This window comes from Corvus cornix, chromosome Z (genome assembly GCF_000738735.6).
Source record: "Corvus cornix cornix isolate S_Up_H32 chromosome Z, ASM73873v5, whole genome shotgun sequence".
In the NCBI taxonomy this organism is placed as follows: Eukaryota; Metazoa; Chordata; class Aves; order Passeriformes; family Corvidae; genus Corvus; species Corvus cornix.
The window spans coordinates 1742868-1887046 of record NC_046357.1 but is presented as its reverse complement, the minus strand read 5'-3'; the positions used below and the strand labels follow the sequence as shown (position 1 = coordinate 1887046).

The window sequence follows — 144179 nt, the reverse complement described above, 5'->3', positions numbered from 1 at the left end:
GCGCTCCTTCAGCCTGGTGAAGCCCAACAAACTTCTGAGCTCAGTCAGAGCTGTCAGCCACATGTGGTCCCAAACCTTTCAATCCTATAAATCTTCCAAATGCTTACATTTTTCTACAGGGCATAGGCTAAATCAGAGTTTAAATTCTATTCATACCATTTTTCTCTGATTCGCACAATGACTGTATACGGCCTGCAGCATTTATGGGTGCTTCAAGACCTACTTGTTGCAAACAGCACAAACAGCACAATGAGCCAGGATCTGTGCCACAGTGATAAAGCTTCCATTTTGGCAAATAAGCAAAGCACAACAGCTGAGTGGTGCTTTGTAAGGACCTTTGGGGGCCTAAGGGATTTAATAGGGAGTGTTGAATACCTTCTAGGAGTATAATGAAAGAAATCACTGAAAATTCAGGTTCATTTTATGAAATGGAAAACGGAAAATAGTCCAAGGATACATTCATTGTTATTCATGGATGTCTCATTTTATTTCATGATACTTTTTAACCCTTTAAAGTACTTTCCAACCTCCTACTACTGTTTGTTCCATATCATGCTGTGACTAATCATAGCTGTTGCTTCAGAAATAGACTCACAACATAAGGAAAAAAGGCTCTAGGGGATTAAATAGAATTCTACTTGAAGGCCCATTTTAAGGTAGTACCCGAAAAAATTTATCTGTCGCCTATGCCTAAGGCCCAAGCATCTATGTGGGCAGTTTTCCAGAAAATGTCTGTGAGAATATCTGGAGACAATATAGAATATTCGTGCAAGCTGTTTCTGGAACCATTTTTCTCTGAATAGAACACATGCACCCTAATATACCAGAAGACAGTGCACACTGCTTTATTCTAGACATATGAGTAATTCCCATTACATGGTTGTCGTGGTTTAGTATAGTTTGGGTTTTTAGTAAAGAGGGCTTCAGCCATGGATTCTCTTGCAAACAGGTGCTTACAGCTTCCTCTATGACCTGGAAGAACCAATCAACTGGCTAGTTTGAATATTGGCAACTTTTTTAAGCCACTTAAGAACCTTGACACGCCTCTGTGATCCACATTTAAGAATGAACAAACCCTGGGAAAGCTCTCTCTTGCTTCCAGCCTTTGGACAGGTAACTGGGGGGCCTGCGTGGCCCAGCAGGGCCGAGTTGGGCCCTGCTCCGCCCAGGCTGCGCTGGTAGACAGCCATCCTGGAGCCGTGCAGCCCTGTTCCACCCACAGCCCCTCAGTGCAGGCCAGTCCCGCAGCCCCGCTCCGTGCAGGCGGCGCAGCCCGGCTCCCCCCTCCAGTGCGGCCGAAATTCATCTGAGGCCGCTGCCTGGCAAAGATCACACGACCAACAGTGATAAGCGAATTCCAGCTACGGGGCCTGGGTGAGATTAAGCCTTTTAGTGCTGTTAAGAGTCTCCAGAACAGATGAAGCCTGCAGATATCAATCCTCTCCCGAGTCAGAGGAAGAGGGAAGGTGAGGGCACGTGAAGAAAACACCATAGAGACACCAAAGTCAGTAAAGAAAGAAGAGCTGAAACCCTGAGGGAGTAGAAAGAGGAGATGCTTCAAGCCTAGAAGCTGAAACTCTGTTGTAAAGCTATGGTGAGGGACTATGATACATCAGAGTACCCACTGTAATTTCATGAAAGCATGGGGGGGTAGAGCGTTCAAATTGCAATTGTGAGCAAAAGTACCTGTGCTGAAATAAGCAAATGACGGTAATTGTGAGCAAAAGTATCTGTGCTGAAATGAGCAAATGTTGAAGTAGCTGTAAATTGATGAAAAGCTCGAACAGGAAGAGGTGAAAGTGATGAAGACCCTTGCTCCCAGGGAAGGAGAAGACCTCTGTTCCTAGATATGAAGATGCTTCTAGAGATAGGTGAAGAGAACCTTTGCTTCTGAACAGCTCATCCTTAAAATGGTACCCCAGTAGCTCAAGATTGGACCCTCGAAAGCAGTTGTGAGGAAAGCTGTAAGTCAGGGGAAGGGACTCTCACATGCCAGCAGAGAACCAACCGGGGCGGCTGTCTCATTGTGACACTGAAGCCATGAGAGAACTGTTTCTTGTGGAGATGTCTCCATAGCATGAGCAAGAGAGTCTCCTCTCCCTAAGTGAACTGAAAAAAGAGATTATTATAGAGGTGGTAAACTGACTGAAAATCTCAAGGGCTGTCTTTTTATGTTGTCAGTGGGAGAAGGGAGAAAGGTGGGGGGAGGAGAAGTGTTCTGAAGGTTTGTCTGACTTTTTTCTTTCTTTTAGGTCTGTTAATAAACTTCTCTATATTCTTTTAAGTTTTGTGCCTGCTTTGCTTTCTCTTAATTCTTATCTCACAGAAGGAAAATAAGTAAGTAATGGATATTTTGAACTAAACCACTACACTTAACTGGTGTTTCTGCCCAGTTTACGAACTGAACCTGCTACAATGGTATACCTGGGTAGATCAGCTGCCTGTGCTTCTGAAAAGCCTTTAGTAAGTAAGCAAGTTTTATTTGCTTACTTCAGGACTACACATATGCTTCATATTAACTTAAGTACTATGCTAGAGTTTTTCACTCCTAATACAACTTTTTTCCTTCATCTGGGACTAGCTCAAACAAAAATATTCATCACTTTTAATTATTTGTGACAGGCAAATACCAAAAAAATGAACATGCTGAAGCTGCAAAATCTGCTTGTGGGCTCAAGGCAAGGTACAAAAGGATAGTCCTAAGTATGAGGTGGAGGGTGCTGTTACACTTACGACAGTGAGCCTTCACCCTTGCTCCAGCTACTTTTACCCTGAAGTTTCAGGTGCTTTCATGTGATGGAGCCCACGAGGACCAGGTATGGGGACGGAAAACCTGATGCAGCAGGCTCAGAGACAAGACTTGCACCAGCAATGACCAGCAGCAAGGGTCCCTGATGATTTCCTGCAGACAGAAGCATATTTAGATGGTGCATGGGCAAAGCACCTCTTTCCAAAGTTACCAGTTCAGTCCTGCTCTGCACAGCACCAGACAGCCTCCAGCTTCTCTCCTGGCGGCACAGACTGCCAGGGCCCTGGGCTCATCAGGGCACTGAGTGATGACTTCTTTTATTATACACATGCATATCATCTTGTGTTGACTACAGATCCCAGCTCAGAGACTGCACATGACAGGATAGATTGCAAGGTCTCTACCACAAAATGACACTTTCTTTAGGGCACAGGTGTTGGCATTTGCTTTTCAACACCTCCCTGTAACTTTACACACACAGTCTGGGTTTATTTTGAATCAACATATCACAGCATAAAGTTTATAGCTGTCCTCAGACTCACTTCCAGGAAAGGACTCTGACTGTGTCACCCCACACCACCAACCACCTCTGCTTTGTGACTGTTGAGTTTGTTGTGCCTCAACTCAAGCAGGAAAAGTATGTGTTGGAAGACTCGAAATTTCCTGCTGTTCTCTTGTGAATGCTAGGTACATTCCTTATAAAACTCTCCTAGAATACAATTACTCACCTTCCTCTTAGTAAGAAAGAGTATGAAATATGTGATGGATAAATTATTTTTGGTTCAGGTAGTGCCTGCTTTTCCGCTCCATCACCACTTTAATCAGTTTTTCAAATTACCTGACCATTATGGCTTTAAGGCTCTGCTCCATTTAGGTGAAATAGTTATAGATCTACACCCATCTTTGAAGCCAAAAGAAAGCATCTCAGGACTTTTAGAGCAGTCTATCAATTGCCTGCCTGGGCAAGGAGGGTACAAAGATAGAGTAATATTATAGAATCATAGAATGGTTTGGGTTGGAAGGGACCTTTAAAGATCATGTAGTTCCAAACCCCCTGCCATGAACAGGGACACCTTCCACTGGACCAGGCTACCCAGAGCTCCATCCAGCCTGGCCGTGAACACTGCAAGGGATGGACGTCATGGGTTAGCAAGCATAGTCCTGGAAGTGATGTTCTTGCAAAGGGGTGCTTACAGCTTCCTCTGTGACCTGACAGAACCTGTCAGTTGGCCAGTTTGAATATGGACAATTCTTCAAGTCACTTAAAATTGCGACCACCTCTGTGATGCACACTTAAGAATAGGAAACTCCGAGGCAGAGCCTCTCTGTCTCGTTTCCGGCACTGGGACAGGTGGCTGCGGGCCCTGTGCGGGGGCTGGCAGGCCTGGCCCAGGCCCTGCTCAGGCCAGGCTGGGCCGGGCCACGGCCATCCTGGAGCTGATGGGCCCTGTTCCACCCGTGGAACCCCCCCACAGCCCCGCTATGTGCAGCCGGAGCCGGAGCGGCTCGGCTCCCCCCCTCTCAAGTGTGGCCAAGATCAGCTAAAGCTGCACCGCTGTCCGCAGAGCTCATGTGGCCGACAGCGATAAGCAACATTCCAGCTGCAAGGCCTAGGTGAGATTAACCCTTTTAGTGCTGTGAAGAGCTGAAAACCCGAGGGAAGAGAAAGAGGAGATGCTTAAAGCTGAGATTCTGTTGTGAAGCTATGATGTATCAGAGTACCCGTTATAATTTCATGAAGATATGGGGGGCGGAGTGTTCAACTCGTGCTTGTGAGCAAAAGCACCTGCGCTGAGATAGGCAGATGCTGACGCAGCTGTAATTTCATGAGAAGTTTGAACAGGGAGAGATGGAAGTGATGAGGACTTTTGCTCCAAACGGGAAAGGAGAAAACCTCAGTTCCTAGAGATGCTCCCAGAGATGGTCCTAGAGATGAAGATGAGGAAGACCCTTTGCTCCCAGGGAAGGAGAAGGGCCTCTGTTCTTAGAGATAAAATGCTCCCAGAGATTCGTGAAGAGAACTTTTGTTTCTGAACGGCTCAACCTTAAAATTGTACCCCAAAAAACTTCAAGAGCGGACCCTTGAAAGCAGTTGCGGGAGAAGCTGCAAGTTGGGGGAAGGGACTCACATGTGAGCAGAGACTCGTCTTCCTAAATGGACTGAACAAAGTTATTTGGAAGTGGGCGGCTGTCTCGTTGTGATAATGTGTTCATAGCATGGGCAAGAGAGACTCCTCTTCCTAAATGGACTGAACAAGGTTATTATGGAAGTGGTAAACAGACTGAACATCTGAAGGCTTGTCTTTTTATATTGTCACTTGGAGAAGGGAGAAAGGTGGGGGGAAGGGAGAAGAGTTCTGAAGGTGTGGTATGTTTGCTGGGTTTTTTTTTTCTTCCTTTAGGTCTGTTACTAAACTTCTTTATATTCTTTCAAGTTTGGTGCCTGCTTTGTGTATCTCCTAATTCTTATCTCACAGAAGATAAACAGTAATGAGTATTTTGGACCAAACCGCTACACTAAATTGGTGTTTCAGCCCGGTTTCAAATCAAACCCGCTACAATGGAGCATCCACAACTTCTTTGGGCAACCTGTTCCAGTACCTCATCACCCCCACAGTAAAGAATTTTTTCCTAATATCGAATCTAAACCTACTCTTGTTCAGTTTGAAGCAATTCCCCTTCTCCTGTCACTACAGGCTCTTGTAAAAAGTCCATCTGTAAATTTGCTGAGGGTTCACTTGATCCCTCTGTGTCATTAATAAGGATATTATGCAGTACTGCTCAACATGTGGAGCCCTGATGGGGGTCACTGATGTCCATCAGGAGGGACTCTGAGCCACTGACCACTACCCTCTGGATGCAACCATCCAGCCAGTTTCTTATCCATCTAACAGTCCACACATCAAATCAAGGCTGTATTTGATAAATGACATCTCTAGTCCTTTCCTTGTGCACTGATGTATCACCCTGTCCTTGAAGGCCGCTAGGCTTGGTCAGGCAGGACTTGCCCCTGGTGCAGCCCTGCTGGCTGTCCCAAATCACCTCCCTGTCCTCTATGTGCCTTAGCACAGCTTCTAGGAGGGTCTGTTCTGGTCTTCCCTGGTACAGAGGTCAGGCTGACAGGCCAGTAGTTCCCGGGTGTCCTGACAGCTGTAAGCTTCTGCACACCTCAGAGCTGCTATCTGCATGCTTTAAACACTGGCCTCTGGCTGCACACAAAGTCAAACTTTCAGTTTGTGTTCTGAAGGGACAAGGTATCTATTTTTAAGGACACTTGGTGTCAAAATATAGCATAAGCAAATTGGCATTCCTGTGCCTCCCAGAGTGCCCACAGGTCATTGCAATACTTTGGGATATTGCAAAAAGTACTGTATTCCACAGTCAGAAATAAAGATACCTGTGTACCTCTAGATTTCTTTAAAAAGAAGGAATGGAAGAGGAGAAAAACAATTTCAAACAAACTCTGAAAATGACTGGAATTTTCAAAAAACCACTATTTTTAAAAAGTAAAGAAAGGCTATAGAGTGCTTTCTGTTGTGGTAATTTCAAAGCAAACTGCGTGATATTGTCATCTTATTCATTTTCATGACTGCTTAGGATGACCATGCTTAAAGAGAAGGTAGAACTAAAGAAAAGAAACACCAGCAAGATAGAAATACACTGAAAAATAGGACCAGTCCCTTGCCTTGTGTATCCTGAAGCAGCATACTCATTGCTTAGAGGGGCTGGACTAACTCCCTTGGCTGCCTCATCAGAACTGCCAACATACCTATGCTCCTAGAAAAGGAGGGACATCCCACTGAAGTCAACCTGGCATCAATTCAATCAGCGAGCGTGGTACTATGCACAACAAACCACAAGGATAAAGCTGTCAGTGTCAAGGCTCTACTCTGTGATGATTCAGGACATTTGATCTTCGAGTGGGGCAAACTGTGGCCAATGACACCAATGAGTGAAGATGTTTTTCATGTGCCCACAGACCTCAGCAGTCTTCCTGCAACACTGTTACTCCAGCTGTCATGTTCTCCCAGGCTGGCATGGAGAAATGGCAGGCCCAGCATCTGGTTCTCTACATTCATGCTGTTTTCCATAGCTGTTTCCATAAAGAGCCTGACCTTTATTTCAATAGTACATATGTATTCTTCTCCGAGCCCCCTGTTTTCATCTCTGGCTACTCACTCCACCCCTCCTCACACTATAGCAACAGTCCTTTTTTCCACCACCTGCTGCAAGGAGCTCATTTGTCAAAAGGACAAGATCTCAAGATCTTTAAGGATGCAGAGGAAGAAGTTCATTAACACTGCTTTCGTCCCACCATGTTTTGTTGGAGGGGAGCCAGGGGCCAGCTAGCCATGAAGAACATGGCTGATTTCTTTAAATAAATTTTAAAATAAATGTTGGTCAAGGGCGTAGTGCCCTCATGTCATTGAAAAGGGGCCCACCCAGGAAGGAAACCAGATATTTGAGGGTGCCACTTCTCCCAGCCAAAGGCGGCCCCCTGCCTCGGGTGCTGCAGGTGCAGGGGGACCACACTCAGCCCCTGGCTACTGCTGGGAGCAGAGACAGCATCAAGCTGCTGCTGGTGTACATGACTTGAGCACAAAACAGAGAGAGGCAATGTTGGGTGGGCCAGCAGCAGCTGGCTGTGATGGAGTGAACCCCAGCCATTGCAGCATCTGGGCTTTCTACCAAGCAAGATCCTTGGCCTCGCTTCCCAGCTCTACACCTGGACTGCTGACTTTGAGACTCTTTGATAAAATGTGGCCTTCTCGACAATGTAAGAGCTGAGACGCTTCACAGAGTTAGAAGAGTTTGAAAGCTCCCTGCCCTGAGGCAGGTCCCCTACATGAGAGAAACCCAGATGAGTACCTGCAAACTGCAACACCATCACCTCCCTGGGCACGATGTACAGCAGGGAGGCAAGGGCTCATTCTTCAGGTGCAAACCACTGGGCAGATCTGCTGAGGTGAAGCTGAGCATTCACTTCATCATTGCCAGCTCTTTGAAGCAGTGATTTTATTTTTTTTATTCTTTTTTCTCCCAAAATCTTCTGGTGCCCAGTGCCTTTCTGCAGCAGTGATGTGAGGCTGAAGGCTCAGAAACAGGCACTTCCTAGAGGAGTACAGCCCTAGGGCTGGCAGATGGCAGCAGCAGAGACTGCGAGGAGGAAAGGGAAGGACTGCAGTGCACAGAGCTCATCAGTAGGTGCCAGCTGAGTGATGCTCTGCTCTGGCCAAAGGGCAGCCAGAACTTCTGTCACACCATCATGGACTCTGAAAGTTTAATGCTCTGTTGTTTAGAACTGATTAATTCAGACCTGGAAATCAGATCAGTGCCCTCTTCAGGTTCCATGGTAAGTGTCAAATACTGTGGCAAATCTCACAGCTCTGAGTCAGCAGGGAATGGGTACAGTGAAAATTGAGAGAATTTATCATAGTGGTGGGGGGAGATATGTTCCTCCACTAGAGTTTGGGGGACCCCATGCAGAAGGGAGACCTGGATGGTGTTTTGGCAGCAATAAGGATACAGCAAATCAGCTTCTACCTCATGCTGTGCCCCACTCCATGTAATCAGTGAGAGTCATGCCACTGCCCAACATCATTAGAATCATAAAATCATTTAGGTCGGAAAAGACCTCTAAGACCATTAAATCCAATGGTTAGCCCAGCACTGCAAAGTCCACAACTAAACCATGTCCCCAAGCAGCACATTTGCTTGTCTTTAAAATTTGGAGACAGTTTGTCCCCCATGCAGTGTTGAGTGTGGCATGCACTGCCTATTCTTCGCCCTCCCCCGATCTGAAGAAGGATTATTCAGTCCTTATTGTCAATGTATGAATGGAAAAGTTATACAGTAGGTCTGAGTCACAGAGACATAGTGAAAACAAGCTGGAGAATTTAGAATGCCAGCTGCTTCCTGATGCCAAGTAGAAATTAATCAGGTTGCTTGATCACTATTGTGATTGCTAACAGGGAAGTGTATTGCCTTGGTTTCCTCGCTATTGTCCAACCTGCCCTGGGGCCGTATAATTTACAGGTAATTAAGTTCAGCAAAGATTATTGAAAAACAGAAAAGGATGCCAAGCTAACTTACTTTTATTCATCTGCCAATGAGGCAATAGTATAATTTTTACACTTACCTTTGGAAATGCCTCCTACAGACTCTCACTAAAGGGAACTTAACTGTGCCAGAACCTAAAGGGATCCCCATCCCTTAGAAGGAATTGTGTCAGACTAAAAATCACTTAGGAAAATCACTTCTTGACTTCTTCAAGAAAAGGCCATTCAAGTCTAATAACTTACCACTTAAGTCTTTACAGATGTCTAACTCCTACAGAAGCTATATAGGAGGGTGAAATTTTGGGTCCAGGGGAAGTATGTCTATATAGGTCATTAGACGGAGAGAGAAGGAATATTCTTTTTTATGGGACTAATCAGGATAACACAGAGTTTGGGCTAATCTACACTGACATGCAAGAATTCTCTCCAGAGGTCATGATATGGCATATCTATGGAGTAAAACTACCTAAGCATTTAGTGGCCTTCTGGCCAGCACCCCAAAAAGTTTTCTAAGTTAGAAGAGCTTCCTTAAGAAAAACACAAACACAAACAAACAAACAAACAAACAAAATCCACCTTATTCTTTTGCAGGAAAAAATTACTTCAAACTGTTTAAGAAACACAACCGTGAATGTTCTCCTTGATTTTCAAATTAGACAAGTAGCTGAATTTTGGGTTATTGTAAAAATCACTGATATATTTGTTCTGAAAATTCATTTTAAATATTCAAAAACATAATAATGTTTTAAAAATAAAACAGTCAGCTCTGATACTATTGAAGTTCACCACAGGGCATAAAGGAAGACCATCTTTCCATCAGAACTTCCATCCTTTTTTTCATGAGAATATAAAGTATTCACACTTATAACAGAGACCCATCTATCACAGTACCCTATCTGCTGGTGGCTATTGACAGCTGTCAAGGGGAAACATTATTCTTTTTGAGCTTTTTACCCACAGTTCAGCCATGATTTCTTGAGCCAGAGATCACACCCAGGACATCAGGAAGCACACTAAAATCTTCTCGTACCTTATTAGGGGATTTGGGTTTTTTTACCTTTTATGTATCTGGGCCATAAAACATCCTGTGGCAACAAGTTCTGCTCAAGTCCTCTGTGAAAAAGTACTGCCTTGCCATTAATTTTATGTTGGCTTTGCTTTATCTTTACAGTGGTTTCAGCAACATTGTTTTTTCAAGAGGTGCAAAACATTTTTCAAAACTAGGAATGTGTATTATAGATTCTTCTTAGTGACATCAAGATAAGGTAAGATAAATTAGAATACAGTCAACATGGGTTTCTTCCAATTTATAAGAATGTTTTCTTCATTACTTACACAGTTCTTTTGTTTAATTCACCTTGTGCACAGATAGACTACTGACTTTCTCCCTCTCAAGCTGTTTCTCATGGCCCAGTGCATTTGCACAGATCTCTGTGCTGAGTTGCACTTTCTGTGAACAAGAAGGTCCTTCTAGAGCCTAAAGTGCACCTCAAAACAAAACAAAACAAAAGAAACAAAAAAAAAAAAAAACCCAAAACCAAAAAACAACAACAACAAAAACACCAGAAAAACCACCAAGAAAACCACAAAAGAAAACACAAAAAAAACCAAACAAACATTTTTAGACAAATAATTCCAGAAAGATGCCATGAAAACCCATTGAGTTAGACCAGATTCTGTTAAGGTCAGAATCTGACCTAAATTCCCCTAGGAAGAATGTCTAATCTTAAAAAAATGCATTATGTTTACTCTCATCGCCTGCTACATCTTGCCAGTGTGTGGCATGAAGCCACTGTGAAGGTTAGTACCAGGACAAAGCAGATTTTAAAATGTTCTGAACGTAATTGACTCAGTGGTCAGGTTTCCAGTCCTAATGCACTGGCTGCTTCAAATTAAACTGAGTTACGGCGGGGCCCAAGTCCACATCAGAGGATAAGAGCATGCAAAACAGAATTGGAAAAATTGAGATAGTTCGTGTTCCTACTTATGAACAAGCAGACAAATCAGCAACTCAGAAATCAGCAGCTATTAGTTTATTGGCAATTCATGAAGTTTAAAAATAGCCACGGAAATTTGTAGCAAGACTACTACCACCCTCCCCTCCACAAAACGATTCAGCTAACCACGATTGCAGCAACCACAGAGACCCAGTGGTAAAGGCAGCTGTTAAACTGGAGCTGGAGAGGGAGTAAAAGGCAAGGGCTGAAGGGCAGAGAAAGAAGCTTACATACATTGCCAGCCCCAAATATTTAGACCTTGTGAGTCAGAATCATAGGCTAACTTGAAAATTCTCATAAATCTGATGCTTTGTCTTACAGATTTTAGTCTGTAGCTTTTGCATGCAGCAGAGGGCCAACAAATACATGTTTCCTTTATGAATTTGGGAACCTCCCTTATTGCATATCCAAGAAAGCTTTGGGAGAAAGAAGTAAATGCCAAAAGCTGAAATAATGTCCTGATCTAAATGGGTAATAATTGTCATATCAAAATAGGAGAGGTCCCCCCACTTACTGACATGGAAAAGAGGGCAAAACCTGTATAAGTCTTTCCTCCATCCCAGTTAAGTGCCTTCCTGGACTTGCAGTGTTTTCCTGAGAGATGGCATCAGGCCAAGGGGTCACAGAGATGAGAGTGGTGCTCCGATACCTCTCACCTCAGAGCTGTGAGCCATCATGGGGGAAAGCAGTGATGACCAGGCTGGCTGTATCTAAGACCAGTAGCACAGACACGCCTACGTGGCGCTGCACCAGAGCTAACAACACTCTGATCTCCCTGAACACCTCTGCTCAGTGTGAGACCTTCACCTGGCCCACAACGCATTGCTCTACACTGTGTGGAGGTACTGCTGGAGGTGGGAACATACCAGCCTGGAGACCTTGAAGTAAAATATTTAACCATGCATATGGTTAAATGTCCATTTGGTTTGACTGCAGCTTTGGATTGCCTTTTTAAGTGTCATGTTCAGTGAAAACCAGCAGGTTTCCCCTGTTCATCTGCTACAGGTCCTGAGGCTGAGCTACCAACCTTGCTGCAGGGACAGGGAAAGGAGGGAGAGGAAAAAGTCTCCTATATTAACTCTAGTTTAGCCTATTTAGGGAATTCAGACTATTGTTATGTCTCTTGACTAGTGAACTGCTGCTTTTACAGATAAAATATTGGCTTGAACAGGAAGATGAACATTTATTAAAGAGAAGAATGCCAACTTATTTAAGATCCTCTGGATGGCCCTATTCTAGAAATCTTATTATTTTTATCAGTAAATTACATTACATTTCCACAACCTCTGGACAACATCTACTGAAGTCAACTCTTTGAAGGATTGAGGCTTTCCTGTTTCAAAGTGCACTCTTCCAGATGGACTGTAAAGTCAAACAAACCCTAGCCCAAACCTCCTGTTGCAGACCTGATATTCAACCATTACAATGTGGCAAATTGGTACAGGCATCACACCAAAAAAAAAAAAACCCAAAACCCAAATCTCGAACTCTGAATCTTGAGTACCCTTGCTGAGGCCTGTTCCTAAGGACTTTCAGCATATAAAGCTTTTTCCAAGCTTTGAGAGATTATGGAAGTTACAGTGGTGATTCAGTGAAAGCTTTCAGGGCCATTTGCAATTTTTTAGTTTTCTTAGGGGAGTGCTACTCTCTTGGTGCAAAAGCATGCCATTCCTATTAATAGTATGTGAGCAGTGTGTTCACACAAAGAAGCAATATACCCCCTAGTGACCGAATCAGACAGGGTCTATCCAGCAGACACAAGTTTGCCCATTCGATGTTGCAAATCTCTTTTTCATGCTTGCAAGGTGTTGTTTGCACATTGCTTGGGGACGTTTCTTCCTGGGGTGCTGCTGAGGGCCCTGAGGGTCCAGCCTCAGCTGAAGAAGGAGCCAGGCAGGTGCAGAAGGGGGCGTTCCTGTTGTTTGTGTGCACTCTTCCACACCATACACTGTCACACTGCACAGACTGAGCACAGCCCTCTTACACCAGGAAATCAACAGTGCCTCAGCAGTAAGCTAATATTTTCAAGCTATGGAAGACAAATTTCAGTCTTTCCCCATTTCAGACACCATCACTGAAGTCACTGTGCATCCAGCACCCACTGACCTTAACCATGCTGGCAGCAGTGATGCTGGGTGGCACACCACTTTGGCCATAAGCACTCATGAACATGCCCTGATCATCCCTGCTTGGGTCCTCATGCCACAGTAAAGCTCTCACAGGCTAGATGGCAGCGAGACAGCAGGCACAATGTCTGCACACAGCACGAGCAAAATCTCAGACTTATTTATGAGTGAACGGGGATAAAGCCGAGAAACTACATGTGTGTAACATGAATGTGCACACCTATGTACCCACCCAACCACACTGCCAGTTATCTCTCTCTTCTGACTGCTTCAACTTCCCAGCCAAGCAGTGCCTTTTCCCAGCATCTCTCCTATCTCGTTTCCTCTGCAGTTTATCTCCACCTGTACCTTGAAAATTTTGATGTGCTTCTTTCTAAATAAAGACAGAAAAGTAAAATCCCCTGTTCCCTGAAAAGGGAATACTCTGAACTTATTCCTTGTCAGATCATCAGTCCCAAGGAGCAGCAAGAACATTCCCATTCACAGGTTTTCATATGCCAAACTACATTGGGTTTGTCATTGGTTTAATGCAACGTAAAAAATGCAATGGGCTGGAGTCTGCCTGCTGCAGCAGAGCAGGTGGGAATTTAGTCTTTTACAGTGGTGTCTTGTATGGAAAGAATTACCAGCTAGAAGTTTTCTTGTTCACAGCTAGTCCAGAGGTATTTCAGCACCCAGAATCTGAGGTACCTGAGGAGGACAGTAGTTTAGATGTTTGTGACCACAGGTGGGTCTAACTGCAGCAGAGCAATTGCACAAGGGAAATAAGATGCACGGACAGCAGCATGGACAGGACTTTCTGGACGCCAGGACTAGCAGCTGCCTCAGGCACCTAAGCCATATGAAGATGGAAACTAATGCAAAATTTTGCCAGCTGTGCTGACCACCTGTACGGCTGGTGGTCAGGAAGCTGAGATCACCAGGGGCACGAAACAGTTCTCCATCACCTTCACAACCTACTCCAGGCACCTCAATGTCATAGACAGGATGGAAGGCATCGAAAGGACAGTGAGGAACTCTGCACATGGGAAGTGCAGGTGTACCCTGCTGCAGTACATGCAGCCTGTACTCTGCTAGACCCACCACTTGAAGAGTAGCCAGATCATTGCAGGCAGTGGTAAAACTATTAAGCATTTGGGTTCTGGTTTTTTGCTCAAGAATCTGGGTATGTAACCACGTAGGCTTCAAAGGTGAGAGAAGACCACCTGAGGGACATCAGAACAAAAAAGGGGCCTGAACAGCTTCCACCCACCCAATACTATGGCAACCAGGGAGGTGTCTGTTGGCACAGCAAGGCCAAAGAGGGGTCCAATGCTGCTCTACATCTTTTCCCTACTCACTGTAGAGGACATGAGGAGAGGCAGTCCAGTTGACAGAAATAGCTTCCACAATAATATGATGGGTGCTTCTGGGAAAAGTTTTTTATTCCCTAAACATAAAAAAAAATTACATAGGTTTGTGGCTCAGGGCCAGTTCTTGTTGCTGTCTTTGAAGTGGGTTTGGGTTTTTTGCAAGGAATAATCCATCTTCTTGTAGATAGAATGTTTTTTTAAACAGGAATGGAAGAAGTAGGTCCAGGTCCTCACATACTGTTTATTCCAAATTCCCTCAAGCTGCCACTCTCCACATCTGCTGCTCCATATTTTATGGCCCACATAGTCCAGAAGAATTTTCAGAGGCAAGTGGCAGAGACCATACAAACCTGAATGAGCTCTCTTGGAAGCCTGATCTCCTCCCTAACCATCTGAAATGGCATCAAAGCAATTCTGAATCTTCAGCCCAAACAAGGGTTGAGAGAGAAAGGAGAAACAATGATCAGCTCCCCAAATGCATTAGCTGTAAAATGCAGCCAGAGCAGAGCTAATCCTAACCCAAAATCTGTGCACTATTTTGTGCTACTGGAACCTGGGCTTCTGCATGGTGTCTGTGCTTTGGTCAGCCTGCAAGTGAAGTAAAGTGGCTTGTCACTGGCAGATCCTAATTTTCCAAATACTGGTAACCACTTGCCTAGCCTCTCAAGAGAAGGATTGACAGCCACACTCAGGAACCCTTGAGAAAGGCAGAAAACAATGTCATATGATGCTGATGATCAGACCATCTTGGGTATTGCCAGTCAAATTCCCTACAGTTGCCAACATTCCATCTGGAGACTTTCATTTGAAAGAATGCCCTGCTTTCCTATAATGTGTCCCCGAGTGGGACTTCAGTGTTATGCCTGTTCAGCAGATTCGCTTATCTCAACCAGTCTCATTATCAGACAGTGCAGTTTACAATAATAACGAGACAGCAGTTAACCCAATTTGACATATCTTGTGGCAGTCACAAGAGACAAGCTTCTCCAGGACAGAGAAGGCTTTAAAACAAGTTGCCCTTGTTTGGTGAGAGCTGCAGCTTCTTTGTTGAAGCCTGAATGCTCTGTCGAGGGGACAGGATTCATAAAACACATTGAGTCATGAAAGGAGCAAAGATTCCCTTTCAAGTGAAAAGAAAACAACTCATGATAGTAACAGTGACTTTTTTCCCCCTCTTTTTTTTACTTTTTTTCCAGCAGAGTACATAGTGCACTGTACAGAAGAAATGGAGAGAGATTCCACAGAAACGATAAACAGGGAGATCTTTAACTCCCAGAATGGGCGGCTCCATCAGAGGTGAAAAGTTAAATGCACCCTGCAGCAATCGTTCAACTTGTAAAGATTAAAATTAATGCCTTGGCAAGATACTTTTGGGAGTATTATGGAGACTGATTAATGCAGTCTTCTTTAGTCGTCATTACCTCCCCCACCCACATCCCAAAAACTTGATCATCTGCATTTCTTCCTTTTATTTTTATTCTTTTAAGATTGCTATCACTATACTGATTTGACTGCAGCTCCTGACCAGAGAAACAGCACAGCCATCACGCCTGTGTTCAGACAGACCTGCCAGCTATGCAGTAATGGATCAGCATGAGCAGAAAGGACGTGATATCAGGACGTGCTGTGCAATTAAAGTACCTATCTACTCAAGACAAAAGCAAGTATCACAGGCTTGCATTTCTTTCTTGTACTCTTGTTAGAATATGTGGAATATATTCACAATATGGGAAGCTTTGTGGCTGTTTGCTGCTTTAAAATAAAGTGGGCAGCATGTGCTTCTTTCCTTAGGGAAAATCTTCTTGATGTGGCCAGCAGGAGGTAATCACATGAGTGATGGGCATTGTCTGTGGGATCACACAGGGCATTTCACAGTGGCTTTCTGCTTAGGAAACTGCCTCAAGAACTTCATGCGTACAACCTAAACCTCCAGTGTCCCAGCATTTTGAGAGTGCCTGGCAGTTTTGAAGGAGTAAAAAAAGCCTTTGGTAGCCCATCCAAGACAGAGCTATACCCTGACTGGAGAGGTGGGCACTAGAATAGGACAGCAGGTTCTGGAACAAAGAATTTAAGCATGTGATCATACCCCAAAAATTAAGGTTTCCAGGGATTCCATGGGACATCAATAAAGTTGTAGAATCATAGAATTGTTTAGCTTGGAAAACATCTATGAGATCATCAAGTCCAACTGTTAAACCAGGGAACCAAGTCCACCACTTGACCACATCCCTAAGTGCCACACCTACATGTCTTGTAAGTACCTCCAGGGATGGTGACTCAGCCACTTCCTTGGGAAGCCTGTTTTTCCTAATATCCAATCAGAACTTCTTCTGGTGAAGCTTGAGGCCACTTCCTCTTGTCCTGGCACTTGTTGCCTGGGAGAAGGGGCAATCACCACCTGGCTACACCCTCCTGTCAGGCAGTTGTAGAGAGTGATAAGGTCTCCCCTGAACCTTCTTTCCAGGCTAAACAACCCTGGCTCCCACAGCTGGTCCTCACAGCGTTTGTCCTCCAGACACTTCACCAGCTCCGTTGCCCTTCTCCGTTGCCACCTCAATGTCCTTTCTGTGGTGAGGGGCCCAGAACTGGACACAGGACTCATGGTGTGGCCTCACCAGTGCCGAGTACAGGGGGATAATCCCTGCCCTGGTCCTGCTATTGCTGGTACACACGAGGATGCCACTGGCCTTCTTGGTCAACTGGGATCCTTAGGCAAAACACTTATAGAAAACATTCTCTCTAGTTTCCAATGGGTAAATGGCATTTGGTTTGCAACGAATTCTTGTGTCTCTCTTGAACACTCCCCAGAAGAATGCACACCTGAAATACCCCCACAGAGCCTCATCAACCCTTCCTGCTGTGGGAACCAAGCAGGCTCCTTACTGACCACTGCAGACAACCTAGGCCATGTCTGCATAGTTTTGTTTGCCCCTACATCCACTGCCATGCTCTGTGCTGCTCAGAGGAAACCTTCAGTTTCCTCTTCAGAAAACCCTCCTGTATCAATGAGGTGGTGTTTAGCAGAGGGCAGGTGCCCTCTCACAACCTTTAGTGGGGCTGTAAGTTTGCTGGGCACATGACATCCATGTGCATAGCCAGGCCAGTCCGGCTTTGGAGAAAAATTATCAGCACAAATACGACATACCCTCCCTAGGCATATGGCAATTTTCTACCTATAACATCAAAAAAAGAGGCTCTTGTTTCAGTCAGTATTAACTTTAAATTTAGCCCTTTGTTGCTATGTCAATAGAAAATCACTGGGCTGTATGTTTGACTTGCTCAGATCCATTCACTCCCACTGGTGTCAATAGAAATGTATGGGTATGAATCAGCTGCACAGGACTGGGTAATAATTTCTGTATATTCAGACTTAAAGTCTTGTTCTTCACATTGTTAATGTCTCAGAAAGGATTTTGGTGACTCTTGCTAGAGGGTTTCATGCTTTATCTAGTTATAATGTTTTAGGACCAAAAAACCTCCCAACTTTACAACAATCTGAACAAAATATTCATTACCCTATTGATAAATCTGCTTAATACAATACGTTGTTCTGTCCTTAGTCTAGCCAAGACATCTGTTTTCTTGGCTTTACAGTACTTAGCACAATGAATCATTTGCCTCCAGTCATTTGCTGTCTCAGTGTGTTATACTGCCTAACTCTTAGGAAAATTCCACCCAGTCTCCTCCAGATAATCCAGCCATGCTGCACTCCTTGCTCCCACAGCAACAGCAGTGGGATCTGCCTACCTCCTTCTCTGTCAGCACAAACCCCCAAGACCTGTAGTTACAAAGTCTCCCCTCTTGCCTGCACAAATTGCTCCTTCCCAGACACATGAAGCCTGTTTTGGAATGCCTTCATGGGGCTCTCCTGGTCCCTATGGCTATGTTGGTATAAATAAAGGAAAATAATGAATAAATAAAAACAATGAATACATTTTTTTCCTTCTCCAGTCCTCATAGCACAGCTCAGAGATGCCTGTCTCTACATAACAGCATGGTCCAATTTGAATCCACTTTTGGGAACAGCTCAAACTACACCCTGGGGCATGCCACAGGACTGTGCTCACTGTAGAAAGGATTCACAGACATGTAAGGGCTAGGGGCCTTATCCTTCCTGGATTTTCTAGTCCATGAAAGGTAACATCTGATGGGATGTAGCCAGTGTACATCCTGGCAGTCCCTGCTCCCTGCAGGCAGGGTGGCTGGCTGAGGGTTGTCTTAGCAAGGTAGACAGCCTGGACAAGGACAAGGTGGGAGAGACTGGCCAAGATGCATTTGCATGCATGGCTGGCTTTCTGCTGCATATCAAGTCCCATAAAAGATGTCTTTGTTTAAATTATCCAAAGCTGTTCAGTGGAATGTCAGTTAGTGATGAGGTAGTGACCTATGGGTCTGAAAAATGACTTTTTGCAGACTTCGTGATGGGCCAGTGTCGCAGTGGCTTGGCGGTGCTGGATGGTGAGGTGCTGCGACCTTCTGAAAGTGTCTCCAAGGCGAAGCTGCTCGGCAGGACCACCACACCCTCACACACGTGTGTACACGCAAACACACAGATAGCTCCCTAGAATGGATTGACAGCAAACAGGCAGGAAGGGTCTTTGTATAGAGTTCCATGGGAGGGGTTCATTGCAGTCATGCTTGTGAAGGGTTCCAGGGACGAAGAGAAAGAACAATGGAGGGTCCAGGTTTATATACAGGAGCTGATCGAGCATCAGGGACCAATGATCTGAGGGCACGGGGGCGGTACGCAGGCAGGGCTAGGGTAAGGGAGCCAATAGGGAAACTCTGAGGGAGTGGCAATGGGGCAAGGGCCAATGGGGGAACAGGGAGTGGAGAAGCTTCTAGGGCAGGGACATATAAGGTAATGGGACGTATAAGGTTGGGCGGGGAGGCCAACGGGCCAACCGAGAAAGCAGAACTGGGGTACATTAACATGCCAAAGCACAGCATTCTGGGGGAACCCTTTTCTGTTCACCCTAACCTGGGGAGGATCTTTGGTACTAGGGACTGTCCCACCAGTGGATTCTCTTTGTCCCTTGTACTGCAGGCCCACCAGCCACCACAGGCCAGGATTGAACCGTGACTCCAGGTACTGGGAAGAGCAGTGCTATGGGGCTGGAGCAGGAAAAGCATGCATTGCATGGGGGACTATCTTGTCTACCCATGGGGATTCACAGAAGTTTTCTGTACATGCTTAAAGCACAGGCAGATGAGGTACAAAGCAAAGGTAACCCAGGGCTAAGAGCAGACTTCTTCTGATGGGGATGGCACAGGGGCTTGCAGCCTAGGCTCTACCCTGAGGAAAGGCTTCTTTTCCCTTCATACTTCTCTACGTGGTTCTGGGACAAAGCCAGGACTGCCCCAGATGAAGGACACCTACTCTGTATCCATTTCCAAAAATCCCCTGCCATTCATGAGGGAGAGAGGCAAGAGGACCTTTCAAAGGCTAAGTTTGGAACCCAAAGCCAGTTACATGCATACCTATCCCAGATAGATAAATGTCCTGCTAGGTCTCCCTGCCCCAACTTTGCATCCCCCAGATATCCCCCAAATGTAACACCACTGTCCTCTGGTTTGCAGTTCTTCCTAGAAAAACACCAGAGCAGGAGACACACATTTCAGAGAGAGCATGGCAGGACACAGGCAGTGCCCTGCCAGGAGAGGGGCTGCTGTGTCCCTGAACTGGTACTTGTCAGAAGAAGCCCATCCTAAAACAGCTGTAGACGCTCTGTGAACTCCTCTCCCCCTGACCATGGAGACAATAATTTCAGTTTTCTGTAGCAGAGGTTTTTAGAGATCTTAACTATAAGCTCCTGGGGAGTTCCCAGCTGTATGTTAGGCTGATCACAGGGCAAGATGCTATTTATAATCTATGGTATTAAGTGCTAGTGAGGAACAGGGGTAAAATGTTACAGCACTGCTTAAGCAGCATTCTCATATCAGCTGGCCTTGGGCAAATCTGGCAAAATCAACCTTTGGGCCTCCATTATGTATTCAAGGACCTGAAAATAAAGAGGGAGTCTCAGAAACAATAGCTCTTTGACAGGGCTGCTGCTGCTTTCTGGCTCTAGCTATTTATGTCAGGAACTTAAAACTCTAGTTTATAAGACAGAAAATACCAAATACCTGATGACAAAGGAACACAGTAAATCTAACAGGTCTGAGGTTTTTCTCAAGATGTTTGGGGAGTTTAATTCATTAAGTGGTAAAAATAGATAGCTCAGTATCTAGAATAGTATGAAGGCTTGGAGTACCATCAGTCAGAAGTTGGAGTGAAAAATAAACTGAACTTCTGTACGCTCAAAACCAGCCTGAACTTCAGGCAAAAGTTCTCTTCTGCTTTAGAAAAGCCAGTTCTGCCTTGCTCAAAGGCAAACTGGAGCACTTTGGATAACTTGTGCTTTAAACAGTTAAGTGGCAATGGCTATCCATAGTCAGTTACTCAGAGAGCTCTCCATTTTGATCTATTGATTATGGAATTAAAATGTTTCTCTGTAGGAAGAGATGAGAAAGAACAGTCTGCATCTCTGGGGACAAATTCTGATCTTTTCAACCTGTGCTGCCAAAGGAAAGGCATGTCTGACCAAAGAGACATATGACAATTTACCAGTTGCCCCAGGTATCCTGACCGCCCTTGCCTGTTGGGAAAGTTCTTTGGCTCCCAGGTGGTTGCACAAGTGTTGTGAACTGCATGAGGAGGTGCTCTGTTATTTATTGAATAGTCAAATGAACATCCACATAAAACCCCTGTGAATACTCAGAGCAAAAAAAAAGTGAGATTTTTGCCCTTCCACTTCAAACCTCTGGCTTGACAGTTGGGGTTTTTTTGTCTTTCCCCAAATATCCTTGCATATTTAAGCCATGATGGGACTTGCTGAATTCATCTGTGGCAAGGCGTTCACTTGTCCCTTCTCCCAGTTAAACTTCATAGAAAACACATGTAAATCTTGCTGTCAAACATTTCAAAAGCACTAATAATTCCTTGTTTGGTCAGTTCCCTTCCTTCAAGTAAAATGTGTTTAGTGCTCAGCCACTGCCCTGCCCTAGGCTGTGGACATCAGGGAGAAAATCTGCTTTACTCTTTGCCATTTAAACTAAAAATTTTTAGACAGTTTCCAGTTTACCAAAAACTATATTTCTAGAGTGTTTTATGTAGGAGCAAAAACTGGGAAAAACCATTCTGTCCTGAAGAATATGGTCCACTAGAGACAGTGGCACTTCACAAGCTCTTTCATAAAGAGACTTTCCCTCTATATTCCTGATGACAGGCTATTCCAGACTAGTACAAAGTGGAAGCTTGAGATTAAGAGGTAAAAGAGAAGGGAAAAAAATATTGTAGCATAGTACTGCTACTGCTTAAAGCAAACTAATGTTCCCAGCCATCTTCCCCAGGTCACCAATTTAATTCTCCCAGCTCAGTAGGATATTGCAAAGTGATTAGTCCAAATGCTTAACCTCAGTTCTGGATGCTACAGATTGCTTCTAAGAGGAAGCAAAATTGACATTTTATCAAGACTTTGTCTAACACAGTATGACTTTTCTTATGAAGGACTGAGAAATGTCCTACTTCCCCCACTGCTGTGGGGCACTTCCCCTCTCACCTCTCTAAGCCTTTTGCTGTCCAAAACTGGTAAAAAATGTACCATTCCTTGGCCTTTTCCTTCATCTAACACTCCCTTGATTCTATGGGTAGCACCGACCAGATCAATTGTCATTTAACCTGCATGGAATTACACTCTTCTCTCATTTCATCCTTAGATATGGTATCTGCCATCTTCAGTGGAGTATATAATTTCTCACATATGTAAGAAATACTAAAAGACTCACCCCTTTTTAAGCATAAGTACATTAAATCTCATAAACTGCAAATATCCATACCTCTCTGTGTCATCCCTCAGCTGAAATATTTCACCACAAACAGTATCAAACCCTGTGACCTTTTCTTTTACCGTTGCTTACCCAGATATTAAATGGTAAAAGACTTCACTTTGTCCTGTGGTCAGTGATTTGCTTCCATGTATCCCTCTTTCAGGGTCTTACCTAAAGGTCGCTGAGAACCTAAGCAAACAATTATTCTATAACTGTCTGTTCTAGCAAGTCTCAACACCTTTCAATGTGTTCGTTTGGTTTGCAGTGTTGGGCTGCACAGACCACAATGCAATTGAAGTTTCAGTGATTTCTCTGTAGATACACTATCCCAGTCCACAGGACTGCCTGCTGTACCCCGCTGCCTCAGTTTGCCCTCTCCTCAATAGAAAGCCGTGCATGCACCTCTTCTCATTTACAAGAATATAGCCTGAGAGGGTGCTGTCAGAATACAAGGTTTTAAAAATAATTTACAGCTGTTCTGGAGTCCTCTTACAAAGTAACGCAAGTTAATATGAGAATTACATCTTGCTTTAAGTCTATCATCTATTTCATTTATTTTAGGGTTGCTGAATGAGTAATGTCTGCCCTAGCAGAAGCCTCTAAAGGAGATCTGGAGGAGCTACCATCCACTGCATTTTTCAAGTAGCTCTGTGACACATCACCTGGTATCAGTCATCTGGCTCTCCAAAACTCGTATCTTTAACCTTTCAATTTCACCTTTATGTCTAATGTGGCAATGTCTGCTCCATTCCAAGGTAATTGCTGTACTGGGATGTGTGATTGTTTGTAAACATGAAGGACATTTGAGGGGAAAATGTCAGTTTGAGACTTAATAAAACTTTGTGTTGCTTCTTGATCATGCAAATTTTGCCCAGAATCTTCAGGGCAGTTGTGGGGGCTCTGGAGCCCTCAGCACAAGAAAGAGGGGGACCTTTCAGAGAGAGTCCAGAGAAGGGCCACAAAAATAATCAGAGAGATGGAGCATGTCTCCTGTGAGGACAGGCTGAGGAAGTTACGACTGTTTAATATGGAGGAGGAAAAGGCTCTGGGGAGACCTTACAGCACCTTGCAATACCTGAAGGGAGCCTAAAAGAGAGCTGGAGAGGGACTTGTTAAAAGGGCATATAGTGATAGGACAAGGGGGAATGGCTTCAAACTGAACAAGAGTAGGTTTAGATTAGATATTAGGAAAAAATTCTTTATTGTGAGGGTGATGAGGTAATGGAACACATTGCTGAGAGAAGTTGTGGATGCTCCATCCCTAAAAGAGTTCAAAGCTGGGTTGGATGGAGCTTTGACCAACCTGGTCTAGTGGAAGGTGTCCCTGTCCATGGCAGGGGGGCTGGAACTAGATGGTCTTTAAGGGCCCTTCCAACTCAAACCACAGGCCATATACACAGTAAAAGATGGTGTCAGTAAATCTCTCTGTTTTCATTTGAAAAGTCAAGGTCCAATTTGAGGGTGATGATGAGAGAGGCTGAACTCTGGGCGAACAGGAGACATAAAACCGGGTAAAAGATGTGCCTATATATTGCATGTTCTCATTCTCTCCATAGGAGAGAAAAGCAAATTGGAGAGGTACCTTTTCTAGCATGTGCTTCTCACATTCCCAACTCAGAGTGAGATGCTACGGGAGTGCCAGACATAGGATGGGGGCTCATGTGCAGACAGAATCATTCTATAAATTAGGGCAATTCAAAACCCACAAATCATCATGACAAGCAAAGGAATTAACCCTGATTATTAGTGGAGACTAGAAACCAAATGTCAAAGCCAAGGACATACAGCCCCATTCGGGGCTGGAGATTTTCCAGCTGATTGTAAAAGCTAAGAAAATATGGTGCAATCCAGGCCTCCAGATGGAGAATGGGGTTAATCCACTAGAAAAAAGGTACATAAGTATCCAAAATCAGGAAAAGGAGAAATCAGATTTCTCCTGTCCAATCAGAATAGAGAATAAAAGATACAGAATTAAAATCTGAAGCCTCATACGGCCTATTTTGGGTATATTGTATATGGAGCAATTTTGTTGCTGGCTTCCACAGACTTTAATATTCTAATCATTTAGTGAAATGGAAGTTGTTGCAGAAGAGTATCCTGTTATAAGGTGGCAGCTGCAACACTAACTGCTGCTGATCCCGTCCACCAGTGCTGAGGCCATATGCTACTGGAGATTTCTGTTTCTGGCAGTGTCCCTGTGTTCTGCCTCCTCTACCCACGGCCTCCTTGCTGCACACAGTTTGAGCAAGACGCAGTGTGTCAGCAGCATGAGAAACAGACTGGTGTCCACAGAAAGATTGAAAATGGGAACAGGAGCCTTTAGATCATGAGCAGCTGCTATCTGAGCTTGCACAACAGCTTGAGAGGGAAATCAAGAGCAAATTAAAGATGGCTTATTTTTTCATTAAAATCATAAGCAGGCAAATGGGCCACTTCTTTAATAGCTCAGCTGTGCACACCCTTATGTGCACTCTTCTACAGACACGCACAGAGTTTCATGTGTGGTGTAATGGAATGCCTCTGCCAGTGAGCCAGGACTGCAAATTAATCTGCTTTGATGGCAAAACTACAATTACATTAGAACCAAAACTGAATAGAGAAAAAAAATCAGGCGATTGTCATAGAATGTTGGCCTGTGCTATTATTTAAATAGAAGACCACCAAAACAAAAACCCGTTGCTCCAGAAAATCATTTTAGTGATTTAGTATATAGTATTTTTCCAAGTCAATACTGAAATCCTACTCCAGCAGATGATTACAAAGAGCTATGCTGTTAGAGGCTCTGTAAAAGAAAGTGCGCTTTAAAAGGTCCCATGGCACCTTATGTGAGAGTAAGAGGCATTAATCAAAGTGTCCAAAACAAAATCTGTAACTCGACCATTATATTCAGAAAATGCTTAGAGTTCTCTGCAGTTTGTCGTCTTTATTTTCTTTCCTGAATTATCGGGTGCTATTGCTGTGCTCTACTCAGCACTTTACCAGATTTCATCCTGCAAGTGACTGCATTCGTTAGTGAAAGAAAACACATTAAAGCATGCCTTCCAAATACTAAGAAGTGACTTACACAGATATTCCAAGCATTACTTTTATTCCACAAGACTGTGGACACTTATGTCAACTACAAAAGCTACTTTTCCAGGCCTTATCAAGTTTATGCAAAATGCTATTGGAATCCAATCTGCATTCATCTTCTTACAAAGTCTTAGATCCTAACTCAGCAAAGCACTTCAAACAGGTTAATGATTGCACTGATTTTAACCCACAAGTAAAATTAAGACTGTATTGCATTAGTTGGCTACATCAGCACTTTATTTGTCTGAGCTCCATCCAAAAGTGCTCCAGAGAAGTCACTGGAATCTTTAAATGACTAATGCTAGTCCGAGTAAAGGCTGAAAACTGCATTTGTCCCTCTTATTCATTAGACTCACAAAAAATTCCAGCCTCAACATGGTCAGTGCATGACTTGACTGTAGCAATGCCAAAATTTTGCTCCAGTGTTCAAGTTCCAGTATGCCTGGGTGTTCCCTCTTGATTTGTAATATTGCCCAGGTAATCACTTGTAATGCAGAGAATAAAAACCAAGCTTTCTCAGGCACCTTTGTGCAGACCCCTGTTTGGTAGATGCTGTTACCCATTGAAACAGTGTATTGCCAGTAAAAATAGTGTTTGAACAAACCTGCATTCTTGGACCTGTGTCATTCTCTCAGGCCCCCTTTAATGTCACTTTGAAGTGTTATAAGGAAGCCTGTGACATTCCACAAGGGCTGGCGCTGGCAACGGGAAGTTTGTACCAACTGTAAGGGTTAATGTAGTTCCCATTGCATAATCGTGGGAGAGCAGTCCAGGAGGGAAAAGAGGTTTATCCTTCTTCCAAGTCTCATCAACACCTGATTGGCACAGATGCATTCACCTCTGAGGTGTCAGTGATGTTTGACTTAATTGTCTGCCTTGCTAGGGTTCAAACAGGCCTCCCTGCGCTTTCTCACCTGCTGCACTTAATCTTGGCAGGAAAACCCCATAAACAGAATAACAGGAAGTTTTGCATTGGAAAGGACATTAAAGATCGTTTAGTTCCAACCCCTGCCATGACCAGGGAGAGCTTCCACTAGACCACGTTGCTCAAAGCCCCATCCAGACTGGCTTTGAACACTTGCAGGGATAAGAAATTATACCCAAAGCTCATTTATTATTATTTAAATCTTCACTGAAGCTGTCGTTTGTGAGGCCGAAGAGAAAACCGAGCTCTCTGGCCCCACTCTGCAGCTCCTGCAGCTGCACAGACTGTCTGTGCTGCTCCGGCACTCCCGCCGCTCCCTGCCGTGTCTCCGGCTGCGTCCTTCTCCGGGTCTCCACTCCGTGTCTGGCTTAACTGGGGCTTCCTCCGCCACTTGCGTGATGTGTTGGGCAATTCAATCCTGTTCGGTGCCCCTGTTTGGGTGCTCACGTAGCATCTGTGCCTGCAATGTGCTACAGCCAAAAGGACAGGCTGTCCTTGCTCTCAGCTGGCCAGCCCTCGTGCCCGGGGAGAGCGCGTTCCCTCAGCCTCCCTGCTGCAAGGAGGCTCGGGAGGGAGGGCGCAGCGCTTCTGGTGAGAAGCTCCCGCTTGCCGCTTACACCGTACGCGGTGTTCCTGGTGACATGCCGCCTCGGTTTACGGACGCGGGATCGCTGACACGGGGCTTCAAAAAGCCAGGCCCAGCCAGTGCTGGCCCTGCTTGCAAGAACCTGAGTTGCTTGGGTGGTTTCCGGACTCCCCCTGTGAGTGACCATTTGCTGCAAATTCGGTCACAGCATCGCCTCGTCCCCACCGCAGCCAGGGCCTGGAGCAGCCAGGGAGGGTTTCCTGCTGCGCTGGGGACGTGGCATTGCTTGCCACCCCTGCAGCAAATGGTCACTCTCAAGCACGGAAAGCTGCCACGTCCTCAGTCTCCTTCCCACCCAGTCTCCTTCTCCCCAGCTCAATTTACGCAGTTTATGGGTTAGAGCTGCTCCAAACCGCAGGGGGCTGCGGCCACGGGGCAGGACACGGTGCTCGGCTGCTCTGCACCGGCATCCAGGGCAGGGGCCTGGGAAGGGACAAATAGAAAGGGAAGTTGGGCTGCTCCCCAAATGAAGGGCAGAAAGAGCAACACAATTCCCATCCATGCGACAATCATTTCATGGCCCCAAAGCTGTAACCACACTGCTGTTTTGAAAAAGAGAACATAATGGAAGATCAATTCCTGATTTATCACAGAAGGGAGTTAGGTCTATTCCTTAGTTAGAACGGCTTATGTGTGCTTTCCTGACAGAGATATAAAATTAACCTTTATTCCCTTAGTCCTTCCAGCGTAGTGTTCCTGGTGCACCTTCCTCCCTGTCTACCCCCTCCCTCCACCCAGCCTCCAATAGACTTTTAAAAAAACTGCAGGAGGGGCTTTTTACTGCTCTAAGCACCCCTCATTTGTGCTGCAAGTAGCTCCTGGTCAGGGCTGCTTTACATCAGGCCCAGCCGAGATCAGGCTCCTCAGAAGATCAAGCAAAAGCATGGTTTACATTTCCCTTGGTGCTGTTAGCTTTCTGAGTACTCTGAGCTGGATCGCCTGCCCACTGCAACTATCCTGTTTTTTAAAAATTTGGGGTTGCTAATGCTTTTATTTTCAAAAGGAGAGGACTGCTACAAACCTTAGCCTCACCTGCAGCATAGCCTGACTTTGGCATAAAATACAAGGTGTGGTGTAACCAACAGCTGAACACCAACTGGGACTGGTCCAACGATGAGCGTGGTGATGGTGCCCATCACGTGCACACGGACACCTTGCTCTTGCCCTCTGAAGTCACTGATTCCATGCACAAATCAGGAGAACAATTGCTACGGAGAGTTTCATCATCAGAGAAACAAAACAGCGCTGGGGAGAGCCAGGGGCCCATGGGTCAGGGCACGGAGAAGGCTGGAATCTCAACACCTTGTGCATTGTCCCAGTTCCATCCCTGTAAAAGTGGGAAGCAGAGCTGGAAAACTGAGGGCCTGGCAGTGCCCTCCAGTTTTGGACACCTGACCTGCATGGTGTGGCAGGACTGCTCTGGCAAAAGGTTCTCCACTTCTCAAAGGAGTTTTTCTCAAAACTTAACTTACTCCTAGCCTCATTACAGTAATACTTAAATACTTCTGAAGGGGTTTCTGAGGCCCAGGGCACAGTAACCACAGTAATTACTTCTGAGCACATATTGGGAGCTTTTACTGCTGGCTCCTTTTTTGTGGTGAACTTTTTTATTATTATGAATTTTTAATTGCTGTGCCCCCATTAAATAATGGGGGCAGGTTGCCTAGTAAGAAAGTCGTGTTCTGCCAATAGTCTGTCAGGCTCCCTTTTGCTCCCCTGGTTGAATGAAGTGCTGTTGCACTTGGGAGAAAGCAGACCTCCTCGACGTCAAGGACAGGAGCAGGGAGCAGCTGCCTTCTCAGAGGCAAGTTAGGATCAACACAGCAACACAACAAAGCAAATTTCCAAACATGACATGCAGCTAATTCCCTTGCAGTAATAGTTTCTTGCTAAGCCATCAAGCACAATAAATTAAATCCATGTGAAATTTAACTGAGGAGAAATAGGAAAGTGGGGAAGGCAGTGAAAGAGGCTTCTTGCTGCAGTTTTCAGAAGGCAGCACTGCTCACATTTTCCTTTTAGACAGAAACAAAGAGGATTTCCTACAGACAAAGAATATCATATCCCCTTGAGAGCTGGATAAGCTCAACATTGGTGCTCACATTCTGAGAGGTATCTGGAAAGAGACGCTTTGTGGAAGGACTCTTCAACTTTGGCTGTTTATCTGGGCAACCCTGGCACACTGAAAGGTGTCATGTTTTGTGTGAAGTCAAAGCTTGTGTGAAGCTCTTCCAAGTCTTATTTACTGTCAGAGAGAGGTTAAACAAATAAATTAACCCTAGGGAAAGCCTGGAAATCTGTGCAGAGGCAGCAGCAGTCTCAGTCTGTCTTTACGAAGAAATCCCATGCCAGCCATGCCATTTCATCCCTGCTCATGCTACTAAAAACCATCCCACCTCCCTCCCACATGTTCACATGTGATGCTCTGGTGTGCAGCTGTTTATACCAGCCACCACAGACTTGACCCTCAACTTCTGACATGAAAAAGTAATTTTATTTATATATATATGTATATGTATGTATGTATGTATGTATGTATGAATTTTTGTTGATGTCCACATACATATGTATGTATGAATTGTGTTGATGCCTTCAAAATTAGACACTCCATGGCAGTCTTTTCCTTCTTCATCCCCCAAATGGTTTCTCAGTAAGGATCAAACCACAGCCCCATCAGCAACCATCACATGATATTGCAGTCTAAACTTCATAGAGTCAACTGGCTGATATATGATCTTTAGACACAGTGACCTAAGTCCAAGTGTTCCTCCTGCATTGGGGAAAAAATAAATTAAAAAAAAAAGCAGCAGTCATGGAACAGTACAGTAGTACAGGTGCTAAAGACTGGTACTCCAGAGGCCAACTATTTTGCAATGAGAGAGGAATATGGCTATAAAATCAGCTTACAATATTTTTAATCATATAGTCGTTCAAGACTTATGAAAATACTAGTTTTCTTCTGAGGAGAGACAGTCCCATAAGACTTGAACACTTCAAAAGGTTTCCACAAGGAAGCACAGCTCCCTGGGAATGTAATTTGAGCGATCAGCTCTCTGAGGGGCATATTGTGGAATGCAGGATCTACGTTAAGTCCATGTTTGTACATGCCACTACGGCAACCATAAATCACATCATCCCCCCCAAGGTATTGAGTACAAGTTCAGAGCCTTAATGCACTCGCACTGCCATCTTGACATGAGCACCCACAGTTAAACTAAAAAAAAGATACAATGTTGGACCGAAAGTAGATTTTTCTCATGCTCATACTTAGCACAGAGATTTCCATCCAGAGATCTTTCATCAAAGAGCATTATCATCTCCCCTAAAAAAAGATGTAGTAGAATCCAAATCCATCCAAACTTTGCTAAACCCCAGGATTAGGAGTGTGATTTGTGTGGAAGTGACAAATCTCAGAAGCATGCCAGGATCTAATAGGAACAACTAGAAACAGTCAGCTAAACACGTTCTGCTGGGCCCTTGGCAAACTGCTCTGTGCTGTAATGCATGGAGAGAAGTAGATTAGAGAATCAAAAGGGGTGTATTACAGTCTCAGAAGCTGGAGTTGGTTATAAGTCTATTAGCATAACAAAAAGGAATGTAACAGGGCAGGAGAGCTGCCAAGGGGAGTGCTGGTAATTGCAGTCTCAGGAAGAGCAAACAGAGCTCCTGCAGGGGTTGGCAGCTAGCAAGCACAGAGAAAGCCAGCAAGGGCTTCCAAGGGCTTTGGGGGAAGTGGAAAACTCTTATCCTTTCTGGTTTGATCCTGTGCAGTTGTGCAGAAGGACAAATGAACTCTCTCAGCATTGAGCGGAGGAAAGAGCTTGACAGATTCAAAACAAGACCGTCTGTCTGGTCAGGGAAAAAGGGGTAAAGCAGGTGTCTGAATCTGTGTCTAGGAGCCACCAGTGGAGCAGCACATCCATGAATCTGTCAAAGACTATTTTCCTATCCCAAATGGCTTGCAACAGTGAAGTAAAGGCCAGTGTGCTCCTCCTGGCCAACAGCTATGTGCCCCCAAGTCCCCCTTGAGCCAGAGGCTGAGCCAAGTGACTGAAAGATGGGGAGGAAAAGGGCAGCCCTCCTCTTGGAAGATCAACACATTCATTCAGCTGATTAATTTTTAACAGGGAGGAAGAGCAAACACAGGAGGAAAAGGTTCAACTGAGAAGAGGGGAAAAATTGTAAGAACAGAACCAGAAAGGAAAATGAAGAGGAGGAGAGCAGGGGAGAAGGTGTCACTTACAGGCAGATACCCACCCTCCTGAGATGCTTTTCTGGGGCTGATGGGAAGTGATTTGTGCTCCAATTCATGTTTTCATTTATTTCAGGACAAAGAAAATGGTTTGTTCAACCAAACATATTTTTGGTTAAAAATGGAATGCCTGAAATTCCTGAATGACTGTTTTCCTTTTTTTAATAAATAGTTAAAAAATTATACTTTTAAAAATTCTCTCTCCATAGTCAGGATTAGTCATTTGAATAGAACTATTTGCTGAACATGACCTGAATTTATCGAGCGTGCTATCCTACCTATAGCTGAATATTTTTGGAGAGTTTATGACTAAAGGGCAGAAACAAACTCCCTGTTTAACTTCTCATTAGGCCTGTGCAAGATCTGGATACATCCATCTCCCACAACAGAGCAGGCAGTCACTGTTAAGCTCTTAGCAGCTAAGGAAGACAGGAGTGATTTTCAGCAGATCTTCACCCTGTCCACAGCCCTCACTCCCTGTGGGCACCTCCCAGAGGCACAGTATCCGCGAAGGGCACCTGGGAAGCTATGTCTGAACAGAAGCTAAACTACATAGCATTGGGTTACATTACGTGCTTATAGACAGTGGCATTCATGTGTCTGTAGCAGGAATAGCAGAAAAGAGAGAAGCGAGCAAGCACTTGATCTGACTGAAAGACAAAGGAGAAGTTTATAGGTCAAGAACTGCTTGAAAATTTGTGACTGAAAAGGATGTCTCATGCTGTGGTGCTTCCACCTGAGCTGAGGGTGGCAGGATTGTGGTAAACAGCAGTCATTCAGCAACACCTGACTCCATTGCCTGTTTTCTCTGAGAGCAAACCACACATATGGAGAGCCTTTGGCTGCCCATCTGGGTCATGCGGGAATAACAGCATGATGGGAATGGATGTCTTGTGATGTTATTTATCGGGCTTAACATGCCAAGTAGTGCAAAGAGGCTTACACACTTGGGTCATTTGTGTTGTTATTGCAGCATTTACTGCTCATTCAACTCCCTGTTCACCACTTCAAAAGTTACCTGCTCTGCCACATGACCTCCAAGCAAGCAAGCCAAGAGTTTTAACAATATCTATTTTCCTCCGTTTCACAGGTCAGTGCTCCATATAAACTGCCAGTGTTCTCCTGAAAGATTTATTGTGAAATACAGCACAGAAAACATTGGGGCAAAAATAATAACAAGCACATTGCTTCTGTTCAGGAGGCACTATCAATGTGATGTAGGTGCAAAAGTATTTCCCTGTTTCGAAACACACATTTTATCTATGCAGATCACGGTCCCATAATTCTCTGCAGCATTTCAATGGCACTTAACACAGAAAATGGTTTGTTCGCTCACAGAACAAGCAAGACTGGAAGGCTTACTTCACTGACTCCAGGAAATACTTTGCCAGTGCAAACTTGTGAACCGTTAGCAGCCAAATACTCTAAAGATTTATTCAAGACAAAGAACTACTGCCTACTGGTTTAGATCATATTTCTTGTCCTGCTCTTTAAATTATGAGTTTCCACAGGGCCAAGTTTCTTGCATGCTTACTTTCTTTAACACAGCAAGCCTGCAGCTGCCAATAACTTTTTGGGTAATCTGGCTATGAACTTCACATTTCAGCTTCTTGTGGGTTGCCCACTGCTGTTTTTACGTGATGTCAGACAAAACCCCAAGGTGTGTTTCTCCTGTCTCTTAGAGGAGGACTATTCTTATGCAGACCTCTTCCAGTACAAACAATGCAGCAATAATAGTAAAAAAAAGAAAAAAAGAGTAGAGGAGTACTGCTATAAATACTTTTATTGCTGGCATAGATGATTTACTGCCCACTTAGTTAATCCCTATAAAATAGCACAGCTGAACACCTTTAAGTTTCATGCATACAGATGACTAATTAAATACACAGTTAAATGGCTTGACCTGGCACTATTCTGACCATTAAAATCATTAAAGAAATAGAGCTTGTGGTTCCCTCAAGGCAAAGTGTTCCAGTGAATAATTTGGGTATTGCAGTACCTTGGGGCAGTCTGGGACAAACAGGGTACTCACAAGCTGGAGGGACTGGCTTGGGAACCAGCACCTGGGAACTGACTACCTGACCCCATCTCTCAGCCCATGACACCAGCTCATTGCTCCATGCCATGGAGACCAGGGCAGAAGGACACAGGGGACACTGGGACTGGGGCAAAAGTTAAAAGAATTCAGTCAGAAGTACTAATTCATATTTTGACGAAGATTCAGATTAATTCAAGCCTTTCATTATAATGCCTGGGTGCAACTGCAATAGGAGATCAGCCAGAACCACAAATTGACATCCCTCAGCCCCTGTCCCCTGTCCGTTGGCAGTCCCAGAGGGAGCTCTGGGCCAGGTCACATAGCTGGGACATCACAGCTGACCACACAGGATACCCCACCAGCACCTAATGTCATCTTTGCAGGCCAAGGCATGGGCCTTCCTGGGCAGAAACTTCAGTCTAGCCTGGAGTATTTGAATAATTAAAATTTTGTGACAAAATGAGTTTCATCAAAACAGGAGCATCCTTGGAAGGGTATCATCTGTGCTTTCACAAGATAGTTTCCTCTGCAGTTTCCATGCCAAAGAGTCTGCCACTCACCCTCATGTTCACAGCGCTGTGTTCATGCGCACTAGGCTGGAGTAAGCATTTCTTGTCATTAAGTGCAGTTTAGCCCCAGAAACTATTATACTTCTACTTACTTAAACTGACCTAATTCTTCAACAGAAATACTATTTCAACAGAAGCAATTAACAAGTTCTGCCATTGTGGCAAGGCACCTGCTCTATCAAAACTTCATTTGGCTTATCATTCTGTTTGACTTTCTGAGTAATTTTTGAGTAGGTAGGATGGGGTTTTGTTGGGGGGATTTTTTGTTGTTTTGGGGGTTTTGTTGTAGTTGTTGTTCTACTAAGAATGTTCCTCTTTGAGAAATAACAGTATTAATTAGAAATGCTGGGTTTGTGTCATGCAGTTCATAAAACTGAGCTACTATGAAATTTGTGAATTTTTTCAGAAGACAGCAAGGTGAAACTCTCTCATATTCACCCACTATACCAGGTGGAAAGATGTATGACAGATGTAAAGATGTTACTGCACTTACAAAAGAGATAGACAAGCCATGTCTGCAAAGGTGATAATGATATTAATAGAGACTAAGCCAAGTATCTTAACAAAGCTATTGTACCTGTAGCCTATATAAAGCGTGGGCACCTGGGGGAAACAAATGTAAATGGAAGTCTGCTTTATGTTTACTGAACTCATCATTAAGTGTTGTTTGAATTTCATGTGAAATGCACTCTTTTTACAAACAACCACACTAATAAATGAGGCATTATCTCATTTACATCAGGTTTGACTGAGAAGCTGAGTTTCTTTGTAAATAGAAGACATAGGCAAATATGAATATATGTGTTTCCTGAACACATTCATATTTGTTCACCTGTTTTCAGGGCTCAGGTGGTGATGGTGTGGGTGGATACACTGGCACCACCACCCATCCTATGTCTCACCTGCTGATGAAGACATGTGGTGTGAATATACCCTTGGGTACCACTCCGTTGCAAGTAATATCATTGACTTGTTTTCATGAGGATTTAGCAGAAACAACCTTCCAATATAGTTCTGAAATCAGAACTTCTATAAATGTTGATACTTGGTGAACTTCCCTCCTAAACCACTTCCAGCAAGGGTTTTCCTCTGCTTTCCCATGGGAGAATAAGCCACCTGTTTCTCTTCGGCAGCAGGGTATTGACTGTAGCCACCCCAATAATTGGGTCAAGCTTGGCCACGTGGACAAGATGCATGAGAAGCCTCTCTAGAAATACCGTGTCAGGTGGGGCCATCCAGGGTTTTTCTGCACGTCAGCAGAGTAACACCAGCGGCGCCTGCAGCATCACCCGAGGCTGAAAGATTTGGGGTCTCCTACAGACCACATGCAGCATCTGAAGAGAGCTGACATCCAGTATACAGTGTGTGGTGCCTTTATACTTCTGTGAGTCTGCCTTTTTTTTTACAAGTGTCCGCTTGTTCCTTTCAACAGAGAACTCTGTCCTTGGTGTTCTGAGCACTGCCAGGCTGAAACATCTATTCCTGACAGCTTTTACTGCTACTCTGTAAGTTGCAGAGGTTTTTTCCAAATGTGCTCTATCATCTTTCAGAAATATAGTAAAAGGCATTTCAGGGAAGATATCTGTTTCTGGAACAGCCTGGACAAATGTGAATAGCAGAAAAGCTGAGAGCCAGGAGAAAAAAAGAAGCTTTAACAATCCTCACTTGAGGCCACAGATTCACCTGAGGGCAATAAGCTGGAGCTGACACTGATCTTCTTACAACTCACATTGATCTTCTCCCAGAGCAGTGCCTGATCCTCAGGTAATGAGCAGGGATTAAGGACCCATGAGAGGCTTTCACTTGGCAGAAGAAGGTCCTGGAGTAGAGCTGGGAAAGACTGTGATATCTGCAGGTAGAAACCTTCCTCCGCAGTTTCCCAAATAACATAAAGCCCCTACTGCCTGGCCAGGCAATAGGAGCAATATCTCACTCTATATGGGCAACCACAGCTACATATCGTATCAAGATGGCATGGCCCAGTAAAGACCGGAGGCACTTATGTGCAAAACCTTTTGATTCACCAGTGGTTATCCAACCCTCCTTTCATGACAATGGTTGAAACCATGTCAATAAATGCATCATCTTCATGGGGTTGTTCACAAGATGTTGATGAAAAGTGGTCAGTAAATGTTTGCAGGAGTGCAGGAGTTGCATTTGTACCTAAGTGGCCTCCTCTTTGTTGTCTGAATTGCAGATTAATTGAACATTTATGAACATTGGCTGATAACTCATTAATTTAAACAGACTGTATGTGATTTTCATCATTTGGCCAGGAAGCTGATACAGTACAGCACTTCTCAGATGAGAAGAAATGAATACCAAATATATATTATATTACCAGGTCATATGTGGTGAAACATAAACATTCCCACAAAAACCTGATTTCACTGGGGATAATTTGCGAACAGAAATTAGACTGCATTTTTTAAATAAGTTGTGTCTAGTTCAACTGTGAATAGTTGCCTGACTCTAATAATAACTGACCAACAGAGATCGAGTAGCAGGTATCATATTCAGTCATTAATCCAGTCTAAAAATAATTCCCTTAAAGCCCTTTGTGAGAAAATTCCAATACATTCAAAGGAATCACAATTGCCTCCTGGACAATCTGGGAGTAGAAAACAAGACAAAATATGCTGAATAAATTATTCACTGTGAATTGTCCCCTTGACTCTAACTTTGACAAGATGCTTCTTAGGAAAATCCCTTTTTAAAATAGAAAATATAGAGCTACATATCAGAATATGTTAGAAGTCTTTAAAGAGTCATGAATTTTCTGCCAAGCCAAAGTTTATGTAATGACTATTTCAAGGAATGAGGGGAAAAAGCAGTACTGAAAAAAAAAAATCACAGTTTTATTTCACTGCATTTTTTATTTACCTTTTAATCTCTCTCGGTTTCATTCTCACTTACCCACTGTGGAACCTCCATATTATTGGTTCCAGACTTGAAGTAACAAAGTTCAAAGCCACAATTTCTGATTGAAGCTTTTGTTTATCCCTGTTTGCATAATTTCACTGATTGCTCTCTCTATCATTTGCTTTGGTCTTTTTGCAGCACATTTTTGTCTCCCAACATTTTTCCTACCAGTTAGATTTTAGTTTGGTCTCACATACAGAATCATGAAGACTGAGAATTTATTACAGTACATTATAAGATTATTGCCATAAGGTTTTAATTCCATATCAAAATTCAGAGAATAAGTGTGCAGCCTAGTGGGAGGTGTCCCTTCATGGCAAGGGGGCTGGAACTAGATCTTTAAGGTCCCTTCCAACCCAGACTATCTATGATTCTTTGGTCAGGTTGGATACAGATTGGAAAATATAATACAGCAAAGATCTGACAAAAAGATGTGCCTCTCTGACAAGTTTTCATACAGCTATTCGTGGTTTTCTGCCCCTCACAAGGCTCTGGGCTGGCGCAAGGATGCTGCAGCAGATGGGGAGCACCATTACTGCCAGCGAGGGCTCTGGCATGTGGCGTGCTCACCGATGGAGTGAAAGGCATCTCATGCACCTGCTTTATGGCTGCGGCGTGCCACGAGCTCGCAGCGACATGGTCTGGCTTGCGGCATTCCGCAGGGTGAGGGCAGGCATGCGAGACACCGCGGCCCCAGCCGCGGCCTGCTGCCAGCCCAGCCTCCCCGCTTCCCAAACCCTGCCAGCTGCTGACGAACAGCACGGTCAGACGGAATGTTTAAGGGGGATGTTTTGTGAACTTTCACCTACTTGTCAGCTGTGACTTGAGGAAAAGGAAGGTGAAGGACTGTTAATTTAGGCCATACACTCGTATTCTACATTATTAATACGGAGGATGCTGTAGGAGCTCAGTATTTCATGATGGCAGAGCAGCCACTTCAACTTTCTTTACCTGGACAGAGTGGTTGGTGGATAGCCCCACTAGATCTACAGCTATTGCTGCACTTCACTACACAGTGAGGCAGTCTGCTATACATATATATAGTCACACACATATGTGGAGAAGATGTGGAAAACTCTACCACAGGAAAAAATTATGTGAAAAAACTGCTTGTTCATAAAGAGGTAGCCAGCTTCAGGAGGAACATAGTAGCAGAAACACTCTTCACATAGAACCCTTAGTAACACTCCCACAGGAGTATCAGCTACCTGCCTGCATCTTCTAAAGGACAGGAAGCAGCTCATTTTCTGCAATGCTTATTTGTAGGGCAAAATGGGTAGAGGAGCTTCCTGCATTGATAGAGACCCCTGTAAATGCCAGGCATTGCTTGATGTCATTCCCAAATCTTCAGCAAGGAGAAGACCGGTCATCTCAGGGTCCAGCCTGGTGCCTGGCAGCCAGGAGCTGCATCCTCTGCTGAAGATGCACTCAAACCTGGTGTCAGAAGAGTCGTGACACTCATCTGATTATGTCTCAGGCTTTGCAAGTCCTACCTTCATTTCTTGTAGTACATCAGATCTCAGTAGATCCAGAACCAGAGGAGAAAAAAAAAAGAAAGAAAAAGAGCGGGTGTTTTGAGTCTAGAAAAGCCACTGTTCATGAAGAGGGTTGTGTGAGTAATGGAGAGGTGGATACTGTGGGGTTGCACATGTCTCAGGAAAGGAAGGGCTCACTCTATGAATTACTGACTAACAGGGTGGGGATCTGCCACTTCTGAAGTGGAGACCTCAATACATGGCAGGTCTTTAATACTGCTGGTTTCTTCTTCACTTTAAAGCCAAGATTATGAGGGTAACCACTGGCAGAGCCTAGCCTAGGCTTCCCGGCACTGTGCTCCATCACTTTTTTAGTTAATTAATTAAAATCAACCAATTAACTAAAAAGCCCAACACTTTTAAAGTTAATTCTGTGATTCTTTAATAATTGTTTCAACTGTAATCATACCAGGACTCCCCTTTCACACCTACCAGGACAAATTATGTAGTTAGTCAGAGAAGAGCGGGGTTTTGTCTCCTGCTTGTGATTGTGCCATCAGACACTGGGGGAGGCAAAGAATGAACTTCTGCTTCTCTTACTACAACTGTGATCATCTCGTCCCATGTTTCAGAGCCTTGGCTTTTCCCTCACACTGGTGACAGTAGGATCTTATGGCAGGTTTTCAATGCTCTTCTGTTGCTAAAGCTTGCTATTCTGGTGTCTCAGCTAATCCTCACCCAAGACAAGGCTGCAGATCCTCCCTCTGAGTAATGCAGCTAAACAGGGAGCCATTTTTAATGCAGTGTGAGTGATGACGGCTGTGATGTGGGAGGAAGCAGTTATATATGTTGATTCTCCTAAAACAGACGAAAAGGACAAGCTGTTCAAGCCAATGCTACTCTGATCTATAAAGGCAGCAATTAAACCCAAAGCTCCTCTGGTACTGACAGAATGGGAGCATATACAGCCCTACGTCTTCTCACTTTGATTTACCTGAGGGAGCACCACACGGTGTTCATGGCCACCATTCTGCTTCACCTATAGCAGCACTGCTGGGTGCCTCTGGATCTCAGTCTGTCTACCAGTGTGAATATGCTACTATATCCTGGAAATCCAGGTCCTGACCCTGCCACATACAACCAGCCTCCAAACAATATTCAAAGGACATTGGAGGTTGAGAAGCAGAGTCAGCAGGATGCTGCCCAGTGGATGCTGCTGCTTGAGATGTTTGCTGCATGAAGTTTGCTGCATGAAAACACTCCAGCTAAATTTGGTGCCTCACCTGTCTTTTCCACCTCACTCTGGTTGGAGAAAGCTGGCTCCAGCCCTGGCTACTGGCACTGGCATTCCCCTCCAACTCCCACATCTCCCTCAGCCCTGGCCATGCCAGTGGCAGGACCAGCCATTGCTTGTCAGATGATGCCTCCTGCTCTTCATTTTCTTCAAGCAAGGAGAAGCCTCCTATGTTTTTCTCCATTCCCTTCCACAGTAGCATACATTTTTCATGAAATGTAATTTTTATTATTTTTAAATGACGTCTGATTTGCCTGGGAGCCCATTGCTGCTACTACGCAGACATTGCTTTTCTTCATTTTGTTTCATAGCCATATTTTTCTGAATCACATTATTTTTTTCTAAACCCCAAAACAGTATCTCAATATTACTACTTGAAATGCAGCAAAACGTGGTGCCTCAGCTGTTGGCAGCATATGATGAGCAAGAGAAAGAGTAGAAAGAAAGCAGAAGGATTTAACTTGGAAAGCCAAGAAAATTGTTTGTCACACTGTCACTAACAGCGCTGATAACCTGTATCTGGCAGCCACAGTTTCCTACAGAGGGGACTCCTGGGCATCCCACACTAACCCTCTGGGACTGAAAGCCTCCCTGCAACACCCCCATCCTCCAGCTAGGAAAAAAGGTCTTGGAGATAGGGAAACCCCAAGGTCAGATTTGCAACTGCTGCATGATTTCCCAGAGTCCCAGGCAGTGTTCTTATGCTTCTGGGATCAGGAGGAAGGAAAAAAGATTTTCTCCATTAGTGGGGGATTTCCTGGGATGAGAAAGTGACACTGCATTTGGAAATTAGTGTCCTCTCACTGTCCTTGTCGTTCCACAGGCCAAATGTTGTGACCTCCAGGGAGGTCATGTTGTGTCACAGGGAAGAGATGAGACAAAAAATCTCACTGGGACTGAAAAATAAATAAAGATGAGATTGAAATGACAAGATAACATCCTTAGACTCTTCATCTCCTTCCTCTCTTCTCCTCCCACGTATTACTCTTCTATTAGGTTTTCCAATAAATCAGATGGTTTTTGTCCCCTGCAGCCTAGATATCCAGACATAACATTCAGCATTTCTGATGATCTCATAGCAGTCTCCAGAGCAAATGATAATTGCCTCAGAATTCACGAATTTTTGCTGGAGTCATTCTCTTGTAATTCAGCATCCAGAATTTCAAATCATGTCTCTGAAGCAGCACAAGGATCACAGACGTGCCAGCCCTTCCACTTTGTCACAGAATCACAGAATATTCTGAGTTGGAAGCAGCCCACCAGGATCACAGACTCCAGTTCCTGGCCCTGCACAGGACACCCCAAGAGTCACACCATGTGCCTGAGTGCGTTGTTCAAAGGTTTCTTGAATTCTGTCAGGCTGGTGCTGTGACCACTTCCCCAGGGAGACTGTCCCAGTGCCTAGCAACCCCCTGGCTGAAGAACCTTTTTCTAATATCCAACCTAAACCTTCCCTGGCATAACTTAAGGCCGTTCCTTCAGATACAGTCACTGGTCACCACAGCGAAGAGATCAGTGTTGCTCCTGAGTGTTCCCCTCACAAGGAAGTTGCAGACTGCAGTGAGGTCTCCCCTCCGTCTCCTCTTCTCCAGGCTGAACAGACCAAGTGACCTCAGCCACTCCTTGTATGGCTTCCCCTCAAGGAGCTTCACCATCCTTGTTACCCTCCTTTGGATGCTGTCTAAGAGTTTAATGTCTTTCTTATCCTGTGGCACCCAAAGCTGCCCCCAGCAGGTGAGGTCAAGGTGAAGCTGCCCCAGTGCAGAGCAGAGCAGGACAATCCCCTCCCTTGCCCGGCTGTCGATGCTGTGCCTGATGACCCCCAGGCCCTCCTGCCTGCCAGGGCACTGCTGACTTGCATTCAACTTGCCATCCACCAGGACCCCCAGGTCCCTTTCCATGGCACTGCTCTCCAGTCTCTCATTCCCCAGTCTGTCTGTACATCCAGGGTTGCTCCATCCCAGGTGCATAACCCAGCACTTTCCCGTGTTGAACTTCACATGGCTGGTGATTGCCCAGTCCTCTCATTTGTCAAGGTCTCCCTGCAGGGCCTCCCAGCCTGGAGGGAGTCAACAGCTCCTCACAGTTTTGTGTATCTGCAAACTTGTTTCATATCCCTTTAAGTTCTGCACCCAAGTCACCTATGAAGATGTTGAAGAGCACAGGGCCAAGGATGGAGCCCTGGGGAACCCCTCCCGTGACAGGTCCCCAGTCTGATGCCACCCCATTCACTGTAACCCTTTGTGCCTGACCCATGAGCCAGTTGCTCACCCATCATGTGATGTGTTTATCCAGCTGTGGGCTGGACATTTTGTCCAGAATGATGTTGTGAGAGACAGTATTGAAAGCTTTACTGAAATCCAAAAAGATGACATCAACTGGCTTCCCTTGATCAGCTAGGTGGGTTACCTTGTCATAAAAGGAAATCAGATTTAGTAAGCAGGAATTTCCACTCACAAAGCTGTGCTGTCTGTGATCAACTACTACATTGTCCTCCAGGTGTTCTTCAATACCTTCCAGAATCTTCTCCATAACCTTGCCAGGCACTGAAGTGGGACTAATGGGCCTGTGGTTTTGAAGGGTCATCTTCCTTGCCCTTTTTAGTCTTTTGATTTCCAGTGATTTGGGACCTTTCCAGATTCCCAAGATCACTAAAAAAAACAATCTAGAGAGTCTTCATGACAACATCAGCCAGCTCCATAAGTATTCTCAAGTTGAATACCATTAAGCACCATATACTTACAGGGATCCAGCTGGAACAGCAGATCCCTCAAAACTTCAGGATCGGCTGGGATTTTGTCATTCTCACAATCATGGTCCTCCAGTTCAGGGCACGGGACCCCCTTAGTTCACCATTTGTATTGAAGAGAGACGAAAAGAATGTGTTAAATGTCTCTGCCTGGTCCCTGTTTGTGAGGGGACCATCCTCACCTTGTAACAGGCCGATGTTTTTTCTGCCCTGTGTTTTGCCATTAATGTATTCAAAAAGCCATCTTTTTATTGTCCCCCACATTTCTGGCCAGTTTCAATTCCAGTTGAGCTTTGGCCACATGCATTGTCTCCCTGCAGTGGCAAGCAGCATCTCTGTATCCTTCCCGTGTCTCCTGACCCTGCTTCCACTGGGCATACACCTGCCTTTATTGCCCTACGTTCAAAAGATTCCTGTTAGCCAAGCAAGCCTTCTGCCTCATTTGCTCAACTTCAGACATTTAGGAATTGTCTGCTCCAGTGCCCTTAGAAGGTGGTGCTTAGAAAGTCACCAATGCTGATGGACCCCAGCACCTTCAAAAGAATTTTCCCGGGGGACTTTATCACTTGTTCCCTGCGCAGTCTGAAGTCTGGTCTCCTCATACCCAGGGCTGAAGTTTTGCTGGCACTTTCCTCCTGTCTGCAGAGATTTTAAACTTGATCACTTCATGGTCACTGTGGCCAAGACAGCTGCCAATCACCACTTCATTCATAACATCCACTCTGTTGGCAAGTAGCAATTTAAGGAGGACATCTCTCCTAGTTGTCTCTCTTAATGCCTGTATCATGAAGTTATCATCCAGGTGTTTTAGGAGTCTTCTGGCCCTGTTTGTGCCATTTGTATGGTGTTCCCAGTTAATGTCTGGAAAACTGAGCTCTCCCAGAAGGAGAAGGGCAGTTGGTTTAGAAGCATCCCTTAGTGGCTCAAAGAATAGTCCATCAACTTCATCATCCTGGCTGGGAGATCTATAGCAGACTCCCACAATGACATCCGTGTTATTTGTTTGTCCCTTGGTTCCTGTCCAGAGGCTCTCAACTGTGCTGTTGCCAGCTGTGAGTTCCATACATTCCAGCCCTTCCATTACATATGATGCCATGCCCCTGCCTCTTCTGCCCTGCCTACGTCTCCTGAAGAGCCTGTAACTTCCCCACGGGGCACTCCAGTCACAGGACTCATCCCACCAGGTTTCCTTTAAGTCAGTGATATCAAATCTCTAGGACTGAGTCAAAGCTTTGAGCTCCTCTTGTTTGTTCCTCATGCTGCGTGCATCGGTGTAGAAACATTTCAGGAGTTGTGCTCTGTAGCCAGCACCGCATGGAGCAGATGGAGGTAGCCCATGAGTGTTTGTTTCCTCAAGTTTTGACATGCCATCCCACTGATCATCACTGGCGAGCCTGGTATTTTCCTTTTCCCCCTTTCAAGCCAGTTTAAAGCTCTGTCAATGAGCCCCACTAGCTCCTGTGCTAGAGCTCTTTTTCCCCTCTGAGAAAGGTGTAACCCATCAGGTGTCAGTAGAACAGGTGTTTAATAGATCATCCCATGGTCATAAACCCCAAAGTTTTTCTGATGACACCAACCTCAGAGCCATGTGTAGATCTCTTGGATCTGCCTATTCCTATCAATATTATCCTTTGCTACTGAAAGGATTGAGAAAAACACTACATGTGCTCCTGATCTTACAACAAATCATCCCAGGCCCCTGAAATCCATTTTTATTCCCCTTGGACTTCTCTGTGTTATCTCATGATTACCAACTTGAATAACTGATGCTGGACAATAATCAGAGGGCCTTACTGGACTGGAGAGTTTTCTAGTAATATCCCTTACCTGAATCCCTGGGGGACAGCAGACTTCCCTGTGGATGGGGTCCAGTCAGCATTTTAGGTCTTCCAATCCCCTTGGAAGAGAGTTACCTATGACAGGAGGTTGCAATGCAGGGTATAGATTGTGTTGCCCTTAGGCAGTTCCTCCATCCCAGCTGGACCTTGGTCCTCATCATCATTAGATTGTCCTTCTGGTTCCAGGACTTCATACCTGTAGCAAAAAAGTACCACTCCTACTTGTCACTGCCTAATTTCTAGGAGGAGCATCCTTCCTCCTAGTATGGGCACTGACCAGTTTCCAGCCTTCCTGTTGAACTTGCTCTCAACTAGCTACATGACAGGGTTCTGGGTCCAGCTGGTTCTTAACTACAATGGAAATTCAAGACTCCTGAGACTGTGGTGTCTCTGAGAATAACTTGTCAATCTCTTTCTCTTTTTCTCAAGTTCCTTCACCTGGTGAAACAGCTATTCCCAGGGCACAGCTCCCTCGCAAGGGCAGGGCTCTCTTTCTCTCTTGATCCCCCTTAACAGTATCGGATCTCTCCTGGTCCTGCCTAGCTGCAAGCAGGAAGTGCAAAGCTCTTTTTCATATTTTAGTGATACAGAACCAAGTCAGGAACTTTGTAGAAATGCTGGTATTAGTCCAGGAGTCCTCATACCAGGAGGTATGAAACATGCCTGTCCCTCCTGACTGTCAGTCCATGAAAGAATTAAATCTTCAGAAAAAGAAAAGAAATCACAACAAAGCTCTGTTCAAGATATGTCAGCTTCCAAAGACTTAATTTTCTGAGACAAGAGAGCAATATGTTGACACGCTTTAAACCTTATCAATTTAGCTACCATTTTCACTAATTAGTAAAATAAATTTTATGTGCTCCAAGTTGTGCATTAGTCAATCAACATCGAATAAGGCTGCCAGAGAAACTCTTTCAGCTCTTAGACACATTAGTTATACCTTTTCAAACTGCAATAATTTGAATTTCAATTTCTTTTTGAAATTGAAAGTTTCTTCAAAACTGAAATTTCTGAGAGCCTTGTTTGTCTGATATTCACAAGAATAGTAGAAATCTTGGGTCAGATCCATAGGGCTGCTATTTCATCTCTCTTCAGACGTAGACAATAAAGGACTGAATAAAGGAAGAAATACTGATCACAGGGAAATGGTTGGGAAGCTACACTGGGGAATAAGCCAACTTTCTAAGTATATTAGAGTTTAAATAGGAGTACAGGATGAACCAGTTTTTTGCTTCACTGGCCAAGAAAGTAATTACGTCTGGCTTGACCTAAAGGATACTTATGTATTTTTCCAATGAAATTAACATTTTAAAAAATTATTTCTCCCAGACAAAGCAATTACTTTGATAACGAGAGTATTGACATATTTGTGGTTTACTTGGACTTTTACAAGTCAACAGGAAGTGCAAATTGGTGTTTCTGTCCTGCTGGAGAAGGTTGGGGATGCTCTGGCCCTAGCTCTGGCCCTGGCCCCGGCCCTGCCACTTTTCCCCGCAGGAGGCACACCCACTTCTCCCCATTCTTTTGTTCAATCAAGAGAGCTGGTTTTCATTTGCATCTCCAGGTGAACTCGGTGTTTTTTATCAGTTCAAGATGATTGCTTTTTAAGGGTAGGAAAGGTCTTAACACTAAGCATGTGCTAATGATGTGAGAGTTGAGCTGGGCAAAGGAGCTTCACCCAGGAGGGTCAACTTTATGTTTAAGAACATAGAGAAGAAATAAATGGAGACAGAACACCAGAAAAAGATATTCAGTTGATATTATGTCAAGCACTGTCCCTTGGGTTACAACACATTTTGCATAGTACAGGGAATATTTAGGCATTAGCGTAAGGATGGGATACAGTATATAGATGTTTGACATTTCACATCTCTATGATGCTAGGAAACCCTTTACTGAAATAGTTTAATAAACCAGAACTAACATCTCACTTTCCCATGAAAATGGAAGAACATCTTCCTGCTAATGTTGTCTGGAAGAGAAATGTTCCCCCTGAACAAATCACAGGACATAGCACAACTGGAAACTTTAGCCACAACATTGTCAAATTATAAAAGTTAAATAGCTTTTCTAGGGGGTTTTTGCCACGTGTCAAAGATGCTTGAGGCAGTTCCTCAAAATAATTTGCCTGTTCACTTTGTAACACATGCTGGAATTTCCCTTCTTCTCCTCCACTCTCATTTCACCCCTGAATTCAAACCCTGGTGAGCACCATCTGTACAAGATAACATATTGTGATATTGTACTGTAATATTATAGTACTACATTGGAAATTCTATTGTGTAGTTAAAAATATGTATGCTCAAAAGATACTTAAATCAATGTGGTAGATTTGCAAATAGTCTTGTGATTTATGTTGTTTTCATTGTTACAGCATATAGGTTTTTTTAGACAAATATTTTTCATAATGGTACAACAGAATAAAGTCATGCTGCTCACAGCATCACTTATTTGCTTATTACTTCAAGGAATGTTTTAAAAATCCTATGTTCTTTTACTCAAACGTTAGTTTCTTCTATCCTCTTGGGAACCAATGCCATAAAAACCAACACTGCAAACAACATGCATGCCAGAAAATGAGAGCATCTCTGTGATTATAAGCTGACCTAACAGCTCCTCTGACTTACAGCTTTTCATTTTAATGTTACCTGTCTTTATAACAATTTGTATTCTATTATTCACTTCTAAATTTTTCAGAAACCAGAACAAGTAATACAGTGTTTTCCAAGATGTATTGTACATCTGCGAACACTACCTACTAAATCCAAAGTAATTGTATTCTGCTGTCTTTGTCTGAGGTCTTACCCTATTAATTCCAATAGTCACAAGCTTTAGAGGTTTCCTTTGTCCAGGCACCTTTCCACTTGATTCTTACTTAATAAACTGTCCAGGGTCATGTGCTATTACCAGTCCCTGTCTAAAAAAAAGCATCCTTTTCCCTCTAGCTTTTGCTTGGTATAGCAGTATAATCACAAGTAGAATTAAAGTAGTTTCAAGGTTTTACTGCTTTGACAGACCTGTCTGCCTCTACAAATGACTACCAGGTTTTGAAAGACATAGTTCATGCATGTTTTCCCTTAAATGTCACTGCCATCTGCACTTTCACTGTCCAGGTACAAGAAATTTTATTGTATTTCCTCTTACTCCTTATAAATGTCACTGCCTCTTTTGATGAAGTTTTCCTTGCTCACTGCTGGTGTGGCAGCAGAGCTGGGCATGCCACCCTTCTCCCAGTTTCAGTCATGCCTTGCTGTGGGTAAGGCCACTGAGCCCCACACAGCGTAGCCAGGAGGGATGAGCTTCTGGAATGCATGTACTGCTATCAACCACCAAAAGCTGCCATCCCGGCCCAGCCTTCAAGCCATGCTGTGTATTTAAGAGATAAGGGCTAAGTTGTTGGGGTCCCTTCCCCCCTGCCATGTGGTCCTGGGAGAGGGGCCCTGAGGGGAGGCACAGGGTTTCCCTGCCCCTGGTCAGCCTCGTTCCCCACTGGTTGTTTTGTGTTCCCCTGAGTGGGCAAGGACCCTCGGGTCCCGTGATTGCCTCAGTCCCTCGGCAGAGCCCCGGGCATGCGGCTGGAGAAATAAACATCTCTCTGAAACATCCATCAAGACTTGGTCCATACATATTTCTTTTCCACGGGCCTCGTTGTCTGATACACGTTGCAGTATCCCCACTGTAACAAATGGTGGGTAATGCGAGCAGAATGATCCCCGATCCCTAAGGACAGCGACTGATTTGTGAGTAAACTCTGGATTTCTCTTCTTGGTTTGATATATGCGTGTTGCAGGATCCCCACTGCAACAAATGGTGGAGAATTGAGAGCAGAACGATCCCCGATCCCTAAGCGACTGATTTGTGTGAGTAAACCCTGAAAACTTTGGATTCCTCTTCTTGGTTTTGCTTTGCTATTCCATATCTAAACTATGGAGGAACGGTGGGAAGACTCTTGGCTCTCAGAGGCGCATATGGACATTTATCTTACATTTAAAATGATTCTTGAACAACGATTTGTAAATTTTAGCTTGATTCAAGCTCAAAAAGAACTGAAACACTTCCTGGCATGGTTGTTTAAGAACTTTTTCTATGTTTCTTGGGATTTAATTATTACCAAGGGCTTTTGGAAAACCGTTTGGACACAGTTAATACTGGAGTCAAAATATATGCCGATGGAAGAATATTTTCGTGAATATTATTTAGTTACCGAGACTGTTGAGCAATGTCAGCTGTGTCTTGGCGAAGGGAAGCCTGGCGCAGGGACCGTGCGGCCCAGGCCACGTGCACCGAGCGCTCTGCGGGCAGCAGCGAGGCAGTTCCCGCGTGCGGGCGGAGCCACGCGAGCCGCAGTGTCGGTGGCGGAGCGAGGAGCGGCGGGAGCAGCAGGACCCGGCAGTGCCCGCACGGCGCAGCACAGAGCGTGGTGGAGCAAGCCCCGGGAACGCCCGGCCAAGAGGGGCGGCGGCGGGCGGCGGAACGGAGCCGTGCCCAGCCGAAAGGCGCGCTGGAGCAGGGCGCGGGGGAGTCATCGCTTGGGGGCCCGGCCGAGATGTGGGTACAGCGCCTGGCAGCGGCAGCGAAGCTGCGACCAGAGGAGGCGACGCACGGAGAACTGAGCGGCGCGGCCCGGCCCGGCCCGCGCAGCCCCGAACGCGACCCCGGGAAGAGCGCGCAGGCACCAGCAGCCCCGACAATTCCAACACGGGAGCGACCGAAAGAGAGAGCAAAGACGCAGAGAGACAGAAAACAGCAGCCACTCGGAAAAAGGAGAAGATCATAGTAACTAAGACCTTAGGGATAGTAAAATGGTATAATGTTAAGCAAAATTATGGTTTTATAACAAGGTGTGACAACCAGCAAGACATATTCGTGCATAGAACTGCTATTAAAAAGAATAACCCTGAAAAATGCATCCCAAGCTTGGGAGATGGAGAAGTCGTGGAATTTAATATTGTACTAGGGAGAAAAGGGTTACAAGCATCGCAGGTCACTGGGCCTGATGGTGTTCCTGTAAAAGGCAGTATATATGCTAAAAATTGTAGTCATGTTAGACAATATCTCCATTGTAAGCCCCCCCTACAGTTTCCCTTTCCTAATCCCACCTTTCCCTTTTACCCTATGTCCTATTACCCCCAGTGTATTCCCAATCCGTTTTTTCATCCATGGTTTCCCTCACAAAACCATGCTTTTGCCAATTGTTTCCCCAAAAATCCCTTTCCAATGCCGAGTGGGGGATGAAAATGGGGAGGGAAGAAGTTAAACCCTCTCCTGCCTCAGTTTCCCCACAAAGCATGCTCAGAGAATTCTGTCTCCCTTCTGTCAGCCCTAAGATGTTCCACAGAATCTGTTTGGACATTTAAAGACTCAGGAGGGTGGCTTGTTTTGTCTTGAAACGGTTCTTGTTATGTTTATCCAGTTGTTTTCATTCTCCTTTTATTAAAATAAAACGGGTGAGGTGTTGGGGTCCCTCCCCTGCCGTGTAGCCCTGGGAGAGGGGCCCTGAGGGCACAGACACGGGGTTTCCCTGTCCCTGCTCAGCCTCGTTCCCATTGGTTGGTTTGTGTTCCCTGCGCGGGCAGAAGGACCCTTGGTCCCGTGACTGGAACAGTTCCTCAGCAGAGCTCCGGCCACGCGGCTGGAGAAATAAACATCTCTGAAACAGCTAGCAAGAATCTGTCTGTCCATATATATTTCCTTTCCACGGGACTCCTGGTTTGATATATGCGTGTTGCAGGATCCCCACTGCAACAGACACCCAGAATAACAACCCCCAGGCTGCAGTTCTCTGCTTATTTCTCAGTCTGATGTTGAAGAGAATTTGAATTGTCATCAAGGAACATCTTGCTGATTCACCAGCTCAACTTCACATCACATCATGATGGGGAAGCCACTGGTTACTTTGATATCATCTCTTAACCCACACAGCAGGGATTGATGCTCCAGACTACTCACTGCCCTGCACCTCTCTGTCAGACCCCCAGGCAGCTCACATGCCCCACACTTCTGTGACTGAGGATGAATGTGTGTGTTAGAGCTGTCTGGTTATTGACAAGAGAAAAGGCTCCCCTGTCACCCCCCATCACATCCGGTGCAGTTCATCTGAAGTTTTTCAACACTGTCCCCCTTTAATTTTTCCCCTCTGCTGCTGAAGCTCCTGGCTAGCTATCAAAAGAAAGGACCCACAGGTTCTAAATGCTTTGCAGATGACCCAAATGCTCCACTTTTAAGGGCACTGCAAAATAGCAGAATTGATCCACACATATCCAGAAATTTGGGCCCAAACACTGCTAAAGCTGATATTCCCCAGTCCTCTAAGAACTGATATCAGTAAGGTGTTGGCAGTCAAACTCTCTTGCATCTCATTCATCAGAAGAGAGAAGGAGAAGGGTTTGACTTGTTTCTTGGAGCTATGATCTATGTGGTATTAACAAGAATGAACGATGGAATACATTTAGGTATGCAGAGAGTTAAACAGAGTTTAAGTAGATTAAATAATTTAAATAGAGTTAAACGCTGGGCTTTAATAGGTTTCAGCAAGAAGATTATTGAAGAGAGGATATTAATATGTACTGGTATATAAGCACTCATGGAGCTGGTGGAAATTCCTGTGAACAGAAATATGAAAACCATTGACCAGACCACTGACCACAATGCGATTATAACAGAATCCACTAAGTAAAGAAGACCAACAACTCTGTGTTAAAAAGACCACAGTTTCCTTCTCTGATTTGTTCTCAGACCTCCAATTCCTAATAGCAATGATAATTCCTGTCCACAAGAATAACAGCAGCTAATAGATTTTGTGGTTGGTTTCTTCTGAAAGACTACTAGAATGACCATATCTTGAATTTTTGACATTGTATCAATATCCAGAGGGAGCAAGAATCCCTTAACTGGTCAAGCTATATCATACGCAAGTAAGGGAAGTTAAAACAAAGTGTAGATTACTTCATCTACAGGCAGACAGCAAAGATTCAAAGCATAAAACTCTTTGCACAACATCTAAATGAGTCACAGAAATCCAAAATAACCAAGAAATCATATGAAAGCTTTTTCAAGTTACTAAAAAAAGTACCAAATTCATCTGTAGGGAACAATCTCAGGGAAATTATTCCAGGAAAAATTTGTTCACTAACATACAGCATTGTATGTCACATGGGCTAATTATAGGAATGAAAGCAACATAGGAATTAGATGGTCTTTTCAAGCCTGTAAGGAGTGTGAACAAAGAATATAATTACACTTCGAGCCTGTTGATTAACCAATTACTAGTTAAAGCAGATTTAGACTTTAAATTAATTTGGTTCTGAATTCTGGGGATTTTTGGGCTAAGATAAACAGTGTTTGAAGATTAATTATCCTTGTCTAAGATGAAGGAACTAATTTCAATTTTGTTAGCGTGTCGAAAGGCTCTGGCTGCTGCATGGGAGAGAGTAGACTGCAAATCTCAGCAGTATTGAACTGACTGATTAAAGTGTATTCTGAGACTCCTAATCACTCTAATCCTCACAGAGAGTGGCAATATTACACACGACCTTGTGACAGCCCAAATTAATATTTAAATGAAAAACAGATCAACATTTACCTAGAGAAGAATGTGCACTGTCTCCAAAGGACCAAGGGAAGTCCAGACAAGAACTTGCAAACTCAATATTGAGGAAGCGCACGAGCACAGCTTTTCATGCACCTTTGCCCAAAGAGAAGGTAAAGGTGCTGTTGTGGCCCCTGCCATTCATTCTGTCACACTGCAGCATCCTGACCGAACTGTGTGGAAGTGCTAATATGACATTTTACTTCTCTGTAAGCAGTCCAGCTATAGCCCCAGGCAAACATTTGGTAAAGGAGAGATGTCACAGTTCAATAGCTGTCCTAGCATCTGGATGGATTTTCTCAGCAACTTGCCTAGTGCGGTGCTCAGCTGCCTAACGTCCCTGCCACGCAGGAGCACAGACACTGTGGCACTGTTAAGTGTCCTGGGCCAGCACAACCTGCTGCTACACCAGAGCTTCCTGTCTCACATTAGGCTCTCCATTAAATGTCCCTAGTCTGCCTCCATCACGGGTCAGCCTTTGGCTCTGTTCTGGGAGTGTGCTGGAAGAGAAGCATACCAACTTGCTACTCGCTTGCTACTTCCACAGCAAGAAGTAGCCTAAACCCTAATATAAATGCTAGTTTTAAGATTAGCCTGGTAAATACAGTCAACAAATGATACCTTTTGGAAGACAAAAGCACAAAAAGCACTGCTTTATCACTGCCTGTTGAGCACCCACTTCTCCCTAAAAAAAACATTGGTTTCACCAAACTTCGATGCAGTCTGGTAAGACCTTTCCATACAGCCTCATTCCTTAGGCACCATATTTCCACTGAAGTCAGTAGAAGGCATTTTAGTTTGCAGAAACAAACAGAAAGTACAAACTACATTTTTGGAATACAAAAGCCCACAAGGTCTGGATCTCTTTGTGGTTGGTACTGGAACAGCACACAGGGAGACAGCCCATACTGCAGAGAACATGGCAAAATAGATAAAAGGCTGCAGAAAATGAATAAATGAATGAAAGACTGGAGATTGCCTGCAGAACAAGGCAAGTCCAATGAGGTCTCCAGAGTCATGAGAGGCAAACTAGATCTAGGAAAAGCAGGGACCAGGCATCAAAAAAAAAAAAAAAAAAAGGCATCAGCCACTACCACTGAAAAATATCCCCTTGTATCTCCTTGCTCTCAGGTCAGGTGAGCCTGACGTGTTTGTTTGCTTCCTCAGGCCAGCAAGTTTTTATGGGGCACCCAGAGCTACATCAAAGAGTGAGCTGCAAGCCCTAGCCAGGATCACTAAAGGTGAAATATCTGCTCTCAGAAAGACCCTCTCATCCCATTTTCTGAATTAATTGGGTCATGGGAATAATGGCAACTACTTCTGCTCATAAAACATTCACTGTGGAGGGTTCAGACCTTTACCCTAAGTGAACAGTATGATTTATGTATGTTCAGTTTCTTCCACTCAAAACCCTTTCCTTGAAGCATCTGCTGCTTGAAACATCCGGTGCTTCAACTAAATCCCAGCAAGCATGGGATCCTGTCCTGTGAACTCACATTGGGTGCTGGTAAACTCAGAGCCATGTGTTTATTATCATTTGGTTGCTTTATTGGTTTTTATAATATTACTACTTCAGCCTGACTAGGAATCCAGTCTTCATTTTGCCAGGTGCTGGGAAAAGACCTGGCTACAAGGTTCCTAGTTTATGGCACTGGTGGCCCTAATTCCCACGTAGGGGGAAATGTACTGGTTCATCCCCCATTTCCAGACCCCAGAGGTAGCTGTCTTTTGGTCATGCAGATGTGGCATACATACAAGATACAGTATAGGCTTCAGGTGAAATATAAATTAAGCAGCAGCATGGCAGACAAAAGATTTGTGTTTGGAGACCATCTTCAAAAATAGATTTCTGGCCAACTGCTCCTGCACACATCCCTCCAGTGTAATGTCTGACAGTTTCTTAGCACAGAAACTCTACGGGTAGCACATATCTCTTACATGCAGACATCACTTACAAACATTCTTTTTAAAGAAAACTTGTTCCTGTAAACGCAAACACTTGGATCCTTACAACTAAGCAAGTATCCTTACGCAAGTAATTTTCAAAAATAGAGGAGACAGCTTTTCTTCTCTCCATCCTCTCCTCTTTCAGTCACACTCTCACATTCCCTCTAGTGCTCTCCTGCTTCCACACTGCTCAACCATAAGGAAAATTCATCTCCTGTGTTTCAAGAAACTGGCCTGCAAGCTGCAGAACCCACAAGCCCTGGTTTCCCACAGGCAGACATCCAGCAGCAAAGCCTTAGCTGTGCTTTTTCCCCTGATTTTGGCTCTCTTCCAAAATATCCTCCACTGTTTTCAGTCCATGCCAGTGCCCCATCTCCAGCTGGACTGGTAGAAACCCACTCTGTGGCTGGGTCTGGGGGAGGGATGTATGGCCAGTAGTGGTACACCAACTTCTCACTGCAAGGACCAGGAAAAGGGAAAACAAGGGCAGGAGCATCATCAGCTGGATCAGAGGAATGGTGGGGAGGGAGATGGCATGGGGGGTGGGTGTGCTGGGCCACACTCCCTTCCTTTCCTGGTGAGCCACGGGCTGGCAGGTTCACTACAACTGGAGCTGTGGGAAAGCTAGGTCCAGTTGTAGCTCCAGCAGATCCCCACTGAGACGGGTAAACAGGGCTTGCAGCTTGGGCAGCTTTGCACAGACAAGGTGAAATTCCCTGTGCTGATTGCCTGCACTCCCATTCCAGAGTGCACCACACAAATGCACTGTCAGATTTTCCACATATGTGTATATATATCCAGTTGTGTATTGATTTTAAAAATGTACTTGCCACTTACTTTTAGAAACAGCTGCATTGTTCTGAATTAAATTTAAAGAGAACATCCATTTTAGGCTGATGCACTTGACAAAAGGAGAGGCAACTAGGAACAGACACTTACAATGGAAAATATTGTGCAGTCCTTTTAAAGGAGGTGCCGCCATCTCTGTCTGAGGTTATGAATTACTCGTTTCAGCCTTTGCATCTCATGTGAGCTTCACAGGACTAGCAGCACCATGTCTGATGGGGAATGGGCAGGCAGTGGATGTCTCAAAGGGGTGTCAGGGCACCTGGTCACCAAGTGGTTCTTTTGGGTCAGGAGGTCTGGGCACCCCTGTTTTGGTGGCACCATGCAGGGGCTGGCTGCTGCAGCCACCCACCCCTTGCAGCCAGAAACATCTCCAGCACACAGCAGCACTGAGACACACAGTTTTCCCTCAGCTGAAAACATCCAGGGTATTTACTTGATTATTGACATGCTGCAGAGAGGCATCATACCCTCAGAGTCTCCAGTCTGTGCCAGGGACTCAGAAACATGCGTTTCTCCTTGCTATTATACACCAGGGTTGACACATCTTCTGCTCCACCTGCAGCTGCCTGTGCTGCAGCACACTGCAACTTGGGGGCATTCAACTCCTCTGAGCACCCACCAGAAATGTGAAATGACAGTGTTGCTTGTTAGATCATTGCTGCAGGACTGCGAACAGGTTTTGCTTTGTGAAATTAAAGAGGCGCCCATAGGCATGTTGAGCTGCTTCTGTCACTGAATCCTGCTTGCCCAGCACAGGGTGTCTCAGGAGGCTGTCTTCTGCTCGGTGCTGGTGCTGCTGCCCTCGGTGTCATCATCTGTAGCTGCAGCTGTGATTTATTTTTTTCGACAGAGCTGGGGGTAGGTGAGTCACTGCAAAACAGCAGAGGATTGAGAGGCCAGGCCCAAGCTCAGCTGTGCCCAGATATACACAGGATGTCTCCACTGCTTTCAGGTAGCTCCACAGCAGCCAGAAGCCACCATTTCAGTGGCCTGCAAGAGTGAATAGGCAACCATCCAGCAGGCAGCCCTCTGCAGGGGCTCTGGGTGCACAGTGTTCATGTGTGAATCACTCTTGCCTCAGCAGCAGTAGGAAACTGCCAGCCACTGGGACAGTGATAGCAACAGAGAGACACTCTGAGGCATGCTAAATTTATGAGATCCTGCATACAAAGACACAGGACGCCCGAGCCTCTCCATGGTGGCCTCTGAGGGGCTTTGCTCTCTGGAAAGGGAAGGCAGGTGGGTTGCACTACTGTTGCAGTGAGTTACGGTCAGGCAGTGTACAGGAGCCAGACAGGCTCCCTGAAGTTCTAAAGTAGAGAGGATCTCCTGACAAAGCAAGACCCCAAGATCACCCCCTTGCCACTGTCCACATCACTCCGTGTGTGTGCAGAGAGGCAGGGGACAGCCTGCTCTTGCACCCCAGCTATCCTTCACCTTTCTGAGAGGATACCTGTGTCATGTCTTATTTCACAGCTGCCTTGGTCTTAAGACCATCCCAAAATTCAAGAGGTTCTGAGGGAGGAAACCCAAGCACAGGGTGGGATGGCCCAAACTTGAACCTCCAGGTTCCCAGCAGCAGGGGCACAATCTGTTCAAGCCACATGGTGCAGCAAATCAACTGCATGCTTGGGCATACGTAACAAAAGACAGTAGAGGTTTCAGCTGCACGATCATTACACTGGAGGCAACTGGAAGCAACCCTTAAGGTGCCTTCAAAATTATAGTAAAGAGTGTTCTGAGTTCCTTGGGAGCAAAGATGACAGGAATCACTTCCTTCCTATCTCACTTGTGTAGAGTCCATGCATTTCACAACTGCTACCTTAGCCAAGAGGATGAGACCTGTCAAGACATTTAGGGACTGATTTCCTACTAAGTTCAAAGCCATATTGGATATACAAACAAGGAAGATCTTGACATGTAGATTCCCTTTTGAATCTGACTTCTGGCTTTAGAACATTCCCATTCCAATGTTACTCCATTTGCTTCGACCTCACATCTCTGGAGATATTATTTATAAACACACAGAAGAAGAAAAAAATTTGGATATATCCAGCCAGTTGTGCAGTTCTCCCCCACAGGCACACAGTTACCCCAGAGGTAATCAGTTGTAACACTGTAGAATGAAATCCAGCCCTGGATTATTTTAGCACTACATGTAGTAGCCAGTGATGATTAAATTAGCCAACACTTTTCAAAAATCCATCCACATGTGCTTGACATTAAATGTCTGCATTAGTGAAGACTACAGGCTCTCTATTCACAGTGCAAAGCAATATCCTTTGTAATTCCTTCTAAATTTATTGCCTTTAATGTCATAGAGACCTATTGTTTTCATACTGTGGGATAGGGTAAGAAGCAGGGAGCTGATGAGTGCTCTCTCTGCCCTTCAGAATTGGAAATATCTCACCTGAATGCTTTTTAACCCAGCTCCTTGCTCAGCTACTCTGAGGCTACTCTGGCAATGAGTTTGGCACTTTCTCATCCAATAGGACATGTCCCAGAAGACCAGTTCTTTTTCCTAAGTAGATCTCAGAGTACCTTTAAAGCAGGATTATATGCTTACAGATCTTCCTACCCCTCAAAGTGGAGATGAGATATTCAATAGTTGGATGGCCTTTGAGAGGAAAAAATGAGAGGTTTTTAAGGCATATCAAGTGTTCAGGTAGAAAAGCAGAATGGCCAGACAGAGCCCCCAGTTCTCCTGCAGGCAGTCATGCCAGAAGAGCAAGGCCAGACAGCACACCTGTGCCTCACTGGCACAGAAACACTGCAGGTAGCTCAAAGTATGCCCTGGAACCAGGGGCACCAGGAGTGCTGCTGCACTGCCTTCCTGAGTTAAATTATCCGAGGCTGGTCAGTTCACTGCACTAGTGCTGTACTGCACCAAGGATGTATTTTCTATCATCTGCTAGCTGAACAGAGATCATCCTCCATCAAAGGTCACAAGAGGAGGCAACCCTCCCCGTTGTACCATACCAACACCACTGAAAGTTCCCAAGGATCTTTCATAAACGCAAGGCACTTCTCTGTCGGGGTCCCTCCCCCTGCCATGGAGCCCTGCGAGAGGGGCCCTGGGGGACAGACACGAGGTTTCGCTGCCCCTGGTCAGCCTCGTTCCCCACTGGTTGTTTTGTGTTCCCCTGCGCGGGCAGAAGGACCCTCGGGTCCCGTGATTGAGCAGTTCCTCGGCAGAGCCCGGCCATGCGGCTGGAGAAATAAACATCTCTGAAACATCTATCAAGAATCTGTCCATATATATTTCTTTTCCATGGCACTCCTGGTTTGATACATCGTGTTACAGTATCCCTGCTGTAACAAATGGTGGAGAATTGAGAGCAGAACGATCCCCGATCCCTAAGCGACTGATTTGTGTGAGTAAACCCTGGAAACTTTGGATTCCTCTTCTTGTTTTGCTTTGCTATTCCATATCTAAACTATGGAGGAACCGTGGGAAGACTCTTGGCTCTCAGAGCCGCATATGGACATTTATCTTAAACTTAAAAAGATTCTTGAACAATGATTTGTAAATTTTAGCTTGATTCAAGTTCAAAAAGAACTGAAACACTTCCTGGCATGGTTGTTTAAGAACTTTTTCTATGTTTCTTGGGATTTAATTCTTCCCAAAGACTTTTGGAACACCGTTTGGACACAGCTAATTTTTGAGTCAAAATACATGCTGATGGAAGAATATTTTCATGAATATTATTTAATTACTGAGACTGTTGAGCAATGTCAGCTGTGTCCTGGTGAAGGGAAGCCTGGCTCAGGGACCCTGCGACCCAGGCCATGTGGACTGAGCGCTCTCTGAGCAGCAGCGAGGCAGTTCCCGCGCGCGGGCGGAGCCACGCGAGCCGCAGTGTCGGTGGCGGAGGGAGGCGCGGCGGGAGCGGCGAGACCCGGCGGTGCCCGCCCGGCCCCGCGCAGAGCGTGGTGGAGCGAGCCCCGGGAACGCCCGACCGAGAGGGCGGTGCGCGGGCGGCGGCTGGCGGCGGAACGGAGCCGTGCCCATCCGAAACGCGCGCAGAGCAGGGCGTGGTGGAGTCATCGCTCGGGGGCCCGGCTGAGATGCAACGCCTGGCATCGGCAGCGAAGCTGCGACCAGAGGAGGCAACGCACGGAGAACTGAGCGGTGCGGCCCGGCCCGGCCCGCGCAGCCCCGAACGCGACCCCGGGAAGAGCGCGCAGGCACCAGCAGCCCCGACAATTCCAACACGGGAGCGACCGAAAGAGAGAGCAAAGACGCAGCGAGACAGAAAACAGCAGCCACTCAGAAAAAGGAAAATACCGTTGTAGCAAAGATTTTAGGAATAGTAAAATGGTATAATGTTAAACAAAATTATGGTTTTATAACAAGATGTGACAACCAGCAAGACATATACGTGCATAGAACTGCTATTAAAAAGAATAACCCTGAAAAATGCATCCCAAGCTTGGGAGATGGAGAGGTGGTGGAATTCAAAATTATACGAGGTAGAAAAGGGTTACAAGCATCGCAGGTCACTGGGCCTGATGGTGTTTCTGTAAAAGGCAGTATATATGCTAAAAATTGTAGTCATGTTAGACAATATCTCCATTGTAAGCCCCCCCTACAGTCTCCCTTTCCTAATCCCACCTTTTCCTTTTACCCTATGTCCTATTACCCCCAGTGTATTCCCAATCTGTTTTTTCATCCATGGTTTCCCTCACAAAACCATACCTTTGCCAATTGTTTCCCCAAAAATCCCTTTCCAATGCCGAGTGGGGGATGAAAAGGGGGAGGGAAGAAATTAAAACCCCTCCTGCCTCAGTTTCCCCACAAAGCATGCTCAGAGAGTTCTGTCTCCCTTCTGTCAGCCTTAAGATGTTCCAGAGAATCTGTTTGGACATTTAGAGACTCAGGAGGGTGGCTTGTTTTGTTTTGAAACTGTTCTTGTTATGTTTATCCAGTTGTTTTCAAAGTTAAGTTTTACATCTCTTTTTGTTAAAAATAAACGGGTGAAATGTTGGGGTCCCTTCCCCCCTGCCATGGAGCCCTGGGAGAGGGGCCCTGGGGGGAGACACGGGATTTCCCTGCCCCTGGTCAGCCTCGTTCCCCACTGGTTGTTTTGTGTTCCCCTGCGTGGCCAAGGACCCTCGGGTCCCGTGATTGAGCAGTTCCTCGGCAGAGCCCCGGCCATGCGGCTGGAGAAATAAACATCTCTGAAACATCTACCAAGAATCCGTCCATATATATATTTCTTTTCCATGGCACTCCTGGTTTGATATAGGCGTGTTACAGTATCCCCGCTGTAACACTTCTCCATCAGGTGAGATGCTTCACTTAGTACAGATTTTCACAATGTAGCTGGGTACCGGCTGCCATTTTCTTAGATCTTGCAGTTCCTCCTTAGCCAGTGTAACCTTGTTTGCTGAGTTCAAGTCAGCTGGAACAAGGTGAGTAGGTATCTAAGTATGCATAAATGCAAACTGGAAATGACAAAATAGGTTACAAATGCTCTAGTCCTTACACAAAAATTAGTCTGCAAGGTACTTTGATTCCTTGATTCTGGAAGCATGAGAGCTCCCTTGTCAGAAAGAAGGTTAAATGACTTGCCCCAACAGTCCCATACAGCAGAGGTGAGGTCAGGTTTAGAGGGCTGGGTCCTCATCTTGTCATTCCACCAGCAGGTCAGCAGGGCATATTAACACTATAATTATACATTTCCCATCTGCCTCTAGAGCTTTTTGCTAGAGCTAGATAATTAAGCTCTCCTTCTGGCTACGTTCTTTTAATGAAATGGTGCATGTAACACAGCTTGGTATTTATTCATGCTAATGAATTTTCAAAATAATCTGAGACAGCAACTCACCTTTCACTTGTGTGATTGCAGTACATGTCCAGCATCATTCCCAGTTTAATGATGCCATGTGTCATGGGTCAGTCTCCTTTAGAAGGCAGTCTGTAACATAAAATACAGCAGTCTCCATCTGCAGTCAGGCTGTTCTGAATGAAAAGCAGGTCCAGGCTTGAACTAACAGGAGCAGATGCCAGCCTCCCCCTTCCTTTGAGGTGATGATGGTGGTTTATTAATTTTTAGAATGAGGTCAGAAGTTTATTTGCCTACTGAATCTCAGTTAGCAACCTCACATCTCGTAGGCAAGTAAACATAAGCCTTCAGAATCTGACACTCCTGATGTTTCTTAACACAGAGAAGCAAAAATGTAAACCTCAAATTTACAAGAGCCAGCAGAGGTTGCATATTAATACCTCAGTTGCTTGAGATGAGATGGTTTGGTAAGCACAGATCAGCTCTCTGTCTCACAGAGACCATGGTAGTCAAAACCATGCTGACAGCTGCCTGCTGTGGCGGAGGGCTGACGTGCATGGGCTACATCAACGGTCATTTTCTAAAGATTGTGGTTTCCAGTGTCAACACTCTTGAAGTGACTCTGATGCTCAGGATACATCCTTGGAAATATCTCTGTGAGTAGATGCAAGGGGCTGCAATATAGTTCTCTTGTCCTGGGAGACAGGTTCTGGCCCAGACACTCCTGTCCCAACTGGAATAGGATTCTGAAAAGTCCCTGGTCCCTGATCCCATTCCAGGAACTGGATGCACAGCCCTGATCAGGGCTAGTTCTGGAGATCTGGGGTATTTTGAAGGCATAGGAGGTCCAGCTCCAATGACATGACAATAGTAAGATGAAGGCACAGTAAATGGGTATATACTGCCACATTACAGCTGCAGGGGAATGTGACCACACAGGTAGCCAAGGCCACATGAGCTGCTGTCATTCCCTCCAATGCCAGGAACTGTGGGGTCTTTCTCCTAGCTGCAGACTCAGACTCCTGGCTCTGTCCTCCAAGGAGCAGAGCCAGCCAGTGGCAGCAGCTCCTGCATTCATCCACAAAAGGATGCATAAAAGGTGCAGGGCTAGGGCCCCAAAGGCAGCTGCATGCCTGGGAATAATAGTGCTCTCCTTGTCACCAACCATGAGTGAGCCAACGGGACAGTGACACCTCCAGGACATCGAACAACTTTGTGAGGGGCTGGCTCAGGGGAGGTATGGAGCCCCAGCTGGCTTGCTCAGAGATGCCCTGCTTAGAAATAAGCCCTGCGGCAGCTCCTAACACTCTGGTCTCCCTGGCTCATGCACCACAGGATCATGTTTATTAATAAAAGACAGGAAAACTAACTGTGATGGTTTATAAACTGTGTGGGTATAAATCCGGCTCACCCAGAGGAGAGCAACGCCACCAAGGACTGAGGACTGGCTGAAACCAAAGCTGAGCTTTGCAGAAATACTCCTTAACTTTTATGTGAGACGTTGCTGAGTCTAATAAATCCCTGCCTAACACCTTCATTAAGCGGGATTTACTGTAATATGCTATATATGCTTTATGCCTCACCTGCATAAACAGCCATGTTAATGCTATAAATTACAGTGTTCATATTAATGTATCACAGGCACCTCAACCAAGGTGAAATGCTTAATGGCTTTCAGTAAGCACCTGAATAGCAAGAAAGGGTGGAACAAGAGAGAAGCTTCTCTAGTAATTGAGACAGACTGCGTGAGTGCTCTAAGCCTTACAAAATCATTCTTAAAAAATAAAAAGGAAAAAAGATCTAAACCCCCAAAGTTTTGCATGCTGCAGTATTAGTGCTAGACTTCAAGGCTTTCTAACGGAAATTGGCTCTGATTTGTGAGATATGCATTACATCATAGTCTTCTTTTAGGACATTATGTCATTCCTGCTGAGACGCATTATCTCAGCTTGGCCCAGCATTAGCAATTTTTGCGGGCCTACTGCAGTGTTTCCAAAGCACTGCTGGGAAACACAGATTGAAATCTGAAACGTTTATCTTTTACAAAGCCGAAAAAAGAGGAAAGATGTTAACATCAGGCATCGCTGACTTCCTTAACCCTCTCTTGGCTCTGCTTCTTACTGGCACTTGGATTTGATGTCTTTGGACATGCTGCACAAATGAAGCAACTTTTAAAAGCTCATCAGAGGGGGCATAATACTGTGTTTCTTCCCACTCCCTAAGAACTGCCCTTGCAGCTGCCTGAAAAACACCTCCCCAATCTTTATAAGATGTCAGCATGAATCAGACTGTACCTACATACACTGACAAGCTAGGTTCCACAGACACGTCTAGAACACATATTAAGAATAAAACGGGAAGGCAGTGGAAAGCTTTATGTGACTCAATCCCTTATTAAAATTTTATGTAGAATCAAGCAACTCTGGTATTCTGTTTTTCAACCCCTACAGAGATCATGCACACCCATATGGATCTTCACAGCCCAATCCTTTTGAGGACACAAAAGCAGAATTCCAGGAGGTTTATGTTAGAGAGCAATTTTTATGCAGGGAACTGAGAAGATAGTATCTCTTCTGATTTCAGCCATGAAATTAGAAGCCAATTTCATCTCAGTGCATCCAAAACAAGGTTAGAGGCTGTGTCATGAAGGGACCAGAAAAATGCTTTCAAGATAAAGCAAGGATATTTCCAAAACCTTGGAGAATTCCAATACCTCTCTCCACAAAAGCGCAATTAAAAAAAAAAAAGAGTTGCAAGTGCTAAGAGGAAATGGGAAACATTCAACCATGACTAAATTGCAACCCCCTCTCTTGTTATAAACTAATTCTATTCAGTGGAGAGCTTTAATTTCTCTGCTCCATTTTTTACTCATTTTGTGTGTTCAGTGTTTGGTGCTTTAAGGCTCTCTGCTACAGCTGTAGCATATTTTCTAGAAAGATTGCAACAGCAACTCTTTCCATCACGAATGCATGTTTAGTGGCATAACTAGAACTTGGGAGGCAGGATGTTCTCTAATCCTTCCAGACATCTCTTTCTCACTTGGAGTAAAAGATCATTCTTTCCTTTTTTTCCTTTTAGATGGCAGAGCTGGAAAAATGGATCATTAGGAAGAAGAACAAGTTCTTGTGTGTACTTTACACCTGCTGTCCCCACCTCCATATTTGCAAGGTGAATTTTCTCGTCCTAGTAGTCTACTTGCATAGGCAGAAGTTTTATGGTTTAGGGTCCAAGGGCTTTTAATTCTTAATGTTCCCAAAGAGATTCATGTGACAAGTCCCCATCCTGCTACACTTTGCTGGTGTGACAAGGTAACACCCTGTTAGATGTAAAATTGCTACCCACAGGAGGAAAAAATCACCTTGTTTTGTTAAAGAGCCATTCATAAGAGCTGCAAAAAAGTGGGTTTCTGGACATTTTCACTGAAAAGATACTTATGGGATTTTGGCAATGATTCCTTTCGCCAAAAAAAGGAGATGATGATTTGTGATGCCTCATCTGAAGAAAACACAGATGTCATGACAAGACAGTGAATTACCCACTGACTGAAGTGTCAGCAAGGCAGCCCACAAAGAGGTGGGCTGACTGGCTGCTGAGTCCTTTGGAAGGTCAGGAGTAATGTGGTATATAACATGTAAGAGCTGCTAGATTCACTGAGGTGAAATGCTGTTATAGACTGGTGCTCCACGGCTCAGGACATTAGGTCACAATTCACAGACAGAGTAGAATATATTGATCTGAGAAATCAACACTTCTGGAAGATGATTCATTTAAGGTATCACAGCAAAATGCACTTAAAACTCAGACCAAGTAAATACAGATATGTTTGCTCTTCTTCCCAAGAACTTGTAAAACTGAAGTCATAGCATTATAAAACAATAGGATCAAACTCCTTCAGATAAGCAGAGTATAAACCTGCATTATTTGTTGGACTCTAGGGAAGTTTTTGTGCAGGTTTAAATGAGAGTATAATTTGGCCAGTGGTGCCAAGCAATAGAGTAGTAACAAACTGAGCTCCTTAGGAAGGACTTGTGCAGGTTTCATGAGTTCTCCAGCCTGCACTAAGAAACCCCCTTCTAGCAGAAGCTGCTGGATGAAGGCTGTTACCAGAGGGCCTCACCCCAGCAGGAAAATAATACCTGTGTGCTGGGGGGGGACACAGGAAGGGATGCTCTATCCCACAGCTTCCCTGCAGGTGGAAGTTCCCCCTCCCCTTTCCAGCAGTTCCCTCTGCCCTCATGCCCTGCCAGCTGTGGGATCCCTTCCTCCGGCAGGTGTTGGTCTGATTTCACATCCTGTGGACCCCCCATGCCTTTCCACCTCCAGCTCTCTGTGCCTATGTGAACAGCAGTCTGCACCACATTCCTCCTCATGTGCCTCTGGATATCCGGAGTGCTGGAGAGGCCAGCTTGGGACTTTCCCCTTGACAGTAGATTGTCAATTGCTGTGGGCAGCAAGAAGCATTCAGGAGACCTCTCCAGTACCCAGCCCCAGGCAATGAATAGACTCAGCTGGAATTGCCCGAGGTCAGGATACAAGGGCTCCAGACCCTGCCTGCACCCTGGGAGTAAGCCCTGCATGAGTAAGTCTCCTCAGCTGCAAGAGAAACAGTGAGGCCAAAGGCGAGCCTTACCATATTCTACCAGAGCTGGTTCAGTTTCCCAGTACAGAAAGCCTTAAATATTCCTTCACCTTCTATCCTTCTCATTCCAACATCCTCAGACATAATTTAGAGAGATTCTTTTAATTTTAATCAACTTTAAACTCCTATTCTTTTCCCCATTGGTGGGAATTGGCAGCCTATGCCTGATTCGCCACTGCACGGCTGTGGTTTTACAGCTGTGTAGCTCAATCAATTTTGTACTTCCCTGAGTTATGAGGCTCACTGATGAATTTATGTCAAGAGAACACAACAGGCTTCTCCAGCCTGCTCCAGACCCAGTGAGAGAGCCTTAACTTGTGGGGCTACAGCTCACAGCTTTAAGTTAGATGGGGAAGGAGTCTTTTTGTCAACAAGTGAAATGCTTGAATATGTATTTTTGAAAGAATTGGGTCAAACTTGATAAGTTTCCAACGGAAAAATATGGTACAATTGTATCAAAGCTCAAAATTTTTGTGGGTTTTAACATCGGGGAATTTGTTTTAGAAATGCTGCATCATTTGCAGATGACACAAAGTTGACTGCTGCAGCTGACACACGTGAACAACTGGATGGGGATCCAGAGGGACTTGGGCACGCTCTAGGACTCATGGAAGTCTCATGAGGCTCAACAAGGCCAAGTGCAAGGTGCTGTACGTGGATCAGAGCAGCCCTGGTATCAGCACAGGCTGGGGGATGGACAGATCAGAGCAGTCCTGCCCAGAAGGACTTGGGGGTGCTGGTGGGTGAGAGGCTGGACATGACCCAGCCATGGGCACTCACAGCCCAGAGAGCCAAACGTGTCCTGGGCTGCATCCAAAGCAGCGTGGCCAGCAGGGCCAGGGAGGGGATTCTGCCTCTCTGCTCTGCTCTGCTGAGACCCCACCTGCAGTGCTGCATCCAGCTCTGGGGTCCCAGCACGGGAAGGACATGGAGATGTTGGAGTGAGTCCAGAGGAGGTCAACAAGAGGATCAGAGGGATGGAGCATCTCGTCTATCATGAAAGTCTGAGAGAATCCCTTCCAGTACCTGAAGGGAGCCTACAAGAAAGATGGAGAGGGACTTTTTACAAGACCGTGCAGTGACAGGACAAGGGGGATGGATTCAAACTGAAAAAGAGTATATTAGGAAATCATATATTAGAAAAAAAAATCTTTACTGGGAGGGTTGTAAGGCATTGGCACAGGTTGCCCAGAGAAGTTGTGGATACCCCAGTTCTGGAAGTGTTCAAGGCCAGGTTGAAGGGAACTCGAAGCAACCTGAAGGAAGCTGTCCCTGCCTCCAGCAGGGGAGTTGGAATGAGTTGATCTTTAAGATCCCATTGAACCCAGGCCATTCTACAATTTTATGATTTTCATTTGATGTTGAAGAATAAAACTTTTTTACTTCTACTTTGGTAATACTGTGCTCCACTTCAAAACTGATCCAGGTGTCCCCTCCTCTAAAATGAAAAAAAATGGTTTTGAGAATATTAAGCAATGTTAAAATGAAACTGAAATATATTTTACAGGTCCTCCAGCATTTGGGCATTATTTCAATTAAATTCTTTAAATTTTCTTGTATTTTTATCTTACAGTTTTCCCATAATCTTTTGTTTTGTTTAGCCACATAATTACAAGGCCTGTTTTTCACTCAGCTGTACTACACAGATCACAGCCAAGCAGGCATTGGTTCAGCACATTCAGCACACCCACTCTGGACAGAAAATGGTGGGACATGACAGAAGTCCAAGCCCTGATAGTGGACACCTGACCTTGCCATTAACTCCAAAGTCAGCACAGAAATGTCTTTTTAGTGTACCCAAGGCTTTTGGTTTCTCCTGCAGCTTCCTGAACATGCCATGCCCTGTATCCTGAGGATTCTGCATGTTCATTCATCCTCTATCTAGTGTAGGTAATCAAGTAAAATTGTCTCTGACTACTGAACTGTTCTCATCTACTGAGCATATATGTGTTTAGCAAATTCTTTAAATTTTCTGCCATGTCCCAGCATTGCAGTCTAGTTCCTATGTCCACTGACTTATGGGTTATCCTCTCATCCCATTAATTTATTTTCAAAGAACGCTGTTTATAGAAGAAATTATGCCTCCATGTTGTTAGTCCTGATTTTATAGAGGAACTGTGTAAAGTCAGTGTGGTCATCCCAGGAGAAAACTTCCTTGTGTCTTATTCGTGTGAGAATCAATATGGGTCTGACTTAAACCCCACTGCAGCCTTTTTGCTGGACTAAGCCAGCAGGCTCTTGTCTGCTCTGCTGAAGCATTACTGGAGACAGAGTTTTAGCAGAGGACTCCTTTTTGATCAGGTTTCTTGACTCTCGGTGAGGGTGATTTTTAAATTGGCTTTGTGTGAGCAAAACAGAACATTTTATGCGTACCTATAATATACTACATCTGTCACTCTGTTTTATAACCTTGTAACTTGAAAGACTTTTAACTTTCAAACTCTTGAGGAAAATTCACTCTACCAGTGTGTCAATGGTATCCAGTCATCCAGACTGACCTTTCAATTCCAGTATAAGGTTCTGAGTGGCACTGCTCTCTGTACAACGTGAGTGTCTCAGTGCCAGTATTTCTGTGGCCATCCTGGAGACAAATGTTGATGCAATATCACATTTCACTGTAATAGCTACTGTTAAGTAGACATGTACTCCTTATTGCATCAGCTTGCCATTGGCACAGGGTGGGAAGGCAGGCTTGCAGGGGAAGGTGAACTTGAGTGATACCCAGAAGGCTAGCACCTGGGAGCTAGGGATGCAAGGCTTATTCACTGGGAGCCTTGCTCTCTTCATTAGAAACTCATTAACACACAATCAGAAAGAGCAATCTATGGCCAGCAGCAAAATATATCAAATACTCTCCACTCCTCCCTATCTGGGTTACAAGGAAGTGCAAGGGGATGTTGGATGATACCATAAATAGGTCCAAACAGGAACAGGCTCACACCTGAGAGTGCTCAGGACATCCTCATGGTATGCAGAAATAGCTGTCAAAGCACTCTGCTGCTGCCAGTAAAGCTGTGAATTCAGAGGGCATCCAGTGTTTCATATGCAACAGTCTTCTTGGGGCTGCAACAGGGGGGTAGGGGTAGCAGAAGGAATCCCCAGCTGCACTCTATTCCAAAAAGGGTGACAGATTTGAAGCAGGTGCTGAGGCTTTAGGGTAATACGTCAGCTTTCAAAATGCTGCTTGGGACCACCTTGCCCAAGTTCCTGGGTCCACACCGCTGCCCCAGGGGTTGCTGAAACACAGAAGGTCAGCTGCTGGCTACATTGCCCCAGGGCTCCTAGTGGTCAGGGATTGCTCCTTTGCTGTCCCCAGGAACACCAAGAGTGAATTTCAAACATACTGGAGAGCCAAAATAACCTGCTGTGGCTCCTATCCTCATTTGCTGCCTGAACTCTCTTCTCTCTCCAACCCATGTTGCAAAGGCTCAGAAGTGCTCTCTCCTCCTGTTTACAGTCAACAACTTACCCACCTTTGCTCTGGCACCTCCCAAAAAAGGAGAGGCTCTAGGTCTATGTCTGGATGATAGAGACGGAAGAGGTTTTCCAGATTCAGTGGCATGGGGATATGGCTTGTGGGAGGGAATACCATCTCTCAGCCAGGAAGCAAGTGTCAAAGCCTGGTTTCTGTAAGACAGTGCAAGCAAAAGCTACATACAGCAGTTATTGGAGATTTCTTCTTGAGCATGAATGGCAACTGTTGAAGAAGGATCAAGAAAATAGGTGTTCCCTCATTTTGCCCTCTGTCTGTGCACTTGGTGGCCGTAGCACCCCTCCCCGGCAGAGCTGCAGGCTGGCTGTACGGAGCCAAGTGAGCTCAGCTGACACAGTTTTAAAAATGAACTCAGTGAGGTGAAAAGATCATTTTTCTCTCCTGACATTTTCAACTACTTAGTTGCTTAATTATCTGTTACCAGAATATCTCCTATAAGCACCAGTAATTTTTCCCATTAGCAATTAGTGAGAACAGTTATTCCACTGAACTTTGTGCAGCTGAATAATAGATTAATATCCATCCCTCTGAGTATGACTAGATGGGGCAGATTCCCAGCTGAAGCAGGCTGACTTAGCATCACTCAGATCAACATTTTACTTTCATATTTAAAAAACAATTTTAAAAGGATATATCTTTTATTTCTTTTTCAAGAATAATGATGGTATGTCCTCTTGTTTGGGTATTCTAGCAATCACATGCCCTTTTGTCATGCAAATAATTTCAGTAGTGATCCAGTGAACAGATAAATCTCTGCCTTGCCCATAACCTGGTTATTGATATGCTCATTTGTAGAACCAGCAGCCAATAGAAATCCCCTCAAAGATGCACGGTTAGAGTAAGGTTTAATGAAACCTCCTTCGCCTTACATCTTCCAGCTCCATAATATCCCAAATATTTTAAAGAAAAGAACTTCTAATGGAGTTATATCACAAGCAATAACTACACAAGGCCATTAAAACTTGGAATGGAAAATTCATACCCTAAATGTGATATTACAATTAGATCCATTCTGTCATCTACAGATAAAATAGCCATCCCCCTCCAGAAATTAAGCAATCAGGTCCTGTCTTTCAAAGACTTTGCAATATAGCAAATTCAGTGTTCATAAGTTAGGAGTTCCTGTATAAAGAGCAGACTATAAATAGGGCTGAAATATACTTTGAAAGAAAAGTAGTATTCTTGAGAAACTTCTACAGAGAAAAAAAAATTGGACAAGTCCACTTCTGAGGGTTTTTCTTGACAGTTTTGATGAGGCATTTATAATTACATCCCCAAGAACTGATCTGTGCTACTTTAGAACTGTTTCAACTTTTGCAAGCACGCATGGATTCTGCAAGTAATTGACAAGGTTTCCGTTTTGAAGAACAGTTACAGGAATATTGTCCCTTTTTTTTACACTATAAAAAAAGGAAAAAATTATATCTATTTTTTAAAAAAGCATCCTTACAGCTGCAGAGGGCTACGTGTGATTTTGATTAAAGCCAGGAGCTAGAGAGGTCAGCCCCATCTGTGTTTCTGTCTGTGATTACAGAGCAGCTTCGCTATGCTGCTGGCCATCCGGCAGCACGGGTGAGACCAAGGCTGGTGTGCATGTGCCTGGTTCCAGCAGGGAAACATGAGATAACCGATCAGATATCCCACAGCCCGAGGTGTAAGCCAGCCCAAGACACTTCTGCCATTAGCTGACCCTGTTCAGCGGCTGAGGGCGGCTGAGGGCAGCTGCTGGGTGCCCGACACCCATAAGACATTCAATCCCTGTGCTGCCAGGGGTCACCTGCCACCCCACCACACACCACACATGCCTGACCATCCCAGCACGGACCCCACATGGCTCCGGGGGGTCTGGACATCCCTCTCTACCCTGGGCCATCCCCCAGGGCTGTCTGGGCTGTCCCATCTCTGCAGCCAGTGGAGGCAGCGAGGGCAAATGGAGATGTCACTGTTGAATTTAGGCAGATACAAAAGTTGACTTGATATTCTCCGCCGCACCCTCCATGAGATGCTTAACAGGAGGTACATGCCCACCCTGTTGCCTTTGGGGCAAGAGGTGGAGGAGCTCAGCCTCCACTCAAAGATGGCTTCTTCTTCACATGTAGAGGAAACAAAGTCAGGGGAAGCCATGGGCACATGGGAAGAATAAATTTAAAGCCTGGTAAGGGAAGTGGTAAGTGTGGGTCTACAACCTGGTCCCTTCAAGAAGCTGCCAGAGAAAGGTTCAGTAGGAGAGGCAGTGACGTGACTGACCAGCTCCAGGGATCCTGGCATGTACCAAGGGACCCACATTATGCCGACTTCTCTTCTCAAGTTGCTTCTAAGAAGAATGTTTACAGTACTAATAGCTACTCACTGAAGGGTATTTATTTGCAAGCAGTCAATACTATTTTGTGTGTGTGTCCTGCCTCTCCTCAGTGCGACCACACAAGTGAGTGTAACACAAAAGCAAACTATGCTTTTCCATGGATAAAAGCTTTTAACAGAAAGCTCCAAAGCATTTGCTCAGCAGTGAAGCATGGCACATGTGCACAGTGGCCTTCTTCATTTCTGAGGAAAGTCACTTTTCCAGAGGGTTGGGCAAGTCTATGTACAAGAACTGTGAAAAGCAGATCCTTGGAGAAGCAGCTGACTGCAGAAACAGGCCTGCTGCAGCCAGGAGGGAGGGAGGGAGGGAGGCAGGAAAGGAAGAAAAAGAGCATCTGGTCTCCTTGAGGCCAAGGAGGGATTGGAGAGGCGGGATGTTGTTATTGGGGAACTTGGCCTTCTAGGACCAGGCAGCTAGAGAATGGTACACCATTTGCTCCTCTCACTGACTCCTCTCTCATGTCAGAGACTCCCATGGGATATGCTCCAAAAGCAAATGCAGTTCCCACCTTCCCACTGTTGGCTGCACATCCTTCTGAGGAGCAAGCCTGCCTCCACACAAACATCCTGCAGAGCAGGTCATGCCAGTAGCAACACATGGGGACACCTGCATGGCAGCCAGGGGCCTTACCACACTGGCTCTCTAGAGAGCCTCATAATTTCTCCTTATCCTATATCTGACCATGGCAGTGCAGATTTTGCCATAACAGCTCTAAGTCTCTTTTCTCTGTCAGCTTGTTCAATACATGCCAACAAGTGCTGGTTTGCCATACTATGTTTTAAAATAGCTTTTCTGAATTGTGCCCATCCTTACTACCATCATTAAAGTTTTTGGCTCTTCCAGGACAAGGTCGCTATCATGAGAGAAAGCACATAACTGTGCTGTGCTGCCTTTTAGACTCGGGCTCCAGCTCCTTCACTCCTCCGGCCACAGATGTGAACAACAGGCTACGACTTTGCTACATAACTCTTTCTGCCATGTGTCCATCTGGCTAAACCTTCCTTTGGTCCTTTTCCCTTTTCAAAGTGAAATGCCTCCCCACAGAGCTGATGAGACAAGATTTCTGGAAGTGCTGTGTTTCAGTGGCTCTAAACTTAACACATGAGTAAGGCATGAACCATATGTTCAGAACATATTTAGGAAAATCTGGGGAAAACCTGTCCTCTGCGGAAGTGTTCCTTCCCTTGGTGTAACGACTGCAACATACCCGAAGTTGGTTTGTACCCCTCCATGCCTTGAAGCTGAGTGTGTCTTTGTGGGCAGCAGCAGAGGTTGCTGTGGTATCCTCAGGCAAGCAATGGTTGTGTGTAGCACAAACCAAGAGCTGTGCATGACTCTTGTTCCTGGTGTGTCACCAGGACATGGTGACCCCAGCCACAGCTTGTCTGTGGTCCTGCCCAACCTGAGTTGGACCCCAAGACTAAGGAAGTCCCTGTGCAGAGGCAGAGAAAGACCTGGCTTGGACAACCCATTTATAAAGGAGCAGCAGCCAGCTTTTCTGAGGATGCTGTGGCAGAGTTAAAGAATCACTCATGGCTTCTCAGCCGTATCCCTGACAACCTCTGATAACAGGCCAAATACTGTTACCAAACAGGCCAAATACCAGAGCAATGATAACCTTCAGGAGCAACCTGATGAGTTCTTTGGAGGCTGACAGGACCTCTGTCCCTCTTGAATTCAGTGCTTGTCAATGCTCACTCCTTACTTGAGGCAGTTCATTTGCATTTGGTGCTTTCCAACATGAATTCCAGTGGAAGATTAGAGAAGTGAAATGAAAGGGCAAATGAAGCCTTGTTATGAAAAGTTTAGTGGTGAAGTGATGGAGGTAAAGGGAGCACACAGGCAGACAAAACACATGTGTTACTGACCATGTTTGTGTTGGCCGTTCTTTATCAGAGACTGCAGAACCTGCAGCCATGTCCATAAGATAATCCTTGGATACACTGCACAATGTTATTAGAGTTCATTTTTGCAGATTGAAAAAGGGGATGTCCTTGCTTCCTTTGGTAGCAGCCTTTACAACATTCTTCCTATGTCATGTACAAGAAATGTCATGTACAAGAAATTGCCCATGATTGATCACCATGCCTCTTTAGTTACTACCTCTTAAAGGCCACCATGCCCTTACAGGCACATGAGCACCTTTTCCTTAGCTTGTGTTACTTAGCTACTTAGGTTATTATGGAGTCTAAATTTACCTTAAAATATCTTCCAACATTTAAAAATTTGTTGTCCATTAATGCAAGCAGCTTTGCTCACAGTGCAATTCTGTCCACCTTTGGCATCCTCATTTCTAAAAATACACTGAAAACTTGAAGATATTGAAGGTAAAAGTTATATAAATTAGTTCAGGACTGGAAGAAGTGCAGCATAGGGAAAGGTGTAGGAGTTTGATTAGCACACTTAGCAAAGCCGAGTGCTTTGCTGTGGCTCCTTTAGGCAGTGAAGATGCTCAGTCCTGGAGCCCCTATTATGCTCCAGATAAAAGCACAGGTAAAACTAGTAGATGGAAATTTAAGATGGAAATGTAGCTAAGGAACAGGTCACCATTTTTAAATAGCATGGGGGACAACTTTCAGACAAGCTGCCAAGGAATGTGATGGCTTCCTCTGATAGAGAGCAGCAAATCTTTAGAAATCTTCAGCAGAGTTAGAAGAACATGCAGATAGCATGCAGTGTCCTCCAGTGCAGAGAAAATAGAGGAGTCTGGAGCAAATAGCCTTTTCTCGCTTCAGTCACAATGATTAAAAAGTGACTTTTCTGCAGATGTGAAAAGAAAATTTGGACCTTTTCGTGCTCACTGTGAAGCATTGGGAAAATTCATCTTGTAACTCCTTTGATACACTGAAAATCATCAGGTTTTGCACCAGAAAGGAAGGTAGATGTTTTTGTAAAGGTCAAATACTCATATCTGAACCCCATAGGCAGCCTTGTCTACTCATCTTACTTATTACAAGAATTAATAAAACCATTACTTCATCAAGCCTACTCCAGCCAGATGGTCATCTTGCTAAATAGATGGCTTTACACAGTAGATCATCTTCATGCTGAGGCAGAAGTCCAGAACACTTTTGATCTGTCATGTAGAAGATGCTGCAACCACTTTCCCTCCCTTTTAAGAACAGCAGGGCTTTTCTGTTCAGGCAGGTAGTGATGGAAAAGATTGCCAACAGAAGCAGGCACTTGGTTCATGGATAACAAGGACATTAGCTACTTTTGCAGCAAAAAATAGTAGCTACCAGAACAAATCTGTGATTTAGGGCTCCCAAGAGGAGACGTTCTTTTTTTCATTGTTTTTATAGCACTTTAATGATCATGGGCAAATAAAGTTACAACTATTTTCTGATGCTGCATCTCGGAACTATTATTTATAGCCTATATAATTCATCTCCAAATCCTGATTTTTTGGCAATGCAAAGCAGTAGCTAGGCCAGGAGTTAGTGATAATGAGCTAAGCATTTATCTCACTTGGTGCCATGTCGGCTTGTTCTACTTTCAAATATTATTTGCTCTTATGCATGCTGCTCTTCTGCCAAAGCTGGAGACAAATTGTTATTTTTCCAAGAAAAAAAGCACTGTGACTCGATTCCAATTAACAGTGTAGGTTTTAAGTGTAATCTTTGTATTGCTCCTTTTCTTTTTCACTCCTATTTATCACTATTGGGGACATGTCATCTGTTACACTCTACCCTTCCAATGCTTTTCCTCTTTTCTCATGTCTGAAGACACAGTTGAGGTAGAGACATATTGAACAAAAAGTGAATTTTCAGGCTCTGGTCTGAAAAGACAGAGGCCCCAGAGGTCGTATAATTCTTCTAGCATGTTCAAGAACTGTCCCACTTACAAATATTTGCTAAGTAGCTTTCTCCTGCACTGTGCCCTGAATTCCCTTTGAATTTGCCCTTACCTTTCATTTTTCATTCTGCATGATGGAGCCCCAGGTTACTGTCAGAACAGACCTGTTTAATGGTCCCCAAATGTTACTTCTTCCTGTGCAATTGAAGATGGCGACAGTGTGCAGGACTACAAAAAGCCAAACCAAACCAAACCAAACAAACCTACTCATTTTATTCTTTATGTGGGGATTGATTCTTTGCATCCTGTCTTCTCAATGTCAGTGAATTGACCCAAAGATCAAAATGGAAGGTATTTTTCTCTATGACTATGTTCCACTCTGAGAGTATGTTTCTCTCTGAAGTTAGAATTAGGCCACAAAACCTGTCATATTGTAAGTTGTTACACAGAGAAATAACAGACCGTATATTTTATAATCCACCTGTGTTTACTCTTTAATTTTGATTGAAAATTGGAGGTTTTGTAAAACTCAAGACATTTAAATTACTCAGTCTTTTAATATACTGAATATGCAGTGAGAAATGCAGAATACAGAAAGGCACTACTCTGTTTGAAGATTTTTACTTGTAAACCTAGTAAAAATTTAAGCCAATCAGAATATCCTTGTGCTCTGATTTCCCTGATCATTGCCTTCCAGAAGAGAAACCTCTGCTTGGTTTTCACAAGTAGAGGGACCTTAGCTTATAGTCTTCATATTTCATTCACCTATTGTTTCTGTAAGATTAATTCTGCATTCTAGTCTACTTTTTGTTTTGTCATAGTTTTTTACTGACTCAATAAAAAGATTTTTAAAATTTAAAAAATAATTTTTGCTATAATTAAATTTTGATTCACATTTATTTCAACATATTTTACAGACATCAACTAACTGATATTCCTGTAAGACAAGTCTAGTTTTTCATTTTTCCCTTGTTATTTAGTATTTTGTACAATCTAAACTGAAAACTAGTTTATGGTTTCAGGGTTTTAGTAGCTAATGGTTTTTACACAGGCTCACTCCACCAACCTCAAACAAATACTGTCTAAAACTTCTTTGTCAGGATTTCATTTTGGTTGTCAGGTGACATGAAACATAAGGAAAAGTCTGGTAGTGACTTTATTCATTATGTAGTCATCTGCAGTATCTACAAATACATTAAAAAACACAGTTAAATTAAGTGTTGTGATTCATAAAAGGGGAAAAAATTCATTCAGAAAATTAAGTAGATGTTTAAGTTCGTACATGAATTTGTGAATACATGAATTTTTAAAACTGGACAATAAATAGGATGTGCTTTGACTTTTTTAGTAAGAGAGATTCAGAATGAAAAATAAATGATAGTATTTCTAGCAATTAATGCCTAACATTAGAAACCACAGCAGATAAGACCATTTTACTGAGAGGCTATCTGCTAAGTGATAGTCCCTAAAAATGTTTTTTTTTTTCCTTTTTAATTTCCTCTGAAAAATAACAATAGGACCAAGGAAATAATGTAAAGTTCATTACATAATTGATAAAAAATCTTCTGTAGCCTGTTTTCTACCTTGAGGCATATAATCAAGACTAAAAACACATCATAAAGTCTTAGCAAGGATAGCAGAAATAAGCAAATCTCACTGCTATTTATAGCTGCTTTTTCTGCATCTCTTATTTTGCTGTGATGATTTTTAAAATAAGAAAATTAGTTGACTAGAAATTTCAACTTAGTCCTACTCTTTAGGATTAAATAAAACCTGAGCAGCTAGCATTCTGCCAGTTGTACTTGGAGCCACACAAGTGTGCACGGCCTTCTTTTTATTAAATAAACTTTGAGGTGAGTCAAGACATTGAAGGCTTCCTTACACCCCAGCAAAGGCATATCTTTAGGAGAGGTGACAGGAAAATTGCCTGTAATGAGAGAGCACACTTCAGCCAAACACACAGCGGTGCCTTCAGCAGCGCACACGCCTGTAATGAGGCACTCCTCTGAGCACCCTGCAGCCACACACACGCAGTCCTGCCTATCAACTGCTAGTCTGCAAAACTGTGTTTGAAGAGAGCAATGCCCAAATCACCTAACCTACCAGCCCCTCAAGTGCAAGGTGCCTAAGAAAGCAGAATCAAGTAGTAAAGACCTGTGCTCTGTGGAGCAAACAAATCACGTCTTCTGAAAGCCTCCAGGAGTACCCTGTCTGACAAGGTACAGACTCCTGCCTCTGCCCACACAGTAGGCAGGGAGCACAGACACCGGCAAGACTGCTTCATATAAGGCCTAAAATCTAGGTGCAAGTTAGGTGGCAAAGCCAGAAACACAAGTTAGGCTGGCCAGCCCCTAGCCCAAGAAGGTAGCAGTCTGAAACACCCACCCTTCCAAGAGAGCAGGGCCACATGGCGCACTGTGCTCCAGTGGCTGCAGGCAGCACGCTACAGGGCACAGAGCAGCACAGCCCCTTCACACCTGGCACTGTTTCTTTAAAGACATTTGGGAGATGTAGGGGCTTCAGAGTCCATTCAAGACTGAGTCCCAAGAACGGAGGAGCACAGAGTCACTTTGCGCATGTGAATTCCAGCCATCTGAGCCTCAAGCTGAAGGTGTATTAGTGTGTCTGTGATGCTATACCAGTGGCATGCAGAGTGTCATATTCTGCTCCAAATTGGCTCTAACACTTCTCTGGTACATGGGCTGATGAGCTTTCTAGGTAGACGCTCTTGCCATTCTATTTTTAAAAAACCTCCATGTAATGTCATATGATCCTTAGAGTTTCTCTAGGGACAACACACTGCTCCATGAGGGAGGCTGTGCTACATCTATCTGTAGCTTGAAAGCTGGCATGGACACGGCAGACAGTGACATCACCCGTCCACTCAGGCCTAGCACAATGCCAGATGGTGGAGTTCTGCATTTTCTCCCCAAGGGTTCCTTTCCTCCTGCACAGCGCTTCTCCTCTGTGGAAGCCACAGCCCAAGGCAAGAGATGACAACTGCACTGACAGCACAGAACAAACCATGTGGGCATCACTGCTGCATTTCAGCCAGCTCGGAATCACCACAGAATTTAGGTCTGAAGACAGCATCCGTTCCTTGTGCCTGAAGCTGCACAGGACATGCAGGAGGACACAGGAGTGTGGCCAATACTGTTAGTGCAGCCATCTGTTAAGATCTCCTACTTTCATGGAATGTGCTGGAACCTTCCTCTTGACCTCCTGCTAATTTAATTTAAATTGACAAACTAGTTCAAAAGTCATCAGAGTGACTGACAGAGGCTGAGGCTGCATAAAAAATGAGACATGAAAATGAGGAATGAGACAGAGAGAGAGGAGGAAGGTTTTTCTAGGATATTATAGATGAAATACAGGCAGCATCTAGTAACCATCCAAGCGAGCAACATGGGTGAACATCAGTCATCTGGCAGTAAATGGATTCTGACTTCTATAATGCAGAAAAAATGCTTAAGAAATACTGAAAACTAAAGCATACCCTAAAAAAAAAGTCACATTTAACATCAACTCTGAGACAATAAAATGGAGAAAACAATACTGTGGTATGTGGCAAAAAAAAGAATGGCAAACTTATTTCTCTTTGGAAAATAAATTTGCGCTGCTCCTGAAGTCTCTTTCAATTTCACAGATCCAGAAATGAACAGTAGGAAAAATATGCACAGTCTGAGAGAACATTTATTTTAAATAATGCCTGTCTATTTGCTGGAACATCAGAGAATTGAATAGCTAAATACTGTGTACCAATCAAAAAAAGGAAATTACAAATAAGCCAAAATTACTTTGGGGAGAAACTATGTCTATAAACAACAATAAAAACAAAGACCTATGTCTATAAACAACAACAAAAACAAAAATAGACTTTATTATGTTTTACCTTCTGACCCCAATCAGGAAAACAGTTCTGTTTCCTAACTTCTTGGTTAGCCCCACCTGCCACATAAATAGGTGACAGATCAAGCTGCAACCATTATATCATTGTCTGGGAAGGATTATTGTCATTATAATCTGCAGAAAAAACGTAATAAAATAAATACTGGGAAATGGAGATGAGGTTTTCAAAAATAAGCATAATTATTTGTATGCTCTTTGTCAGCAATCAGACATTTTCCTGTGCAGCTGACCAGCTTCCCTAAGCATGTACAAACCAAACACCGTAACACACTTGTCTACTGGCTCCACTGTGCACTTTCTCCCCTCCACTCTCTCCAGGATATGGCTTAAATTGCCAAGAACAGCTCAAGACAGAGCATGATTAAGTTGTTTTTCCAAGGAGTGAAGACATCGGTCTACCTGGCAACTTCGTGACCCCATTCCATAGCTTTTGGTTTGAAACTCTATATGATGGTCACAGAAGAAAGACTGCACTTCTATCTCGCTCCAGCAGTGTCTGAGCTTTCTCTCTCTTGTGCCAATAGTCTCCGTCTAACATGTCCTCCCACCTGTTTCTCTTCCAGACGATATGAAAACCTGCAAGACGGTCTGAAGTCTCAAGAATGCAGTGGTTTATGTCAGTGTACACGTCCTATTCCATGTTCGGGTAACACTGCATAAAGTGTTTCAGTATGTTCTTCAGGAAGATGTTTCATCCTTAATTTTCTGTTTATTTTCTTAAAAAACAAACATAAATCATCTGCTGCAAGGATAACATCACCTGGGGTTTTCTTCATCTTCACCTTTTTATGGCTGACGTGGATCGTTACTCATGGTAATGAGGTTAAAAGCATTTCAGCTTGCGAGCCAATACTGCATCTGGCTTCTCATCTCCCAGAGAATAGGCCAAATGACAAGAGCATCAGAACTGTGGTGGGAAAAGCAAAAAGTTATGAGGTAAGAAAATAATCAGTAACTAGCTATCCTAGATTCAACCAAGACCTTAATGTTATTTGATACCACCTCACATCATTGCAAGGGGCAGGGAAAAGGGACTCCCTCTGGCTTCTGAGAAGAAGGGCATGGCTTCCATTCAAAAACATATGGTGGAAGGGGGAAAGCTGTCTGTCATTGTTCATTTTTCTTGGATTCTGTGGTAAACATTTTTGCATGTGAATCACCCTCTCTTTTCTGTACTTCTGTAATTAATATTGTTGCTGTTTCTGTTTGTTTTCTTAGCTCATTGCTGTTTCCAGTAAATTGGTTTTATCTCAACACATGACCTTCACCCTTTGTGCCTCCAATTCTCTCCATCCCACTGCAGTGGGAAATGGGAAGGAAAGGGAGAGTGAGAGTGAGAGTGAGAGATCAGCATCTGGTTTGGGACAGTCTCTGTGGAGCACTGAATTGAACAGTACGATACCTAACCACAACACTAATCAGGAGACACACTCCTGAGTGAAGGGAGGTCTGCTTAGTGACGAGACTAGTAGCATGAAACAAAGCTCAGTCAGATGTGGAGACCCAGACAGCTCCACATCTCATGGTCACTGAGGTCAAGGCTGCCCCCAGCCTTCACATCCCCAACTAGTCCTTTGTTTGCTAGTACAAGGTCCAGCAGCCGACCTCTCCTCATTGTGTCCTTTACCATCTGTGCCAAAGTGTTATCATCAATGCTCTGCAGGAATCTTCTTGACTGTGTGTGCCTTACTGTGTTGTCTTGGAGCAGAGTGATTGAATTCCCTCACAGTAATGAGGTCTTCTGACTGAGAGGCCGTTTCCAGCTATCTGTAGAAAGCCTCACTTACTTCTTCCTCATGATCAGATGGCCTGTAGCAAACACAGCAGTGTCAGCCCTGTTAGCCTGCCCCTCAATTCTTACCTATAAGCTCTTAACCCACTCTTCATCCACCCATTGGCAGAACTGGATACATTCTGGTAGCTTTCTCACATAAAGAGCAGATCCACCACCTTGCTTTCTGGCTTACCTTTCCTAAAGAAAGCATATGGCTGTCCCTGACAGCATTCCAGTAATGCAAGCTATCCCATCTCTGTAATTGCCATGAGATTATGGCAGTGACAGCAATGAGAGAAGATTTCCTGAATTTTTTTTGCATATTCAAAATTGTTCTTCAGAGTGTTCAGAATCACCCTTTATGCCCAGGGTTGGTTACTAGTGCCTGAACAACCTTTAACACTGATTTGGTACACTGGTGTTTAATTGAATGTCTGAATCTCAGTGACCTCTGTATTCTACTGTCAATATTCAGCTTTCTCAGTGCCAATCATGAAAGAAGGAACCCTTACATTTAATGCTTTAAGGTGGTGCACAAACTTGTAACATTCTGGGATTACTGTGCTGATCATGGTAGCCTTTAGAGGTTTTTACACCTTTCTGCCAAAATTATCTTTGATTATTTGACATTTATCTAGAACTTGGCCACCTAATATCTCTGTTGCTAGAGAAAGAGAAAGATCAAGGGGTACTGCCTCATTACTTAATCTCTGTTGTTACCTCCCCAAAATCTATATAATCTGCCATTTTCCTCCAGAAGAAATCACATTGCAAAGGTTTCCATCATAATGTAAAGAGAAACTTGTAATGGTGTGTTGTTCATCTAAGTACTCCAGGCAAGACAAGGAGTACTATGAGGTACATCTGTATAAATATCCTTCTATTCTGTGTCATCACATATGTATGTGGGTTGAAATAAAATCACACCACTCTTCAGTTGCCCACAACTAGGCGGAATAAAACATAACCAGAAGGTCCGGTTCTTAACTAGTATAAACCACCAGCACTCTGTTGTCTCCCATGTTTTCCCATTATCCCCATCCTATGCAGCTTTAGTCCAGAGGAAGAAATCTATAAAGTGTCTACTACCCATTGCAGAAGACCCATATTCCTTTCTCATTGATGCCCCTTCTGTAGGATTTCTCATTCCCTCCTACCCAAAACTCCTATTTTGACCACATACAGAAGGCTTTTTTTCACTATGAGATAGAATTAAAGGGAAAGAGAGAGATGCCTGTATGCATGTAATTAATAGAAACTTCCAAAAGAAGGTCTGGCAGTTTGCAACATACAATTAGCTTTAATAACAAAGAAAAATAAATTGGATGACAGCTTACTCAGACTAACTGATTATCCAGTGGAATGTGAACTTATTAAACATTTTTAATCTAAGACATAAGATGGAATTTTCTAACAGCAAGGTTGATTGCCTATGGAACAATTTATCAAAGACTGCTGTAGATTATTTATCACTTGAGGTCTTTAAAACTGGACCTTCTTCTCAGGGTCATGCGCTAGCCAAGCATAAACTGCATCATGCAAAAGGCACTTTCTAGTAATCTGTGTTGGATGTCTGTGACTTTTCCAACCTGAAGGTCAGTCATGATTCTGTCTAGATTAAGGTCTAGATGGGAGAAACAGGTAGAATGCCCCAAAATGGATTCACTGCCAAAAAAGACTTATAGCAATAGACACTCTGATGCAAAGAGTGAGTGAAATACATCCAAGTCCAAGATATAGTTAAGATGCATGGAAAGGCTCTTTTTTAAGTCTGTAAGTGTTGGATAACAGCCTTAGAGGGTGGGTGCAGTGCAGACAGTTTGCAGTGACCAGGCATATCACTTCCAGCAAGTATTGGGTGACACTGCCCTCAGACGGTCAAGGCAGAGTAGGTAAATACTTCCTAATTCTTAAAGTAAACTTATTAACTGGTTATATCCATTTCAAGCAATGCACTGCAAACAAATCTCCATCACAATGAACCCCTGAGAAAATGGTCGTTTCTTTGTCTACAGCTATCAATAGTCCGGAGTGAGAATATTCCAGAGAACAATGTGCACTACAGAATAGACCTCCTGCTGCAAAGGGAGAACAGGAAGAAATTAAAAGGGAAAATCCTTCTCAGTGTAAGACCTTTGTACCATAGCTAAATTTGTCTAGAAAGTTAACACTAGGGAAATGAAATGGGTACTGCAAAATCCTCCATTAGCTGAAAGAATATTATATTAACATCAGATATAGAATATACTTACATTTTTAAATCATCTTTTATGCTCAAGTTATGAGAATGATCTGCACAGTGTGAAACTGGAGATGCTGGAATAGGTTATACCACATCTTAACAAGAATGAGGGGCACTGGGGAAGCAATTTAAACAGACTGGGCTACAGGAGGAGATTCAGGTTTCTTCTTCAGATTAGGTATTTACAGGTTTTCTGTATTGTCATATCATCCCAGTAACACAGCCCTTCTGAAGTGCAGCAGCTCAAGCATCTCTTCTCTGGCTGTCCTGACAGCTACAGACTTGGAGTCAGGCTCCTGCGACCACCCCGAGGAAGGCTGGCAGCACTGGCTTCAGGAGAAAGAGGAGTTCTCAACACTGCAGCTCAGCCACTGGCTGCACTGTCAAGACAGCAGCACCTGACCACAGGATGAGCCATGACACTGATCCTCTTCCAGCTCCTAACAGGCACACTTGCCAATCCACGTGTCCCCAACCTCTGCTCTCACCAGAGGAGATGGATGGAACCCCTTCCTGACCCTCAGTGGCTAAAATGCTGTCCTGGGCTGTGGGGCATGGGGAGATCCCAGCTCCAGGTCCCCAAGGACATCAGGACGGTGAACACCCTCCAAGGACTTTTGTGGTGTGACACCAACAGCTGGACCAAACAATTGAAGTCACCAGTGTGGTGCAAGCCGAGACTCAGGCTGGATTCATCTGAGATAATCTATGCTTGTGCTTCAAGACATAATGAATCACATTCCTGGGAGTCCCACTCTGGTCGCATGAGCTGCGAGTGAGCCACACAGACAGGGGCATCTGCACTGGAGTGTCCAAGTTTGGGAAACCGTAGACAGATAAGAAGTTGCCAACTCTCTCAATTCAATTTAGAACAAACTGAGATAGAAAGATTTTTTTAAGATAGAGGGAAGAAACTCCTTCACACACTTAAAAATTCAAAGAGACTCTTCCGAAGACCTGGGGTGATTAATCTGGAGTGGGAGAGGTCAGAAACCAGCTCAGAGGGCACATTTTGCTATAGTAAAAAACTGCCATTTTCCCTTCCTTTTTGGTAAAGTTGCTACCTTCCTGCTTGCTCAGACTAAGCCAAAAAAGATGTTTCTGTCCAATATTCTAAATTTCTATGGAAGGTTTTAATACAAACTCAAGGAGAATCAAGTTCTAAAATCCTTTTCACATGTCGTCTGAGAAAAAAAGTAAATAAAATCTCATCTTGTGGTTAAGCATATTAATGGTGGAAAACATGGCTGGTGGCAGGAAAAACGTGCCTCTGTCAAATGCTCTGTATAAGATCATTCTCATAATCAAAAGAAAACTAATCCTCTTCCACTAGATAACAGGCTTAGCTAGCCAGTGATTTTACTACCTCAAAGTTCTCTGAATTCAAAGATAAAAAGCGACAGAGATTTCAAAATGTTTGAAATGCATATAGCAGAAAGTACTTAGGTGAAAAAAAAATCAAACCAACCAACTTTCTCTCTTGGGTACTTTTTTTTAGAGAAAAAAAGAAAGTAGGGGAGAAGGACACTTTTCCACCTAGACTTCCTTTATCATCTGTCGCACGCTGTTCTGTCAGTTGGGGATTGGACCAGGCCTAGCCAACAGCCACCAGAGAAGTGTTACAAAGGTGCAGTGGTGCAAAAGGCGCTGTGCAGGATATAAACTGGTCATTTTCACATTTCTGCTGCAGGCGTGCCTGCCGTGGCTGTAGTATATTGAAGTAATTCTGATTTAGACTGCAATAACTTCCAAGTTTACCCAAAACTAGGCAGATGCCTACAAGTTTTCCTGCAGGGGCTTTTCACACCTTTTAATTGACTAAGAAATATAAAGGATAAACAGCCTTCTCATTAAAAAGACAAAATAAAAGATTTTATTAATTAAAATATTAAAATTAAATCAACTCAAAATTAAAGATTTGAGTTGATTAAACTAACGATGCCACTCTGAGTAACTTCAGCTGAGTTCCTCTGTTACCTCTGAAATAAAAAAGTTCAAAACTGAAAGAACCCAATGCGGATTTAAGACAGAAATATATTTTCCAATGTTTGAAAATTCTAGTCTTGGTAAATCTGTTCTTCAGCATCTCTGTGAAATTTTGGTAGGAGTCTCTCTACCATAGAAGGATTATGGGAATGAAACAGAATCACAGAATCACAGAGTCATTGAAGTTGAAAAAGATCTCCTAGATCATTGAATACAACCTTTGACTGATCACCACCATGTCGACTCAGTGCCATACCCAGTCACTTCTTGAACACTTCCACCTCTCTGGGCAGCCTATTCCAACGCTTAACCACCCTTTCAGTGAAGAACTGCTTTCAGGCAGTTGTAGAGAGCAATAAGGTCTACTCTGAGCCTCCTTTTCTCCAAGATAACTACCCCAGGAGTAGGTAAATACTTCCTAATAACTACCCCAGCTCCCTCGGCTGTTCCTTGTAGGACTTGGGTTCCACATCCTTCATCAGCTCCATTGTCCTTCTCTGGACACACTCCAGCACTTCAATGTCCTGTTTGTCATGAGGCATATAAACAGTGTTGAGGAACACATTCAATGCAGGTAGCTCAGGGTGCAGCTGCAGTGGGAGCTGCAGGTTGAGCTCTGGCAAGAGCCCCTGGAAAGAGGCCATGAACTGCCAACTCTTTGCAGAACAAGGGGCCCGGGGACCTGTGGCCCTGCCAGGTGAGAGGACACTGCGACACAGCAGGAGCCAATGACACCTGGATTTCCCTGTGTTTACGTGGTGGGGATATAAAAGCCCAGGGGTTCCTTTGTTCTGGGTCCCTCCTCAGAGGCAACCAGCTTGAGCTGTTATTTTGTTATAATGCCATGATTAAATTATTTTAAGGATTTGGACATCTAAGACTCTGCCAAGAGAAACCTGGGACTGAGCCGGTAAGGAAATCTGATCTGGCTGTGTGAGAGTGGGGTGTGTAGCTGAGATTGGGCTTCAATCCCAGCTCAGGTGGCGCGAGAGTGACTGACAGAGTGGCTCCTGGATGGCTGAGCGGGGAAGTTTCCTTAACAACTGGACACAGGATTCGAGGTGTGGCCTCACCATTGCCAAGCACAGGGGGGAATCCCTGCCCTGGTCCTGCTGGCCACACCATTGCTGATCCAGGCCAGGATGCCACTGGCCTTCTTGGCCACCTGGGCACACCCTGGCTCACGTTCAGTCGCTGCCACCAGCACCTCCAGGTCCTTTTCCTGTGGGCAGCTTTGCAGCCACTCTGCCCCAGCCTGTGGAGCTGCCTGGGGTTGTTGTGACCCAAGGGCAGGACCCGGCACTGGGTCTTGTTGAACTTTATATCCGTGTCCTCGCCCATCAGTGTCCAGATCCCTCTGGAGAGCCCTCCTGACCGAAAGTGTGCTCAGTTCCCTCATCCAGACCACTGATAAAGGTATTAAAAAGAATTTGCCCTCAATGCTGAACCCTGGGGAACAGCACTGGTGACTGATCACCAGGTGGATGTAACTCCACTCACCACCACTCTGTGGGCCCAGCCACCCAGGCAGTTTTTTACCCAGTGAACAGTACACCTGTCTAAGCCATCACCTGACAGCTTTTCCAGATGAATGCCATGGGAGACAGTATCAAAGGTTTTACTAACATGCAGCTAGACAACATCCACAGCCTTTCCCTGATCCACCAGGCAGGTCACCTGGTCATAAATGGAGATCAGGTTGGTTAGGCAGGACCTGCTTTTCACTCACCCATGCTGGCTAGGCCTAATCCTCTGGTTCTCTTCTACATGCCTTGAGTGTGATGGGCTCAAGATGATGGTTTCCATAACCTTCCCCAGCACCAAGGTCAGCTTGACAGCCTGTAGTTCCCCAGATCCTCCTTCTGATCCTTCTTGTAGACGGGCATTATACTAGCCGATCTCCAGTCCCCTGGGATGTCCCCGCTTAGCCAGGACTGATAACAAATGATGGGAGAGCAGCTTGGCGAGCTCTTCCATCCACCACCTCCCTCAGTACCCTTGGATCTCATCTGGTCCCAGAGACTTGTGAGCATCTAAGTGAAATAAAAGGTCACTTACTGCTTCCTTCTGAATTTCAAGTGGACTTTTCTGCTCCCTGTCCCTGTCTACCAGCTCATGGGACTGGTTGCCTTGAGGATACCAGGTTTTTCTGTAAAAACTGAGGCCAAGTAGGCATCAAGTATCTCAGCCTTTTCCTCATCGTTGGTGACAATGCTCCTCCCATGTCCAATAAAGGATGGAGATATTCCTTGGACCTTCTTTGGCTGCTGAAGTACTTGTAAAAATACTTTTTATTATGTTTCAGAGCAGTGACCGGATTCAGTTCTAGCTGAGCTTTCACCTTTCTAAATTTCTATCTACCTGACCTAATGACATCCTTGTACTCTTCTGGAGTTGCCTGGTCCTACTTCCAAAGGTCAAAAATTCTTTTTATTTCCCTGAATTCATGCAAAAGCTCTCCGTTCAGCCAGGCCAGTCTTCTTCCCCACTGGCTCATCTTTCAGTACACAGGGATGGCCTGCTCCTGCACTTTTAAGATTTCCTCCTTGAAATATGTCTGGTTTTCATGGAGCCCTTTGTTACTAAGGGTTGTTCCCCAGGAGATTTGCTGAACCAGTGTCTGAACAGGCCACTGCTCTCTACCCAGTGTAAGTACAGCTTTCTGTACTGGCCGTATGTTGCTTTTCACTAGTTCCCGAGCTATCATTGTACTGTGACTATGAAATGTGGAGCCAGGCTGCAGATGGTGCCTGCCCAGTGACTGTGAACTAGCGACATTTACGCAACACCACTAACACTAATGACATTATACCAGATCCATAGTATGAAGATTAATGCAGAATCTGGCCTGTATTAGCTGCTTCTTAAAAAGTGTATTATTATTCCCAAAATTGGGAATAATGTGTTACACTGACTCCAGCTCTAAGAGAGGCTAGGATCAGCACCTAGGACTCCTTTCTTGCAAACTCATCCAATTCTATTCAGAAAGATATTATCTAATGTGTTAGTATTGTTTTCTTATCTTTTCTTACACTGATGAGAAATTAGAATGCTTTCTCACTCTTCTATTTTTTTATAAGTTAACAGCCGGCAATATGGTTTTGTATAGATAGAACACCCAATATATAGGCAATAAATTATTCTGAAGCAAATGTTAAAATGTGGTAAGCCAGTGAAATACATCACAGTTTAGCTTGTAAATTAGTTGAAATTTAAACCTGTGACAGAATTTGCACTTTGTTGGACTGTGGTTAAAGCACAGTTCTGGAGGCCACAGGCTAATGGACGAGAAGGAGGAACCTGACTCCAAAATCTTGAAATACAAACTGCATCAGTCCAGGGGAAGGAACTGTGTTTCCACTATATCCATGCATTTCTATAAAATATCCTTCCACCTTACGCTAGTTAGGCCTTTTTATTTTTTTGTCTTTTCTTTTTCCACTCAACTAAGATGTAACAATAATGTGGAAAGGAAAATTTCTTGCATTTTGAAAAGGGGCCAGCTGGCAATTAAAAAAACACACATCCTGATAGAGATTTATTGAACAAGCTCTTTAAAACAAACCTGCATCAGTGAAATCTTGTCACCTAGCAGGGGGCCTAGTATTGAATTTATGATTAATGATAGGTAGGTGAACGGGTGGTTGAACACAGATGTGAGGAAAGAGTGAGGGAAGAAGATAAAATAGCAGCTCATTCCTTGGCTTGGCTAACACCAAAGCACTGACTAGCAAAAGTGATTGAATCACAGGTTGTACCTTTCTGTTGAAGCCTTAAACAAGAAGTTACCTTCACAGTGGCTCCTATAAACACCCATCTTAATATCTCAAGGTTGTCTGGGAGCAGAGTCTCTAGACTCTAAAATACAGGTTGTTAGCTAGGTCTGCTATAGCTAATACTCATGAGCTCCCTTGGTGACTCCAAACTGACTTTCAGATGGGTGTTTCCTGCTATGGATGCAGTTTTAAAGCAATTTCCTAAATATTTTTGCTGGATACCACAGCCAACAGTGGCAGCTATAGACAGCAGCAGCTGGAGTAGACATCTACCACCACAGGCTAACTCTGCACCAGATTGTGTAATCCATGTACCTCTCTGCCTGAGAAGCCTGACTCTGAAGTAAACTCGTAAGTTTTAATCAGTGGTTTTAATTTTTCATTATATTCACAATGAAGGCTGCTGTCAAAGTAACTGCTCTCCCTAAGGCTGTGTTGGGACATCTGATCTTCACTGAACACAAGAAGTACAACTGACAGAGAAAGACAGTCCTAAGCTAAGACCTTTGAGCAGCGTCACACAGCCTCAGCTGGATCCTTGATCAGGATTTTTGCCCTTGACAAACGTAGTGTCTTGGGAAGGACAAGGCAAGATGTTGCGGCTGCTCACTTGAGGGGGCTGCCAAACAAGGGCTAAGTTTTTCATTCTTCCCTAATTAGGGAAGGTGAGCAGAGAAATCACCAAAATGTGTTGCTCAGCCCCTTACCTTCCTAAATCACTCAGAAAGTGTGTTTTCTCTCTTTTCCACAGGAAAGTATAGCCATGAGCCTGCCCTAATACTCTTGCAGCATCCAAGGGTTCCCCTACACTCAAAGCCCAAAAAGACTTAGCTGTCAGGCTATAATCAGTTGGGCTTTAAGCTAGCACCTACTGTTCTTGTAATTACCTTCTTGTAGTGATTGTTTGTAGGAATTTTACAGGCTTGTCAGAAATTTGCCCCAAATGTCCAGATGTGCTATGTTACGTGCTATGGCTCTGGAGACACATTCATGATTTCATTGCACTGATATGTGCTTTCTCTAACCTAAGGACCTTGGAGGTTAGGGATTTTTTTTTTTTTTAAGGAAGGAATGGGGGCTTTTTCTGAATAGATATTCAGTGACTGGCTTTCCTTCGGAATTGCAGGCACCACTGATGCCCTAGTATGTGGGCAAATGGACCAATACTTCAGCAGATGTTTCCCTAAAATGGGACTATTAGTGTTTGCAGTTTTCAAAGGGAACTTCTGTACTTCAAAGCGACAAGGTTCAAGCACTACAAATGCTTGTAGTCTGATCTTTGCCTCCAAGCAGAACACCACTAACTCTCACTGGTTTGCAACACTTGGCAGCACACTGATGGGCAGTATAATATGTATAAAAATGAGAGAACAAAATATATGGAAGGCTTCGATGGTGGTGCAAAGGGCTGGGTAATACCTTGTACAGCACATCATTTCACAGAAATTTCTGATTTTCAGAACATTGCTTCTAATATTAATGCAGTCATAATGTTTAGTATCTCCGTAATGGAACTCCAACATTCTAAAAAAATAAAATCTATGGCTTCTAGCCAGGAAAGTATACCTCACTGCTTTTGACCATGCTGATTATGACTGTTTTAGGAGCTACACCCACCCATCCCTAGGACAGGGTGCCTGCAGGCTCCAGAATAGTAAGTACCTGGTAAGAAAACCTATCACAAGCAAGAGTCCTCTCCATACAAATCCACACTTAGGAAGGATGTTACAGATACCAAAAATACTCTTGAGGGGCAGCACATATTATTTTAAAATTTTGCCTCTATCCCTTCCTCTTTTTGTATTTAGCAGCTGTGAGGTTGTGATGTCTGCAGAAAGGAGACTATTTTTTTTTCCATGAGAGGCAGATTTCTTGGTAGTTCCATTCTGTTTATTTAGGGCCATCTCTGCTTGTGCTGTCTCTTTATGCAATTCCTTATCTGGCCAGTATTAACTGATGCTGCTCTGTTGTGCTAAGGCTGGTGCTATATATCTTTCAAATAAAATAAGAATTTGATAGGAGAACGCTTAGAAGAGATTCAAATGACACACTTATTCTGATTATACTATTTTCACCATTTCTCTGGACCAAGCACCATTATTCACTCTACAGAGGACATCATTTCCCCAGGCATTGCTTAGACAGTACAGACCATTACAAAGGTTTTGTGAGCCTGATGGGACAAGGCAGTGCAAAACTGAGAAGCAGAAATAACTCTTCATGAGGGTTCCTATGGATGTGTCTCCCCTCTCCTCATGAATGCATCAGGAAGCAAGAAGGAAAAGCATGGATGGACATTTCAGCTCCACCAGTGAACGGTTGATTGTGTGAAATAAAAGGTTTTTGTCCAAGTTCCACTGGTCCCATGTGCTTACCTGAGACCTGTTGCTGTGTATTAGCAGTTAGGGTGTATCAGCCAGGGATGATTCAGAAGATGCCTAGCAGAACTATGGAGCTACTGCCAGATTCTTAGAGAAGATCACAACGTTCGTGTGATAAGCAGGCTAGCAGGACAGCATCTTAGAGATTTCTCTCCTGGTTTTTCCCTCTCTGAACTTGGGAACTGCCTTCGTATGAATAAAATGATCCTGTTGAAAAGACATAACACAGCCTTGGTCTGCCTTGTGATGCCAGTCAACAGATGCTGAGGAAATGAAGCAACAAGTCCAGGATATGGTAGAGGTGTATCTAAACTACTCCTAGTTGTTCCTCTCTGCTGGGGACACCCTTTAGTATGTGGTAAACTTACTGGAGGAGCAAAGATGACTGTAGTCCCACTGCCAGCACTGCCTAACACAGCAGGCAGTTTGGGGCCTGGAACACTGTCAGACTGCTGGGCAGACCCACCCCAAAAACTTCTGCAGAGAAGACATCTGCATCCTTCCCTGCCGTCCTTCTGCCTGCCAGCTCTTGTGCTAAAGAAACCTTTATGTGCTTGCTGAAGTTTTTAAGCCACCTTTCTGAGCTGGTTTGAAAGCTCACATGTGACTTAAGCAGTTTCTATTTTTGTCATTGCCTGTAAAACCCTTTTGTATACCTTGAGCCTGACCAGGGACACCTTCTCCTAAGCAAAATACAGGGATCCCTAGAGGTTCATCCTGCTCATACCATAACCAATACTTCCTTCCACTTTTTGAAGTTCTAAAATACAGAGAACTGTTACCTGTTCATAAGGTTCATGAAAAATCTACACCACCTGGAGTAAAATTCTCCTTTACCTGGTGGACTGAAGAAACAATGTCATGAGATGCAATAAATATTCAGATAACAAAATGTTCTAGGGAATGCCTTAAGTAGGTTTTTTTGGTGGGGTTGTTTTTGGGGTTTTTTTGGGGTTTTTTTTGCAATATGCTTTAAATCATTTAAGGGAACAATCACTTTGACGCAAAATACCTCCATTTTTTGGTAGTATCAGTATTTATCATGTTCAGCTTGTTTATCACCTTCACCTTCACATAAAACAGAGAAGCCCAGGCAGCTATGGAAGTGAAAGTGCTTAGGATCAGAGGCATTTCAGGAAAGTGGACATCAAGCATCTAAATATCTTTGGCCTGAGCCTCAAAATGTCAATATCAATTTTTGGAATAAAAAAATCCCAACCATCCTGCTGGAGCAAGTAAAGGGAGGACTCACAGGCCCTGGGAGTAATGACAGGCATTTGTGCCCCTGCTCAGACCTTAGCCAGGCCCCATGCAGACCCAGAGGTGCAGCAGAATGCAAGAGGAAACCTCTGCAAACCACCAACTCCTCAGACACAAAAGCAAACCCGGGGCTTTTTTATCCCAAGGTCACTATTGTGCCTATTGTCATCAAATGATGGGAGGTGTGGATCTGTGCAGGAAAGGATCTACGCAGACTTTAAAGCCAATTAATTTTAGAATTGATTCTCTCTTTTGCCGGCATCCTCTACCACCAGCAGGGCTCTTTGCTGCAATCCAGTGCAATGCACACACCTTTGAAAAATGATGCTTTCAAGCTTGCCCTGTGGTGCAGTAAATTGGAAAGTGCTCTTAATAATAATAAGGATCAACATTGACTTTAATGGTCTTCAAACCCTTCATGTAATTTCATTAGCTACCCAACACAGATGCAAGCAGGGATGATGTCATACTTTTTACTTTGCTCTGAAACCTGAGTCAGGCGCCAGAGATAGAAAACAGTTTTATTATTGTAATCAGATTAAAGTTTCTGTCAGTTGGTGACAGATAGGTGATTGCCAGAAGTACATGAGGTTCTTGTGAAGATACAGCTCAGATTGGGGCGAGGGTCTTACAGATTGCATGCAGTGCAGAGTTGTGGGTGCTGTCAGATGGCTGTGAGCTCTACGAATCAGCATGGGTAATTTGTCATTTAATAACATTTCTGCTGATGCAAGCACCAGAAGACAGCGCAGTTTCACAGCATGGAGAAACATCAGTTTTCACACCAGTAGTGACTACCAGAACTCCCATTTTCGTTGCAAAGCCCTTTGGCATAAACACCTCATGCAGGTAGCACACCGCTTCACATGTGTGCAGAGTGCAAGTGTCTGTGTGTGCAAGTTCTCTCCAGAGCTAGACTCCTGCTGTCTTCTTCTGCCTGACATGGTGAGCACCACAGACAGTTTACATTTATCAGCACCTTACCACAGACTGGCGTCTTTCCCAAGAACAGGAAGCAATAGTGGTAGCCTTGTGATATTTGTGGACACAGAGCAACATCATGACCTCTATCCCACCTTCCAGAACTCAGGTGCAAAGGATAAAGAAAATTTTAAAAATGCAGAACAGAAACAAAGAGAAATCAGGAAGCTAGATAGGTCCATGACCATTGACTGCTTTACAAGACTTTTTCAATAAGCTGATAAGATGCAATTACCTCATCATCTGAATATTGCAGCAGTAAAATCAATGCTACTTGAGGAGTCTGGCAATCAGTTAGGCACTCTCTCGATATTTGTGACAGTCAAGGCAATTCTGTATAAAACATTGATAGCATTAAAGCACCAAAATACCAGTTCCCTAATGGGTACTGAGAAAATTAACTTATTCCAGCTATGGAGTTATGATAAATTCAGACCTCTGAATCTTCATTTTTAGCTGGATAAAGGGGTTTTTTTCTGGGTGAGGGTTCTTCAGCAATGTCATTGCTGTTGCATAAGAGGCATTCACACAAGACCCAGCACATACCTGCCTAACAAAAAGTTAGAATTCAGAACAACCCTCTGGATGGACTTGTCGTGTATTAACATCATAACGTTGTTATCCAGAGTGTAATGCTAGACAATCTGATTTTAGTTTTATCTCAATGTATCTGATTAGTAATAGACCTGCAAACATGTAACAAACAAAAATCAAGGTCACAAATACCCAAATCATCAAAATTATCTAAGTAATTTATTTTGATTGTTAGAAGAGGCAAGCATCTGTCTGCCTTTCAGCATGTCTCAATGTCCTCTGATTTATGTACACTACAGATATCAAGCAGGGGAACAGATTGTCGTGAAAGGTTGTGGAATTTCTATCATTCAAGATTTCCTCAGAGCAGATCAGACAAACATCTTCCAGGGATAACCTGGGCATAGTTGTTCCTGTGTTCCAGCAAGAAATGGGCTGCACAACCTCTTGAGGCTGTCCAGCTCTACAACTCTGAAAAAGACCCTGATATTCATTTCATGGTTTTCTGATTGTATGGGAAGTCTGTCTGGGCTTTCATCAGATATTTAAATAGTAAACCAGCATTAATTCAGTCATAACAATCATACCAAGAATAATATGGATCACTTTTATTTCTGGCATGATGTGACTTCCCTGGAATTATATAAGGGACTAATTTAGTTCAGCATTTGGATAATTAATAATCTATCAATGTGTTACATTAATGTGCATATTGAGTTATTCTGCCATCATTTAAAACAGTTACATCACTAATGAGACTATTAACTATAGAGATCATCAAGCCACATTGGATTCATGTTTTCATTATTTCTATCTGAGGCTAGTTTTTAGCTCAGCCAGTTAATAAATGCCACGGTAGTGCTGGCACAGGAAACATGCATCTCTTAATTTTCATTAAGATGGCATAGAGAACGCTAGTAAAGACAGATGTGACTGTTTTGTATCACAGGATCCTGCTAGACAGAGAAAGCTTAAAAGTGTATTCTCATTTAGAACACGATACATAGATGCTTTTTGCTTATTATTTCTGGAACTATTTGAACTGTACCAAATTCAGAAGCTAATTAGGACCTAGTTCTGGAAAACTCATCAGCTCCAGTGAAGCTACCCAAGTAGCTTCACTGAATAGAACAGCTAAATTTAAGCTCCTGAGCATTTGCAGGATAGATTACCATGGCTCCTCAAGTGTGATTACAACCAGTTACCTGACAAATTAACAGAGATATACCGCCTTTTCAAGTTGAATTGGGTAGTGAGTGAGTCTGAGGTCAGACAGAAGAGTCCCCACTGGAAGCTCCATTTCAGATTAGTCAAACAACAGATCAAAACATTAAAATGTTTCTTAACATTCTACTTCTTAAAACTCAGACTTTAAGACTGACAATGTGAGCTGCAATGCAGAAAAAAAAATACTGCAAGAGCCTCAGTAAAGTGGAACTTTCAGGGCAAGTTTTAGAAATTATATCATTTGGGGATGTTTTTGCTATTATGTCTCTAGCAAAAATGAAGTACACTTTGAAAGATGAAAATGTCACTTCAGTGCATTGTATTGTGTGCCAGATTGGCCGTGTAGATTCAGATTATAACTATGTGGGCACCAGGCCCATTCTTCATTGACAATCATAAAGCATAAATATTAGGAGATCAAGAACACAGCAGCAGTCAAGATGAAGAACATTCCAATCCCTGTTGCACATGGTGATTCTTTAAATGTTCAGAATATATCCCAGCAGTGATATCAGCCAGGCACAATTGTGTATTTCCCTGGGTCCACAAAGACAGAAAAAATTTCAGCTGCAGTTGAAAACATATCCCAAAATAATAGAGCTGTAGCAGTGGCTACAGGTGTATGGTCATTGGTAGCCATGCCTAAGTTCAGACCCAGACTCCATCAAGTGGTTTGCACTAGTTGTAGTCCTATTTTAGGCCTGGACTTGTCTCTGGCTCATGCCTTCTCCTTCCACACTGTCCTTGGTTCTTTGCCTTCCCACTACTTTACTCCGTACGAAAAAAGCCACCCATCCAGTACATCTGCTCCCAAGCTTCCTTGCCTGGCAGAATATTGTGTGTTCTCCTGTAGAATGAGAAATGCTAGGTAAGAGGTCGAACTGATCTATGTCTGCTCTAGAGAACAGAAGTTCCAATATCAGTGAATGTGTATTAATGCATGGGAAAAAAAAAAGAAGAAATAGAATTTTTACTTCCATTCATGTTTTTCCATTCTCATTCTCTTTCCATGACCTCCACTGGTAATGAATCAGCATGAGCTCTTAGTGCCTCACACCAGACACATAGGTAGAGACTCTGGAAAGAATCACATTTTCTCCTTTTCCTTGCCCTGTCATAACTTCTTAGAGCAAGGCACAAGTCTTATGTTTCCCCCAAGACCCAACACCAGAGACATTTCTCACTAATATGAAGCAGTAGCTGAAAAGTCACACAAAAACCTTGCAAATTCCTTACTGTTTTTTCCTCTGTGCTGCACCATAGGTCTATACGGAGCTTCTCAGACCAGTAAAAACAAGAGGTGAACACACTTTTTCTAGTATTTCCCATACGGATTCACAGATGCAGAAGAAGCTGTACCCAGGGGAGATGACACAGGAAACATGCACCCTCACAGTCCTGCTCCCAAAAGCAGAACAAGGTGTGGGGTAAGGAGCCCTCACTTGGTGCTCCTGACATAGGAAGAACCCTATATAACCCAGATCAGAAGTGATTTGCCTTCACCAGTAGCACTGCAGGAATAGGACTTAGGCGTGGAACGCATATTTCTGTTGTTGCACATGTTTAAAAGTATTTTCAGTAAGGCATTGGGAACAGCCCTCTTGCAGGCCAGGAGAGAATCGTGCGCTCATACCCCAAGGATTTCCCACTCTACACTGGTCTCTATTACAGCTTCCTCAGCAACTGGAAACTAAACATCTTTCAGGGAACGCTATATGGGCTAAGTTCTTCTATTTAGCATTACATGCTGAAGTAAATGAGGCTGTACGCGAAATCCCACTTTTTTCAAGTGTCGTTGACATTATAATTCTATAGGTTCTGACTTGGCATGGTTTTAAATCTTGTTCTTAACAGTGTAATAACACAAAAGCAGGGACAGAAAGGAGAGGGAAGAGATAAATTTATATGCAACAGATCATTCTTGTCTTTTGCTTTCAAGAGATTTTGCTGTAAAATACACTTCAGGTTTTCATGGGTACCTTTTTAATAATTTTTAGGCCTAATTTAAGGGTGCAGAAAGCAACCGTGTTACTAGTTACACTGTTTACACATCAACTGGCTCATTAACCTCAAAAAAGGTAAAATAAAAGGACCTAGGCGCATACACTTTCCCCCTTTCTTGCTCCTGCAGAAAATCACTCTTGTGGACATATTGGGAGAGTTTTAAGAAAAAAAAAGAAAAGATACATGATGAAATAAAAATATCAGTAAGTAAAGCCAAGTGAGAAAACATTAGAAAGAGCAAGAACTGTGTTAGGGATGGCAAACTGAGTCCCCAACTGTGCTATTGGGGATAGCGAGGGCACTCCAAACATCAGGCCCTGTTATTCCAAAGCAGGTGCAGATAAGCCTTAGAAAATCCTTCCAGGGAAAGTCCTCACCTGGTTGAAATCACAGTGATTTGTTATCTCTCATGGTGCCTGGATCTCACTTTCAAACCTCAGGATATTTATTAGAGCCTGTAAGATCTCAAGATCCCTTTTCTTGTGCTTTTCTTGAAGACAATAGATAGTCAAGATGAAAAGTTAAGGCAGAATTGTGAAGTCACTCTTCATTCTTAGTGGCTTTAGGAATAAGGTAGTAGGGATACATCCAGACATATTTTTTATGCCAGGATCTTCCCCACATATAACACAAATATTGTTATGAAATCTGTCAGCAGGTCTGTGATCACACTGCCCATGGAGCTATTCATGGTCTCATCAGTAGGGTAGAAGCAATTGGCCCATACTGTTATTGTAAGCAATTTCAGCTATGAAACAAAGAAACATTTAAAAATGAGGTTTTTAAATAAGGAATCATTGTAATAAGGTCATTTGTGTATTGATGATGCTGAAACTTCATCCTGGTGCTTGTAAGAGTACACAAGGTGGCCTGACTGCTTTCAGCACACTGTAACAGTGGTGATTTCTTCTGGCTGTGGGCAGAAAAAACTTTCACATCTCGCACCATATGAAAGAAAAGATAAGGCAAGAATGAAAAAAAGCCTGTATTTTAATTCCTGGGCAAATTGGAACTCAAAATGCCAATAGCTGACCCTCAATAGTAACTGTGTTATAAATAAAATATGTAATTCGTGCTATTATGTATAAAACTGGAATGTAATCAGACCCTACAGAGACCGAGTTTCAAAATCCCTGCACCAGCCTGGTTGAAAGGAAAAATTTCACAACACTAGAAGTATTTCTTTCACAATAAGTGAGGATTCCACCTAGGTGGGGTTAGATCTTATCACAACTGTTCCAGGAACAGAGATGGCCCATCCATCAGCAGAAATAGCCCACTCATCACCCGGGATGGACAATTCAAAAACCCAGGAAAGGCTTTGTGCGGCCCAACTCCGGGACAAGAAAACTTCATGAATACGAGAAGAATAGAATTAATTTGGACTCTGCCCAAAAACTGTATAAGAAGGGACCAGCCAAAGCAGCATGCGTGAACTTGGGAGGTCTCATGTGATAGAGATCAGATCTATGAGTGTTCACCCAGCTCCGACCCCGGGCTCGGGGCTGCTTTTCTCGATCGTGGCTTTTGAAACCGATATTTCGGTCGCATAATAAATGTCATTTCTTTATTAATTTTGATTCGGCAATTTTGTTTGTATTAACTGTAAGGTCCAACAGGGCATAGGTGATACCTAGACCACGAACAGGCATTTTGGACAGGATTAGCAACTGTGTGTTCAGATAAGTTAATGGGTAAGAGGACAGTTGCAGGCTTGCATGGGCTGCTGGTTGGGCAGCAGTACAAAGAGCCACACTTAGCATGATTACAGCAGCCCAGACAGGTTCATAGTCCTTCTCATCCATGCAAGGAAAAGACAGGCTCTGTGCCAAAGGGGCTTTCCTTTCCTGACATTTCACAGCATGTGCCACCAGACAGCTCAGGGCCAAGAGTGGGAAGTTTATTAGCAGCAGCTGGAAGAGTTTAGACAGCTTGCTTTCCACTGTCTTTCTGAAAGCCTTGAGGACCCACACTTGTAGAGAATGTTATCTCCAAAGCACTGATCAAGAATGCATCCACAGGGAATTCAACTTCAAATACATAAGAAGTTCCAGCAAAGAAGAAATAAACCAGCTGTCTCAGTGCCCATGGTGGAACAGACCAGACTCAGTGGGCCTACTGCAGCAGGCTAGCTGAACATGGTGAGAAGCTTCTCAGGAGTGAGCATAGTGAAGCCCTGGAACAACTCATCTGCAAGGCTGCCTGCAAAGCCTTGTGCGGAGGGATGGTAACAAAAGTAACCCATCTAGTCACAATGGCAGGAGATGGACATGGAGTGCTCTTGAGGGTCTTTCAGACTTTCAAGTTTTCACAGGTTTCACAGGCAGTAAAGCCCTACAGATACTAGAATTGTGCTATGTTGATAGTTACACACATCTTTTAGTCAAAACAGAAACAAAAATTTCACTTCAGAAAAGTTTCCTAGAATGTGCATGCTTGACTTCCACATACCTTGATATGCCGCATACTTGGAAGGATTATGCTCTATTTGTACCTGCTGACAAAGTGCTGAAATAATCCTTTTCTCCATGGAGTTACCAGGTCTCTCCTATCTGCTCTTCTTTGTCCACAAAGGCTTCAGCTAGTTTGCACTGCCAGAGCGAGTTACTTCAAAACTTTGGCAGGTATTGAAGATAACTGGCAAGTTTTGCCTGCACTCTGTACTCCTCTACAATTTAGCAGAGGCACCTCAAAACCCTACTAGCACCTCTTTTTGGTGAGAGATTTTCATCTTTTGAAGAAGAGTCATTATCAAAATAGATCAAGTTGAAAGTCTTTGGAAAATACGCAGCGATCTTTTTGACTTTATAAGTAACTAATGACAAGTAAAGAGTCTGAAGGAAATGCTGTGCCCTACCACAAGCAGGAGAAAATGAGAAGTTTAAAGCAAGAAGAACTTCCAGGGAAAGACCAGAAGCATTGCTAATAGGAATTCCCAGAGGGGTCAGGACCAGCATATGGCACAGCAGCCTTGCTGGGTTTATCACATGCATTTAAGTTTCCTTGAAAACTTGAAATTATCCTTGACCAGATTTTTTTTTTTAAGTCTTTTGAATTGAGGCAGTTTTTCCCAGTGCTAATGAAAACCCCTTCATGATTAATTCAATAACCTGATATTTGAAGAGCACTGCTGTTGTGGTATTACACTGCTATCACAGAAAATTACCACTTCAGGACAGATGGTGCAGTGGTGCTGATGAGTGACAATTAAGCCCAATCATTAAGGGCTCTTCTGATCAGTGAAGTCGTCCACTGAAGACATGTACATGAAAAGTCAGTATGACTTTTCTGCTAGAAAGATCTTCATAGAGTTTCTAGAAGACCCTTTTTATCTTTGGAAGACTTAATTAAAGGGGCTGTATTTGAATTATGACTTTTGATTCTCTTTCCAAAGTGTTAAACTGTTTTAGAAAAAGTTTCCTGTCTTAACCTAGAGTTACAAAGTACTTTTAATCATTGAAGGCTGTTCCATTATATCTCAGTGTTAAGTTTCTAACTTTGAATAACTAGATGAACCAGGTCTTTAAAACTTTATATTCTAGGAACTCCACAAAGTCACAAGGAAAAGTGTCCCAACTCCATCCTCAAAAGGTACAAATTTTTTGGGTAAACTTTGGAGAAAAGGTGATTAGCACGGGTGGTTTCATGAACAAGGTTGGTTGGTATTTTCTCAATAGAAGAAGAGAAGGATGATTGAAATGTCACATGAAACAAGTAACAGTGATTTGATATACATTTAAATATGCTAAGATCCATCAGATTCCAAGAGTGATTGGGTGACAAGCCTCCTCACCTCCTCACCTTCCTCCTTACCAAGATGAAGCTAGCTGGTGGTAAGTTTGACCTTATCCTGGTTGAAATGGCTCCCTGCACGATGCAACTCTTCATTTACCTTCTGTAACACATTTATCAGGTTCTATCCTAAACCTGATATAGAGGATCAATAGACCATCCCATTTTCAGTCTGTAGTCTGCAACAAGACAGATAGTTGGGGGTACAGCCAAGGCAGTGATCTCAGCATTCATATCCAGAATTTTCTGGTTATAACAGAGAGAGAGAAATCGCTGAATTTCATTTTGGTACTAGTCTTGAATTCCAATATGTAAGCTGTGCATGGAGGCCTTTGGAGACAGTCTTCAAACAAGGCACAGCCAGGGGTCCCCCTGCAAGCCAAAAGCTGCAGTGTAGTGGCAACATGCTAAACAGACATGCTTAAACAAATCTGCATCAGAAACATGACCTGTTCTCACTGTGTCAAATGAGGAAAAGCAGAGCACTGCTTGTAGCTGCTTTGCACTGGGCTTGGAGGGAAGAGCAGAGCCTGGAGGTCTTGAGCAGAGATGAGGGTGGTAAGACCAGGTTCAATTGCAGGCTCTCTGCAACCAGGCCCCTTGATGAATGAGGAAAATTTAGACTCTGGGATTCCTCTGTGCCATGACACAAAATACTGCGGGCTGAAGACATGTAAGTACAAAGCCGGATGAAATATCCATTCAGATATTTACAGAGATAGAGCAGAATCGCAATTGCTTCATAGATAATAGTAACTATTCATCCTAATTTTCTGCTGAAAGCCTGTAGTCTACAACAGGGTCATGCTAACCCATTGCCCTCTTCTCCCCAAATAAAAGAATGTAGGATACCAAGAGAATAGAAAGCACATGTTAAATATCTGACTTGTGCCTAGCTATTATCCTCCTTCTTCCACATAATAACCTCCTCTATTTATATTCACATCTATATTTAATGCTTACTGAAGACTATGGACTTGTGTTTGATGTTCATCTGAAGACATGATTCATCACAATCTTCAATTTTAGTAATGGAAAAAGGCTGTGTTAGAAAAAAAACGGATGAGCACTTTTCATCTTGGTAGCCACATAACCTTTATGTGAACTTGAAAAATCATACAAAAAATGGCATTCTCAGCCTATTGCGGTTGATTCACAAAGTTTTCTGAATGCTGCATGAGCCTCCCTAGCAGTATCTGATCTCTCCTTCTTTAAAGAACACTCATTAAAAAGAGACAGCGAATCACTCATTCCTTGACCTACCGTGTCTGTTGTTTCTAACATGAGATGTAAAAACATTCTATTCGTTATAACAAGTTTTTGAAAAAACAGATGTTATCATGTCTATGTCTGTAGTCCCGACAATGAAAAACAAGGACAATAGGTCAATTATTAACTTGTTTTTCATGCTCTACCCTGCAGCCAGAGCCACCAGTGCTGACTCCCAAGCAAGTGGTCAGAGGAGAGCATGGCACCCCCTTCCCTGTTATCAACACCAACCCTCTAAGAGCAACCTACTCCAGCATCACTGAATGCAAACAACTGAAGAGCCTCTGATATCAACTCACCACAAAAATAGTCTACTGCTCTTCCTTACCAGAATAAAAGGAGCACCAGATTATTTTGTGTCATGGAACCCATATGCTCAGAGTCTCCTATACGTCCTCACATGGAGAATGCCAATGTATGTGGGGTAAAACTATTCCTACACACAGAGCTAGTTGCTATCTATTACTTATCATGACTTTATAAATCTCTTTGCACAAAACATAGGTTTACCCTCTCTTTTCCAAACTCGCAAGTTTCCCTTAAAATAACTAACATCAGCCTGTTAAATACACAGCTGGGTTAGATGACACTATAATTTAAGGATATCATTTAATGTGAACATGTAATTCCAATGTGAAAGATTGAAATTCCATTGGAATATGTGAATTCATTAAAGGGAAGATATTTTCATTCATCAGAATATGTTCTGTACAGAAATAAGAAAGTGACCTCCAAATTTACAGTTGCTGTTAGGGATATTGCATTTTTGTCTGAATTAAAAACCCTTACTTTCTGGAAAAGGAGAAGTATGCACCTTCACGTCTCTCATCCTACCTTCCCCAAAGGAGCATCAGTCAAAGGAGAAAGCGAGGAATCAAAATACCTGGCTGAAACTGCATCTGCATGGTGGTGAAGACAAATCAGAAGGTGTGGTCTGGATGCCTGAAGCACTAGCCCTGAAAGGGGCAGGTGGCTGAGACAGGTTCATCTGATAACCTCAAACCACACTCCAGCATCTTTTGTTTGCTCAAAATATTTCCTCAGGTCCAAAACATCCTGGAGCTTCTCTCATGCCAAGGAGCTGACATCAAATTTTCAAATGCTGCTCTTCCTGGGAGAGGAACAGAGCAGAACCTGAGCCCCAAGTGCCTGATGCAGTGATGGGCAGGGCAGGAAGCAGGAATCACACACAGGTACATGGTCCTGCCACAGGGAAGGTTTTCACACAACTCCTTCAGCTGCACCAGGCCATCTGGTTGGGATGGGTACAACTGGATTGTGGGACCAACCTGAGTTAAGCTGGATTGTCCTCCTGGGTTGGGTTTTGAGGAACTGGATTTGTGACACCTTGCTGGCCAAGGGAGCCAGACCAAAAAGAGCAGGAGGTCAGTGCTGCTGTCTCTGGCTCTGTTGCCAGAAGAAAGCTTTGTCTAAGTCTAGCCCTGGTGACGTCATGAACTGAGATGTCTGGGACCATGCACCTCATGCAATAGCTTAATCTTCTCTGTCACTTCACACAGATGCTTATGCAACACGGCAGAGGGAGGCAGGCACGGTGTCCCGCTTGTATGCATATGCTGTACCTCTGGACTTCTTTACAAAGAGCATACCATTTCCAACATACTCTCTCCTCATTCCAGCAGACATACCTCTTCCCTTTCTCTTGCCATTACTGCCTGCATGCCTGACTTGGGTACCCAGTACCCAAACGCTGCAGAAAGGCTCAGATGAATAGCATGACACTGCAATGGCTGTTCTAGAAATCAAGGAGGTCACAGGCTCTTCCTTCCATCAACATGGGTATAACAGCACCACATAAGGGAAAATCTGACCCATGCAACCTAGAAAATATTCCCACAGATGCATGAAGAGACTAAAACCAGAAGGGCAGATCAGGTACTGCTCTGTTTTTCTGCTATCGCCAGTGTTCTCCACATTCCTATTTAAAAGCAATGATTGAAGCACATTTCCCTTCTTGCTATTCCTGCATTATAATTGTTTTTAAATGCCTTTTTTTCTTTAATTACCCCTTCCTACATATGCATGAGAATGATAGGATAAGGAACAATATAACACTGCAATTGAATTACAAAAGCATTGCAGAAGTATTGTCCTGTTAACTTCATAGCAGTGATGTGTTATAAAATGCAAAGTAAAGAAAAAGGGAGAGTAATTTGTTTATAAATATGTTAGTTAGGTGGAGCAAATGCCATATTGCCTGATTGCAACTGACTGTAAAGCATGCCTTCTAGCATGGATTTCACGGAGCAAAATGTAGTTAATAAAACTACCTTTATGATTTTTATTGCAGCCTTTTAGCATAAATAGCTAATAACCAATTTACATTAATGGTATTGGCACGAATGTAAATTAGTGTCTTTTTGTTTGTATTGCTGAAGTGCAATTCTATTACTAGACAATTGTATTTGGCCATTCCATTAACTGGAGAGATCTAAGAAACAGATACAGTCCCAGGGCCTGCTCAAGGAATATTAATTCAGAAGAGAAATTGTACTGCACACCTCCTTACCAGCTAGGGCCTCACAAAGAGCATCTCTGCCTTTTTCACCCAAGCCTGTTCCTCCAGCACACATGTTGGCATTGAGACAACACCTCAAGCAGGCTGGTGCTGCTTCAAATCAGGTTTAGAAACCAGGTTTCCAACCTCACACAGTATCTCCATATTTCATCTGATTGCCTGTTCTAAGTCACAAGCATCAAGGTCTTAGGAAACTGGTTGCCACCCACCCTTACAAAGAGACCTCAGTAGTCGGGTCATTCACTTAGAAGGGGAAACTTGTTCCTGCAGAAGCCCGGCAGCTTCACTGGGGATGACACCAGGCAACACTCAAAAAAGGGGCTGTCCCCTCCCTACGCTCTCCTGGTCCCGATCCCTTCTGCTAGCAAACATTCTCCTGCTCCTGACTGCTTAGGACACCTTCTTCCTCTCCATGGTGAAATCGTTGTCCAGCAGCCAAGAGACACACCTCATGTTTTCTTCAGTGTAGTAAGTGAACAGGATTTACACCACTACTTCTCCCCTTTTCCCAGGTGATGGCTTTCCTGCTTGACACCTAGAAAAAGGGATGGTTGTAATATAATAACTTTCATTGGTGCAAATGGCGGGTGGGGAAAGGCGCCTTTACAGCCTACTAAATCAATGCTCCTGCAAGCCAAAGATCAAATGTAAACACTGGCAAATTACTGGAAAGGCATGTGAAAGCCATGCAATCCTTCCTGCTGTAGAAACAGAGGTTTTCCTCTATTTCAGGCCACATTCATCTGGGACCTTTCCTATTCACAGGGTCTTTCTTTAGTCATGCTATATAAGCAGCTACTGTATATACGGAAAGCCAATTTTCCCATATACTTAAGAGCGCTGCTGGAAGAACAATAAATCATTAATCTATTTCCGGTTTCATTACCCTTTATATGATATTGATACAAAAGCATCCTTTCATCTGCTTGTTTCTTAGATGAAGACTAGAAGAAAGTCTTCTTCTCTTCACACATATTGGCAGTAAGCTCTTTTCCTTTCATCAGTACAGAAGGTGAAAGACATTTTCTACTGCACAAGGGCTCTGGACAAGAGATGCATGCAGTGGTTGTGTGTCATTTTGCTTCCAAGCATGCAATAGTGTGGGCTAAATTTTCCTGCTGTTAACAACAGTCTAATATCTCCAGAAAATCCCCAATGAACATAGAATATGGTTTTTTCCTTTTGAACATGAACAGCCATTTTAAAGAATTATTGTATAAATATACATATATACATGTCAAGTACAACTCCCTCTTACCCTCAGCATGAGCAATGCCATTCCAGCAGATAAACAGAATTACAGTAGACCTTAGATTCATACTTGTGCTGTGCTACTATATACCAAGAATAATTTCATCGAAGTTCATCAAATTCTGTTGATGCATCTCCAATGTAAATGAGATCAGAAACAAGGCTTTGTGACCTCTGGGTCCTCTTGTCCACTACATGCACAGAACATAATGAACTAAGCAAACATAGTAGACAAGATAATGCTATCCTTGTAGCATATTCAATACTAATGTACTTAATGACATCAACATTATGAGATGAGTGTTATGAATAGCCAAGACTCATGAGAAGTGAAAGAGGAGAATCACTTTACTGGAGACCTGGAACTAGAAGACAGAATCCATGATATGACATCAGGGCTCAAGCTTGTTCTGATTTGGTAATTTCTTACATACCATCTGAGTTAAATTAGGTGGACTAAGGGAAACTCTTCATGGTTTCACTTCCATTCCTAAGCACAAGATCAATGCTCCAGCTGGCTCATGTGCCTCTCTTGCATATTCTGAGCCATAAAAATACCAAATTGAGCTAATTATGATTCATGTTAAACTTATACCATCCAATCCAAATCCCATTATCTGAATATAAAGATTCCCAAGAGGTTCCACAGAGTTTGGATTAGACCTACAACGACAAATGCCAAGTTTGTAAGGGCAAAATGAGCTGACTACACCAGTGCAATTTTGGCATGACTCTATTAAACTCTGTGAGGCTACTCTGATTTATGTAGAATCTGAAAGAATTTAACCATTAGTGATTTGCCCTAGAGTACAGTCTGCTTCCCATTTTATACCAGCACTAAAGGTTTCAGTTTTCTTTTTATTTTCTTTTTAAACCCTAATTAATTTGTCTTTCAACTCTATCTGTTATGTGTTCTCCTGATAATTTTTCAGAGGTAATATTCTGTGCAGTTCATGATTTCTTCTACTAAAAATAGTGGATGCAACCTATAATAGGACAGGAAAGCTTTTAGCATTGCATAGTCTTTGAGTCAAATTCAGGTCTTACACTTCAGGGGTATTCTGTTCCCACTTGACATCAATAATGTACCTTAAAAGGAAATGAGAGAGGGATTTGGTCAATTATACAAGCACAATTTTTACAAAACCAGCTTGAAAGTGGCAGAAGTAATCATTAATGAAGATTAATGGGAAGATTCTGGGGTACAGAAATAATTATTTACTATTTCACTTCAGAGGCATGAATGGGAGGACAAAAAATGAAGGATCACAAGATATACAAGCTGGTATGGAGCAGTGTGTTTAGGAATATATGCCTATTAATAAACTCTTTTGCCAGTATTTTAGTATGAATAATAATATCTCAAAGCTTCCTGCAGCTGCCACAGCCTTGGCTGATTTATTGAGAAAGCACCACCTGCTGCTCTGCAGCACTGATTGGGTTAAGAATCTGGTAAAATGGTATTTCTTTCTCCCGAGGCTGGCTGGTTGAGGCAGCTCCCATAACTGGGCAGCCGTCCTGTGCTCCCTGCTGTTGGTGTCTACATCCCCACTGGCCACCAATGTAGAGGAACCAATGGCACCTGCATGACTCACACACACACAGGATGCCTAGTATGTTACAGGTAAATAAATATATTTACAAGGAAAGAGAGTTATCTTTTATTTTCAAAAGTTATCTCCTGCAAGGAAAAAGCCCTTTTTTTCATCACTGGGAATAGAACTTTTTACAATAAAAGGACGCCAAATCAGAACAGTCTTTCTTACACATAGACAAAGCTCAGCAGAGTTCAGCTGCTGATCCAATGCTTCTTACAATCCCCTTGAATATTTGAATGCCTTGGCATTGCAATTAGGGGATAAAACTGTGTATTCCACAAACCTACCTTAATCTGGCAACTTTTACAAGTACTAAACATCCTTTTTAAAAGGTGTTTTAAAGACATACTGAGACACAGATTTAATAGCTTGGATTTAGCCAGTCAAAATCAAGGGCAGGTATGGAATAGCTATTAAAAAAGATCAAAAGGCATGCACATCACATCCAGCCGAGGTGGGTACCGTGATATATGGTGCAGTTCAGACTGCCCTGTCTGCCCAGAGACACTGCATTACCAGCACTACATCCTAACTTAACTGATCTGTAAAAGTGCCTTGCAATATGGAAGAGTGAAAGAATCCATATAAAACCAATTTCTCTTCTGTTCTATTTAAAAGTTAAAGGCACTAGTAAAAAGATAATAAATATCACTCCTTGCTTTTTCAGATGGAAATATCTATCATGAAGTGAGTGATAAGCCTTAGGCAGACAGCCTTCAGGGTGCTGCTCTGTGCTGCCCCAAAAAGAGATATGTGACATGTGGCCACAGCTGTAAAGCTGGTGGGATGCTCCCTGCCAGCCTCTCAATGCCTAGAGCAGGAGCAGGAGCTTCTTGGGTGGTCTGCAGAGGTGGGAAACCTGCTGTCATCCTTTGGCCAGGGGCCTGGGCAGGAGCCCTTGCATGTGGCCCATGGGTGGTCTTGCACTACGTACACTACACCATACCTTTTGTCACACCTGGACTGTTTCTTTTCAGACCAGGAAGCAGGAATGCTCCAGGCTATCCATTGCATCAGAAAGGATGTGCCAATAACTGCCCTGAGTGTATCATTCATTGGACAACTTCTCTAGGAAAGAAAAAACTCTCCAGAGGGTGTGTAGGAACAAATTGTCTACAGCAATTTCAGATGCCTGGAGACCTCTTCAGTGTCAATTCGCAATACCTGTTGGAAGGAGTGAGAGGAACATTCAGCAGACAGCAATCAGTCACTGACAAAGCCAAATTCACCTCAGGAACAGGGCAGGACAAGATTTGCACAGAAAGGCGAGCAAGAGAAGGAAGTTGTCACACCAACACAAATTTAAATACCATCTTGTGGTCCAGAACAACTGCCTGCACTAGATGTCATTAAAACTTCAGGGGAAGGGATAGCTAAATGAAACTTCTCACCAGGAAAAAATTACCTCCAGGAGAAAGATGCTTCAGGAGTACAGGAACCTACTCCTGGCACTCAGCTGGTGACCCTCCCAGTCTACTGACAGGACAGCAGGGCAGGCTGCTTTGACCAACCCGATCAGTGCTCTCCACAGCCATCACAGCCCTGAGCCCTGCAGCCTGAGAGTCCATGGCACCTCCTGCCCACCTACTTGGACAGCTCTGCTTTTACCTGCCAGCACCTCTGGCCTGCAGTCAAAACACAAAAATTCAGATGTCTAATGATCCCCCTGAGGACTGTAACATAGTCAGCCTCAGACATGGCCCCAGGTGACCAAGAGCATAGGGCATAATTGCAAAAAGTAAATTACTTATGTAAATACCAGGCTAAAATTGTGTTGAATTATGTGCTTGTCTTGTCTCTAGCTCCTGTCAAATGCCTCAACAGTCGCATGCTGGCAACCAACCTCCTCATAGAGGGCAGTGAGCCTATCAGACTTGCACACTGAGCCACCTTACACCTGCACACAGCCATCTGCCCCCACCAGAGCTTCCATTCACATATCCAGTTGTTCCCTTTAGGAAGACGTTTCTAGAAGGTATCACTGATCACCAGCTAATGGACTGCCCCTGTCACATGCTTAGAAATCTCCTTTAATTGCTAGGAAGTGGAACATTTAAAACAACTCCTTTGTGACTGTTTCTTTACCTGCAGTGTAAATTTTGTTTGCATTGTCTATATAGGGATATTTATTTCTAAACTTTATTGTTTTCTACCCATCCATGTATAAGGGCAGGTGTTAAAGAAATTTCCTATTTGGTGTTACTTATGGATATGTTTTTTAGAAATAAAAACAAGCAAAGAAAGTGACCTCATACATGTCAGTCTCAAAATAGGCTTCATTAAATCACAAATGTAATTGCTACAGATAAAAAATTATTTCTAAATAAAAACCACAAAGAAGGCTCCCTTCAAAGTTGGAAGTGGTGCAGTAGCCCCAGCAGACCAGCATAATGGACTTGCTGAACAGAGGGACTGGGAAGCAGGTCTCTGCAGGGCACCTGGCTGTCTGTGGCTACCACATCTGGAGAAGGGGGTGTTCAAGCAGTTAGTGAGGTGCAAATGGAGCCATGGTCCTTCAGAGGATGTCTCTGAGAAGCATCAGGGACAGTTTAGTTTATCAATTCAGTTCATAAAAAACATTGCACCAACTTAACTTGGACCATCTTTTCTATCAAGGATGCTGGGCAGGACTATTTTCATCACCTATTGAGTGCCTGAGATGTCCAGGGTAGACAGATCCCTCATTTGCATCTGACCCAAAACCAGCTGGTTTTGGCCTGACTGAGATGTTTTAGTCTGTCTGAACATCCAATCTTGTTATGAGAACATCAGGAAATAGAAACTCCATCTTCTGCTCCCATGGTTTACTCCAGAAATATTACCCTCCCTGCACTACAGCTCCAGCCAGTTATGCCTTTCTCCACTACAATAAATTCTCTTTGAATAGCTATTACTGTCTACCCACAGAAGAGCTTCTCACCACAAATTAATCATCTCTCTGATAGATAACAAGAGGGCAAATGCTTTGATCCCATATTCTAGGCACACTGAAGTGAGGTGAGCTTAGTGGGAGTAGCTTTTCCATAACATCCTTTTGAGAGGATGAAGCCCCTTGGATGGGAAGCACCACCTTAAGTTTTCTCAGGCCAAAGCCGGTTTCCAAGGTGTCCCGTTTGGTAGAGAAAGGACAGCAGTCAGCTATCTTTGGGCTATGACTTACTTTTCATACATTAAATCTTACTTGGTTTAGGTGAGTGTCCTTCTGAGTGTGCTGACCCAGCAAAAATTACTAATCAGGGTGGCAGCCCTTGGTAATCCTTGGGGTGGCATAAAATTATAAACGGAAACTCTTTTATCTCTGCAAAAAGGATTCTGATAACACTGCTGAATAACATGAGGTTTAGGACTGATCTCAGCATTACAGTCACCCCAGCTCTGTAATCCTTCCCCGTGACCAACCATTCTTCCAGACCTCTCAGTAGAACCCCATCCATAAACTTTCTAATTTTTTTTTTCCAAAAAAACCAGATGGATTAGAAGACTTTGATAGAGTGTGAAGTCAACCACCTACATATGCATCTTCAGTGCCAGGCCGTACAGAAATACATCTCCTTTCATTCAAAGAGAGTCTCAGAAAATCTTCATTAGAGATATGTTAATCTGAAGCCATCTCTGTAAATTAAATGTCTGTGACCATTTGAATGACCACTTCCTCTGCTTCCCAGCAAGAGAGAGGTGAACAAGTGGATGCTTCAGGTTCATCAGACGCTAAGTAAAGTCCACCCAGAAATTAGGATGCAGTGCACAGAAAATGCCTACGTCTCATTCCTATGTCTACAAATAATCTGGCGAAAATACACTGAAGATCTTCTTGCTGCATGTTGCCTCAATCCACATTTCCTCAGGCATAGAAACCAGAAGAAAATACACCAAATGACTTCCACCAGATTCCACCAAATGACTCTCTTCAAGAGCAAAGTTTCCAAAGACCAATGTCCTTGCACATTTCCAGCTGGAAGCACTGCCCAAGGGCTCTGCCAACTCACACTAGACCCACCAGACAAAAATATTCATGTGTTATCAGCCTGTTGGTAAGGCTGCTCCTTATGACTAGAAAGTGTCTCTTCACACAGTCATGGAGGAAGAACGGTATAATTTACCATATGAGTTTTGGATTTAGGATTTCCTGGCCCACAAAAGCTCTGTGATCTTCATCAAGCCACTTACAAACTTCCTGGCAATTTTTCACTCTTTAAAAAATTAAAAAAGGATGAAAATGCTGCTTTAGTCGTGGCATGTTCTAAGGATAAACACAGCTCAGATGCTGAAGTGCTGAGATTCTACAATAGCATATCTGCTATGGAAAGGAAATGTCTCAAGAACACACTGAAGAAGAAAGAAAACAGGTAAAGCTTCAAGGAACAACATATGTCAGCCTAGCAATGTACAGTCAGACGTTTCTTCAGCTTATTCTGTTTCTGCCATGAATGGACTAAATCCATGGCCCACTCCCATCACCTGCTTGCCATCAAAGCAACAGTGCCCAGTCAATAGCATCAAGAGCGTCAGACAAGATCTTAACTAAAAATCAGTAGCAAAACCTGCCTGGTGGTGTAGCCTAGTACACAGAAGCAATGGTGCACAGGGAATTATTCATCGCAGAACTAGCTGTATATTGTGACCTCTGATGAAACCTCAAAGTCAGGAGGGGGCCTTCATTCTAGAGGAGAGGATTACCAAGACATGCCACTAAGGTAAGTCTTTCTGGCAAGTCGTATCTGCTTAGCATAATGTCTGGGTCCGTGTTTGCCTTCACTATGCATAAAGGTTTAGGGCTTGTTTTGAAAGACAAGCGATGATGGAAAGCCATGGTATTCCTGACAGCCTGTATGATATTCAAGTAAAATTAGTAATGTTGGTAAATGCAACCTCAGGTGCATCACCTTGGACCTCTGTGTGTCCAAAAATTACTTCTGGGTTTAGTTCATTACTCATTGACTTAGGTTATTCTGACTCCTTGCAGTGCTCTACATCATTCGTCCGGTGCAGTGTCCGTAGCCTTTACAGTGGACCTACTCCACAACTTCCCAGATTGTCCTATTTGTACTGACACTCTGTTCCGCTTTGGCCAAATTTAGAAATACATCCCCTGAGAGAAGGCACAACCACCCCTCCCCCCACCAGGTTCAGGAAAAAATAAATTTTCCTCAAAGGAAAGTGAAGAAGATAAAACTATTTATTTAACAAACACACAGGAAAGGAAAATAATGTTAAATGGTAAAATCTTTCGCTGCAGAGGAAAAACCTGGGAAAGCATTAGAGTCCTCCCTTTGGTCTCCTTGGGGCTGGGGCTTGGCCCAGGGCCAGGCCCTCTGTGCCCGGTGGAAAATCCTCCTGATGTGCTCTGATGTTACAGCAATCAAGCAGTCCATTAGAAAAGGGAGAAAAAATCCAAAATTCCAGAGAAGGAAAAGTTCAACTCTCAGTCTCTCTCTGGAGAACCAGAAACTGGAAAAACTGGCCAAAAGCGGACTGGAAAACAGCAAGCCGGGTGCTTCCTCGCTCCCCTGCCCCAGCTGGGGGAAAAAAACCCTGCTATCTTTATGTGACCTTGAACAAGCTACAACTGCTTTGAGAAAGTTTTACTCAGTTTTTTTCCTTCCCCCTCTCAGGCTCAGTTCAGAGGCATAGAAAGGCCCAAAAATTAATTTCTGGGCATAGGCAGCGATATGGGATACACATCATAAGGTCACCCCAAGACACACTCACAGGATTTTAATACTGATAGCAAAATTGTTGTCATGGCTGGGGATTGTAGCAGGGGGGGTCCCGGGAGCAGGGGAATCCAGCCAGAGTCACGACACAAACACCAATACAATTTGAGCATCGTTGCTCCCCTTTTATTGTCCAGTTACACCAAGTTATACTTTTTTTCCCAAAGTTCACGCCCCTTTCCCATGAGAAAGCCTCTAAGCAGCAGGGGAGCTGACCAGTGTATACCTTTTCCCAAGGCTGTTCAAGGCTGCCGGCTAGCAGGTGCCTTGCAAGCCTACCTTCAGCCTGAGGCCCCGTCAGGGGTACTTCTGCAACAGCCCTGGGATGCCCAAGCTCTCCTGGGGTATCCTATATTCCACAAGGAATCCCTCTACAGGGGATAAGAATCATGTTCTCAAACAAAACAGCCTGTGACAGCACATATTACCAAAAGAGAAATGAAAAGTCTGTTAATAAGGAAAAGCAAAATTCTGTAGCAGAACTTGATGCAAAGCGGCTTGTAAAATTTTCAGTGGGGCTACAGAAAATACATTCTTAAAAGTTCCTGGTATAAGCCCATGAAAATAGACAAAAAGAATTTTGAGATAAACATGATGACAAAGTTTGAAGAATTTAATATGCAAACAGTACTAAAAGAAAAGTGTATGACTGAGGAAGAAAGAGGTAAAACGTAAGACCATAACTGGTACTCCACTGGCCTTGCAGGAACATTAAGCTGTCAGAATTTGTGGAGCAAATCTGTGTATCAATTGTCATGAAAAACAAAAGGAAAACAAACACAATGAAGAACAATACAGAATATTAGACTTCACATAGTCAGACATCTACATGTAGACTGCTCGCCTGCAGCTTGTGGATAGATTGTGTATAGAAACACTTTCGCTCATCTTCTGTTTTTATCAGAAAAATGCGAGAAAGTATCAGAAAACAACAACACTGCTGAGAAAAACAAAAGCTTTCCTTCTGGTTTTCTACTCTGCACACAGAAGACATATTCTCTTGGGTAGCAGATGTATTTGGTTCACATTTTTTCCTTTCTCTGAGAAAAGAGATGTTTAAAACAGTTTAGCACCATTTTAAGATATATTTGTCGTCTGTTTTTCCAGTTTCCCTTAGTCTTTTTATTTGTGAAACTATGAGTGTGGGGGGAGTGTTCTGTCCTGTGTAAAGAAAGTGCCTCTTCAGGGGCCCAGGCATGGCCATCTCACCTGTCCATGCCTCAAGATCATGGCTTCTCCCTATCAGAGCTCTTCAAAAACAGTCTGGACTGCCTTTGTCCCTTAATTTTTACAATGGCTGATAAATGCAAACAAATAACCCCCAATCCTCATTCACAGAATGGTCTATTTACATTTTTCTGTTATTTTAAAGGATCTCTCAAGTGGGTTGGTATTTAACATTTGCTGCCTTTCCAACATTCATTGCTATCTGGAGCCTTAGAGAGACTCATTATTTCTCCATAAACATGTCTTTCTAGATGAGCTTTCTGATCTTGTTTGTGTTGGTGATTGAAAGTGTAATGTCCCCAGACTGCCAGTGTAAATCATTAAAGTTTAATTATCAAAACTGTTTTCTCCTCCTCACAGTCTTTGGCTAAACAAGTCTATGTGAGGTGAAGACAGGAGTTTTTACAGAAAGATTGTATGTACCCAGGTATTGTGGACAGCAAGGGCACATGTATGATTTTTATTTCAGGAAGGCTTGCAGGATCAGATCCTCCATACTGGAAGAGGCAAGGCATGGTGTGCAAGCTCAAGTACAGCTCCTCCTTTTTCAGATGGCTATCCCAATACAGAACTGACGTGATCTTACCAAAATACATCTGTATGAGGAAACTGGTCTTGGCTCCACTGGGGTCAGATGCAGATCTCCCTGTCCATGTTGGAACTGATGACAACAAACTTTATCCTGTATGCATCATTCAAAAGTTAATGTGGCCCTCCGAGAAAACCAGCAGTATATATCTGCCACCTTGACAGCCTGAAGTGCTGAATCTCTCCAGGCAGTCCAAGGGCAAAAATGTGTATGTTTGCTAGAACTCTCAGAATATTTTCAGTTAATAGGTTGCATTAATGTCTAAAAGTTTAATTACAGTCTTTACACTTTCTCTGCCTTTCCTCAGAATACTTAGCTGCATTTGTGCATGTACAGACAGGAGAGATTTTGAATTAATAAATGTGGTATTATGGCATGATCCTTTAAGCAACTGAGAGATGAAAGGCTGATTTTTGTTTTATTCCTAAGCACACTGACATCAGGGGTAAATTTGGAGCTTGATGCAAGAGATTCAGCTGTGCAACTGACATTAAGGCTAATAGCAGCCACAAGAAAAACAAAATTACATTCTCTTCCTTGGACAAAAAATTAAATACAGATTGCAACTTATTCAAAGAGTTCAAAGTCAATTACTTTTCCCAGTGGAATCAATGAGAAGGACTTTCCATTTCAGTTCATCAGACTTTCTGCCTGCTGAGAAGAGTGACTTTATCTGGGATCTTTATCACCATTTGCCTTCCTGGGTTGTTGGGTTTTCTTTCTTTCTTTCTTTGCCTGATTGATGATTGGTCTCATAAATACAGCATTCTGGGTTTTTTTCAAAGGCAATTCAGTTGCTTTCAAGAACTGCTAGAATTTTGAAAAACCACTAGAATTTTCCTTTAAGACACAGTAAATGCCACAACAAAGACCAATGTTAGCTGGATGAAAGATCCAAAGCCCACATTCCATTCCTGGAAACAGGCCTGTGAAGTGTCACTGCAGATCCATGGAGACATTCTGACCAGGATAAACTTTCATCCAGTGACATCTCTAAAAGTGGTGTGATTTGGTTTTCATTTGTCACTGTTTGTTTAAGGCAGGTGTCACTTGAAAGGTCTTAATCTTTTCCCATCAACAGTATCAGTACACAAGGGCAGACAGCCACTTACAAAACCACTACAGAACATAGAGAAGATGTGCCTGGGGCAGATTAAGGTGATGTCCATGTTCAGTTCATTCAAAGATGTCAACACTATCAGCTTACATGTACTGATCCCAAATTTTTTTCTAGGAAATTTGGTTTTGGCATTGCTGCCTCCAAGATCTGGGCTGGTTCCCACACTGACAACTGTCATTCATTCTTAAAACCAAAAGTCCATACAACACAACCAGGACTAGTACAAAATTAGTTACCTCCCATCTATGTACAGCTACACAAGACAAGCTGAGAATTCTGCATCCAAATCCCAGGACCCAATTTCAAATATTATTTAATCATCATCATAACATTTAGCTGTTAAGTAGCCATAGCAATCACATTGCTCTCACATTCCCATGCCCTGCTGTTATCCCACTCCAGGCAGTCACTGCTCCACAGCCCACAGTGGCTCTGCCACCTGGTATCACCCTCTAATAGGCTCCACCCAAAGCTTGTGCTTGTAAAAATGTATGTTCAAGATGCAGAGGGGATGCATGTCCGGGTGGGGCAGGGGTGGGAGCAGGAGCTGATGGTGCAGCTAACCCTGCTGGAGCTGTCGTGGCAGCGTGTAGCCTGACACACTGTCCTTGAGGGGAAGGGGGCATATAAGAAGACTGTTCATGTATGTGTGCCTGTGAGAAAAAATTTCTTTCACTATATACATTATTAGCAAATAGAAATGATTAAGTTAAAACAGGACAACAGCTGGATTACAACACAATCCCAGGGGCCACTAACTCAAGCGATTTTTATAGTTTACCATTAGAGCAAAATCACTTGAAATGCCTTATATACCATAAAAGAGCGTATCTCAACAGCAGAAGAGAGCAGGAAGGGTAGTCAGAACCAGGTAAGTGCGAGGAAAACAGCCTTCCCACCATACCAGCCAGGGGCAAAAATACAACTATTCCAGTAATAAAAAGTAACACAGCATTCCTCTGTGACAGTATGTAGCGTTTGCTGTGACAGTGCAAGTGTTGTATCCAAGCTGTATCCACTGCAGGGCTGGACGCACCAAGTGTTGGGTTTCCAGGGTGTAAAAGAGAGAGGAGACCCCATGCCGATGTCAGTGCCCTCCCACTTGTGAAGGAGGAGGCTGAGGAGCACTAGGGCCAAGGCTCAGGAGCTTCAGGGGACATCACTGCTCCCACTACCCTGCAAAGCACCCCTTACTGCTCACTGAGTCATAAGCTCCAGTGGATGAGCCACTGGCAGCAGCCACCTCTCTCTGTCATCCTTCCTTCAATGTCCAAGGCACTTGGGCTTTCTCCCCAGTATGCTGGCTGGAGCCCAGGTCAGTTTTGGAAAGATTTCTCCCACAGCAGATTTTCCAAAATCTTGCTGACCATCCCAACAGCAATCCCAAAAGCTGTTCATCCCAGGCAGGTAAAGCGCCAAGAGAGCACAGGTCCCATGACCAAGCACAGCCTCCTGCCTCCCTGAGCTTCCCAACACAGAAAACAAGATCCACACACACTCAGGGAGACAAAACGCACTTCGAAACCACATCTGCCCTTAGCTCTGGGGTCACACATATATCGATACCTTTCTATCCTTTATTTTCAACCTCATTGGTAGAGGAAAACACCCAACCATAATCATGAGGGAGGCCCCTGCTGGTAAATTAATTTCTGGCTGAAGAAAAAGAAACAACAAAATTTTAGTTGGGTTTCTTCTCTACCCTGTCAGCAGATCCGTAAGGTCTTACAACAAAGTGTCTTGCAGCACCCTTTCATAACCGCGTTAAGGGAACAATGACATCTGAAAATCTATGTGCTGGGAAAACAGTGAGGAATGAGGTCCCCAGGTTAGGAAGATCAAGTTAGGACAGTTTGCTACTGATTTCCTGTGGCAAATTTAACTGTTGAGTTAAAACCCACGGACAGAGGGTGACATTACAATGTAAGTCACATGAAGGTGCTGCAAAAGGCTGGGGAGCAGAGGAGAGGACAAGTTTCCCATTCCCTGCTCACACACCGATTCTCCAGGTGCACTGCTTATGTGATGAACAAGACGTGAATCTGAGCTGCCATTTGTGCTACACAGATTGTCACCCAAGTGTTGGGTGTGAACACTGCTTTCCCCAGTCTCTGCATTTCAGTCCTATTTCAGTACATGTAGCAGTGTCCAAATTCCATTCAGACAATAATACCACCTTTGAAAATTCAGGATTGAAATAAACCCAGGGGGCAACAGACAGACAATTAGATGTAGTTTGGCAATGGTGTGTGGCTGGAACGCAATCAGTATGGTGCTCCTCAGTGAGGAAGGATGATCATACTCTAGGGCAAGAAGGCAATCCTTCCTTCCCAACACAGCTTTATCATAGCCCTCTCTGGGATTTTGCCATCAATCTGGCCATTCAGTTATCCATGACATATGACACAGGAAGGGAAAAGCATGAAAAAAGGTGAGGGTTACTACACTTCAGTTATTCCTATTATCTTTCTCTAACAAGACCATTCAAATAAAAACACATAGAGAAACATTAAATTTTTGATTTATGGTAGACGGAAATACATGTGGGACATACTGACAATTTGTTGCAGTTTGAAACTGTGACAAAATGTGATTGAAAAAAAATATGTTACTAATCATTTAGTAAGAGGCAAGAGGTCAAATACTCTACAGCTTCATGGCTCCCTTGAAATGTGCAACAATAAAAAGCAAGAAGAACGAAGCGTGCGAAGACTTTTTTTCTCACTAAGACCAGATTTTTATGTTCATATATTGAATTGTAAAACAGCTAATTTGAAGAGGGAGCCTTTAAAAATTGACCTATTCTCTGCAATGCTGGTTTCCTATTTTTCATCTTTCCTAATATAATCAATAGTAAAGGACTGTAAGTGGAACTGCTCATGTGGGCAGTCAATAGACTGAGAGGATGTTTTAAACATCTTGGTAACAGCTAACACCTCAGAGAGGGTGTTGCAGCCATCAGTGGGGCTGGTTTAATGCAGTGTCAGCAGGAATTGCATCAGGTAGGCCACACACCTCTGCAACACCAGAAACTTCTTGGTTTTTCAGAAAATGTAGTGCACTGGGTATGAATTCAGCAGTGGTTAACTTCCTTTTGCCAGTGCTTATTCCAGAGAGAGGAGCTAAGTTGCACTGTGGAGAGGATAGGGCAAAAGGGACAAAAGTATCACTGGACCCCAAACTACCCATGTCATGAATATTCATTGCCAACAGGACCCAGACTGGGTACCTTTCCCGACCATCCTCCATTAAGCACACGTTCCCCTTCAGTGGATTTGTGAAGAGATCACCAAACCATCAGAAACTGTCCCTTGACCACCAAAAATCCCAGCCACCGGCCAGCACACAAGCTTCTTTGATCCTTCAATTGGGCCCAAGACTATTTTCATCTCTTCCAGGAATGCCTGCCACACCTGGCAGGATCGGTGTTGCAGGAAAATACCATGAACCTCCTTTTAATTGTCTATACTGGGAGCCCAAATGTTCATCTAAGAGCCATTTGTAGGTAGTGGACTACCTTTTTTTTAAGTAATCTTATTCCTAGAATTGCAGTAAAGACCTCAAAATGGGTTTTATCACTGTAATTTTACTTATTTATTAAAATCTAAAGTTTTCACTTAAAACAGAGAATGGTGTCCAGCAGTCAGCTATCTTCTGCCAATTTAGTCAGGTGGGGGTTGACCTCTTTCACCAGGCGGCAACTGACAGAACGAGAGGACACAGTCTCAAGCTGCGTCAAGGGAAATATAAGTTGGATATTAGGAAAAAGTTTTTTACAGAAAGGGTGATAAAGTGCTGGAATGGACTGCCTGGTGGAATCACCATCCCTGGATGTGTTTAAAAAAAGACTGGATATGGCACTCCATGCCATGATCTAGTTGAGGTGCTAGGGCATGGGTTGGACTCAACGATCTTGAAAGTCTCTTCCAACCCAGACATTCTGTGAATTCTGTGAATTTACTATTCATAACCTGATATTAATTTTTTAGATGTTAAGATATTGTCCAATAGCTGATTGTGATATTTTGGGAGGGTGAGGAATGGAAAATAATGCTTTTGAATTAGGCTTAGACTCATGGCACAGGAGTTGCAATTGCAAGGACCCTCACTGCTCTAGTGCTGCCTTACTCATCTTCTGCAATGTGATTTATTGGACCCAGTCATGTACCCCAAGAACCTCCCTTGCACCCATTTGTCTATCAGAGCATGGGAAAGGGACAGAACTTATGAAAGGATTACTTGGCCTCTGCTGTGGAAGATGAGAAGAGTTACAAAAAGACAACAGACTGGAATAGGTTAGTTCCACAAACTTTTGGCAGTGCTCTAAAGCATCCATCTCTGATGGGATTTTCATCATCTCAGTGACGTCACAGTAGCATGCAAGGAATTAGCAGAGCTGTGGTTTAGCTATGCCCCAAGCACTGAGAAACTGGAAGGGTTTCACACAAGCTCCCTGGATACTGGAGGTACCATGGTCCTGTTCGCACAAAGGGTTGTTGCACTGACATACTTCTCCATCCCCCAGCTTGGGGAACTCATTTCTGTGCCTGAACCAATTTCATCTGAGCTTTCTTTTTTCCTTTCACTGTATGTTCTTCATCTTATTTAAGCCAGCTTGTTCCAAACGACCCGTTGCCTGTGTGACCAAGAATTATCACTGAAATAACCACACAAGAACAAGGGAGGAGATACTTAAAAGCACAGATGAGCACGAGAATCTTGTTTGTGTTTTTGAAAATTCCCCTCATTAGTATTACAAGCATATCTTGAGAAGGATGCCTGATAGTGTCAGACCATATGGTGAAAAGAAAGACAACGTTCAAATAACAAGAGACATATTTGCCAAAAGCCAGGGCAGAGGCATCATCACATTATATCGCAGGTGTTAAGTGCATTGCCCTGGGCACTCTCTGCTTATCCAATTTTGCTGTATGCCAGATCCTTACTCAGCACCTTCTTCAAAGAGAAGTGAAACCTTTTAGAAAGCCTTGTGAGACACCCAGGATCAGTGTTGTAACACAGCACCCCCCTTTTGCAGTGCCTCCAAATCCACCCAGAAAATGCAATATTCCTCTTGCTTACTCATTCCAATTTCTACTTGTTCCATGAAACCAAAATCTCATTTCTACACATGCTTTGCTCTATAATTCACTCTCCAGTCTCTGTTTAAAACACGCCAGATTCTAGCTATAAACTGCTTCGAATATCCTGAGAACTTCTGTAAAACACAATGCAAATTTGAAAAGTTCAAGCCTGGTGCTAATGCAATAAAAGAAGGCAAATATGATTCCAGATATACAGCTGGTGTAATGCCTTTAGGAAGTGCTCCATCAGTTTGATTTAGAAAATGATTGCATTATGTTAAAACAACTAAATTGGATAAGAGGAAGAGGGATTTGTTGACATAAATCTTGTCTCTGGACTTCAAACCCCTCCAAGGAAATACAAATAAGAAAATATATACACAGAGAACTGCCAATTTCCCCTGAGAAGATCTGTTTTCAAGGAAGTAAAAGTCTATATTGGAAATCAATCCAGTTGTTTTTAAAGCAAGAAACCTCTATTGGAAGTCAGCAGGAAGGAACATTGGAAGCAAACCATCAAATAGCAGAGAACGAAGTGAAAAAGTAACCAAACTATATAACCCAAACTTATTGTTTTCAAATAATTGTATGATTCTGACTTCATCTGCAATAAATTTGGAATAACTTGGCATGTGAACACCACCAGCTCAAAGGAAACAAAACACAATGTAAGAGCAATCATGAACAGCCGAGTAGTTTTAATAAAGGTTGCCCTGAGTGACCAGCACAGGGAAGAAAAAAGGCAGAAACGAACTTACACAGCATAAATTCTCTGACTATTTTGCATGGACCTGACATGGTGTGCTGGTGGTAATCTTTAGCTTAAAAACTGATCTAGACAGCCATTCACTTTAATACTTCTGCCAGAAGAGTCCTATCAATCTAGTGGGAACAGCATGGGCACAGGCCAGGGTAGGAGATGAAGGATTTTCCTCCCTTCTGCTTTCCCCTGTCCCTACAACTCCACAAAATCTTGAGGAAGGGAAGCAGGGAGCAGAGCCTGATGGAGGCACCTTTCCATAGTCAGCTGTGATTTAACCAATCAATTCTTCTTCCAGGCCAGCCTTGTTTGTCCACAATCTCCTTTTTAAATAGGCAACTGAATATTGCTTCGCTGAATTAAATAGAAGATCTGGGAAAAAACTGCAGCTTCATGATGTAGAAATGATGGGGAAAGTTATCAATGTGTGCATCTGTGAAATGCTAAACAGCTGTCAAGAAGTGAAAAGAAAGAAATCTGAAATGCCACTGTTATGCATCCTCACACAAACTTCATTCCCTGTAACCATTACTGTTCCTTTATCTGTTACACCAGCAGGAAAAGATTTGCTAGGTGGTGGATTAACTCAATAAGATTATTCAAAGTTTTGATTGCTGAGCAATGGTCAAAGGCTCTTTGGGTACTGTCCTGGATCCCACAGGCTGGTGTGGCCACGGCGATTACTGACAGCCCTTTGTGCAGGTGGAGAGCAGTGGCAGTGATGGTGGAGAGCTGCCCGTGCTCACTGAAGGTGCAGGCACAGGTGAGGGGGACCTCAAGCCATGCCCTGGCCTTCAGAGAGTGGGATCCATTTCAAGGGTTGCCAGCCTGGAGGTGCCTAGATCCTAGGATCAACTCACCCTTAATTTGAACCAAGTCATCATACAAGCAAATGGGAATAAGGTAGTCATACATCCCAACAGGTGACATGGCTGCAAAGTTATTACAGACAGAGGCTGACAGAAATGGAAAAACCCATGCTTTATCTCCTCCTATAGAGAGTGAAATCACAAGGGCATCTCGCCCTTGCTGTGAAGGACATTAGGGATTGTGGGGACTGGCGTCCCTCAGCCAGCAGCAGTAGTGAACCAACTCTGGCACCTCTGGCCATCCAAGGCACCATTTCAGCCTTCTTCCCCACTGACTGACTGCTTTCACTTCTCCAGAATTGCTCTCATCTTCTTGGCAGACTGGGAATTCTCATCTTCTTGTCCCAGTGTTGTGTATTAGCACCTGCCCTAGTGCTTGACCAAATCTTGAACACATTACTGGTCCATTAAAGAGTAAAATCCTCTCTCCTGCTCAGCACAGTAATGGACTGCCCAAAAGCCTTGCCATACAGTGAATTAGACAAATTTGACCATGTAGGCCAGTGCCCACATACTGTTTAGGTGTGGAAGGCAAGCCCTTTGCAAGAGGCAGATCCAACACTGACTTTTGAGGAAAGCAATTACTCTTATAGCAACAGCTCCTCACCAGCTCCTGTCCTTGCCATGGCAAAGTAAAGAACAGCAAGAGAGAGCATTTCTTCATTCTCTTTTACTAACATACTGCTCAGTCTTAGACACAGAGGCACACCTTTACAGTGGGGCTCTGATCCCATGACGACAGGGATGAAGCTAAGGACCAAAGTTCCTGTTGATCAAACCACTGGAGGAATATACAGAAGAGAAAGCTAGCTGCTTACCTGCCTTTCTTGGGCCTTCTCAGGCCAGGAGCGGTCCGAGGTTTCTTCACAGATGGGGCTGCAGAAATTGAAGAAACCAGAGATAAAAAAAATCCCTTTCCATTCAGACAATATCTTATCAAAGGACTCTTCTCCTTGAAATCCAGTTCTCAATTATGCTCATATATATTCTTGCATTGTCAGCTCATCCTTCCCAGGGGACTGAGACAAACTTACAGCCATTGGATAATTTAGTCCTCTATTAACCTGTTCAAGTTGTGGCCATTACGCAGCATGAGGGGCACAGGTACAAACTGCAAATGCAAAGGAACCACTAAACTCACTGGAGGTCTCACTTGGTGTCTCACAGAAAGTCCTGTGGGAAGACATCACCTCACTGCAGAGGTCTGTCATTCAAACCACAGCAATTTATTTTTCATTACAGGAGAGGGAGTTGGTTGACACGTCATCATCACAACTCAATCTTCACCTCAAGATGGTCTTAGCATCCACCAGCATTTGTTCTCTAACCTTACACCACCCCTGCTCAGTAAACTATGTGACAGTCTGCTTCCGCTCTTAGAATGTCCAGGATCAAAAATATCATGGACATGCCTCTGAAATGTAAAAATGTTTCTCCTTGCCCTAGGAAATCCATAGGTCATTAGTACATTGCCATGACACTTCTATAAGGGAAAAATATGTTTATCCAAAATCCTCAGGTGCTAGAAAGAGGGGGTTTCCATCCTAGACCATCCCACTGTTGCCTCAGCTGCCAAAAAGAGTCATTGTGGCCCTGCACATGGCCAGCTTTCACCCCTGATAGTGATTTGTTTTCCCAAAATCACCTGCTGGAAAATCAGAAATAGGAATTAGAAATCCTGACTCTGAATCTTATGCTTCAATTATATGACCATTGCTTCACTCTTCTGCCTTTGCCAGTTTTATATAGTCCTACTTGCAACGATATTCATGCTCTTCAGCATCTCTCTCCTCCAAATGAAATCAATAGAAGTTACTGCTAGTTTAAAAAATTAAGGAAACAATATTTTCAGTAACTAACAATTGTTCAGAAAGAGAAAAAAGCATTCCAGACACCTGCACCTCATCAGGTTTTTAGTAACTGCTGTTTTGGGACTGCTCCTCTTCCCTTTGCCTTTTCTGCTATCAGAAAACAAACTCAGATATAACATTTTACTTGACGCATATCAAGATCTACCATTCTGTACCAACCTTGGGAAAATATGGGGGGGAAGTAAGATAGCTGTAGCAACTAGCTCTATGTATGTAGCAGGCAGTCCTATACTGCTGGATAAATATACCATAGGAAAATCCCTGGGAGATGAGTGAATGCAGTAATGGTGACTTATCTGTACGGTATTTGATTAACAAAAAGGAGCTAAATAAACAGTGATTTCTTTTTGACAATCTGATCTATTTCCTCCTAGCACTGGGGAAAAAAAAAAAAAAAAGGGCCTGTTTTTAGATACAGCAAGTTCTTGTCAATGTCCCAGCTCTGCACTCTGGGCCACCGAAATTTGGGGAAGGAGAGTCAGCTGCTGAGGGGGTTGGCAGCCTGGATCCCTGCAGCACCCTCACAGCACCACCAGCACTGCACCAGGACCTCCCAAAGGCTTCAGAGGCAAGAGCTACAGGGCAAGAGCCAAGAAACCCAGAAATTAATGGCAAGATTTCTACTGATTTCAGACAGGTGAGTGTGTCATCCAGACACTTCTGCAGCAGACACTCACATTCCTTATTTCATCTATTTCAACAGCCAATTAAACATATTTCAACTAATCCTCACCCCACCAGCACTGCTGGTCAACTGATGGACAACCCCATCATGTTGTCCTGCCTGGCACCACAGGTGAACAAGGCAGAGTGATATACCCCATGGATGAGGAAGACTCTGCTGGCAGCCTGGGATGGAGGAATCCACACTGAAGTAGTACCCACATGTCTTCATGAGACAGGATCAGAACTCCACAGTTAAGATAATTCAATTCTCCTTTGAAAAAAACATGAAGTGGAAAACACTCAAGTACATAGACTTCACACCTGCAATTTTTTTTCTAGAAGTCTGGTTCCAAGGTATGTATAATGATGTAAATTAGAAAAACTCTTATTAGATTAAATAATCTCAAAAATTCCCCTTTATAGTAAAAATATGTTTCTCTTGTAAAACTGAGAAAGTCCTCTAGGATGCTAACTATTCTTATGCATCTCAGTCATTACATTATTTGCATCCAGTTGGAGATGGCAGAACTTCTCAGGGGGAAACTGACGTGGGTATTTTAAGGGTTGCTTTTTTCCTTTTTTTTTTCTTTACAGTTTCCTATGTGCAAAACCTAGAGGCTTGTTTTTCTCTTTTATCACAGAGAAAAAATGATCCTGATTCAAATCAGCACTGAAATACAATACAAGGCTCTGCCAGATGTTACATAAACGATGATGTAATGCTGAAGTATTTCATTACACATGCAGGTCTGTTCTTCAGCCCAGCAGTGATTTATTACATTTTGTCAATCCCGTTTTATGTACCCATATCACTTTTACATCATTTTTCTTCATGACATTGTTACATTCTCACAGAAGCACATAGAGATAACATCATAACAGCACAGCCAATGAAGTTAGCATTTTACAAATAATGTTACTAATAAATAAATATACCAGTGAGGGGAAAATAGTCTTTCTGAGAGAGTGAAAAGCAAATTTACCTTTGAATAACCTGATGGGGGGGAAGAGGCCACAAGTCCAATAAGAAAATTGAGTTAGCATCCTCTCGGAGCATCTTCTGCCTTCATGCAGAACAGTGAGGAAATGCTGTTCTTGCCTCTTTTTGGTTTAATCTCACATTCTCTTTGTTCTCCTAATGTGTTCTGTGTGCTGCTGGCTCGATCTTATGCACCAGCTGCCTGGTCAAACAGATGCATCAGCAAGTGAAAGAAGATCAACACATAAAATCTGTTTTGACCCTGAAATTATCAAGCCACTGGACAGCTTTTTTTTTTCCTGATCATCCATCAAGGTTTATTAGAAAAAGCACACCCAGCAACATTGCTTCTTATGGGGAGAAAAAGAATTCCAGAAACTGTAAGTTCAAAAGATACGAAAGTCATGTCAAAATAATGTAGCAGGCTACTTAGAAGATGCATTCCTACAGCAATATTGTTAAAGAAAAAAATCCTTCTAACAAGCAGGTTGCCAAAAATCCCGTTAGACAACTGAATCAGAGAAGTCCTCTTTTTTTGCAGTCAGCCATTCACCTGCATCAAGCAAAATGTTGCAGTGAGAAGCTGCAGTAGAAAAGAATTCAAAATTTTCTTCTTTGTAACAACACAGGGTGAGATTTTGCATTTGCTGCGTCACTAGAAAACCAAAAAAACTTGATTTTTTTTCTTGGCATTTTAATTGGTGTCTCCCCCTTGGACATATAAAAGGCAAATCCCCAGTGTTTTCTAAGTGACTTCCTTCTGAGGGAAACCGAAGCCCCCATGTGCCAACAGGACCAATTCCACAGGGAAATCTGCTGCCTCCCTGGGGCCTGGGTGAGAGATATCACTAGAAGATTCCCTGAACTGAGTCAGCGCTCTGATAATTATTCACTGTTGTTACACAGGTTGGCAGTACTGACACTGAGGAGAGAAGTCCTAGGGCAGTCAAAAAGGACTTCAGGGCACTGGGATGACCGGTTGTAAGGACAGGAGAATAGGTGTTGTTTTCTTCAATTCCTTTGGTAGCAGGGAAGAATGCCAAAAGGAACAGCCACCTTATCAACATGTGGCTTGTGCCACCAGTGGAATTTTGGCTTTTTTATTCACGGGGTGTTTTATATGGCACCAGGCCTGGTGGAAAGAGATAGGGTTTGCCTGTCTATAAGAGGGAAAATGATTCTAGCCCATGAGTTGGCAGGGCTGATTGAGAGGGCTTTAAACTGGGTTTGAAGGGGGAATATGATAAAACCAGGCTCAGCAGAGATGAGCGTAGAGTGGGGACGCCAGCGTTGGGGGTGAAATCAGTACCCCAGCTGACGGTCATCCACACCAGTGCACACAGTATGGGTAACAAAGTGACAAACAGGAGGGAGCCATTGGCAGCAGGAAAGCTGTGACATAGTCACCATCATCTAAATGTGGTGGGATGACTCACATGACCGGAGTGCTGCAACCATGGTTATAATGGTTCTTCAGAAGGGATGGGTGGGGAAGCAGAGCCAGAGGAGTGGCTTTGTATTAGGGAGTGTTTCACTGCATAGAGCCCAAGGACAGTGATGACAAGGTTGAGTGGCTATGGGTAAGAATCAGGGGGAAGGCTAACAAGGCAGATGTACTGGTGGGAGTCTGTTGCAGACTACACAACCAAAATGAAGAGGCAGATGAAGTATTCTATGAGTGGCTAGGTTTCACGAGCACTAGTCCTTGTTCTTGTGGGAGACTTTACCTTACTGGATGTCTGCTGGAAACCCAACACAGCAGGGAGGGGGCAGTCTAGGAGGTTCCTGTACTATGAAGAAGATGACTTCCTGACTTCATAAGTGAGTCTATCAGGGGCAGTGACCTGACAGACCCACTGTTTGCAAACAAAGAAGGGCTGGTGGGAGATGTGGATCATTTCAATTATTATGAAATAATTGGGTTCAAGTAAGGAAGTGGGTAACAAATCCTCTACCTTGGACTTTGAGCTGGTAGAGTTCCCTGGAAAAGAGTCCTTAATAACAAATGGGTCCAGGAATGCTGGACATACTTTAAGAAGGAAATCTTAAAGGTGCAGGAGCAGGCCATCCCTATGCGCCAAAAGACAAGCTAGTTGGGAAGAAGACTGGCCTAGCTGAACAGAGAACTTTTGCATGAATTCCGGGACATAAAGAGAACTTTTGACCTTTGGAAGAAGGTGAAGGCAATTCCAGAAGAGTACAAGGATCTTGTTAGGTAATGTAGACAGAAATTCAGAAAGATGAAAGCTCAGCTAGAACTCAATCTGGTCACACTGAGGACTTGAGAGGCCTCCTAGAAACAGAGACTAGACTGGAGTAAAGGATTAAAAGAGGTATTTATTTGAAAGGCCTTCAAAGGTACAGGAGCCTGAAGCTATTCTACAAAAATGAACCCCAAGATGGACCCCAGGTCACGAGTTCTTCACTCTTTTATAGGTTTGGTTCATTTGCATAGCAGGGTTAATTCTCCAATTAAATTCTCCAATTCATTTTTCCCCTCAGCTTGCCCCCCCCACCATTAGCGGCTCTTTGGTTTATACTTTTGGCCTAGGACAGTCTTGGTGTCCTGGGAAAGCAGGGCCGGAGAGGCTTTGTTATGTCTACCTAGCATGAGAGAGCAGAAATTAACAGGATACAGGAAACTTTACAGTCACACACCAAGCAGTACAAATTTGAAAAATATAAAAGTTAAAACCTAAGGCATCACTGCTTTGAAACATAATGAAGTGTTTCTATAAATACTTCAAACAAAAGAATGTCCAAGGAAGATCTCCATCCTTTGTTGGACATGGGGGAACATTTTCCTCAAGGATGAGGAAGAGGCTGAGATACTTGAGGCCTTCTTTGCCTCAATGTTTCACAGAAAGACTGGATATCCTCAGGGCAACCAGTCCTGTGAGCTGGTAGACAGGGACAGGGAGCAGAAAAGACTCCCTGAAATCCAGGAATAAGTAGTTAGTGACCTGCTGAGCTATTTAGACAGTCATTAGTGTGTATGGCACCAGATGAGATTCATCTAAGAGTACTGAGGGAGGTGGTGGAAGAGCTCACCAAGCCACTCTCCATCATTTGTCATCAGTCCTGGCTACCCGGGGAGGTTCCAGGTGATTGGAAGCTGGACGATGTGATGTCCATCCACAAGAAGGGCCAGAAGGAGGATCTGGGGAACTACAGCCTGTCAGCTTGACCTTGGTACTGGGGGAGGTTATGGAATAAAGATCCCCTTGGGTGTGATCATACAGCACATACAGGACAACCAGGGGATTAGGCCTAGCCAGCAGTGGTTTGTGAAAGGCAAGTGCTGCCTGACCAACCTGATCTCCATTTATGACCAGGTGACCTGCCTGGTGGATGAGGCAAAGGCCATGGATATTGTCTACCTGGACTTCAGTAAAGCCTTTGACACTGTCTCCCATGGCGCTCTCCTGGAAAAGTTGGCAGCTTTGGTGGATGCAGGCTGCTTTTATCTTCTCCTTAGAATTTAAAAAAAAAGTGTGTTGTCCAGCTAGCCATGAGATTTAAACTGGGCAAATAGGATTTTGACTTCTTTTCAGATAAAAGAGATGTTACAAATAAGAATTTTATCTTGCATGGAGGCATGACAAAGTATGAGGCAGAATCCTTCTTGATTACAATCGTCCATCATTTTGATTTTATAATTACTGAATGGAATCAATCAGCTTTCAATTGTTACCTTGGTGAAAGATTAAAACATCATTACTTGCCATACATATTTCACACTTTAGCAAATTTTAATAAACTGAATGCATGAGAAATGTTCGTATTATCTTTCACAGTACTGGGATGCTAATGACATTTCTATTGATTTTAATCCATGTTTGTTGGTCAAAATAACTCAGATTCAGGCAAGGCATGGACTTCCAACATCATTTGTTAGTGTTGACCACCATCAACACTAACAAATGAAGACTGCTGAGCACTGAAATGGCTAAAATAGAATCATTAATGAGAAACATCATAAAACAATGCGCTAGGGAGGTTTTATCTTCCTAATGATGAACATTTTGGTCTATTGATCCATTTGTAAAGGATACATGGTGATCGTTTCATGACAGCACTAGGGAGGAGGTAAACGAGAGCACTACAATGTAGGCAACACAAGACAAGCAAGGGACGCCATGTTAGACACAGCTGCCCATCGTGAGAGCCTTTTTCACCACCCTGGTACTTCGGTAGGAAGACAGATGCCTTCTTGGGGGTCTGGCCTTTGCTTGCTGTGACAGAAATCTTTTCTTCATGGTGCTCATCACCCAGGCCAGTCAAGACAAACCCTTGGAACCTCCATCAGTGTGCCTGCCAAATCACAGCTGGTGCTAGCACTAGCCTTCACAGCTGTGACGATCAATGCTGCAATACCATGTGTATGCCAGGTCTACTTTATGCTGCTCCAAACTAGTCAATGCAGGGTACCAAAGCCTCTCCATGAATAAAGTGATGGGGAGCAGATTTGGGAGGTTTTTGTGTGTTCTGAATACAATAAATACAAATTGCAGGACAGTCTGCTTTTCTTACCACAAATACTGTGAGTAAACCAAGAGTCCAAGTTATCCATTCAACCTAAATAATCCCACCTATTAAGACAAGCACAGATACTTACTACTCAATATCCCTAAAAGTTCTAGAAATCTAGTGCAACTGGCACTTTTGTTGAATCATATTTTGTTGTTCGAACTTATATTGGTGCTTTCTCTTCTTCTTCTAAGCACACCCTAATAGCAAGATGATGTAATTAGATCTTGAATTACTCAGACTTCATTACTATTATCAGAATGTTACAGAACAGTTACTAATATACTCTGAAATATTATAAATAATTAACACTTAAATATATTTGTTGACTTAATATGGTACATTTTGGGATACACTTCTTTTTCTTCTTTTATGGTCCAATACTGGGATGCTATTAGCCTACACACCTGCAAGCTTTTAAAATCAATTCACCTCTAAGCACTTGAGGAGTGCCATTAACAGCAAGACGGAGACACGGTCTTAAAGCTGAGCACATGCAGAAGAGTTTGGAAGACCAAGATTTAACTTTGTTGCCTTCTACTGATCTTGAGTTCCCATGTCAGCCAGTGAAGGAAGTGCATTTATCGTTCTGTAGGACAACTCAATAATACTATTTATGGTTTTAATGCATGCACTCACAGATCTATGCAATTCAGTAATTTACAGCAGAATTTCATCAACCACGGAATGCATTAGCAAAACTGCAACTTACCTGAATTACCAGCTGATTTCTAAAATTACCACTAGAAATCTCAATTGTCCCTCTCCCTCTTTATCACCAAATGTCATGGGTGGGTAGGAGTACTGTATGTCATGGTTTTAACATGCATAATGCAAACCACTATACTTGTTAGTGCACTTGCTCTACCAGTGCTCTGTTCTTTTTTTCAGAAGTCTCTCACACAGAAGTATGGATGTGGTGTTGCATCCCTATATTATTATCTGAGACTCAGCTTTACTCAGCACAGAGAATGCACAACCACTGTGGTATGTGGAGGGCTGTGAGCCCTTGGCACAAGAGTCCTCTGCACTCCTTTGGAGCAGAGAAGCCTGAGGGCCAAAAGAATCTCCCCAGAGATAAGCAACGTTCCTCAGGTTAGGGTGACAAAGTGAACCACTCCCAACATGCCTTGTTTCTATATGGTAATAGCCTGTACCCAGTTGGCTAATTGGTTTCTACCCCACCCCCTGCCTTTCCCATAAAAACCCCTTGTTTCTGTCCGTCGGCAGGGAGTTGTTGTCTGTGGTCTTCCCTTTGCAGGGGCTGCTGGACGATAAGAGCTACTTCTGTGGAATTGCCATACGAGGCTCCTGTCTCTCTGTCCCCGAGTTTCCCTTGGGTGATTTCACAAAGAGCTGGATCACAAGAGCGTGGAGAAGTTGCTACACTTGCTGAAATAACCTGTTGCCCAGGGAGGCCTGCCACTGCCCCTAGAAGAGTTATTCTTTGCAGGACGCCCTCTCTAGGAGGGTTGCAGCGCACCGGTGCTGACCAGCATCGGACCCCCTGCGATAGTGGTAACCCTTAGAAGCCATGCTTGTCCTGTTACGCAGTGCATGCAGACATGTAGCTGTTCAACAGTCCCTTCCCTAAACCTTGATAACTCATTTGTAATGCAGCACCCAATAGCAGATAAAGTGGTTTGTACATACCATTCACTGCAAATCATTTAACTCCATAAAGAAAGTGAGATAAAGGTACTTAGAAAGCAAAATTGATTACAATCTTCCACCACTTTGATTTTCTTGTGTTTCTTGGTGTATTCCTGCTGGAAACAAAGGACAAATTCTCTGCACTCCCTCTGTTGTAGAGATTATTGGTTACCCAGTGAATCTGGCTCCTCCAAAGGTTGTGCAGTGAACACAGGCAAGCCAGGGTTTGAGGCCCACTTCTACACTGTACAATACTGAATGAAATCCAGAGATTTCAGGAGGACTGGATGAGACTTTTTTTAAAGTTTGGCATGGATGACTAGGTATTTATGGAATAAATACTGGAAATGCAAGAAAGCTGCACAAAGCTGCACTGGCTGAGAGTTTAACTTTCAAGTGTTTTAAAATGTATCAGGGGTGAGTGCATGTCACTGTGTCATTTTACAGGCTTGGGCACCACATTTCAGGACTGTTCAAATAAAGTTTTCTTTATACTGTATCCCTCTTCTATCAGACAGAACTGCTGTGCTAACTAAAGCATTTTCGTAAGCAGCAGACACATTGCAAAAGCCCATTACAAAAGCCTATTTTAAGATCTAAAATATATTAAGAGCTAACTCTGTTAAAGATAAAATACAAATACACACACCAGAAAATTTGAACTGAGCTTGAAAGGCCTGATGAAGGGAATCCCTGAAGCCATCAGTGCTTTGGACCAACAACACCAAAAACCAGTGGACTATAAATCATATTTTAGGATCATAGAATGGTAGAATATCCTGACTAGGAAGGGACCCACAAAGGTCTTCAGCTCCAGGCCCTGCCCAGGACACCTTCAAGAATCAAACCACACTCCTGACAGTGTTTTCCAAATACTTCCTGAACTCTGGCAGGCCTCATGTCATGACCACTTCTCTGGGAAGTCTGTTCCAGTGTCCAACCACTTTCTGGGCAAAAAATCATTTCCTAAAATATCAAACCTAAACCTATCCTGATGCAGCTTCATGCCATTCGCTCAGGTCCTATCTCCCACAATAAAACATAATTCCTTAGCTCCCTGCACCTCTTCAGAATGGGAGATATGATAATATTCAAATGCTTTTGCAGAAGTACACCCTATGTTGGGGATTTTGTGTTTCTTCATGCTTAAAAATCAGAGTTCCAAGCAATACCACCTGTGAACTTGCTTCAGTTCAAGGCCACAGGCAAAATCTCCTAAACAACTTGCTCACATCCATAAAATCAAGACATTCTAGTCTCTGAATTTCCTTGCACTTAGTGAGCAGCCAGCAAAACATCCCTTGATATCAGCCCACAGGACTTCACATGCTCACCAGGAAAGCTTGGTACCAGGAAAACAAAACCACACTAACTCATAAGGAAATCAGCAGCAATTTTCTTCTGATTATATTGTCTCAAGAACAATCAGGCACTGTCCCTCACATTCAAAGACACAACATCAAAGACACAAAAAGAGACACTTTTATCATGTTGATGATTTGTTGATTAATGGCTTCCAAACAGTTGAGTTCATTTACTGCATATTCAACATGATTGATGCAACCCACTGTGGTAATGATCCCAAATCAGAGATAACAAAAATGAGCCTCAAGGACAGAATTCTCCCTTTCCTATTCCCACATAATGGCCATTTATACAGTTACAATAAGCCTCAAAGTGCACCTCAGAACACCAAATTTAAACACAGGAGGCTGACTTGCAAAGTGAAATGACTGTAAAAGATTTTACTCACTATATGTTTTAGCTTAAGAGGCCTCTTATGGTGTAACTGTTAAAAGAAAAAAATCAAGAAAATTATGGCAGTGACACAAAACCAATAAAGCAGATAAATTTGGAATCAAGGAATCACTTTTATATTGCATCGCTCCCTAAGAGAACAAAATGTGTTGCTAAAATAAAGCCCCATTAAGATGTCATATACTCTTCCTGGTTTTTTTTCCCCATGGTCACTGTTTAGCAGGGTTTCTCCTTTCTAATCAGTTCCCATTTAATATCTTGCTCATACCATGTGAAGTATTGGCTTTAGAGCCTCCACTCACTTCAGGAGGACCAGGACCTCACACTAGGATTTTATCCTAGTGGTTTGGCATAACCCTGCAGGGGCCCTACACCTGTGCCCACTATCTGCCCTTCCCAACCCTCTGTCCACCAGGTATCTCCACAGCTTTATCATCAGCAAGAAATTCCTACCTTTTACTGAGCACATGTACATACATATATGTGTATGACTATGGAACATATACATACATATTCTTGTATGTATATCTGTGATTCCAAGGAGGGAAAGATGAAGTGTATACAGCTAAACTAAAGATTTCAAATATGTATAGGTCCCTATCAGCTCACACAGGTATCGTGCCCACCAATCCAGCTGCACAGCCCAGGTAAACTGGAGAGGTGTCATCTCCTGGTCCCCAAGTTTTCTCTTCCCTCTGCTCTAAATTATGTGGGACTTGGACTGTAAAACCTGCAAGTCTAATATGTGGTCAGGATTGTGGGTATGATCCTGTCATACCCACCAACAGTCATGGCTCAGCTGGGGCACTCATTTTGAGTAGTCCTCTGCTTGTCTGGTTGTGGACTGACACATGTGAATCACTACCACAGGGAAGAGAGACACAGGGGCTTCAAGTCTGGGGAATGGGCTGCAGGTGATTGGGATTCTCTCTTGTAACCTGTTGATTCTGCCCTTCTTTGTTATAACAAAATACACTTTTAACATCTTTATAGATGTACGTGGAAATGTGAATTCTGTTGTTGTTATGTATTGTTAAAGAAACTATAAATGCCTTATGACTCAAGGAACTCCAGCCAGAAGAGAAGAGCTTAAAAATGGAACAAAATTGCTATCTATAACTTAAATGGGCAGCTCTCCCTTTGAAAAATGCTTTTCAATTTAAGCTCTATTAACAGGAAATTAGGAGATCACCCATCACAGTATTTTTGTTCATTTCAAAATGAAAACTAAGAACATGAAATTGCTATCAGCACAAATGTTTGATGGACCCAGAAATAAATTAAACCATTTTATTACATTTTTTTACCCCCCATGTTTATGTTATAGTCTCCAGCAATTTAAATTTAATAGACAAAACCATTAAGAAGGTGGTGTAAATTGACATTTTGGGCCAACTCCTCATTGTTCTGGAATCAGTGACAGAACTGGCACTAATTTCCATATGATCAGCATTTAGAGAAGGATGTTTGCATTAACAGTACATATACCACAAAAAAAGACTGACCCTTGATTCTTTGCTTTACCATTCTCTCACTGATGTCAAGAGGAGAACACCACAAAGACCATGGGTAACAAAAAAATTTTACTTGCTGTCTGAATTCCTTTGTAAAATATGTATCTATATATAGATGCATCGTGTGCATATTTTAGGGATAAATACGTGCATTCATGTGTAGCTGTGGGTGCAGCTCCGTGTCCATACGTACGTCAGTGTTAACTATTGCACTGCACTGCGAAGGCGGCAAAGACTCTGTCATGTTAATAGGAATTTAGTCCCTGTTAAATAGTTGCATGTGCAATGTATGGTTCAGCACAGCAGGTAGTAGAGTATGCCAGCATACAGAGTCCTGCAATTTTATTTGCAGAGCATCCAGTACCTCAGGCATAGTTTTCAAGTGTCCAAAACTACCTGATTTAGAAAAATTACATCACCCCATGCTTTTTCTTCCAGGAAAGGTTCTGAAAATGCCTCATTTCAGCCTGGCCAGAAATATAGTAACACCAATCTTTCTTATAATACATAAGGCTTCTTCTGTGGTAATGTCTAAAACCAAGAAGCATAAGGAGTTGCAAAAAAGGAGAGAAAAAGACTAGCTAGAATTTTGCAAAACCTCAGGAAAAACAGAAACTGTAATTGTATTCACAATTAAAATGTTTCAAATCACTGCATGACAACAAAGAAAGCTCCTGTCTTTCTTTGGTTGAGTAGTTTTTATTTTCTTATGAAATGTATTGGTTCATTCATTCCTTGATCTAGTTTCCATCAAAGTTTGTGTTTCCATACTGTGTTTTTAGCAAAGATTTTCCACATGTTTACAGTAAAGAAACGTGACTTCTTGCAGTACAAAGCTACTTGTCTTTCTAGTTCATATCCCTTGTCATATGCCCTGAGGGCTTGGTCTCCGTGAACCAATAAAGCCCCAAAGAGCACCAATAAAACCTGATAACAACTGACATTGTCAAAACATGCAGGCAAATGGCAAAATGCCCTTCAGTGAGCTACACTTTACAGGTGCGCCCCTAAAGAATATAGGATGGGCTTGGCTCTTCCATGCCTTCAGAAACAAAACCTGTTCCATCCCTCAGGTTCTCTCGCAGTCCTCCTCTCCCTCCTGGCCAGTGCCTCCAAGTCCTGCTCACAGCACATCTCTGGCATGGCAGCACAGCATATGAGGTGAGCTCTGTCTAGTTCAGGTCCTTCAGTGTCAGGATGCCCATGAACTGCACCAAACTCGCTCTCAGGTCCGCAGGTCCACTAAAGAGAGCAAGAGAGGAAAGGAGAAGTAGCAATGGAAGTCACTGAGCTAGTGGAGTCTGGTTTCCTGACACTTTGCCTCTCAGGTTGGGGATTTCCAATTGAGCACAAGCTCCAGGTGAAGATTTCTTTTATAAGAAATATCAAAAATATACCTTTAACATGGAGGTTTTCCATGAAGTTCAATAAAGGGTGAATGCAGAGAGGCACAGACCCTCAAAGGTGCCCTCCATGGCATCTCTGTCATTTCCAATAAAATTATTTTAAATAAGTGCTTCTACATCCCCAGCTGAAATTAGTCCACAGATCCCAATGAGAGGTGCAAGCATACAGACATTGATGCACTCTGAAAGGCTATAACAGGCCAATTTTTGTGGGGAAAAGGGGCAAAAACAGTTGGTCTTGGCTATTATTAGTAACACTGCCGAAAGTTCCTCATAGGAACACATACAGGGGGAGGAACGTTGCTGTCTTGGTGCTGCAGCAGATATGAAGTTACTACACATATAAGTTGTCCCAGTTACATTCCCAGGTTTTTCCTGAGATCCTCTTGCACAATGTGGCTGCCATCAGAGCTGAAATCTCTCTCTCTCCTGGCAGCTCAGATATTTGTGCTGTTCTGCCACTCTCATCACTCAATCCTTTCTGCAGCTTCAGGTTTCTCCAGCAGTTGCATCCCCAGAGCCTACAGGGCCAACCTAACTCCCTGGTGAGATTCCATCACTCCTCTGATGTCCCCACCTTCATAGGGTGAATCTGCAGCAGCTGGCCAGGCTGGAGCCAGTTTTGTACCAGCACTGTCCCAGATATGTCTACAGGGTAGATCAAAGGGAGGAACAGGCCTGCTTTACCTTCCTTGGCCATGCCACCTTGGGAAGGGTGTGATCTCAGTAGCCTGATGCTGAGCTGAGCAAAGATCCTTCTAGATCTATGCAGCATGCACTTGCTCTGGCTGAGTCTCTGACTACAGCATGCTCAGGCTGAGCTGCTGGGAGCCCAACCAGCTCTGAGCACAGACAGAGCTAGCACCATCCCTCCAGCCTGCCCATGGCTGTGTTTTTTATAGTTTTTATAGTTGAGTTTATACTCAAGTTCTCCATGCCATGGCACATTTTAAGTGCTTCCAGCTGATTCAGCCCTAGGAGAAAATCAGCCTTCATAATATGCTGCTCTGGAAGGACTGAGACCTGTCATCTCCCTTAGCTCATAACTCCAGTTATTGTTTATGAGGACACAGAGAGCCGCTTGATCATCTCCAGTACGGACTAACTACTTAGCCAAGTGCTTTTTCCTGAATTCTGGTAATTTCCTTCTTCCACATCCCATATGTCTTTGTCCTCACTACCAAATCCATATTTGACACAACAGGCCACTCCGCTGGTTTCGGAGGACCCACACTCATGGATGCCAGTGTCAGATCCTGCTCTTCATCATCCATGATCCTACAGGACCGCCCATCATCTGCTGCTCTGAGTGCACACAAAGCAACTGTTCAAGGAGGAGCATCCACTCTGAGTGACCTCACTGATTGCAGGCTGTTTCAATAATCTTTACTAAAATCCTTTCTCCTTTTCTCTGCTAAATCCACCTACTGAAAGAAAGGTCACTCCAAACGGAGAATCTCGCTCTGACATCATGACATTCTGAGATAATTCAGAGTAGTTATGATAAATGCTCTGACTGCTGGCATCAAGAAACAGACAATGGGCTTACAGCAAAATAAGACAAAACATGTTTCCACAATTACCTGGGGAATTGTCTTGCTGACCATACCTTTTTATTGATAGTTTTTAGTGCCTGAAACAAAGAGAGTACCACAGAGGATTGTGTGAAATATAGCTGCAGCATGTTAGACTCCCCCAAAAGGCAAGGAAGCTCTGTTAGAGAAGGATTGTCACTTGTCAGATAAGAAAGGATGTGTTTGTAACCTCTGCCCCACAGGTTCCACTTGGTCCATTTGGGAGAGAAGCAGTGCTGAGCAGTGCTTCTTACAAGAGCTAATTTTTGCTGATGGAAGGGTAATGCTGCACCATTAGCTGGGTGGAGAGAGGTACACTCAGCCAGGTGAAAACAAGCCTGGGTGGCAAAAGCCAAAAAGATTTGCAGTGAGAGGAAGCATGGCTTGCCAAGCCAGAATGCAAAGCAATCCTTGATCCCAGCCACCAACTGTGCCAAAGAGCCTAGTACTCTGTAGCCCAGTCACGAAAACACTCAGCCTTACCAAACAGCAAGTAGGAGCAGATGAAGCAAGCTAAGAAGTACAAAAACCTGTGTTCAGAGTTGTAGGCAGAATCAGATTATGAAAGAAAAAGAAGCAAGTAGTTCATCAGAGCACCTCCATTTTAATTCAGCTGCTAATTCCCTCAAGATCCCCCCTGCAACATTTCTTCTGTTCATTTCCATTTCCATTGTTTCTCCAACAAGAACTTACCCCTCAGGCTCCCTTCCTTCCTCAACACTATGAGAAGACACTTCATTTGGTCCCCACCAACTCCACACACCTCCCTTCCTTAAGTCAGCCAGCCACTCTCCATCATACCAACCCATGAGATCTCACAGTGTGAATTAGCTATGAGCAGGCATGTTGATGTGTTCCTTTGGGGCTAGAGCCAAACCCATACCTCAAGACAGCCTGGCCACATGTGCCACAAGCCAGCCATACCATTTCACAGCTTAATTTCCTAGCTAGTTTCACTGTTGCTGGATCCCTGGAAGTGTTCACAGCCAGGTTGGATGGGGCGACCTGGTCTAGTGGAAGGTGTCCCAGCCCATGAGTTGGAACTAGATGACCTTTAAGGTCTTTTCCAATCCAAACAAATCTATGATTCTGTGTGTGCTTTCCTACCAGACTGCTTGCCCACATATTGTCTACAGGTAATTTCATTGGCTTTGCTTTCATCTCCTCCTAAGATATTTTGACTTGTTGGCCAGCCCTTGCTACTGATGGAACAAGAGGTCCTAGAGACATTCAGTTCCCAGAGTTTTGTGAAAATATGCACCCAGGCAGAAGAGAGATATCTAGACTGGCATCTCACTGGGGAAAGTCTTCACTATGAGTTTGACCCAACTACCAGACAAAAGAGAACCCACACATAGTAAGACCATCCTAAATGCCTCAATAATAGGTAAAGTTTCGTTCAGGGTTAATTGATGATTCAGTGGTTAGAATATCATTCCAGATAACCTAATTATCATAACTAACTATGGTTTTGGCATTAAAATGTTTCTTTGTTCACAGTGCCTTTTTTAATTTCTGTTCCCTCCTGTCCTCACATTACCTGCTGTCATAAAGAGGTTTTTAATTTAAAATAAAATAAAAAACCCTATGTTCCAATATGAGCAAAAATGCATTCTCAGTCTAAGTCCTGGTTCTCCAGGGACGAGGTCCTATTACCTAGCTTGTCAAAACAAGATCTGAGGAATACCAGTATGGATGTCAACTAGTAACAGTATGGGAAAAAAGCATGATATATCCCAGGGCAACATAAAAGAAAACACCTGCCTGTTCAAGCAGTACCCATACCGTCTTAGGTTATAATGTAGGATGTAACCAAAAGTATGTATTCTATCACCATCTGTTAAAACCAGGTGGGGCAGTGTTCTTTGTCTCTTCCATGACACATCCCCGATAACTCCCTCCAGGCGATTTCTTCTGCTAATGAGCCATCCAGCCTCACTGCATGATTCATAAAATGACATCATTCCATTGTGAGATGCTCCACCCAGGGGGAGGAACCAAGCATTCCCACCTGGATATAATCTGGGGTTTGGAACAGCACAAGCAGCCCTTACCTACTGGGTGCCCAGAGGACAAGAGCTACATAGCCACCACTGGACCTTCAGAGGAAGACCAGACCCTTCTACAGGATCACTGCTTCGACAGAACCATATCTATAACCTCAAAAGGACTGCAGCCACCATTTAATTGGACTGCTACCACCACCCTGACCGACAGGGTGTCAGGTTGCATCCTGACTCTGTCAGTGTTTCTGTACTGCTGCATTTATTTTTAATTTTCCTATTAAATTGTAGTTCTGATTTCAAGTTTTGCACTGGTTTGCTTTCAAACTAGTACACATTCATACACACAAGAGCTGAACAATGGTCAGAAGCCTTCCACTCTCCATCCTGATAAAGTAGTCCAGCTGTCCCCCAGGGGTCTGCAGAAGAGGAGATGAATGTGTAATGTGAATTCTGCCTTCGATTTATGGCTTAATTTTAAAATAACTGGAAATAAAACATGAAGAGGAATATCACCCACAGAGAATAGTCTGAACTCTGCTTTCTATCACTTTTCTACAGCTTCCATTTATCTCTATCAGCATGGATAGCTTTCTGAATATTCCCATACTGTGAGCTATACATTGGACCAGGCTTGTTCCCAGGGCAGGGCTTGCTCACCATCCACATCATGTCCAGCCCATACATCTGTAGTCCTCCACAGCCAGGAATTGGAGGTCTAAGCAGTTACTTGTGGGTCATACATGGCTGACACCAGAACAAAGGTACAGTGAGACACAATCCTCACTGTCCTTTGAGTACAAAGCCCAAATATAGGGCTTTAAAGCGTACTTTATTATATTTTTTTTTTTTTTTTTTTTTTTAACACATCCCCAAGAGCTTTCTTTTTAAGCCTCTGATAGTTTCTGGGAAAAGGTAAGAGGGTGGTGGAGCAAGTCACAAGGTTTGGATTATCTATTGCCATGAACTCATCATGTCTCCATCACCTCCCCTGCCTGCATTGCCAGCTCTCTTAAATTTTCTACTATTTTTAGAAAACATAGGTGAGCTGGCATAAAATAACCATTAATTGTGGATACAAAAATGCTGCTAGCAAGGATTTTCTTGCTATTTTCTAAGTCCATGAGAGAATTTTTCTCTCACACAGAGATAGTAGCAGAGTTCTGTAAACAACCAAACACCTGCAACCTTGAGAAGTCCTGTTTATAGTACAGTAGAAAAATATTTTGACAATGGATGTTTTAGGACTCTAGCCAATCACCCCCAGGGGGTGGCTGATCTTTGTCCAATTAGACTATGAAGGAAAAAGTCTATAAAAGAGTTTGTAAAATAATTAAATAAATCAATGTTGCTGCACAATTCCTGCCTGCTGGATCTTCTCTCCTCCTCCCTATGGCTGCGGGACACGGTGATATACCCTAGGTAATAATTAATATCTTTGTATCATTCTGAAGGTTCAAGAAGACAATGCTTTATTGGTAATGTTCACATGATTGTGAACCCATAACTGATGCCTTCAGTCATGCTGGGGAAAGAGGAAATTTGAGGCAAAATGCCATTAAAGGATGTTTATGTAGTTCACCTTTCCAGCAACACAAGTTTCTTATCATTCACGTCTGACACTGGGAAGACAATATAAAATAAGAGCTAACTGAAGCTGCTGGGTTTAGACAGAAAGTTAGCATCATGTATTTGTCTGTACTCACACTAGCCATACTCCAGGAGTTTCCTAAAGCAGAATGCACTCCATCATCAAAACAGAACATGTGCTAATTCACATCCTTAGCAAGGAAAGCAGTGAATAATTTCTCATTATTCAGTTGCTCAACTTTTAGCACCTAATTATTTCTGACTGGAAAGTTGTAAAAAATTATCTAACACAATTTCAAGTATTTATTTCAGATTTATTATTAAATAAGTTTAAATGAATGAGGAATTGACCTTGTTGTTAAATCATTGGCCTATGACTGAGATCCAGTCATCAGCTGAGCTCCCTATGAAACCACATCACTTTGCTGGCCCTTGCTGTATGGGTTCCTTTCACTAAACATTTATCAAACCACACACATGACCTTGGCAGATGCTCAGCTCTCTGCATGCATCATCACTATCAAAGGGACAAACCCTGAAGGGGGGAACACAGAAGGCAGGACTGATCTCTGGGGGCTCTTGATTTTCCTGGGGAAAATGCAGGTCAGACTGCCAACTAGCTCTTAGCAGGGCTACACACCTGAGCATGGAGCTTAAAGGAGGAAACTGGCTGCCCTCTAACACAGCAGTACTGGAACCAGCAAGATCCCCACCAGTGGCTCCATCTGTGCCAAGCATGTCAGAGCCTGAACCACACCAGGAAGATGGTGTCAGGCTGCAGCAAGTGCAGGGAGAGGAGGGAAAACTACTGCCAGAGACATGTGTTAAGGAGTCCAGGTAAAAAAAAGCTGGTTACACCTAAAGACAAGCATTCTGATGATGCAAAATTAAACATTTTGCAAACATGATAGAATATAGCCTAACATACATTTTAGTATGCTTTATGTAAATTTGAACAGGCACCATCCTCAGTGAATGGTTTGATAAGGAACACAACTCTCATTCTAGCATAGCAACCCTGTGTCTGTTCACTCAAGTTTTATTTTCTGCTATATTGACCTCAGCTACAAATTTCCCAGCAAAAATACAATAGGTGGTTTATATCACATTACAGGAAATCACAAAAGCTCTAAAGTGACCCTGATTTTCAGGAACTTCTGATTTTCTATCAGCCGTTTTTTCCCTTTTCATGCCTGCGACACAGTTAACATTGGAGCTTTATATCAGAAAAGACGTCACTTTTAAGTCACAATTAGGCTTTCTTGCGACATCATTTTCTCTGAATTGATATACCAGAGAATTTTTTTACTTACTCCTCTATCACTTTAATTTCACTAGTTCGCATAGTGATATGTAAATAAAACAGCAGCAGCACAAGAAGAGATGGAGATTCACAGCAATCCAAGTCACAATATTATTTCAGAGACAGTTGCCCTCCTTTCCTCGCTTCCTCAGACACCAACTGTCTGAAACTTTCTGCAAATTGATGTGTGTCAGTTTAGTATGATGACGGGAACAATGGATATCTGTGCACTTCCCAATAAAGCTGCTCTCTATTTAGTTGTTCTCTGCTAGCTGAAAAATGAAAGACCACAGCTTGCATTAGAATCAACAGGAAGAAGTGCAGAAGCCAAGTCTTAGCAAAGTCACTGTCCTCCCATGCCAAGTCAAAGAGAAAAGACATTTTCTGCCATTCCAATTACTTAGTTAATCCCAGTGAGCGTTTCCTGGAACAGATATCTGTGTCACCATTACTCAATAAACACAAAGCTATTAAGATATTTTCCAAACAAATCTCTTCATAAAAGCACAACTTGAAAAAAATGCCCATTGGCAGCGGAGCTCTACCAAAGCTCCCTCACCAGGACATTAGCCACTATCCTGAGTGCGCCTCCCCACACACTTAAGTCCAGAGCCTGCTACAGATAACTGCCCCTGCATTTGGTGGCAAATGAAGACATTGTTTCTTTCAATGCCGAGGGAAAATGCTTGATGTGTCTTGACAGACCAGAAGTTCAAACTCGAAATGACTGCAGCTCTTCATTGAGCACAAGTTTGAGTAATTTTGCTTTCACAGGAAGGGGAATTTTTTTTTCCCCCTTAATCTACTATAGTTAACTGTAATCCTGAAATAACAGTAAGAACTATATCACTTAGAAGGTGGTCCTTTTTATGCTTCAACTGCCACAAGATCTCTTTCAGTGGAGAAAATGCAAAAATTTATCCTCCCAAATTTCTCTGAGCTTCTTCCTTCTGAGTTTCCCCTGGTTTCACCAGGTTGTAGTAACAATCAGCTTTATCATTTCACAGGGACATTTGTTACGCCTGTGTTGTACTCCTCACCACATCACATTT

General features: G+C 43.5%; 1 long non-coding RNA gene across 1 annotated transcript; it reads right to left on the bottom strand.

The window, feature by feature from the left end:
* Positions 1-78157: 78157 nt before the first annotated feature.
* On the bottom strand, positions 78158-125977 carry LOC109144071. Its single transcript, XR_002273331.1, has 3 exons — positions 125801-125977; positions 123099-123156; positions 78158-79210 (listed from the first exon to the last, which is right to left on the bottom strand). It is a non-coding gene; the product is annotated as an uncharacterized LOC109144071 (long non-coding RNA).
* Between the last annotated feature and the right edge of the window lie 18202 nt (positions 125978-144179).